Below are 142817 nucleotides of genomic sequence, written 5' to 3' on the forward strand. Positions count from 1 at the left end.
GGAGTTTGCTGTTGCGCCTTGATTGACAGCAGCTCTGTAGTCTCCATCATCAGAACCAGGTTTTTGCCAGGGATGGAGGAGGTCGCACTGCTGGGGCTGGAAGCCCACCAACGCCCACCTGTGCTTCGTGACCTGGAAGACCTTTCAGTGCAGGGGGCAGTACTGGTGTATGAGTTTTGGCCCACCCCCATCCAGGAAGACTGCATCATGGGGATGGACTTCCTTGCCAGTCAGGGGGGCCATTTTCAATTTTGGATGCAACAGCTTGGCCCTAAGAGGATTCATGGTTCCCTTGGCCATCACAGTGCAACCTAGCTCAGAGAAATTGCAGTCACCCTGGACCCTGGGAGTTTACCCTCAACTCTCCTCTACCAGTCTGCCGGACCTCTGCCTGAGATGACGTCGGCAACCAAGGAGGGCGGGAGCTCCCAGGGGTTCCGACCACTTCCCTGCAAAAGAAAGGTTTCAGTGTGCCAGCTGCAAGGAACCACGAACACTGGATCAGCTGCGTGAGTCCCGTGCCAGTCTGGAGTAGGAGCACCATGAGATGGAGGAGTAAGAGAGGAAACAGTCCAACAGCCAGCAGCAGATCCCGTCAAAGCTAAGTCCAAGTGCTGATACCTAGGGGGGCCTGCATCGCCAACACCTGCTAACAGCTCTGAGTGCACCAGCCATCCTACTCCCCCAGTCTCGCCAGCAATTCCCAGCTTCCACAATTGCCAAAGAGGGTGCACTGGTGGCTGCCACCAGACCTCTGGTACATCCAGAGATGAGTTGGTGACTGGTTGTGGTAGTAGTCGGGACATATGACCCTTGGGGGGGCTGTATAGGGTTGTCGAGCCTATTAACATTTCCGTGCATGCTTGTGAGTCTTATACATAGCCCCTGTGTATGTCTTGTTGTAAATAGCTGTTCTGTGGACCCGATTGTGGTGTGTGCCCTTACCTGTGTTTGTACCCGATCTTTGTCTGATCATCACGTGTCTCTTTGTATTGTCCACTTACTCACCATGTGTGTGACCTACCATGTGCCAGGGGACCTCCCTGTGTTTCCATTATGTACGTTGTGGTCGCCATTTGTGTCAGTCCTTTTAAGAGCTAATAATGAGACTGGTACTTGAAGATGCTGCCGTTCTTCTTGCTCGCCACTCTGGAACGTGGGTATGCTGGGCATCACAATATTACAATTTTGTGACTCAGCTGATGTTTATTATACAAAGTGACCCATTTGTAGAGCATTTGTGGCTAACGGGTTTGCCCATGTCTGTGTGGATCTCACGGCCCCAGTGCAGTGATGGGGACACTGCGGCCAACAGAGATGTCCATCCTTTGGTTTGTGTGGATTCCAGTGGCCCAGTGTGTATCTACAGTACATGTAATGTACATCTCTGTACAAGTAATTGGTGAATTCTCTCCTGCCCCTTCACCACCTTAGCTACTGTGTGGTGAGCGTACTGGTGCAGAATGGCTGCCGTCACATCATCCAGGTGGGGGCTACACAGTGGTGGAAGCTGAACTGGCTCCCCATTGGTTCTGTAAAGTGCTATATAAATGCATTGATTCATTCTTAAATTAAAAAAGCCTTCAGGATGTAAGTCATGTCCTTAACTATCCCTCTCTGCTGTGATCAACAAATCAGGAAAATTACCCTGTTTGAATAACAGATTAACCCATATTAATTGCTTGACTGCTTACTAAAAATTGAAAACAAATTAATAAGCATTGGCCCTAAATTAGGTAGATTTTCAATTTTATATAGTCAAGGAAGGATGCATCTGCTTAAAAAATGTAAAGATTTTCCAAAATGACTCAGGAATCCATTGTTTGGACATTGAAAACTCAAGGTGACAAACACTACAGAGTGTGAAGACTTTTACATTACCTTTCTATAGAAATCTGAGTTTTGTGGGAACAAAAAGTAAATCAGAGGTCTGGCCTGCCCCCTAGTGGAACTGCCTTCAACGTAAAACAAACCCAATGAAACAGAAGGCTGCATCCCTCCGTGCTGAGTGCTACGGTAACATGTTAAGCTGTGCTGAATAAATTTGCTAGTGATGAAATCTTTAACTCGCTCTTATAGTCTAATAAAAACTTTAATTCTTTATTATTTTTTTTTACAGGGAAAGGCATCGATTCAGCTAGTTTTGAGGGAGTACGAAGTGTGTTTAGCAGGGTGCGAGGGGGGGGGGGGGGTTAGGCTGATTTGATCCCATCCAGTGTTGAAACCAAACCTACGCCTAAAGCTGTCACGACTACGTGATTAAACTCGATTGCTCCATTATTAAAAAGCATCAATTAAAATTGACCTTCTTGATTACTCAGCAACATGGTACAAGAAAGATGCCGCATACATGATGAGGGTCCAAACTAAACAGAGTGAAAGTCTGTTCTCAGCACCCAGTACTCGCAGAACTTAAATAGCACAACAGCACGACTACAATGTAACACCTGAATTTTAAGCACAGTATTGTTTGTTTTAAATACTCAAAAGCTACATGCCACTTTTTTGTAATGTTAATATTCACTTCCTTTTATTGCTTGAAGGCTACGTGCCACTGTTGTTTTTTGTATTATTTAAATGTTTTGATAAAAGGGTGTATGTTGAAGTACATGGCATTTATTACAAGGATTGCCCATGTAACATCCATTCTTACTAATGGCCGTAGCCTAAAAAATTACAATAAAAAACTAAATCTGTGTTTTAATGATGGATGTAATGCCGTTGTCCTTTAAAATGTGCAAGCTGGTGGTAGGAACCGGCCAGACTGTAGGTAGCATTGCCAGCCAACAAAAACACTTTACTGTACAACACTACCTGCCTTACTATATATATATATATATATATATATATATATATATATATAATTATGGTATTTTTGGATTACTTACTGTATTATTGTGGATTTCCATAATACAAGACAAGGTAAAGTGTTCTCTGTTATAAAAAATGAAGAATGTTTTAATATATAAAAACAATCTTTGAATACAAAACTTGATATGCTGCTACACACAATACATTTTTGTTTACTATGGCCGGTAAGGGTTTCGTGTTTAGTATGGTTGGTAAAGGTTTCGTGTTTACTATGGCCGGCAAGGATTTCACATTTAGTATGCCTGGTATGCGTTTCATGTTAACTGTGCCCTGTAAGGGTTTTGTGTTTATTATGGTTGGTAAGGGTTTCACATTTACTATGCCTGTTAACAGTTTCATGTTTAGTATGGCTGATAAGGGTGTCGTGTTTACCATGCCCGGTAAGGGTTTCGTGTTTAGTATGGCCAGTAAGGGTTTCAGGTTTACATGTCCAGTAAGGGTTTCATGTTTACCATGCCCGGTAAGGGTTTCGTGTTTAGTATGGCCGGAAAGGGTTTTGTGTTAACTGTACCCGGTAAGGGTTTCATGTTTATTATGGCCAGTAACGGTTTCACGTTTACATGTCCAGTAAGGGTTTCATGTTTATCATGCCCGGTAACGGTTTCGTGTTTAGTATGGCCAGTAAGGGTTTCGTATTAACTGTGCCCTATAAGGGTTTCATGTTTATTATGGCCAGTAACGGTTTCACGTTTACATGTCCAGTAAGGGTTTCATGTTTACCATGCCCGTTAAGGGTTTCGTGTTAACTGTGCCCTATAAGGGTTTCATGTTTATTATGGCCAGTAACGGTTTCACGTTTACATGTCCAGTAAGGGTTTCATGTTTACCATGCCCGGTAAGGGTTTTGTGTTTAAGTATGGCCGGAAAGGGTTTTGTGTTAACTGTACCCGGTAACGGTTTCTCATTTACCATGTCCCTTAATGATTTCATGTTTACCATGCCCGGTAAGGGTTTCATGTGTAGTATGGTCGGTATCGGTTTCACGTTTACCATGTCCGGTAAGGGTTTCATGTTTACCATGCCCAGTAAGGGTTCCATGTGTAGTATGGTCGGTATCGGTTTCACGTTTACCATGTCCGGTAAGGGTTTCATGTTTACCATGCCCAGTAAGGGTTTCATGTTTACTATGCCCATTAAGGGTTTCATGTTTAGTATTTCCGGTAAGGGTTTCATGTGTACCATGACCGGTAAGGGTTTCACGTTTACTATGCCTGGTAAGGGTTTCATGTTTAGTATAGCCAGTAAGAGATTTGTGTTAACTGTGCCCTGTAAGAGTTTTGTGTTTAGTATAGCCGGTAAGGGTTTCATATTAACTGTGCCCTGTAAGGGTTTCATATTTAACATGACCGATAAGGGTTTCATGTTTACCATGTCAGTAAAGGTTTCGTATTAACTCTGCCCTGTAATGGTTTCGTGTGTATTATGGCTGGTAAGGGTTTCATGTTTACTATGCCTGTTAAGGGTTTCGTGTTTAGTATGGCTTGTAAGGGTTTCACGTTTACTATGCCTGGTAAGGGTTTCATATTTAGCACGACCGATAAGGGTTTCATGTTTACCATGTCAGTAAGGGTTTCATGTTTAGTATGGCCGGTAAGGGTTTCGTGTTTAGTATGGCCGGTAAGGGTTTCATGTTTAGCATGACTGATAAGGGTTTCATGTTTACCATGTCGGTAAGGGTTTCATGTGTAGTATGGCCGGTAAGGGTTTCATGTTTACTATGCCCGTTATGGGTTTCGTGTTTAGCATGACCGATAAGGGTTTCATGTTTACCATGTCGGTAAGGGTTTCATGTGTAGTATGGCCGGTAAGGGTTTCATGTGTAGTATGGCCGGTAAGGGTTTCATGTTTAGTATGGCCGTTAAGGGTTTCATGTTTACTATGCCTGTTAAGGGTTTCGTGTTTAGTATGGCTGGTCAGGGTTTCATGTTTACTACGCCTGTTAAGGGTTTCGTGTTTAGTATGGCTGGTAAGGGTTTCATGTTTAGTATGGCCGGTAAGGGTTTCACATTTACTAAAACACGTAAAAAAATAAAAAAAGGAATATTACTTGCATAGTGTGAGGAAATCGAACAATAACTCTCTGCATATCGTCAGCTAAGAAAATAACATATCTACAAAATCAGTTTTTCAGGATATACAAAAAGTGGTTTTCCTATCCACCTCATTGTTGTAATTTATGACTTAAGGAATAAAACAGAAGACAAAGAAGTCAGATTTGCATTAATAACTTATCAGTTCAACAAATAATTTAATACTAATGTCACGTACACTGCTTTCAGTGAATATGACAAAATGGAACGTATGAGGAGTTTCTTCATTGCTGATTTTAACACTTGATGCAATTATAAAGGTAGGGATAGATGAAACTCATTTTGTTTTAGATATTGGCAACGTAGAAATAGGTCCTAGTGATTAACAAACTAGCAAACAGCTGAAAGGTTAATCGAAGGACCAAACTAAACGTGACAGACAGGCTGAGGCCCAACTCACCAAACCTTACAAATTACTAAAATTTACTACTTTATTTTCTTTAACTCAAACGTAATTTGGAATACAAAAATATGGAAATAAAATCTTCATAAATGAACATTTTCGAGATTTCAGGGAACAAAACTAGTGTGGTGGACCAAAAAACTGAAAATTGGGCAAATTGCAGATAAGCCGACGATATGCAGTTTTAAATATCGTTCAACAACGTACGGCACACAGAATTCAAAATATACAAATGACATACTCAACCAGAAATACATATCGCAGAACATTTTATACGGAAATTACTGTGAAAAAATGGCCTGCCTAACATTTACCCAAAGTACTAACATACACAGCATACACAGAACACAGCGCTGCAACTTTTAAACGATAACTACAGAATAAGATAGCGCCTAAACTACAGCCTGAACTTGGTTTTTATGACTAACTGCAATATTAATAAGCTGTTAAAATGCAGTTTGAACTAGCGTCCGTATGATACATTGCGGAGAAGCAGTATCCCGCAGGGTTCAGCTTGTGGTTCGCATCAACTCCCCCAAACACACACACACACACACACACACACACACCGACAGCGGTGAGGGCTGTCAGTCCAAACCGGCTACTTTTAACACATCGTACAGCTATGTTCTTCTTTCTTGCCTGAAATACTCCTGAACTGATATATTCTGGGGGCACGTAAAAACAATTGTAAACATATAAGGGCACAATCCTCCCTAAACTAGTCGACGTACCACCAAACGAAAAACCCCCGGGAAACTCGTCCAGACAACGTCACATCTGCGCACGTGCAGCAAATCGCTAAAACATGTGACGTAACTTGAGAGTCCGGCTTAAAGTCATATAGCTCATACTACCCACTACTATTTTAATACCGTTAGCAGTACTTTGTGAACTAAGACTGTCTAAATTGGTACTAAATATACCAGAAAGATTTTAAAATATGGTAATTGTTATTCGTAATGGTTTGTGTATGAGTGCATAACAAATAAGGAAACTTTGATTGTCGATATGCTCAGTCCTACGTCCGTGAGCTGATCACCAGTCTGGAATTTATTTACTGAAAGTAGTGCATGGTCGTACATTATTTTTGCAATATACATACATGCATCACTGCTTTTCTCCAGTATACCAAGCCTCATGTTTATTTGAGCAAAGCGTGTGCTATGCTAATTTTCTGTTTTGGTGCGAGAGGAACAAGACCCCCGTTGCATGTGATAAACACGGAATTCGTTTTTTTAAACATAATGTGTGTTATTGCATTGATTGGGAAAATGGCTGTCAGAAATAAAGGACTGTTTAAATAATTCCGGGCTGTACAAATGCTTCTGGAAGAATTTGATGTTTAATGTATTTGGGTACATTATCCATGGGCGTAAACTATGGGGGGTTGTAATAATCAATACACCCCTCGTAATCATGTTGTCATTATGAATGGGTGGGTACCTCAGCTCCCCAAATGTTCAATCCACAGTTACGCCCTTGCTTTAATTATTCACCAGTCAATGAACTGATTTAGGGTAGAAATTAGACTATATATATCTGTGCTGTATCATCATAAATCAAGGGTCTGTTTTATCTAAAGACCCATATAAATATTAAGGCAGTTAGTCTGGGATTCCCATCTGCGAAAGTTGGGAAAGTCGATGCTTTATTAAAGGGACAATCGTCCAGTGATGTGTGATACGCGCATACTGACAAATAACGCGCTTCACGTTTCTTCTCAGACAGCATCTATAGGCATCATCTATATGATGTTAACTTCTTTTATGTGAGTCATCCAAGTTACCAAAATGTCACAGTGGGTGGGAAGGAATATAACTTCTCCGAAGCGACAAATGAAAGCGTTTTTTTCAGGTCGTCTAACTGCGGTATCCGGCTGTTTGATTCATGAACCACTACCTCCTGGAAGGCGCTACATGTCTGCGTTTTAAGAGCACCGTACTCACAATTCAAAACTTCTTATTGAAGGTAAGAAAAAGGCAGAAGGACAAGGAACATATTATGATCTTTTGAAATGGATACATTTTTTTAAATGGATGGCATTGTAACTAAAACAGTTTAAAAATTTCTCAAGAATAACTTGTAGATCAGAGGCAAGTTCCGCGTTTAGTATATCGGATCTTCTCCGGGTTAAATCACGCATGCTGACTCTTCTTATTTTAAGTAGATCCGTGGCCCTGTAATAGATGTTTGAACCTAGGCTTGTATGCGACGAATTAATGCCGTTTAGCGCCACATATGCGTACTAATATATTTAACGCCGTCTTGTAACGCCTGCTGATGGACAAACTGCTTCCCAGAATGACATGATACCAGTTTATAAAAAAAAAACACTAACCTATTTATCCATTTATCTTTTTTGACGCCGTTGTTGCGGATATTCGTATTCTCAAATTATTGTTGATACTTTATTGTCCCCAATATTGAGGAGTACGCGAGAGCTGGGATAAAATCATTTACTTAAGTCTCATATAACATCGTCAATGCTTCAGACTTTCTCCGAAAAGTTAGTCCTAGTTACTCATTACTTATTATAAATAGGATTGTATTATACGTTGATGACTGTATTTGTAGTAAGAACGACTCATTTTCAGGTCTTGGCGAGATGAATATCTATTATAGGAAAATGTAATAACAAAACCTAACCTATAACATTCAAAGAACGACTAGTTCTGTAGTATTTCTTCATGGCTTATACTGCATGAGCTCTTCCTGGTCCTGACAGAGGAAATGTTGAACTGCACCTTAGGCGCATGAAAATATGAATGAATGCAAACGTAGACATTTTGCTCATAACTCAAATAACTGGAGAGAAAGTAATTTTGCATGTAGAAATCCAATAAATGATTATCTTGGCCACATGAATAAATCCTAGTTTTGAAAATCGAAGGCTGTTTGAATGATTTGGATTTTCCTAGCAATAGGTCCCCCTCCCCCACAGTGGTTTTAATCGTGATGATCTACTGATGAGACAACAGCTATAAGAAAGGTGTCTGATCCACAGTGGTGGTGTTGTTTTTCAGCGTTATGACAACCACTCAAAAGCTCAGGAGCACATATGCTTCATCAGGGTATGAGAGCGATGGTATGCAGGGTACCTCCTGTGTGGCAGAGCCATGGAGCTGCCCTGCTCCCATGGAAAAGGAGATATCATCTGGCTCCAATCCCGGCAGGAGCCCTGCTACCCTCCTCACATACTGCAGTATCAATGGCAGCCTTCTGGGGGAGGCAGACCAGCAGGGCTATGACGTGGAGTTTGACCCCCCCCTCGAGAGCAAGTACGAGTGTCCCATCTGCCTGATGGCCCTGCGAGCGGCGGTGCAGACGCCCTGCGGCCACCGCTTCTGCCGCAGCTGCATTGAAAAATCCATCCGGTACGTTGCTTTGCTGGGGGGGGGGGGGGGGGGGGCTCCTGCACAGCTGTACATCCCCCCACTTATCCAACCTGTCTGCTTCCGTCTCTGCCTTCAGGGATTCGGGCCAGAAGTGCCCAGTGGACAATGAACTTCTGCAGGAGGACCAGCTCTTCCCAGACAACTTTGCAAAGCGTGAGATCCTTTCCCTCACTGTGCTGTGCCCCAATGCCGGCTGTGACCACAAGATGGAGCTCCGGCAGCTCGACGTGAGATGTGGGAATGGGAATGGGCCGCTCTTTTGTTGTGAACTGCCTGCCTCTGTTCCCTTCAGCATTCCACGCTGACATCTAGTTGCCTCTTACGCCCAGGATCACAACAAGCGCTGTCAGTTTGCTGTGACCCTGTGTCCGCTCTGCCGGGAGTCAGTGCGGAAGAGTGAGCTGGAGGTCCATACGGCCCATCAGTGTCCAAGACGCCCGGTCTCATGCCCAAACTGCATACAGACGTTCATTTACGAGGAGACAAAGGTGCCTCCTTCATATGATATCCTACTGTCTATTAAGTAATACACATGGTTTCTACAAAGCCGTCTTGGCCTCCTTGTTACCTAGCTGATGCCTGCTTGTCTGTCCCTAGGTCCATGAGCAGTCATGCCCCCTGGCCAGTGTGGCATGTGAGTACTGCAGCATGGAGCTTATTCGCGACCAGGTGAGAAGTTAACCTGCATCTCCCAAGCCTTCAGTGCTGTTTAGTCGTACTCCTATGCTCTTCCACTGAGTTAAACCCTTTGTGATCTTCCTCATGTTAGCAAATGAACACAAACTGTAGGATATAGATGCTGAAGGACCCAGTGTGGCACGTTTCACATCTCCCTTTCCTTTAGCTGTCATCGCACTGTGACACAGACTGTGTGAAGGCTCCAGCCGCCTGCCCCTTCAGGGACTTTGGCTGTCGGGAGAAGGTGTGTCCTGCGCGTCTCTCTCTAAATGTGACTTTATTTGCATTTTTTAGAGACATTTAGGTATATACAGTCTGGATTGTAGCCCCTTGTGTTGTATTGTCCTGTGTTGTACACGTTTTAGACTATTATGAATCCGTCTCTGAGTCACTTGACAGTACATTGCACTGCTATCTTAGGGTGCCGCATCTCTTGCTACTGCTTTTATATGGGTGGATGACAGTGAAGCCCACTTGACACTCTGTGCTGAATTTCGTCCTTCCGAATCACAGATGCAACGCAGCAACCTGGCGCAGCACATGCAGGAGTTCACTCAGCTGCACATGCGCTACATGGCAGATTACCTGCGCAGCCAGAGCCTCAATGGGGCTCCGGGGGTGCCCTCTGAAGGCGGAGGCGGAGCCAGAGGTGGGCTGGCCTGCAAATGCCTCCAGGAAAGAGTGAACTTGCATGAGACAGTGCAACAGCTGGACGGCAGGCTGGTGCTGCAAGACCAGCAGCTGAGGGAGCTGAGCATCAGCAACGATACGCAGGCTGCCAGACTGGTGGAGCTGCGCAGGCACCTGCGCTCCCTGGAGGAGCTGCTGCGGGAGCTGGAGGCCCAGCAGTGCATGGGCATCTATGTGTGGCGGGTGGAGGGATTCTCTGCACACCTGCGCAGCCAGGAGTCCAGTCAACCCGTGGTCATCCACAGCCCCGGCTTCTACACTGGCCGGCCAGGATATAAGCTGTGTCTGCGGCTGCAGCTGCAGGCGCCTAGCGCACCCTGCTGCGCGGACTACATTTCCTTGTTTGTGCACACCATGCAGGGTGAATTCGACAGCCTGCTCCACTGGCCACTGCAGGCCACCATCCGACTGGCCATCCTGGACCAGGCGGAGGATCACCACCACATGGAGGTGATGGAGACCATCCCAGAGCTTTACGCTTTCCAGCGGCCTGTCCTGCCTCGCAATCCCAAGGGCTTCGGCTACATCACCTTCATGGCGCTGCAGGCGCTGCAGGAGCGGCAGTATGTGAAGGATGACTGTCTGCTGGTGCGTTGCGAGGTCAGCCTGCACTGTGACTGGCAGCTGCAGCAGGGGGTGCTTCAGGGGCGCTGCCCTGAGTCACTGCTGTGAGACAGAGGGGCAGATACGGGGAGCAGGGGCGTCCTGCCAGTGTGTGAAGGGTAGCTTCAGCTTGGGGGTGATCAATGTGTCTTTGTGTGGCCCTGCTTTGAGGAGCCCAGGGCAGCCCTTAGCTGTAGTACTCTCACTAAGAACGTCAAAATGTCCATATGTATTACATTCACAATGCGGCATTTAAGAAATAGTAAGAACATCGTTTTATCTTGGATATCATTTAAAAACCTGCCCCCCGAAAAATCACCATAATGTAATAAAGAGCCGGGAGAAATGACTTTTTCTTTAAATTATTGTTCTTTTGATATGACTTTTTCAGTAATTCGAGTTCTAGTCTTATACATGTTAAAGGTCTGTGTCCAGACTGCTCAGCACCTGGTACCCTGAAACACTCTGATCACAAGTTGAGCACTTTTACTATTACAATGACATAACAAAACTATGTATTCATCTTCAGGAGGAATGATCTGGAAACAGAACATCTGCACTTATGAAACTGAAATATGCTGCAGGACTAATTTGTAGCATTTCGCTTCCATCTTTTGAATTGATTAACATCTACACACAAAAGCAGTATTAGCACGGTGCATAAATGGATGCAGTATTAACAGTGAGGCAGTGAACGTGAGATGTTGGTCCAAAGGCTACAGCTATAGGACTGCAACTGAGGCTAAGTATGTCTGACATTTCAATGAAGATACCAAAACAAATGAAGATACCAAAACAAATGAAGATACCAAAACAAATGAAGATACCAAAACCAGCACCAGAGACGCAAGACTTTGGTCACAGTGGAGGAAGTAAATCAGAAGGCACTGGACTAAAGGGAAACTCTTGCATTTCATATAAGGAGGAAAAAACCATCGGCCTTGAGACCAACTGCTATGGAAGCGATGCAGCACATTGGTGTGGGAGTCGATTCCTGCTTCTGAACACTCACAACTCGGCAGAGAAAGTGTGGGGGCCAAATGGATGTGACTTTGCGTCGAACATAAATGGCGTGTAGGCAGGAGAGAAGCGCGATTCAGAGAGGCCTCGGTGTCATTTTGAAAGAAGGCAGGAAAACTCACTACTGGGTTACGTCAGTTTCCTGTGTACCGGGCCTGTGCCTCACCATGAAAACTTCAGACTTACAATTTCACAAAAAAAGTGTAAACATGGTTCCCCACAGCTGCTACATCACAGCCTTTACAATAATAGGCTGGTCCCACGGCTCCCTTGCGGGGTGTCATTCTGCAGCTCTTCCACTACGGCTTTTTGATTGCACCTGCATTCATTAAAATATCCATATATGCACTTCCCACACCTGATTACCCAGTTCAGGGATTTTGGTGAGTCTGAAGCCTGGAAGCATAGGCAGGGAGTCCCTGGATGAAATGTCAGTCCATCACAGGGCATAAGGCAGGGATTCCCTGGATGGGATACCAGTCCATCACAGGGCACACACACATTCATACAGTACAATCACATATTATGGGTAATGTAAAGATACCAGTTCAAATAACCACATAATTTTAGGCTGTGGGAGGAGACCGAAGCATAGGACACAATCACAATGCGCAATCAAACAAATCAAACAAATAGGCCAAGGGCAGGAATCGAACCCCTCTGGAGGTGTGAGGATACAGTGTTACCCATTTGCACGACTGTGCTGTCTAATATTTTGATGAAAGCAGATGACAGTGATAGAAATAAAGTGCATAGATATGACTTCACCAGCTACTATTAAGTTCAATTGCTCCCTCCACCCAATGATCCTGAGCTGTAATCAAGCTGCCAGCAATGAAACAAAAAGCAAATTAATTGGATTATAAGTGAGATCTCAGGTTGCAAATAAAATGGCTCACCAGCTGATAAACAGCAGCTTTTATTGCCCATTGAAATATAACTACAGAAATTAATTTTTGCAAAAAAGAAAATACACGTTTGTGCATTTCTCAGTACATCAAAAACAGAACTGATTATAAAAGTATTTGTACTGAAAGCATACACAAGGTTTTCCTGTGTTACAGTGTGATTCCACAAGTAGAATTTTAGATATACAATGTTACAATTTTTGGAGACCATGGATTAGCAGTCTAGTAATTTGGCCCAAACTGTACTTCAGATTAAGTACTTAAATGACAAGAAGCATTGCAATCTTCATCTTTCAATCTTGGCTTACTTAACCCAAATGTAAAACAGCAGAAAAAATAATTACCATAAGCAGCAGAGAGTTGTCAGCTTATCATCTTGCATCTTCGAATTGTCACAGTGATCTTCCAGCCTCTGCCTCTGACACGGCCCCTGTCTGGCCAATCTCGGATTGCTTCTGGAATGAGATGCCTTGCAGGTCGACCTCCACGGAGTGAACACTGAAATCCCCCAGGCCCTGGAGCACCAAGACGGGACGGTGAAGTTCAACCACAGACAGGAATCCACCATCCTGCATGTCAATAGCCAGCCCCCACCTATTGGTTACCTGCGTGCTGTAAAGCACCTCCCTCACTCTCTCCTTCTGCATGGGCTCAGAGGTGAGCAGGAAGAGGAAGCCACCTCCTCCTGCCCCCGCCAGACTCTGGCCGAGGGCTAAAGGCTGCAGGGAATCCATCATCAGCCGCACCGCTGCAGGTTCGCACCCCGCAGCCATCACCTTCTTCTGCTGCCAGTAGCGGTTTACACAATTGCCCAGCCTGGGGAGGGATCCTGAAAGGGAGACAGCGGGGGGTCCTTTGGGTAATCTGGCATTTGTCAGGGATAATCTGGGGCCATATTGCTCGCCCTTGCTCACCGTCGATGCACGCCTGGGCACATTCCTCTGCGTTGCTCACCAGCTGCCTGATGTTCTCTACGATGGAGGGAAGCCGGCTATACCAGCTCCGCACCACGTCCTGCCAACACAGAGCCCACAGCGTTTCAGCTGCCTGATGTTCTCTACGTTGGAGGGAAGCCGGCTATACCAGCTCCGCACCACGTCCTGCAAACACAGAGCCCACAGCGTTTCAGCTGCCTGATGTTCTCTACGTTGGAGGGAAGCCGGCTATACCAGCTCCGCACCACGTCCTGCAAACACAGAGCCCACAGCGTTTCAGCTGCCTGATGTTCTCTACGTTGGAGGGAAGCCGGCTATACCAGCTCCGCACCACGTCCTGCCAACACAGAGCCCACAGCGTTTCAGCTGCCTGATGTTCTCTACGATGGAGGGAAGCCGGCTATACCAGCTCCGCACCACGTCCTGCAAACACAGAGCCCACAGCGTTTCAGCTGCCTGATGTTCTCTACGTTGGAGGGAAGCCGGCTATACCAGCTCCGCACCACGTCCTGCCAACACAGAGCCCACAGAGTTTCAGCTGCCTGATGTTCTCTACGATGGAGGGAACCCGGCTATACCAGCTCCGCACCACGTCCTGCAAACACAGAGCCCACAGCGTTTCAGCTGCCTGATGTTCTCTACGATGGAGGGAAGCCGGCTATACCAGCTCCGCACCACGTCCTGCCAACACAGAGCCCACAGCGTTTCAGCTGCCTGATGTTCTCTACGATGGAGGGAACCCGGCTATACCAGCTCCGCACCACGTCCTGATAACACAGAGCCCACAGCGTTTCAGCTGACTGATGTTCTCTACGTTGGAGGGAAGCCGGCTATACCAGCTCCGCACCACGTCCTGCCAACACAGAGCCCACAGCGTTTCAGCTGCCTGATGTTCTCTACGATGGAGGGAACCCGGCTATACCAGCTCCGCACCACGTCCTGCCAACACAGAGCCCACAGCGTTTCAGCTGACTGATGTTCTCTACGATGGAGGGAACCCGGCTATACCAGCTCCGCAGCACGTCCTGCAAACACAGAGCCCACAGCGTTTCAGCTGACTGATGTTCTCTACGATGGAGGGAAGCCGGCTATACCAGCTCCGCACCACGTCCTGCCAACACAGAGCCCACAGCGTTTCAGCTGCCTGATGTTCTCTACGATGGAGGGAACCCGGCTATACCAGCTCCGCACCACGTCCTGCCAACACAGAGCCCACAGCGTTTCAGCTGACTGATGTTCTCTACGATGGAGGGAACCCGGCTATACCAGCTCCGCACCACGTCCTGCCAACACAGAGCCCACAGCGTTTCAGCTGACTGATGTTCTCTACGATGGAGGGAACCCGGCTATACCAGCTCCGCACCACGTCCTGCCAACACAGAGCTCACAGCGTTTCAGCTGCCTGATGTTCTGTACGATGGAGGGAACCCGGCTATACCAGCTCCGCACCACGTCCTGCCAACACAGAGCCCACAGCGTTTCAGCTGACTGATGTTCTCTACGATGGAGGGAACCCGGCTATACCAGCTCCGCACCACGTCCTGCCAACACAGAGCTCACAGCGTTTCAGCTGCCTGATGTTCTCTACGATGGAGGGAACCCGGCTATACCAGCTCCGCACCACGTCCTGCCAACACAGAGCCCACAGCGTTTCAGCTGACTGATGTTCTCTACGATGGAGGGAACCCGGCTATACCAGCTCCGCACCACGTCCTGCCAACACAGAGCTCACAGCGTTTCAGCTGACTGATGTTCTCTACGATGGAGGGAAGCCGGCTATACCAGCTCCGCACCACGTCCTGCCAACACAGAGCCCACAGCGTTTCAGCTGCCTGATGTTCTCTACGATGGAGGGAAGCCGGCTATACCAGCTCCGCACCACGTCCTGCCAACACAGAGCCCACAGCGTTTCAGCTGCCTGATGTTCTCTACGATGGAGGGAAGCCGGCTATACCAGCTCCGCACCACGTCCTGCCAACACAGAGCCCACAGCGTTTCAGCTGCCTGATGTTCTCTACGATGGAGGGAAGCCGGCTATACCAGCTCCGCACCACGTCCTGCCAACACAGAGCCCACAGCGTTTCAGCTGCCTGATGTTCTCTACGATGGAGGGAACCCGGCTATACCAGCTCCGCCCCACGTCCTGCAAACACAGAGCCCACAGCGTTTCAGCTGACTGATGTTCTCTACGTTGGAGGGAAGCCGGCTATACCAGCTCCGCACCACGTCCTGCAAACACAGAGCCCACAGCGTTTCAGCTGACTGATGTTCTCTACGTTGGAGGGAAGCCGGCTATACCAGCTCCGCACCACGTCCTGCAAACACAGAGCCCACAGCGTTTCAGCTGACTGATGTTCTCTACGTTGGAGGGAAGCCGGCTATACCAGCTCCGCACCACGTCCTGCAAACACAGAGCCCACAGCGTTTCAGCTGACTGATGTTCTCTACGTTGGAGGGAAGCCGGCTATACCAGCTCCGCACCACGTCCTGCAAACACAGAGCCCACAGCGTTTCAGCTGCCTGATGTTCTCTACGATGGAGGGAACCCGGCTATACCAGCTCCGCACCACGTCCTGCAAACACAGAGCCCACAGCGTTTCAGCTACCTGATGTTCTCTACGATGGAGGGAACCCGGCTATACCAGCTCCGCACCACGTCCTGCAAACACAGAGCCCACAGCGTTTCAGCTGCCTGATGTTCTCTACGATGGAGGGAACCCGGCTATACCAGCTCCGCACCACGTCCTGCAAACACAGAGCCCACAGCGTTTCAGCTGACTGATGTTCTCTACGATGGAGGGAAGCTGGCTATACCAGCTCCGCACCACGTCCTGCAAACACAGAGCCCACAGCGTTTCAGCTGACTGATGTTCTCTACGATGGAGGGAACCCGGCTATACCAGCTCCGCACCACGTCCTGCCAACACAGAGCCCACAACGTTTCAGCTGCCTGATGTTCTCTATGTTGGAGGGAACCCGGCTATACCAGCTCCGCACCACGTCCTGCCAACACAGAGCCCACAGCGTTTCAGCTGCCTGATGTTCTCTACGTTGGAGGGAACCCGGCTATACCAGCTCCGCACCACGTCCTGCCAACACAGAGCCCACAGCGTTTCAGCTGCCTGATGTTCTCTACGATGGAGGGAAGCCGGCTATACCAGCTCCGCACCACGTCCTGCCAACACAGAGCCCACAGCGTTTCAGCTGACTGATGTTCTCTACGATGGAGGGAACCCGGCTATACCAGCTCCGCACCACGTCCTGCCAACACAGAGCCCACAGCGTTTCAGCTGACTGATGTTCTCTACGATGGAGGGAACCCGGCTATACCAGCTCCGCACCACGTCCTGCCAACACAGAGCCCACAGCGTTTCAGCTGCCTGATGTTCTCTACGATGGAGGGAAGCCGGCTATACCAGCTCCGCACCACGTCCTGCCAACACAGAGCCCACAGCGTTTCAGCTGCCTGATGTTCTCTACGATGGAGGGAACCCGGCTAAACCAGCTCCGCCCCACGTCCTGCCAACACAGAGCCCACAGCGTTTCAGCTGCCTGATGTTCTCTATGTTGGAGGGAAGCCGGCTATACCAGCTCCGCCCCACGTCCTGCAAACACAGAGCCCACAGCGTTTCAGCTGACTGATGTTCTCTACGTTGGAGGGAAGCCGGCTATACCAGCTCCGCACCACGTCCTGCCAACACAGAGCCCACAGCGTTTCAGCTGACTGATGTTCTCTACGTTGGAGGGAAGCCGGCTATACCAGCTCCGCACCACGTCCTGCAAACACAGAGCCCACAGCGTTTCAGCTGACTGATGTTCTCTACGTTGGAGGGAAGCCGGCTATACCAGCTCCGCACCACGTCCTGCAAACACAGAGCCCACAGCGTTTCAGCTGACTGATGTTCTCTACGATGGAGGGAACCCGGCTATACCAGCTCCGCACCACGTCCTGCCAACACAGAGCCCACAGCGTTTCAGCTGACTGATGTTCTCTACGATGGAGGGAACCCGGCTATACCAGCTCCGCACCACGTCCTGCCAACACAGAGCCCACAGCGTTTCAGCTGCCTGATGTTCTCTACGATGGAGGGAAGCCAGCTATACCAGCTCCGCACCACGTCCTGCCAACACAGAGCCCACAGCGTTTCAGCTGCCTGATGTTCTCTACGATGGAGGGAACCCGGCTATACCAGCTCCGCCCCACGTCCTGCCAACACAGAGCCCACAGCGTTTCAGCTGCCTGATGTTCTCTACGATGGAGGGAAGCCGGCTATACCAGCTCCGCACCACGTCCTGCCAACACAGAGCCCACAGCGTTTCAGCTGCCTGATGTTCTCTACGATGGAGGGAAGCCGGCTATACCAGCTCCGCACCACGTCCTGCCAACACAGAGCCCACAGCGTTTCAGCTGCCTGATGTTCTCTACGATGGAGGGAACCCGGCTATACCAGCTCCGCCCCACGTCCTGCCAACACAGAGCCCACAGCGTTTCAGCTGACTGATGTTCTCTACGTTGGAGGGAAGCCGGCTATACCAGCTCCGCACCACGTCCTGCCAACACAGAGCCCACAGCGTTTCAGCTGACTGATGTTCTCTACGTTGGAGGGAACCCGGCTATACCAGCTCCGCACCACGTCCTGCCAACACAGAGCCCACAGCGTTTCAGCTGCCTGATGTTCTCTACGTTGGAGGGAACCCGGCTATACCAGCTCCGCACCACGTCCTGCCAACACAGAGCCCACAGCGTTTCAGCTGCCTGATGTTCTCTACGATGGAGGGAAGCCGGCTATACCAGCTCCGCACCACGTCCTGCCAACACAGAGCCCACAGCGTTTCAGCTGACTGATGTTCTCTACGATGGAGGGAACCCGGCTATACCAGCTCCGCACCACGTCCTGCCAACACAGAGCCCACAGCGTTTCAGCTGACTGATGTTCTCTACGATGGAGGGAACCCGGCTATACCAGCTCCGCACCACGTCCTGCCAACACAGAGCCCACAGCGTTTCAGCTGCCTGATGTTCTCTACGATAGAGGGAAGCCGGCTATACCAGCTCCGCACCACGTCCTGCCAACACAGAGCCCACAGCGTTTCAGCTGCCTGATGTTCTCTACGATGGAGGGAACCCGGCTATACCAGCTCCGCCCCACGTCCTGCAAACACAGAGCCCACAGCGTTTCAGCTGACTGATGTTCTCTACGTTGGAGGGAACCCGGCTATACCAGCTCCGCACCACGTCCTGCAAACACAGAGCCCACAGCGTTTCAGCTGACTGATGTTCTCTACGTTGGAGGGAAGCCGGCTATACCAGCTCCGCACCACGTCCTGCAAACACAGAGCCCACAGCGTTTCAGCTGCCTGATGTTCTCTACGATGGAGGGAAGCCGGCTATACCAGCTCCGCACCACGTCCTGCCAACACAGAGCCCACAGCGTTTCAGCTGCCTGATGTTCTCTACGATGGAGGGAACCCGGCTAAACCAGCTCCGCCCCACGTCCTGCCAACACAGAGCCCACAGCGTTTCAGCTGCCTGATGTTCTCTACGATGGAGGGAAGCCGGCTATACCAGCTCCGCACCACGTCCTGCCAACACAGAGCCCACAGCGTTTCAGCTGCCTGATGTTCTCTACGATGGAGGGAAGCCGGCTATACCAGCTCCGCACCACGTCCTGCCAACACAGAGCCCACAGCGTTTCAGCTGACTGATGTTCTCTACGATGGAGGGAACCCGGCTATACCAGCTCCGCACCACGTCCTGCCAACACAGAGCCCACAGCGTTTCAGCTGACTGATGTTCTCTACGATGGAGGGAACCCGGCTATACCAGCTCCGCACCACGTCCTGCCAACACAGAGCCCACAGCGTTTCAGCTGCCTGATGTTCTCTATGTTGGAGGGAAGCCGGCTATACCAGCTCCGCCCCACGTCCTGCAAACACAGAGCCCACAGCGTTTCAGCTGACTGATGTTCTCTACGTTGGAGGGAAGCCGGCTATACCAGCTCCGCACCACGTCCTGCCAACACAGAGCCCACAGCGTTTCAGCTGACTGATGTTCTCTACGTTGGAGGGAAGCCGGCTATACCAGCTCCGCACCACGTCCTGCAAACACAGAGCCCACAGCGTTTCAGCTGACTGATGTTCTCTACGTTGGAGGGAAGCCGGCTATACCAGCTCCGCACCACGTCCTGCAAACACAGAGCCCACAGCGTTTCAGCTGACTGATGTTCTCTACGATGGAGGGAACCCGGCTATACCAGCTCCGCACCACGTCCTGCCAACACAGAGCCCACAGCGTTTCAGCTGACTGATGTTCTCTACGATGGAGGGAACCCGGCTATACCAGCTCCGCACCACGTCCTGCCAACACAGAGCCCACAGCGTTTCAGCTGCCTGATGTTCTCTACGATGGAGGGAAGCCAGCTATACCAGCTCCGCACCACGTCCTGCCAACACAGAGCCCACAGCGTTTCAGCTGCCTGATGTTCTCTACGATGGAGGGAACCCGGCTATACCAGCTCCGCCCCACGTCCTGCCAACACAGAGCCCACAGCGTTTCAGCTGCCTGATGTTCTCTACGATGGAGGGAAGCCGGCTATACCAGCTCCGCACCACGTCCTGCCAACACAGAGCCCACAGCGTTTCAGCTGCCTGATGTTCTCTACGATGGAGGGAAGCCGGCTATACCAGCTCCGCACCACGTCCTGCCAACACAGAGCCCACAGCGTTTCAGCTGCCTGATGTTCTCTACGATGGAGGGAACCCGGCTATACCAGCTCCGCCCCACGTCCTGCCAACACAGAGCCCACAGCGTTTCAGCTGACTGATGTTCTCTACGTTGGAGGGAAGCCGGCTATACCAGCTCCGCACCACGTCCTGCCAACACAGAGCCCACAGCGTTTCAGCTGACTGATGTTCTCTACGTTGGAGGGAACCCGGCTATACCAGCTCCGCACCACGTCCTGCCAACACAGAGCCCACAGCGTTTCAGCTGCCTGATGTTCTCTACGTTGGAGGGAACCCGGCTATACCAGCTCCGCACCACGTCCTGCCAACACAGAGCCCACAGCGTTTCAGCTGCCTGATGTTCTCTACGATGGAGGGAAGCCGGCTATACCAGCTCCGCACCACGTCCTGCCAACACAGAGCCCACAGCGTTTCAGCTGACTGATGTTCTCTACGATGGAGGGAACCCGGCTATACCAGCTCCGCACCACGTCCTGCCAACACAGAGCCCACAGCGTTTCAGCTGACTGATGTTCTCTACGATGGAGGGAACCCGGCTATACCAGCTCCGCACCACGTCCTGCCAACACAGAGCCCACAGCGTTTCAGCTGCCTGATGTTCTCTACGATAGAGGGAAGCCGGCTATACCAGCTCCGCACCACGTCCTGCCAACACAGAGCCCACAGCGTTTCAGCTGCCTGATGTTCTCTACGATGGAGGGAACCCGGCTATACCAGCTCCGCCCCACGTCCTGCAAACACAGAGCCCACAGCGTTTCAGCTGACTGATGTTCTCTACGTTGGAGGGAACCCGGCTATACCAGCTCCGCACCACGTCCTGCAAACACAGAGCCCACAGCGTTTCAGCTGACTGATGTTCTCTACGTTGGAGGGAAGCCGGCTATACCAGCTCCGCACCACGTCCTGCAAACACAGAGCCCACAGCGTTTCAGCTGCCTGATGTTCTCTACGATGGAGGGAAGCCGGCTATACCAGCTCCGCACCACGTCCTGCCAACACAGAGCCCACAGCGTTTCAGCTGCCTGATGTTCTCTACGATGGAGGGAACCCGGCTAAACCAGCTCCGCCCCACGTCCTGCCAACACAGAGCCCACAGCGTTTCAGCTGCCTGATGTTCTCTACGATGGAGGGAAGCCGGCTATACCAGCTCCGCACCACGTCCTGCCAACACAGAGCCCACAGCGTTTCAGCTGCCTGATGTTCTCTACGATGGAGGGAAGCCGGCTATACCAGCTCCGCACCACGTCCTGCCAACACAGAGCCCACAGCGTTTCAGCTGACTGATGTTCTCTACGATGGAGGGAACCCGGCTATACCAGCTCCGCACCACGTCCTGCCAACACAGAGCCCACAGCGTTTCAGCTGACTGATGTTCTCTACGATGGAGGGAACCCGGCTATACCAGCTCCGCACCACGTCCTGCCAACACAGAGCCCACAGCGTTTCAGCTGCCTGATGTTCTCTACGATGGAGGGAAGCCGGCTATACCAGCTCCGCACCACGTCCTGCCAACACAGAGCCCACAGCGTTTCAGCTGCCTGATGTTCTCTACGATGGAGGGAACCCGGCTATACCAGCTCCGCCCCACGTCCTGCAAACACAGAGCCCACAGCGTTTCAGCTGACTGATGTTCTCTACGTTGGAGGGAACCCGGCTATACCAGCTCCGCACCACGTCCTGCCAACACAGAGCCCACAGCGTTTCAGCTGCCTGATGTTCTCTACGATGGAGGGAACCCGGCTGTACCAGCTCTGCACCACGTCCTGCAAACACAGAGCCCACAGCGTTTCAGCTGACTGATGTTCTCTACGTTGGAGGGAAGCCGGCTATACCAGCTCCGCACCACGTCCTGCAAACACAGAGCCCACAGCGTTTCAGCTGACTGATGTTCTCTACGTTGGAGGGAAGCCGGCTATACCAGCTCCGCACCACGTCCTGCAAACACAGAGCCCACAGCGTTTCAGCTGCCTGATGTTCTCTACGATGGAGGGAACCCGGCTATACCAGCTCCGCACCACGTCCTGCAAACACAGAGCCCACAGCGTTTCAGCTGCCTGATGTTCTCTACGATGGAGGGAACCCGGCTATACCAGCTCCGCACCACGTCCTGCAAACACAGAGCCCACAGCGTTTCAGCTGCCTGATGTTCTCTACGATGGAGGGAACCCGGCTATACCAGCTCCGCACCACGTCCTGCCAACACAGAGCCCACAGCGTTTCAGCTGACTGATGTTCTCTACGTTGGAGGGAAGCCGGCTATACCAGCTCCGCACCAGGTCCTGCCAACACAGAGCCCACAGCGTTTCAGCTGCCTGATGTTCTCTACGATGGAGGGAACCCGGCTATACCAGCTCCGCACCACGTCCTGCAAACACAGAGCCCACAGCGTTTCAGCTGACTGATGTTCTCTACGATGGAGGGAAGCCGGCTATACCAGCTCCGCACCACGTCCTGCAAACACAGAGCCCACAGCGTTTCAGCTGACTGATGTTCTCTACGATGGAGGGAACCCGGCTATACCAGCTCCGCACCACGTCCTGCCAACACAGAGCCCACAACGTTTCAGCTGCCTGATGTTCTCTATGTTGGAGGGAACCCGGCTATACCAGCTCCGCACCACGTCCTGCCAACACAGAGCCCACAGCGTTTCAGCTGCCTGATGTTCTCTACGTTGGAGGGAACCCGGCTATACCAGCTCCGCACCACGTCCTGCCAACACAGAGCCCACAGCGTTTCAGCTGCCTGATGTTCTCTACGATGGAGGGAAGCCGGCTATACCAGCTCCGCACCACGTCCTGCCAACACAGAGCCCACAGCGTTTCAGCTGACTGATGTTCTCTACGATGGAGGGAACCCGGCTATACCAGCTCCGCACCACGTCCTGCCAACACAGAGCCCACAGCGTTTCAGCTGACTGATGTTCTCTACGATGGAGGGAACCCGGCTATACCAGCTCCGCACCACGTCCTGCCAACACAGAGCCCACAGCGTTACAGCTGCCTGATGTTCTCTACGATGGAGGGAAGCCGGCTATACCAGCTCCGCACCACGTCCTGCCAACACAGAGCCCACAGCGTTTCAGCTGCCTGATGTTCTCTACGATGGAGGGAACCCGGCTAAACCAGCTCCGCCCCACGTCCTGCCAACACAGAGCCCACAGCGTTTCAGCTGCCTGATGTTCTCTACGATGGAGGGAAGCCGGCTATACCAGCTCCGCACCACGTCCTGCCAACACAGAGCCCACAGCGTTTCAGCTGCCTGATGTTCTCTACGATGGAGGGAAGCCGGCTATACCAGCTCCGCACCACGTCCTGCCAACACAGAGCCCACAGCGTTTCAGCTGCCTGATGTTCTCTACGATGGAGGGAACCCGGCTATACCAGCTCCGCCCCACGTCCTGCCAACACAGAGCCCACAGCGTTTCAGCTGCCTGATGTTCTCTATGTTGGAGGGAAGCCGGCTATACCAGCTCCGCCCCACGTCCTGCAAACACAGAGCCCACAGCGTTTCAGCTGACTGATGTTCTCTACGTTGGAGGGAAGCCGGCTATACCAGCTCCGCACCACGTCCTGCCAACACAGAGCCCACAGCGTTTCAGCTGACTGATGTTCTCTACGTTGGAGGGAAGCCGGCTATACCAGCTCCGCACCACGTCCTGCAAACACAGAGCCCACAGCGTTTCAGCTGACTGATGTTCTCTACGTTGGAGGGAAGCCGGCTATACCAGCTCCGCACCACGTCCTGCAAACACAGAGCCCACAGCGTTTCAGCTGACTGATGTTCTCTACGATGGAGGGAACCCGGCTATACCAGCTCCGCACCACGTCCTGCCAACACAGAGCCCACAGCGTTTCAGCTGACTGATGTTCTCTACGATGGAGGGAACCCGGCTATACCATCTCCGCACCACGTCCTGCCAACACAGAGCCCACAGCGTTTCAGCTGCCTGATGTTCTCTACGATGGAGGGAAGCCAGCTATACCAGCTCCGCACCACGTCCTGCCAACACAGAGCCCACAGCGTTTCAGCTGCCTGATGTTCTCTACGATGGAGGGAACCCGGCTATACCAGCTCCGCCCCACGTCCTGCCAACACAGAGCCCACAGCGTTTCAGCTGCCTGATGTTCTCTACGATGGAGGGAAGCCGGCTATACCAGCTCCGCACCACGTCCTGCCAACACAGAGCCCACAGCGTTTCAGCTGCCTGATGTTCTCTACGATGGAGGGAAGCCGGCTATACCAGCTCCGCACCACGTCCTGCCAACACAGAGCCCACAGCGTTTCAGCTGCCTGATGTTCTCTACGATGGAGGGAACCCGGCTATACCAGCTCCGCCCCACGTCCTGCCAACACAGAGCCCACAGCGTTTCAGCTGCCTGATGTTCTCTATGTTGGAGGGAAGCCGGCTATACCAGCTCCGCCCCACGTCCTGCAAACACAGAGCCCACAGCGTTTCAGCTGACTGATGTTCTCTACGTTGGAGGGAAGCCGGCTATACCAGCTCCGCACCACGTCCTGCCAACACAGAGCCCACAGCGTTTCAGCTGACTGATGTTCTCTACGTTGGAGGGAACCCGGCTATACCAGCTCCGCACCACGTCCTGCCAACACAGAGCCCACAGCGTTTCAGCTGCCTGATGTTCTCTACGTTGGAGGGAACCCGGCTATACCAGCTCCGCACCACGTCCTGCCAACACAGAGCCCACAGCGTTTCAGCTGCCTGATGTTCTCTACGATGGAGGGAAGCCGGCTATACCAGCTCCGCACCACGTCCTGCCAACACAGAGCCCACAGCGTTTCAGCTGACTGATGTTCTCTACGATGGAGGGAACCCGGCTATACCAGCTCCGCACCACGTCCTGCCAACACAGAGCCCACAGCGTTTCAGCTGACTGATGTTCTCTACGATGGAGGGAACCCGGCTATACCAGCTCCGCACCACGTCCTGCCAACACAGAGCCCACAGCGTTTCAGCTGACTGATGTTCTCTACGATGGAGGGAACCCGGCTATACCATCTCCGCACCACGTCCTGCCAACACAGAGCCCACAGCGTTTCAGCTGCCTGATGTTCTCTACGATGGAGGGAAGCCAGCTATACCAGCTCCGCACCACGTCCTGCCAACACAGAGCCCACAGCGTTTCAGCTGCCTGATGTTCTCTACGATGGAGGGAACCCGGCTATACCAGCTCCGCCCCACGTCCTGCCAACACAGAGCCCACAGCGTTTCAGCTGCCTGATGTTCTCTACGATGGAGGGAAGCCGGCTATACCAGCTCCGCACCACGTCCTGCCAACACAGAGCCCACAGCGTTTCAGCTGCCTGATGTTCTCTACGATGGAGGGAAGCCGGCTATACCAGCTCCGCACCACGTCCTGCCAACACAGAGCCCACAGCGTTTCAGCTGCCTGATGTTCTCTACGATGGAGGGAACCCGGCTATACCAGCTCCGCCCCACGTCCTGCCAACACAGAGCCCACAGCGTTTCAGCTGCCTGATGTTCTCTATGTTGGAGGGAAGCCGGCTATACCAGCTCCGCCCCACGTCCTGCAAACACAGAGCCCACAGCGTTTCAGCTGACTGATGTTCTCTACGTTGGAGGGAAGCCGGCTATACCAGCTCCGCACCACGTCCTGCCAACACAGAGCCCACAGCGTTTCAGCTGACTGATGTTCTCTACGTTGGAGGGAACCCGGCTATACCAGCTCCGCACCACGTCCTGCCAACACAGAGCCCACAGCGTTTCAGCTGCCTGATGTTCTCTACGTTGGAGGGAACCCGGCTATACCAGCTCCGCACCACGTCCTGCCAACACAGAGCCCACAGCGTTTCAGCTGCCTGATGTTCTCTACGATGGAGGGAAGCCGGCTATACCAGCTCCGCACCACGTCCTGCCAACACAGAGCCCACAGCGTTTCAGCTGACTGATGTTCTCTACGATGGAGGGAACCCGGCTATACCAGCTCCGCACCACGTCCTGCCAACACAGAGCCCACAGCGTTTCAGCTGACTGATGTTCTCTACGATGGAGGGAACCCGGCTATACCAGCTCCGCACCACGTCCTGCCAACACAGAGCCCACAGCGTTTCAGCTGCCTGATGTTCTCTACGATGGAGGGAAGCCGGCTATACCAGCTCCGCACCACGTCCTGCCAACACAGAGCCCACAGCGTTTCAGCTGCCTGATGTTCTCTACGATGGAGGGAACCCGGCTAAACCAGCTCCGCCCCACGTCCTGCCAACACAGAGCCCACAGCGTTTCAGCTGCCTGATGTTCTCTACGATGGAGGGAAGCCGGCTATACCAGCTCCGCACCACGTCCTGCCAACACAGAGCCCACAGCGTTTCAGCTGCCTGATGTTCTCTACGATGGAGGGAAGCCGGCTATACCAGCTCCGCACCACGTCCTGCCAACACAGAGCCCACAGCGTTTCAGCTGCCTGATGTTCTCTACGATGGAGGGAACCCGGCTATACCAGCTCCGCCCCACGTCCTGCCAACACAGAGCCCACAGCGTTTCAGCTGCCTGATGTTCTCTATGTTGGAGGGAAGCCGGCTATACCAGCTCCGCCCCACGTCCTGCAAACACAGAGCCCACAGCGTTTCAGCTGACTGATGTTCTCTACGTTGGAGGGAAGCCGGCTATACCAGCTCCGCACCACGTCCTGCCAACACAGAGCCCACAGCGTTTCAGCTGACTGATGTTCTCTACGTTGGAGGGAAGCCGGCTATACCAGCTCCGCACCACGTCCTGCAAACACAGAGCCCACAGCGTTTCAGCTGACTGATGTTCTCTACGTTGGAGGGAAGCCGGCTATACCAGCTCCGCACCACGTCCTGCAAACACAGAGCCCACAGCGTTTCAGCTGACTGATGTTCTCTACGATGGAGGGAACCCGGCTATACCAGCTCCGCACCACGTCCTGCCAACACAGAGCCCACAGCGTTTCAGCTGACTGATGTTCTCTACGATGGAGGGAACCCGGCTATACCAGCTCCGCACCACGTCCTGCCAACACAGAGCCCACAGCGTTTCAGCTGCCTGATGTTCTCTACGATGGAGGGAAGCCGGCTATACCAGCTCCGCACCACGTCCTGCCAACACAGAGCCCACAGCGTTTCAGCTGCCTGATGTTCTCTACGATGGAGGGAACCCGGCTATACCAGCTCCGCCCCACGTCCTGCCAACACAGAGCCCACAGCGTTTCAGCTGCCTGATGTTCTCTACGATGGAGGGAAGCCGGCTATACCAGCTCCGCACCACGTCCTGCCAACACAGAGCCCACAGCGTTTCAGCTGACTGATGTTCTCTATGTTGGAGGGAAGCCGGCTATACCAGCTCCGCCCCACGTCCTGCAAACACAGAGCCCACAGCGTTTCAGCTGACTGATGTTCTCTACGTTGGAGGGAAGCCGGCTATACCAGCTCCGCACCACGTCCTGCCAACACAGAGCCCACAGCGTTTCAGCTGACTGATGTTCTCTACGTTGGAGGGAAGCCGGCTATACCAGCTCCGCACCACGTCCTGCAAACACAGAGCCCACAGCGTTTCAGCTGACTGATGTTCTCTACGATGGAGGGAAGCCGGCTATACCAGCTCCGCACCACGTCCTGCCAACACAGAGCCCACAGCGTTTCAGCTGCCTGATGTTCTCTACGATGGAGGGAAGCCGGCTATACCAGCTCCGCACCACGTCCTGCCAACACAGAGCCCACAGCGTTTCAGCTGCCTGATGTTCTCTACGATGGAGGGAACCCGGCTATACCAGCTCCGCCCCACGTCCTGCCAACACAGAGCCCACAGCGTTTCAGCTGCCTGATGTTCTCTATGTTGGAGGGAAGCCGGCTATACCAGCTCCGCCCCACGTCCTGCAAACACAGAGCCCACAGCGTTTCAGCTGACTGATGTTCTCTACGTTGGAGGGAAGCCGGCTATACCAGCTCCGCACCACGTCCTGCAAACACAGAGCCCACAGCGTTTCAGCTGACTGATGTTCTCTACGTTGGAGGGAAGCCGGCTATACCAGCTCCGCACCACGTCCTGCAAACACAGAGCCCACAGCGTTTCAGCTGCCTGATGTTCTCTACGATGGAGGGAACCCGGCTATACCAGCTCCGCACCACGTCCTGCCAACACAGAGCCCACAGCGTTTCAGCTGCCTGATGTTCTCTACGTTGGAGGGAACCCGGCTATACCAGCTCCGCCCCACGTCCTGCCAACACAGAGCCCACAGCGTTTCAGCTGCCTGATGTTCTCTACGATGGAGGGAAGCCGGCTATACCAGCTCCGCACCACGTCCTGCAAACACAGAGCCCACAGCGTTTCAGCTGACTGATGTTCTCTACGATGGAGGGAACCCGGCTATACCAGCTCCGCACCACGTCCTGCCAACACAGAGCCCACAGCGTTTCAGCTGCCTGATGTTCTCTACGTTGGAGGGAACCCGGCTATACCAGCTCCGCACCACGTCCTGCCAACACAGAGCCCACAGTGTTTCAGCTGCCTGATGTTCTCTAGGTTGGAGGGAAGCCGGCTATACCAGCTCTGCACCACGTCCTGCAAACACAGAGCCCACAGCGTTTCAGCTGACTGATGTTCTCTACGATGGAGGGAAGCCGGCTATACCAGCTCCGCACCACGTCCTGCCAACACAGAGCCCACAGCGTTTCAGCTGCCTGATGTTCTCTACGATGGAGGGAAGCCGGCTATACCAGCTCCGCACCACGTCCTGCAAACACAGAGCCCACAGCGTTTCAGCTGCCTAAATACCTAATCAGTCCCAAGAGTGCAATTCACTATTGCCTCGTTTCCACCAACATGGTGTCGGCACTGGTGCCAGTGTTGGGCTGGTTCTCGCTTGGTGCCTTTTCAGGACCTACCCATGTTTCCACCCGTTTCAAAAGGAGTGGGACAGAAACGTTACGTAGGTGGAAGTGAAAGTAAAGTAAAAGTTATTCTGCTAATAAGCTGGCAAGTTGTTTCACTAGCAGCACCAGCGATATTAGACCAAACTATATTGGTTATTCCATGATTGAATTTTCTCGGCATGGGGACGGTTTGGACTGACAACCCGTCCCACTTTAGCTGACCTTACAGTCCCAAATTCTGAGACCAGCTTTTCTGTGGTACCGTGCTAGAGCTACAGTGGAAACATGTGGATCTAGTTCTCGATTGGGAAAAAGTCCACTAGTAGCACATCACATTAGTAGAAACAAGGCATGTGAGAGTACAGCTGGAGAGAACCTGCAGCAGATTGCGGGCCAGGCGTGTCTTGCCCGTGTAGACCAGCAGGAGGTGCTGTTGCAAGGACTGCAGAAAGTCCTCTGAGAGATTCAGTTTCTCCACCTGCACCTTCAGTGGCAGGCAGGCACTGGAGCGTGCCAACTTGACGCCGCCCACTAGACCCCCCACCTGGTCCTGCCACCCGCCACCTGCCCATGGAGAGAGGCTGTAGTTAAATGTCACATAGCTTCATAAGTGAACTAGCCCTTTTATATGACATAAGCAGTACAATCTTAGCTATAACACCCTTCATTTTCATTAAAGCTCCAGGTCTTGCCTGTGGTCAGAGTCTGTTCCAGGTGCAGTACGGCATGAATGAGGGAGTTCGTGTCTACCATGCGTCCCATACACCTGTACACAGCAGCCAGCGCTGCTCCGGCCAAGATGCTGCTGGTACCTGAGGGATGAGTAAGGATGCTGGGATGGAAAAGGATGCAGTAGATGGCAGCTTTCATCCTGAAAGTCTCGGCTATCTTGCTCTCGCTCCTTCTTTCCTATTTCGCTCTCAGCCCTTACACTTCACCCACTGGCTGTATCCCCCTCTGTCCTTCTCTATCTTACCCATCCCAGAGCCATGGGGGAGGAGTGACCAGCTGTGCAGCTCCAGGCCCCCTCCACAGCCCTGCAGCAGCTGATCAACCAGGGTCTGCTGGGTAGACAGTGTGACCAGACCACTGCACACACACACTGCCTTCAGGAGTGCGCCTGCGGGACAGACAGCAAGGGGCATGAGCAAACGGCCTGCAGACTCACGCAATGGAACGGGCTCACTGAAGAAGCTGCAGGGCATGCTCACCGGGCGCCTGCGGCTGGCAGTGGTCCTCCAGGTCTCGCAGTGTCTCGCACATGGTCTCTGTGGTAACCCTGCAGTCCTGCCCCCCACTGGTGCTGACCAGAAGCAGCCGAGGCTCCCTAATGCGACGTGCCCTGGCACCTATTGGCCGTTCTCCATCAACTTTCACAGCCACATTTACCACCGTGCCCCCGCACTCGAACGCGATCGGGGGGGTGTCAGTCCAGCCCCCTAACGAAAAGAGGAATAGCAACAACAAAAAAATCTAAAATACATTTTGAACAAAACAAATAAAGCAAGAAATAACACCTGCTGGAGGTCCCAGAAGGGGAATATAAAAGTAAAATAATTTCTAATTCCATCATACGACACTCACCTGAGAGATCCAGTCGTGCAGGGCACTCAAACTCCTGCCACTCCCCAATGGGAGGCACCTCACCCTGGCTAACAGCAACGAAGCGCTGTGCTGACATCACCGCCTGTCGAAGCAGCACCTGTCCCGCCCCTTCATAGTGCCTTGCTGCCCTCACAAGCAAGTCTGGTCTGTTGAGAGAAGTTATGCACAGAATGTTAACTCTGGTCACAATATCGATGTTGATAATCTTTATTACGTTTCTTCCAAAGATTCTTCTCTTACCTGTTGAGCCAGTTTTTTCTCTCAACCGCCAGAGCTTTAACACCGCCCAGAAGGTCCCCTTTCTCCAGAAGAGCAAAGGCTGGGGCCCAGCAAGGATTTGCTGCTGGCCCACTTCGTAGACCCCCTTTACCTTCCCCCGCCATACAACCCAGCACATCTGCCACGCAGGCAAGACAGCGGGCAGCTACGCCAAGGTCTTCACTACTTCCAGCTGCCACTGGACAAAACAAGCACAGGAAGGTAGTTTCAATTACAGAAAAGCAAATATAAACAAAAATTATATTTTAATCGTATGTCTGTCAAATATGGTCAGAGTGGTGGCTCTGAGGCTAGGAAGGTTGCTGTTTTTTTGCCAGGAGTGATCCTACTCTGAGCAAGGCCCTTAACCTGCAATTGCTTCATCTTGAGTATGATGTTAATCTACATCCAGCCCTGCAAGCAGGTCCTCCATCTTGCAGGGAAAATTTGGGGGGCAGGTGGCAGGATTGGCACTCCAGCCACTGGAAAAATCTTGCACTGTTCCATTCAGACTAGTGTGGTGTTGAGGTGTCCCCCACCACACAGCTACACTCAGGCTTGTGATTCGTCATGTGGTGGGTGTGGCAACACGCTGTAATCAGCGGATGCTCCTTACCTCTACCTCAAATAGTGGTAAAAGTCAACATTTCTCACCGAAGTCCAGCGTTTGCAGCAAATTCTCCTGCTGGCCCCCTAAAACTGTGGCCCTGATGCTGGGGAGAAGGCTCTGCTCTGTCCTGCCCTTCAGAGTGTCCACTGTTCTTCTCTGTGCTGCCTGAAAGAAAAGTTCCCGTCTCCAGTGCAGCTCCTCCTGCTGGTCGGTGCAGGACAGCACCTCTCTGAGAGACAGCTTCCACGCCTCCCTCCACTCCTTCACTCTCCCAGCCCCTTCCAGCAGCCCTTCCACCCCTTCCAGTCCCACAGCACCCCTGCTGGGCAGGAGGACGGGGAAAAGGCGGGCATCCAGCAAACATGGAGGTCCTGCTCCCTTATCTGCAGTCCCCCAAATCTCTCCTGGCCTAAATCAAAATGGACTGATTACATTTTCTCACCAGTTTTTATAACCATTTAAAAAAAGCATAATCTGTTGTAAGTTTTATTGTTCTATTTTGTTTCTCTTTGTCGAAGATTTGAGCTGATGGCAGGAAAGGGAAGGCAAGCTTAAGCAGAGGCCTACTGTATCCCGGTGCGACTGCAATAGCTGCTCCATTTCTCGTTCAGGAATGTGGCAGCAGGGTCAGCGCACGAAGCCTGAGTAGATGGAACAGGACAGAGAGGGATCAGATACAGTGTGTATAACAGGACAGAGAGGGATCAGATACAGTGTGTATAACAGGACAGAGAGGGATCAGATACAGTGTGTATAACAGGACAGAGAGGGATCAGATACAGTGTGTATAACAGGACAGAGAGGGATCAGATACAGTGTGTATAACAGGACAGAGAGGGATCAGATTCAGTGTGTATAACAGGACAGGGCTCATAAATAAGGTGTATAACACATCACTGTCAAAGAGCATTTGGTTTAGGGCTGGGCGATATGGCGAAATCTTTTTTTTTTCATATCAAATGATACTGATAATTATCGTAATCTAATATGAGTCATTATTTCTTTACCTCAATGTTCCATTTTTGCTGAAAATTGCTTTCGATTCGGAATATGAAAAAGGTGACACATTGAATGAACTGCAAACTGAAATCTAATATTAATAATTAAATCATAACAAAAATAAACGTTTTTTTGCCACAGGACATAACACTAGAAAACGCTGACAGTATGTTTTGTTTTCTCTGACTGGCTCGCTCTTCATTCCAGACAACGGATTTCACTAGAGCTGTGCTATAGGCCCTAAAAATGATATCACAATATTTTCACAATATTGGTATTTACCACAATATTGTGAAAGTCATATGCAGAATTCAGTAAAACATGACATATCGTTGTGCGTTTATCTGGTTATGATGACCAAATTGTGTTACTAATAGTTATGGAGCAGGTGACAGGAATACTGAGAAGCTACCCCAATAAAAGTCTCATTCCTTGGTGGTGTTCATATGATAATAGCGCATTATAACTGTTAATTATGCAAGAGAGTAAGTGGTAGGGCTATATCATGATAGTCACGATATTCAAAATGGTGACAACATCCATCCATCCATCCACTGTCGAAACTGCTTATCCTACTGGGTTGCAGGGGGTGCAGAGCCTATCCTGGAAGCAATGAGCACGAGGCAGGGAACAACCTAGGATGAGAGGGCCAGCCCATCGTAGGGCACACTCACACACCATCCACTCACACATGCACACCTACAGGCAATTTAGCAACTCCAATTACCCTCAGCATGTCTCTGCACTGAGGGGGGGATACCGGAGAACCCGAAGGAAACCCCACGACAACATGGGGAGATGCTGCTACCTCCAAGTCATCATGCCTTCCCAGTACAATGAGATATTGTCAGGGTATGTGCACAGCAGATTTCATAACCACCAGACAATGCTGCTACCTCCAAGTCATCATGCCTTCCCAGTACAGTGAGATATTGTCAGGATATGTGCACAGCAGATTTCATAACCACCAGACAATGCTGCTACCTCCAAGTCATCATGCCTTCCCAGTACAATGAGATATTGTCAGGGTACGTGCACAGCAGATTTCATAACCACCAGAGAATGCTGCTACCTCCAAGTCATCATGCCTTCCCAGTACAGTGAGATATTGTCAGGGTACGTGCACAGCAGATTTCATAACCACCAGACAATGCTGCTACCTCCAAGTCATCATGCCTTCCCAGTACAGTGAGATATTGTCAGGGTACGTGCACAGCAGATTTCATAACCACCAGACAATGCTGCTACCTCCAAGTCATCATGCCTTCCCAGTACAGTGAGATATTGTCAGGGTACGTGCACAGCAGATTTCATAACCACCAGATAATGCTGCTACCTCCAAGTCATCATGTCTTCCCAGTACAGTGAAGACAATGAGTTTCAGGTCTCCCAGCTGTACTCGGTGTCTCTGGATAATGATGTTACTCGGCAGCGACGGGCACAAGGCTGAGGCACTGAAGTCTAAGCCTGACAGAAAACAGCCTGATGGTATCACCATGGGCCCCTGAAAGACAGGAGGAGAGTCTTGAGGTCAAGATTGATTTACGGAGCAGGTCATGAAGAAAAAGACTTTCGAGTGGACTGGGCGGAGCACTTCCACTGACCTGCAGGCAACAGTGCTGGATAACAGTTCCAGACAGAACACTGACGTCTCCCTCTAGCACACTGTTTATCACTTTGCTGTCCTCACTCACCAGCTGCAATTTCTGTGAGGAAGAGAACGATAGCTGGTTCAGTGATTAGCATTAATACACCCAATGCAGTTATTAGTATTAATTCAGTGCTTAGTATTAATACCCAATTCAGTGGTTAATAACAATACATAATTCAGTGATTAGTATTAATATTCAGAACTGAGTAAAGACTATTCTGACCTGCACGTGTGATAAGGTTTCTCTTTTACTCTCTCTCTCTGTAATTCGTCTGATATGTTCATCTCCTGAGACGGTCAAGTAATCGTAGCAGCCATCTGGAACATAGACTGCAGATACGTGCCACTAAAAATTAGCAACTGCGAAGCAACCAAGACAGTGCAAGTATGACTGCTAACAAAACACAGCAGGAGAGGGAGACCGTGGTACCTATAGTGAGAGGTATCCCCCGCAGCATCTTCCACAACACTGCCCTGGCACTCCTCACCGGTGCCCCCTGTGGGCCACTCGGGGAAATGCAGCCTTGCCTCTCTCCATCCATGAATTGCTTCTCATTCACATCCAGACACAAGCAAAGAAGGACATCCAAAAAGAGGGAGATCTACCACAGGAAAATTAATGGCAAAGTTATAAATAAATAAATACTCAAAAACTAGACCAGTAAAATTATGAGAAACAACTAATTTAAAATCATAGATGGAAAATAAAGGAAAGGGAGGGTAGTGCAGAAGCTAGAGAGAGATGGAGCAGCAAAGACCTGTAGGGAAGGGGCCCCAGAGTCCATGCCCATGTAGGTGCAGCCATCTAGGGGGGGGCACACGTGTGTCTGGAGCAGACGCTCTGAAGCCTGCCTGCAGAAGAACACCGGCCCAGAGACCTGTGGGGAGAGGACACCACACAAAGGTGATGTTCTGCCTGCTCTGACATAAAGGCCCGGGACGACCCGAGGGCCAATACTGTTCACACTGTTATGAAGCTTCACTTTTAGATTTACATTTTTATGTCAGAAGGGGTAGAGATGGAGGATGCCGCTTTTAGCAATTATTATTATTTATAATGTTTACCAATGTTAACTCCACTAACCCACAAGGAGAAAGAGAGAGGTTATGGACAAACCAAAGGGACTTTGCCATCTGTCTGCATGGCTTGGCGAATCCTGTCCTTGGGGCCCCTGTAAATGATGTCACGCACTCTGTCCTGAAGGAGCAGACAGGCTGCAGTGTTAATCCTTGACTTTCATACCGCTTAAAATATCACCACCCATTTAGTACATCAATATGCCCGATTTGTAGCACAAACATTAATAGCGCTTTATCACTCATGATGTGGGACGACGCAAGAGCCTGTGTACCTGCCCATCAGTGAGGTAAACCCCATGATTGGTGGCATAGGATACGCTGCCAGGCAGAGACACCACTCGAACCCCTGAGAACCCCTCCCAGGAAATGGCTGAGGAAGGGAAAAGACAGAGAGAGCATGTCAGAGGGTCTCTGCGCCCTGATACATCAGTGTCAGGGGGGACAGCCTGCACACCTCACCGGGGGCTGTGGGCAGGGTCAGCATAGCGTCCGTGCTGCACACCCACACGCCCGGAGGAGAGCCTGGACAGATCTGTCATGAGAAAAACACAGCAAGAATGTCCAAGGGCAAAGATTTCCAAATCAGTGATCCACCACGGGGGCCAGCATTCCAAACATGGCTGCATGGGTACATATGAACTTACATATATGCATACATACATAATACATACACACACATATAAATGTACATGCATAGTCCCCCAGTCCTACAGCAACCCCCCCCCCCAAAAAAAACAGTAATAAATTAATAAATTAAAATCAATAAATATCGAGTGCATGAGTACCTGCTGTACCTCCTATCTTTTGTAAATAATGACAAAACATTACACAGACTGCACAGCATGACAGCTCTCCCTGGACAGCGTGGTGTGCTAGAGCGCCCCCTTCTGACCTGCTTCGTCAGACAGTCCAGCAGCAGGTCCAAGCAGCAGACAGGCTGCTCTGCTTTTGCCTGGCTCTGTGCAGGCAGCCAGCTGAACGCCCTGCCGCAGCTGTCCCATGGGAAGTCCCGGCCCTGTAAGCGGCAACACAAGATACTATGTCTCCCACCAATTAAATAATCCTGTTAATTACTCCTTCCGTGTTTCAGCTCCCCCACTTTTCTCTTCCCTGCCTCCTGTCAACCGGTTTTTTCCAGTTCCTCACTAATTTCTTACCGTGTGCAGTATGAGGATGTGGGCATCATCCAGCACATCTGCAGTCACCACCTAGAAAAGCGTTCCTCAGTTAAGGCCGCAGCACAAATCGAATTGCGGTGATACCGAGGGCACAACGATGCAGCAGTCTGTCAGTGTCACGCACAAGCCCCGTAAAACAACAGCAGAGTCGCTTACAGTGTGTCCTGCCCTGGCACTCAGGTGCTCAGTAGCCACAAGCAAAGCATTGAGGGTGGCTCCTCCACTTCCCAGGCACTGCTCAGGGTCCGACACTATAAGCAACAGCGCCTCTTGTGGCAGGTGACCGCACTGCTGGCGTAACTCCAGCTCTGGAAGATTAACACGTTTATTAAGAATGATGTTCTTTAAATTGTCAATCGACTAAAAATAAAATTGCAATCTATGGCTTTATAACATGCTCAGCCATAGAAAAAGAGCTGATAATTAATTATACAGCTTTTATTAGCGAGAGAGATCTCATTGCCTCTCAGTCACAGAAATTCTTTCTATCAGGTAACATTAAATACATAAATTTAATGCAATAAATGTTAACGCTTTAAACACTTTCTAACATGCTATCTACTTACCTTTTTGAATGGCATACACACTGTCCTTGTGCTGGCATGTTAGCACAACAACTGTCCAGTTGAGCGGCTGAAGGTGTGACATGTTTGAATATCCACCGCCTCATAACTGCTCAGTGTCTGATGAGTATGTCTCGATGCTCTTTTAGAAGATCCAGTTATAATTTAAAAAGGGAAATGAACATGTGAACATAGAACTAAAAAGTAAATGAACATGTGAAACACCATATAAGTGTAGAGGCCTGATCATTTCTTATCACTTGAAATAAACTTCAGTTTTCAGTTGTTTTGTCTATAATTTACGCGCAAGAATGTTAGTTTTGTAGGACTATGTGACGTTTTTCTGCTTGATTTTGATGAGATTCCAGATGGGGGTTACTTATGTAGGAAATACAGGATTAGATCTAATCTAATTAAGTTTCCATATATGTCATGTCCTGTTATTGCTGCTATTTTTGTCTCGTAATGAAATAGGCAGACCTTAGTAATTTGCCGTGTTTTTATTTTTATCTGACGGTTTGTTTTCGAAGTGTGGGGCAGCGATTGGTCAGTGCGTCAAACATCACGTCAACTACCACAACCAGTTAATTCGTCAGGTATCGAGCTAACTCATAAAAATAAACATGAAGTAAAATACATTTGTAGCCGAAGATTTATCCGACATATTACGCTTCATCATAATCGGAATTAGACGTAGATGTAATTCTTACATGTTTCGAAAATATTTGCTTTTGTTTTCTTACCGTTCATAGCTTTCGAGTAAAGAGAGGGCTCTTCCGGACTGCAATCACGAGAGGGAAGTTCTGGGAATTATGGGTGTTGTAGTGTTACGATAAAGCACCGTTTTATTGGCAAGACTATTTCTTTCACTCTGTGCGAATCTGAGCCACATTTTAACGATTTTATTATAAATTCTTTTTTAAAAATGTGCCGTTTAATATTCTGTATATAAGGAAAATACAGAAATGCCCAAACCTTTTTCTAGTTACTTCATAAGACCAATACAATGACAAGATTGTAATAAAAGAACAGACAATCTAGAATACATGTCATGTATTAGTTACAAACCTAATGGTCCTTATAATGGTCAATTAGGGTGTAAAAATGGTGAGTGAATAATTATATTAGATCTGATATAGATGTTTAAAATCATCATATTCATTGAACCCATAGTAAAATAAAACTGAAATAGTATAAAATAGAAATTTTCTTTATTCATGAAAATGTGTTTATCCATAAGAGCGTAGATGAGATCATTATGTTTGTGTGTCTGCAAGGCAGATCCCCCTGTTATCTTCGGTTTCTGGATGATGCCTGCTGTCAGGGAGAGACATCTTAAGCTTCACTTTGCCCATTGGAAGTCTCAGAATAACATTACTATAGAACCAATAAAAATATAAGACCGATAATAAGATAGGATTAGAACCAACGGCCCATGGATCTATTTTGGGGCAAGGAACTAATGCAGTGGTAGAAATCGCAGGATAGGGAGAATCGGTGGCCTTCTGGGAGGAAGAACCATGTGCTGCTCTTACAGAGTGAACTTCTCATCTGTCGGTCCACGATGCTTGATCTGCAGACTGAAATGGACCTTGTGAAGCTATTGTGACCCTGTCCATTATGGTAAAATTCTACTTAGAGAATAGACTGTATCAGTCAGTGACACCATTATGAGGGCAATATCTCTGTTATGTAATTTCTTTCTTCCCCAAGATCCAGTATTAGCTGGATCTTAAAGGTTGTTGACCTCAGTGACTCACCATCAGAGCACCCAGCAAAGATTTTTGTTTTCCACCATTCTGAGAGCAGCTCCATTTTGGAGGATTTGTCACCTTATTTTTCATGTACCACAGAATATCTTTTGTTGCGCCAGTTTTCTGTCCCATTGTAAACACGTCATCATGCTCTGCAAACAGCATGTTTGAACCTCTAACCTTTAAACCTTTTGTATAGAATAAATTGTTGCCTTTCCTGTTCCTTTTCTCTTGGTGACCAATGAAGTTCCAAAGTTTTTACTGTGGTCTCTGCTCCCTGTAGAGTAACTGATCCATCTCCTTTCCACATCTGCTGATTCAGATGAGAGCATGCTGACCCTGAAGACTATTCCTGGAAGCACAGGGTGGGGGCGACTTCAACATGGTGCCAGTGTATCGCAAATTACACATTCACACAAACAAGCCCAGAATACAGGCACTTCACAGAAGCCAGTCCACCTAACTGCATATTTTTAGACTGCAGCAGGAAACTCACAAGAATACAGGGAACAAACCAGTGACAGAGAGCTGGGGGTTGAAATCGAACCCAGAGCCCTAGAGATGTGAGGTCACGGTGAGCCGATGAGTCAGTCTACCACCACCTGTAGATTCAGGTACTTTACTGAAGCTCTTCATTGCATTATGTATTTCAATTTTCATTTAATATCTCGTAATTCCGAAGCAATTTACACACAAAATGATTTTAAACTTCATTTATTTAATGCATATCTAATATTAAAACAGACAAAATGGCATGCTGAATAAATAAGCGAATCTATATTAATGACAATTAAAACAATAAAAATAAAAACAATTCATATATTGTTGCAGTTGAAAGATGTACCTATACAGGAAATGTAGTGCCTATATCTGATAGAAAGAAAGAAAGAAAGAAAGAAAGAAAGAAAGAAAGAAAGAAAGAAAGAAAGAAACTGGACAGAGTGCACTGCTGTCAAGAGGCCATCATCCTCCGGTCTCTTCTTGTAGGGGCCACTACCAACAGGGGGCGACAACGCAATACATACAAATTCAAGCCCCATCTTGCAAGCACATTTCAGTCGTGCGCTTCACAGGCATGAAAGGCACGATGGGAGGCGCTGTGGAATGCTTCGTTCTTACAGTTAATGTGAATTCAAGAGGGCTACGAGTGAGATGCTGTTACTCATCAATGTACTGCATTTCCTTTTTAGCATCAGACCTGGACTGGCTACTGTCTGTGTTCCCATCTGGGCCGCGGTGTCTGGGGTTGTTTCCCCAGGTCCCTGTACAACACGAACACAGAGCAACATCTGTAACACCTGCAGACATCCATGTTTACATTTCAAAATGCTTAGTTATTTAAAATACCCTGCGAAGACAAGCGTCTTCACCTTTAAACTAGCCATTCCATATGAATAATGGGATTTGACTGTATGATACCTAAAGGAAGAGTGACAAAAATAACCAAAGCATGAGTCGCACGGTCAGAGCTGGGGGGCTTACCGGGGGCTATGGGAGCCTCCCTGTCACACTTCAGTGTGCTTTTAGCAAAGCAGTCTGCCATCCAGGAGAGCACATCAGAGCAGTATTTCACCTGGAAGGGAGAGGGCTGTTTCTGCTTCTGCTCAGAATTACGACTGATATGGGTCAAAGTGCTGGCAGCGAGTAATCATCTCACCGCCTGAGAAAGGAAGGTTACATCTACAGTAAGCTCACACATCGTTATGTTTTCTGTGTGTAATTTTTGTACCTCAGCTTCCACAGATGACAGGCGCTTTTCCTGTTCCTTGTACCCTCCAACAATCTTCAATAGGGTTTGCATCCTGTATTTAATATAAGTGTTTCTAATAAATAAGTTATGTAGGAAAGGGACTCAAAAAATACATTAAAATGTCAAAATAGCACTAGAAAACAATGTAAATATAAATGTTGTAGTAACAATGCTTTAAGCCTCTAATATATCATTTTAATTTTTGGTAAAATAATAGGGCAAAACCCGAAGTTATTGGATTTTAAGTTGCCTTATATACACCCACTGGCCACTTTATTAGGTACACCTGTAATCAGCCAATCATATATCAGCAGCACAATGTATAAAATCATACAGATACAGATCAGAAGCTTCAGTTAATGTCACATCAAAGATCAGAATGGGGCAGAAAGGTGAGTTAAGTGACTGCGGTATGAGTGTTGGTACCAGACATGAGCATTTCAGAAACTGCTGATCTACTGGGATTTTAATGGATAATTATCTCTATGGTTTACAGAGCATGGGCTGAAAAATAAAAAACATCCCGTGAGCAGCAGTTTTCTGGGTGAAAATGCCTTACTGATGGCTGATGGCAGTGGTGCGAAGAATGGCCAGGCTGGTTCAGGCTGATAGAAAGGCAACAGTAACTCAAATCACCACTCGGTACAAACAAGGTATGCAGAACAAAATTTCTCACAACACTTTGAACCTTGAAGCAGATTTACTACAGCAGCAGAAGATCTCACCAGGTGCCACTCCTGTCAGTTAAAAGCAAGAAACTAAGGCTACCATGGGCCTGTCAGGCTCACCAGAATGAGATACAGGGAGATTGGAAAAATGTTGGCTGGTCAGCTGAGACTCGATTTCTGTTGCGACTTTTGGATGGTAGGGAATTTGGCGACAAGCCTGGTTTGGATGAGAAAGAAAAGCCAGAAAGGAGGAGACTGCAGATTTGTGCCATTAGATGTACCTCAGTCCCTGGAGAGGGAATGAATGACAACCATGAAAGGACACTTTCACACCCAAGTTCAGGAACCTAGTTCCTGGTTCAGAGCACCTGGCACTTTTGCAGCTCCTGACCACTTCTGTGTGTCGCTGTCCCACCGGACAACCGGAATGGGGAATTTTAGTTAAATAAGCATGGGAGACACAAAGCTCCAAAACATTGGATAAACTCCACTTGTAATTTCAAATGAAAGTTGTTCTGTAAGTAACCGGGGGAATTGATCGCACTGGCACGTTTCACCATCGGCACCAGCAATGTCTGTTCGTTTTCATGTTGGCGGCAGTGTAAGGGGAGGGATGTGTGTGTGTGTGTGTGTGTGTGTGTGTGTGTGTGTGTGTGACCAAAGTGGAACTCTGGCAGGGACGTCGGTGTATTTAGCAACTGAAATACTGGGCCAGGTGCTGTATTCAAATACCCAAAACATGCAGTTTGATGTCATATATATGTTTTTAATCTGTTGATAGGTAATAAATGTCACGCCCAGCTCGTCCGATCCTCGTGTGTGCCACGCCCCCTCATCATCCACGTGTGCTTCCCCGACTGTGCCCAGCTGTTCCCTGTTATTTCGACTTGTCTCTTGTATATCAGTCCACGTCTTGCCCTGTCTGATGTAGGTCATTGTTCGTAGCCGTCTGCCCTGTCTGATGTTGGTCATTGTTCGTAGCTGTCTGCCCTGTCTCCCCTAATAACCCTGTTATCCCGCAATTCCACCTACCCGCCTCGTCCTTCCCTGCTGCCTGCCTGCCTGCCTGTCCTCCGTGGATCCTGACAATATAAATATTTGTTGCTTGGCAACAAAAGGAAAATTACCTGACCTGTGCTGCAGGTATATGGAGTCTCAATTGTCAGTCGCCTTGTTGGAAAGGTTTTTTGCCCTTCCAGTCTCCAAGCCAGTCATGTTACAGAAAACTATGAATTTAAATGCCACAACCTACCTGGGTATTGTTGATGCCCAAGTCCATCCCTTAATGAGCACAGTGTACTCAGTTTCTAATGGCTACTTCCAGCAGGATCACGCACCATGTCACAAAGCTCACTTCTCAGACTGCTTTCTTAAACATAACAATGAGTTTGATGAACTCAAAAGGCCTCCTCAGTCACCTGATCTCAGTCCAGTAGAGCTCATATGGGATGTGGTGGAACAGGAGATTCGCATCATGAAGGTGCAGCTGACAAATCGGCAGCAACTGTGTGATGCATCACGTCAGCATGGACCAAAGTCTCTGAGGAATGTTTCAAACACCTTGCTAAATCTATACCACAAAGACTTTTGGCAGTTCTGAAGACAAAAGGGGGTCCAACCCAGTACTGGAAAGGTGTACCTAATAAAGTGACCAGTAAGTGTACCTAAGTTTAAATCCTGCGGTTGAAGCACTGGTATTGTTCTGTGCCACAATATAGGCCTTGACCCTAGAGTAGAATGTTCCTTCCTGGAAGAACTGACTTTGAAGAGGTGTTCCTGAGTCTCTCTTCACTGCTATCCCGCTGTTGACTTTCCAGATTTGCAAGGTAGTTCTCTTTTTGTACACTCTCCCAGATCATCAGCTTCTGGTCCAGTCCAGGTGATAGCTCTCTTTCTGATTGGACAAAGCCAGAGACACATTCTAGCACATGATTTTTAGACAGTGTGAGTCTGTTCTGTATGCTTTTCATGCATGCTTTCAAATGGAGACAGTAATGTTAGACTGGGCTTTACCAACCAAGAGGTTCCTGTTTTGATTCGGTCTTCTTCACAAGGCTAAGCAGTAACTGGGAGCAGTGGCTGATGATGATAAAGGGCGGGGCCAGAGCTGGTCTGCTGTGGTACTCCACAATCAAGTTGTAACGTTGAAACTTCCAGAAAATGTCAGTATTTCCTTGAACTACCTGAAAGGTGTAACTGCAAGAGGGGTGAGATGAGTGAGCTACTGGTAAGATCAAAAAACTGAGACAGTTTTAACCTTTTTATGGGACAATTAACGCCTGGACTCTCAGATGAGATACATAGCATTAGCTCTACATGAATGGAAAGGGTTAGGGTTAGGGTTAGGGTTAGGGTTAGAGTTAGGCTTAGGCTTAGGGATAGGTATAGGCTTAGGGTTAGGGTTAGGGTGAGGTGATGATGGGATGGGGGTGAGTTCATGCTTGTCACCTCTTTTCCCTGAAAATGTGTTCCAAACTCTGGTACTGACCTAAACATGGCAATAAGCAAGTTCATCAGGAGCACATTGGTGACCAGCAGGAAGATGACCAGCAGAAGAATGACCAGCCAGTTGGCGTAGATGTTAGGACACGGTGGAAGCTTGCCCAGAATGATCTCCTCCTGGTCAGTCGTGCAGTTTGTCTCAGGCATTCGTGCCGCTGATGAAGATAAGCGCAGCATGATAAGAAAATCAAATAAAAGCTGTATATAGAGCTAAACCATAAGCAGCATTCAATTCAATTATTTTTATATAGCGCCTTTCACAAGACAGCTGCCCCAAGGCACCTTACATGGGTGTGTTATTATGGGCTTAATTGCTAACAGTGTAAACTGTGAACAAAGCCAGTTCTGAAGGCTGCAGCCACCACATTACAGTACTGAAATATTGTAATGTGCTGTTTATATTCACTGGACCTCCTGCTCTTACCATCAATCTCCTCTAGAGGGATCTGTCCGAAGATATGCAGGTAGGGCCGATACAGCGCCCTACGGAAGACCCAGTCCAGTCGGGGGTCATTGGGGTGCAGCAGTGCTTGGGTGGCTACGCCATAAGCAATTAGCCAGACGCTCAGGAAGAACAGGAAGAAGAAGACATCCTTCATCTTTGGGGATGAGCGACGTGATGAGACACATAAACCATAGATGAGTCGATATCACTTTGTGTCCCTTATGTGTTTTAGAATAAATGTCCCCCCCTTAACATTTATGTATCTTAAAATGTTAATTTGTTTCCATCACCATTCTCTCCACAATAATGATCTTGGGCCCCAGCTGCTTGTGGATCGCAAAGATATGTATGAGTCGGAGAGTGAAGACCATGAAGTCCAAGGCCAGCACTGTCCGCCCCGCCTCATACACACTCTCCACCATTCTGTAAAGGCAGATAAATGGGCACGGACTTTGGCAGAATTATTACTCTCTATAAAGATGCTATATTGAGTGTTACTATATCAATGCATCAGCATAAACAGTCTTCATTTTACGAGAGCATTGGAAAATGTCTTGGTGGAGATACAGAGATGTGGACAGTACCTGCAGGATACACCCACCACAAAGAGGGAGATGGCCACCATATCACATTTGTTCCAATTGTCCTCCACATAGAGTTTGAATTTTTTAAGGATGTTGGTGTCCTCATCAGTGAAGAAGCTCTGAAACGGCACATAACAGCATTCTAGGGTGCAGGACGCTTTTCATTCTGTTGACCTACATAACAAAAAGCCCTAGACCTACCTGCCGCAACTCCTCCAGCACCAGCGTAAAGACCCAGAAGTACAGGACAATTTCTGCCATGGAAGGGCCATATGGGGGTGGGGGGTGGAAGTTAAGGAGGAGGACGTAGGTGAAGAGGATGAGGAAGGCGAAGTACATGAGGACGTTGCCCAAGAAGACGGTTACGGGGGCACTCCAGAAGCGCCGCCAACGGCGGAGTAGGAACTGGGTCCAGACCGCACTGGTGCTCAGGGGTGCTAATGGATCGGCCGCACCGGACTCCCTGTAATGAGCAGCTTAAGGTCAGAGTGTGGATCAGCTTACACATATGACCAGGGTGCTTGATAGCCTGGCGAGGGCACACACATGTGATCATCTTCTGTCAGTAGGAGGGCCTTCTCAGTCTCCAGACTGTCCAGCTCTGCAAACTGCTCTCCCTTGTGGCTGCTGTCCAGCTCCTCCTCACTTAGATGAGCACAAACAAACACACAGAGGTAGTTATTTTTAAGGTTTGACATGTTGTCACCTACATGCCCTCTCAGCTACAGTTTGTACCTGAATTTAATGAGGTTCGTCCAGATAAGAGGCTGGAAGAAGAAAGACAGGACCAGCTTGGAAATGGCAGTGTCAGTGGCCATGGCACCCCACCAGATCTTCGTCAACAGAGCCTGTGAAATGTAGAAAGTATAAAGGTAGCGCTTGAGCTACCATGGCAGTTGATAGTCTCAGATATCCATGTCTGTGCTTGATAGAATGATGGTTTTAATGCCGTATGCTTCTCTAAGACAGGCACTCCCAGTTTGGAGTGGCAAGTTACGCATCTCTTGGGTCTCTCTAAGGTAGATGACGCACATACCAATAATAGGGGGGTGAAAACCAGCACATGTCTGTTTCTTTTCACTGTACAGCCTGGAGCTTTTACTCAACAACATCTTTAATTCCTTAGTTCAAACTGAGAGCGCAGTTATGTTGTGGTAGTTCAGGTGGGATAAATGTGGAATGATGAAAGACAATTAGATATGTAATATTAAAAGGATTTGCTTTTGTGTTCTAGGCCATTCTAACCTGGACGCCGTCATGGGCAAAGAAGCACTTAGCATCTGCCTCGGTGGCCAGATTTAGAACCGTAGATTTGCTCCAGGAGCATGTCTTCCTCACCAGGAGTGCGTACGCCCGGTCCTCACTGTTGGAGTAGCACTCGCTGAATAGGTCTGCAAAACAAAAACACACCATGATTTCTTTTCTTTTTTTTAGCTAGTATCCATCAATAAAATATGTGAAGAATAAAGTGTGAATCTCAGACCCTGCATATGAGGATAACCACAAGAGAGCAGCAGGAAAGCAGGGAAGCCAGACTAACTTCAGGAAATGGACCACCTAAAACCCAGTCCATTTTCAAAGGGTTCTGTGTATGTGATGTGGCTAAGAAAAGGGTTTAATGATCTTCCCCATATAGGCTAGGCTCACAAATGATTACAGAAGATTCATAATGTTAATCAAAAGCTGATTACTGTCTCTAATACACAATTAATGCAATATTACTGTTTGCTGAAGTGTGACACTTCAAGTAAACAGAATGATTGCATACTCATTTTAAGTTAGGTAGCTGTCATTCCTTCATGCTGCGCTCTCACTTACCAACTGCACGCTGCTCGTACTTAGCTTCCTTCATCCTAGGCTCTCCCTTGCCGATTGTACGCTGCTTATACTCGACTTCCTTCATGCCACGCTCTCCCTTACCGACTGCACGCTGCTCATACTCAGCTTCCATCATCCCACGCTCTCCCTTACCGACTGCAAGCTACTCGTACTCGGCTTCCTTCATGCCGCGCTCTCCCTTACCGACTGCAAGCTGCTCGTACTCGGCTTCCTTCATGCCGCGCTCTCCCTTACAGACTGCAAGTTGTTCGTACTCGGCTTTCTTCATGCCGCGCTCTCCCTTACCGACTGCACGCTGCTCGTACTCAGCTTCCTTCATGCTGCACTCTCCCTTACCGACTGCAAGCTGCTCGTACTCGGCTTCCTTCATGCCGCGCTCTCCTTTACCGACTGCAAGCGGCTCGTACTCGGCTTCCTTCATGCCCGCTCTCTCTTTCCGACTGCATGATGTTCAAACTCAGCTTCCTTCATGCTGCGCTCTCCCTTACCAACTGCAAGCTGCTCGTACTCGGCTTCCTTCATGTTGCGCTCTCCCTTACCGACTGCACGCTGCTCGTACTCGGTTTCCTTCATACCACGCTCTCCCTTACCGACTACAAGCTGCTTGAACTTGGCTTCCATCATGCCCAGTCTCTCTTTCCGACTGCATGATGCTCGTACTCGGCTTGCTTCATGCCATGCTCTCCCTTACCGACTGCAAGCTGCTCGTACTCGGCTTCCTTCTTGCCCGCTCTCCCTTTCCGACTGCAAGCTGCTCGTACTCGGCTTCCTTCATGCCACGCTCTCCCTTACCGACTGCAAGCTGCTCGTACTCGGCTTCCTTCATGCCACGCTCTCCCTTACCGACTGCAAGCTGCTCGTACTCGGCTTCCTTCATGCTACGCTCTCCCTTACCGACTGCACGCTGCTCTTACTCGGCTTCCTTCATGCCCGCTTTCCCTTTCCAACTGCACGATGCTCGTACTCGGCTTCCTTCATGCCACGCTCTCACTTACCGACTGCACATACTCGGCTTCCTTCATGCCACGCTCTCCCTTACCGACTGCACAATGCTCGTACTCGGCTTCCTTCATGCCCGCTCTCTCTTTCCGACTGCATGATGCTCCTACTCGGCTTCCTTCATGCCCGCTTTCCCTTTCCGACTGCATGATGCTCGTACTCGGCTTCCTTCATGCTCGCTCTCTCTTTCCGACTGCATGATGCGCCCATTCGGCTTCCTTCATGCCCATTTTCCCTTTCCGACTGCACGATGCTCGTACTCGGCTTCCTTCATACTCACTCTCCCTTTCCAACTGCACGATGCTCGTACTCGGCTTCCTTCATGCCACGCTCTCACTTATCGACTGCCTGCTGCTCGTCCTTGGCTTCCTTCAGGCCACGCTCTCACTTACCGACTGCATGATGCTCGTACTCGGCTTCCTTCATGACCGCTCTCCCTTTCCGACTGCATGATGCTCGTACTCGGCTTCCTTCATGCCCGCTCTAATTACCGACTGCATAATACTCGTACTTGGCTTCCTTCATGCTAAGCTCTCATTACCGACTGCACATACTCAGCTTCCTTCATGCTGCGCTCTCTCTTACCGACTGCATGCTGCTCATACTCGGCTTCCTTGATGCCCGCTCTCTCTTTCCAACTGCATGCTTCTCGTACTCGGCTTCCTTCATGCCACGCTCTCACTTACCGACTGCACATACTCAGCTTCCATCATACCCGCTCTCCCTTACCGACTGCACGATGCTCGTACTCGGCTTCCTTGATGCCCGCTCTCCCTTACCGACTGCATAATACTCGTACTCGGCTTCATTCATGCCCGCTCTCCCTTACCGACTGCAAGCTGATCGTACTCGGCTTCCTTCATGCCACGCTCTCACTTACCGAGTGCATGCTGCTCGTAATTGGCTTCCTTCATGCCGCGGTCTCCCTTACCGCCTACATGCTGATCGTACTCGGCTTCCTTCATGCCGCGCTCTCCCTTACCGACTGCACGATGCTCGTACTCGGCTTCCTTCATGCCCGCTCTCCCTTTCCGACTGCACGTTTCTCGTGCTTGGCTTCCTTCATGCCTGCTCTCCCTTATCGACCGCACGCTGCTCCTACTCGGCTTCCTTCATGCCCGCTCTCTCTTTCCGACTGCATGATGCTCCCACTCGGCTTCCTTCATGCCCACTTTCCCTTTCCGACTGCATGATGCTCGTACTCGGCTTCCTTCATGCTCGCTCTCCCTTTCCGACTGCACAATGTTCGTACTTGGCTTCCTTCATGTTCGCTCTCCCTTTCCGATTGCACAACGCTCGTACTCGGCTTCCTTCATGCCACGCTCTCACTTTTCGACTGCATGCGGCTCGTCCTTGGCTTCCTGCAGGCCACGCTCTCACTTACCGACTGCGCATACTCGGCTTCTTTCATGCCACGCTTTCACTTACCGACTGCATGCTGCTCGTCCTTGGCTTCCATCAGGCCACGCTCTCACTTACCGAGTGCATGCTGCTCGTACTTGGCTTCCTTCATGCTGCACTCTCCCTTTCCGACTGCACGCTGCTCGTACTCGGCTTCCTTCATGCCCGCTCTCCCTTTCCGACTGCACGTTGCTCGTACTCGGCTTCCTTCATGCCCACTTTCCCTTTCCGACTGCATGATGCTCGTATTCGGCTTCCTTCATGCCCGCTTTCCCTTTCCAACTGCACGATGCTCCTACTCGGCTTCCTTCATGCTCGCTCTCCCTTTCCGACTACACAATGCTCGTACTTGGCTTCCTTCATGCTCGCTCTCCCTTTCCGATTGCACAACGCTCGTACTCGGCTTCCTTCATGCCACGCTCTCACTTATCGACTGCATGCTGCTCGTCCTTGGCTTCCTTCATGCCACGCTCTCCCTTACCGACTGCGCATACTCAGCTTCCATCATACCCGCTCTCCCTTACCAACTGCACGATACTCGTACTCGGCTTCTTTGATGCCCGCTCTCTCTTTCCAACTGCATGCTGCTCGTTCTCGGCTTCCTTCATGCCACGCTCTCCCTTACCAACTGCAAGCTGCTCGTACTCGGCTTCCTTCATGCCGCGCTCTCCCTTACCGACTGCAAGCTGCTCGTACTCGGCTTCCTTCGTGCCGCGCTCTCCCTTACCGACTGCACGCTGCTCATCCTCGGCTTTCTTTATGCCGCGCTCTCCCTTACCGACTGCACGATGCTCGTACTCGGCTTCCTTCATGCCACGCTCTCACTTACCGACTGCACATACTCAGCTTCCATCATACCCGCTCTCCCTTACCGACTGCACGATGCTCGTACTCGGCTTCTTTGATGCCCACTTTCCCTTTCCGACTGCATGATGCTCGTACTCGGCTTCCTTCATGCCCGCTCTCTCTTTCCGACTGCATGATGCTCCTACTCGGCTTCCTTCATGCCCGCTTTCCCTTTCCAACTGCACGATGCTCCTACTCGGCTTCCTTCATCCTCGCTCTCCCTTTCCGACTGCACAATGCTCGTACTTGGCTTCCTTCATGCTCGCTCTCCCTTTCCGATTGCACAACGCTCGTACTCGGCTTCCTTCATGCCACGCTCTCACTTATCGACTGCATGCTGCTCGTCCTTGGCTTCCTTCATGCCACGCTCTCCCTTACCGACTGCGCATACTCGGCTTCCTTCATGCCCGCTTTCCCTTTCCAACTGCACGATGCTCCTACTCGGCTTCCTTCATGCTCGCTCTCCCTTTCCGACTGCACAATGTTCGTACTTGGCTTCCTTCATGCTCGCTCTCCCTTTCCGATTGCACAACGCTCGTACTCGGCTTCCTTCATGCCACGCTCTCACGTATCGACTGCATGCGGCTCGTCCTTGACTTCCTTCAGGCCACGCTCTCACTTACCGACTGCGCATACTCGGCTTCTTTCATGCCACGCTTTCACTTACCGACTGCATGCTGCTCGTCCTTGGCTTCCATCAGGCCACGCTCTCACTTACCGAGTGCATGCTGCTCGTACTTGGCTTCCTTCATGCTGCGCTCTCCCTTACCTACTGCACGATGCTCGTACTCGGCTTCCGTCATGCCTGCTCTCCCTTTCCGACTGCACGCTGCTCGTACTCGGCTTCCTTCATGCCCGCTCTCCCTTTCCGACTGCACGTTGCTCGTACTCGGCTTCCTTAATGCCCGCTCTCCCTTACCGACTGCATGATGCTCGTTCTCGGCTTCCTTCATGCCCGCTCTCCCTTACCGACTGCACGCTGCTCATACTCGGCTTCCTTTATGCCGCGCTCTCCCTTACCGAATGCACGATGCTCGTACTCGGCTTCCTTCATGCCACGCTCTCACTTACCGACTGCACATACTCAGCTTCCATCATACCCGCTCTCCCTTACCGACTGCAAGCTGCTCGTACTCGGCTTCCTTCATGCCGCGCTCTCCCTTACCAACTGCAAGCTGCTCGTACTCGGCTTCCTTCATGCCGCGCTCTCCCTTACCGACTGCAAGCTACTCGTACTCGGCTTCCTTCATGCCGCGCTCTCCCTTACCGACTGCACGCTGCACATCCTCGGCTTTCTTTATGCCGCGCTCTCCCTTACCGACTGCACGATGCTCGTACTCGGCTTCCTTCATGCCACGCTCTCACTTACCGACTGCACATACTCAGCTTCCATCATACCCGCTCTCCCTTACCGACTGCACGATGCTCGTACTCGGCTTCTTTGATGCCCACTTTCCCTTTCCGACTGCATGATGCTCGTACTCGGCTTCCTTCATGCCCGCTCTCTCTTTCCGACTGCATGATGCTCCTACTCGGCTTCCTTCATGCCCGCTTTCCCTTTCCAACTGCACGATGCTCCTACTCGGCTTCCTTCATCCTCGCTCTCCCTTTCTGACTGCACAATGCTCGTACTTGGCTTCCTTCATGCTCGCTCTCCCTTTCCGATTGCACAACGCTCGTACTCGGCTTCCTTCATGCCACGCTCTCACTTATCGACTGCATGCTGCTCGTCCTTGGCTTCCTTCATGCCACGCTCTCCCTTACCGACTGCGCATACTCGGCTTCCTTCATGCCCGCTTTCCCTTTCCAACTGCACGATGCTCCTACTCGGCTTCCTTCATGCTCGCTCTCCCTTTCCGATTGCACAACGCTCGTACTCGGCTTCCTTCATGCCACGCTCTCACTTATCGACTGCATGCGGCTCGTCCTTGGCTTCCTTCAGGCCACGCTCTCATTTACCGACTGCGCATACTCGGCTTCTTTCATGCCACGCTTTCACTTACTGACTGCATGCTGCTCGTCCTTGGCTTCCATCAGGCCACGCTCTCACTTACCGAGTGCATGCTGCTCGTACTTGGCTTCCTTCATGCTGCGCTCTCCCTTACCTACTGCACGATGCTCGTACTCGGCATCCGTCATGCCTGCTCTCCCTTTCCGACTGCACGCTGCTCGTACTCGGCTTCCTTCATGCCCGCTCTCCCTTTCCGACTGCACGTTGCTCGTACTCGGCTTCCTTAATGCCCGCTCTCCCTTACCGACTGCATGATGCTCGTTCTCGGCTTCCTTCATGCCCGCTCTCCCTTACCGACTGCACGCTGCTCATACTCGGCTTCCTTTATGCCGCGCTGTCCCTTACCGACTGCACGATGCTCGTACTCGGCTTCCTTCATGCCACGCTCTCACTTATCGACTGCACATACTCAGCTTCCATCATACCCGCTCTCCCTTACCGACTGCACGATGCTCGTACTCGGCTTCTTTGATGCCCGCTCTCTCTTTCCAACTGCATGCTGCTTGTACTCGGCTTCCTTCATGCCACGCTCTCATTACCGACTGCACATACTCAGCTTCCAATATAACCGCTCTCCCTTACCGACTGCACGATGCTCGTACTCGGCTTCCTTGATGCCCGCTCTCCCTTACCGACTGCATAATACTCGTACTCGGCTTCCTTCATGCCACGCTCTCACTTACCGAGTGCATGCTGCTCGTAATTGGCTTCCTTCATGCCGCGCTCTCCGTTACCGCCTACATGCTGCTCGTACTCGGCTTCCTTCATGCCGCGCTCTCCCTTACCGACTACACGTTGCTCGTGCTTGGCTTCCTTCATGCCCGCTCTCCCTTATCGACCGCACGCTGCTCGTACTTGGCTTCCTACATGCCCGCTCTCTCTTTCCAACTGCATGATGCTCCCACTCGGCTTCCTTCATGCCCACTTTCCCTTTCCGACTGCATGATGCTCGTACTCGGCTTCCTTCATGCTCGCTCACTCTTTCCGACTGCATGATGATCCTACTCGGCTTCCTTCATGCCCGCTTTCCCTTTCCAACTGCACGATGCTCCTACTCGGCTTCCTTCATGCTCGTTCTCCCTTTCCGACTGCACAATGCTCGTACTTGGCTTCCTTCATGCTCGCTCTCCCTTTCTGATTGCACAACGCTCGTACTCGGCTTCCTTCATGCAACGCTCTCACTTATCGACTGCATGCTGCTCGTCCTTGGCTTCCTTCAGGCCACGCTCTCACTTACCGACTGCGCATACTCGGCTTCCTTCAGGCCACGCTCTCACTTACCGACTGCGCATACTCGGCTTCCTTCATGCCACGCTTTCACTTACCGACTGCATGCTGCTCGTCCTTGGCTTCCATCAGGCCACGCTCTCACTTACCGACTGTACATATTCTGCTTCCATCATGCCACGCTGTCACTTACCGAGTGCATGCTGCTCGTACTTGGCTTCCTTGATGCCGCGCTCTCCCTTTCCGACTGCACGATGCTCGTTCTCGGCTTCCTTCATGCCCGCTCTCCCTTACCGACTGCACGATGCTCGTACTCGGCTTCCTTCATGCCCGCTCTCCCTTTCCGACTGCACGTTGCTCGTACTCGGCTTCCTTCATGCCCGCTCTCCCTTTCCGACTGCACGTTGCTCGTACTCGGCTTCCTTCATGCCCGCTCTCCCTTACCGACTGCACGATGCTCGTTCTCGGCTTCCTTCATGCCCGCTCTCCCTTACCGACTGCACGATGCTCGTACTCGGCTTCCTTCATGCCCGCACTCCCTTACCGACTGCATAATGCTCGTACTCGGCTTCCTTCATGCCACGCTCTCACTTACCGACTGCACATACTCAGCTTCCATCATACCCGCTCTCCCTTTCCGACTGCATGATACTCGTACTCGGCTTCTTTGATGCCCGCTCTCTCTTTCCAACTGCATGCTGCTTGTACTCGGCTTCCTTCATGCCCGCACTCCCTTACCGACTGCATAATGCTCGTACTCGGCTTCCTTCATGCCACACTCTCACTTACCGACTGCACATACTCAGCTTCCATCATACCCGCTCTCCCTTTCCGACTGCACGATGCTCGTACTCGGCTTCTTTGATGCCCGCTCTCTCTTTCCAACTGCATGCTGCTTGTACTCGGCTTCCTTCATGCCCGCTCTCCCTTTCCGACTGCATGTTGCTCGTACTCGGCTTCCTTCATGCCCGCTCTCCCTTACCGACTGCACGATGCTCGTACTCGGCTTCCTTGATGCCCGCTCTCCCTTACCGACTGCATAATACTCGTACTCGGCTTCCTTCATGCCCGCTCTCCCTTACCGACTGCAAGCTGATCGTACTCGGCTTCCTTCATGCCGCGCTCTCCCTTACCGCCTACATGCTGCTCGTACTCGGCTTCCTTCATGCCGCGCTCTCCCTTACCGCCTACATGCTGCTCGTACTCGGCTTCCTTCATGCCGCGCTCTCCCTTATCGACCGCACGCTGCTCCTACTCGGCTTCCTTCATGCCCGCTCTCCCTTACCGACTGCACGATGCTCGTACTCGGCTTCCTTCATGCCCGCTCTCTCTTTCCGACTGCATGATGCTCCCACTCGGCTTCCTTCATGCCCAGTTTCCCTTTCCGACTACACGATGCTTGTACTCGGCTTCCTTCATGCTCGCTCTTCCTTTCCGACTGCACAATGCTCGTACTCGGCTTCCTTCATGCCCGCTCTCCCTTACAGACTGCACAATGCTCATACTCGGCTTCCTTCATGCCACGCTCTGACTTACCGACTGCTCGTACTCGGCTTCCTTCATGCCACGCTCTCACTTACCGAGTGCATGCTGCTCGTAATTGGCTTCCTTCATGCCGCGCTCTCCGTTACCGCCTACATGCTGCTCGTACTCGGCTTCCTTCATGCCGCGCTCTCCCTTACCGACTACACGTTGCTCGTGCTTGGCTTCCTTCATGCCCGCTCTCCCTTATCGACCGCACGCTGCTCGTACTTGGCTTCCTACATGCCCGCTCTCTCTTTCCAACTGCATGATGCTCCCACTCGGCTTCCTTCATGCCCACTTTCCCTTTCCGACTGCATGATGCTCGTACTCGGCTTCCTTCATGCTCGCTCACTCTTTCCGACTGCATGATGATCCTACTCGGCTTCCTTCATGCCCGCTTTCCCTTTCCAACTGCACGATGCTCCTACTCGGCTTCCTTCATGCTCGTTCTCCCTTTCCGACTGCACAATGCTCGTACTTGGCTTCCTTCATGCTCGCTCTCCCTTTCTGATTGCACAACACTCGTACTCGGCTTCCTTCATGCAACGCTCTCACTTATCGACTGCATGCTGCTCGTCCTTGGCTTCCTTCAGGCCACGCTCTCACTTACCGACTGCGCATACTCGGCTTCCTTCAGGCCACGCTCTCACTTACCGACTGCGCATACTCGGCTTCCTTCATGCCACGCTTTCACTTACCGACTGCATGCTGCTCGTCCTTGGCTTCCATCAGGCCACGCTCTCACTTACCGACTGTACATATTCTGCTTCCATTATGCCACGCTGTCACTTACCGAGTGCATGCTGCTCGTACTTGGCTTCCTTGATGCCGCGCTCTCCCTTTCCGACTGCACGATGCTCGTTCTCGGCTTCCTTCATGCCCGCTCTCCCTTACCGACTGCACGATGCTCGTACTCGGCTTCCTTCATGCCCGCTCTCCCTTTCCGACTGCACGTTGCTCGTACTCGGCTTCCTTCATGCCCGCTCTCCCTTTCCGACTGCACGTTGCTCGTACTCGGCTTCCTTCATGCCCGCTCTCCCTTACCGACTGCACGATGCTCGTTCTCGGCTTCCTTCATGCCCGCTCTCCCTTACCGACTGCACGATGCTCGTACTCGGCTTCCTTCATGCCCGCACTCCCTTACCGACTGCATAATGCTCGTACTCGGCTTCCTTCATGCCACGCTCTCACTTACCGACTGCACATACTCAGCTTCCATCATACCCGCTCTCCCTTTCCGACTGCATGATGCTCGTACTCGGCTTCTTTGATGCCCGCTCTCTCTTTCCAACTGCATGCTGCTTGTACTCGGCTTCCTTCATGCCCGCACTCCCTTACCGACTGCATAATGCTCGTACTCGGCTTCCTTCATGCCACACTCTCACTTACCGACTGCACATACTCAGCTTCCATCATACCCGCTCTCCCTTTCCGACTGCACGATGCTCGTACTCGGCTTCTTTGATGCCCGCTCTCTCTTTCCAACTGCATGCTGCTTGTACTCGGCTTCCTTCATGCCCGCTCTCCCTTTCCGACTGCACGTTGCTCGTACTCGGCTTCCTTCATGCCCGCTCTCCCTTACCGACTGCACGATGCTCGTACTCGGCTTCCTTGATGCCCGCTCTCCCTTACCGACTGCATAATACTCGTACTCGGCTTCCTTCATGCCCGCTCTCCCTTACCGACTGCAAGCTGATCGTACTCGGCTTCCTTCATGCCGCGCTCTCCCTTACCGCCTACATGCTGCTCGTACTCGGCTTCCTTCATGCCGCGCTCTCCCTTACCGCCTACATGCTGCTCGTACTCGGCTTCCTTCATGCCGCGCTCTCCCTTATCGACCGCACGCTGCTCCTACTCGGCTTCCTTCATGCCCGCTCTCCCTTACCGACTGCACGATGCTCGTACTCGGCTTCCTTCATGCCCGCTCTCTCTTTCCGAGTGCATGATGCTCCCACTCGGCTTCCTTCATGCCCAGTTTCCCTTTCCGACTGCACGATGCTTGTAGTCGGCTTCCTTCATGCTCGCTCTTCCTTTCCGACTGCACAATGCTCGTACTCGGCTTCCTTCATGCCCGCTCTCCCTTACAGACTGCACAATGCTCATACTCGGCTTCCTTCATGCCACGCTCTGACTTACCGACTGCTCATACTTGGCTTCCTTCATGCCGCACGGTCTCTTTCCGACTGCATGATGCTCCTACTCGGCTTCCTTCATGCCCGCTTTCCCTTTCCGACTGCATGCTGCTCGTACTCGGCTTCTTTCATGCCATGCTCTCACTTCCCGACTGCACATACTCGGCTTCCTTCATGCTGCACTCTCTCTTACCGACTGCCTGCTGCTCATACTTGGCTTCCTTCATCCCGCACTCTCTCTTTCCGACTGCATGCTACTTGTACTTGGCTTCCTTCATGTTGCGCTCTCCCTTACCGAGTGCATACTGCTCGTACTTCGCTTCCTTCATGCTGCGTGCTGACTCAGCTTCTGACTCCAGGTGGGTCATTTCCTTCAGGATTTTACAGCCAGCCAATGCTGCTGCAACTGCCTCTGGGCCCTTGGAAAGAAAACTTCCAGGTAGTGGCAAAATATTTAACATCCGCTTGAAGCTCAGCATTGATATCATCTTTAAAAAGACCAAAATGTCTTCCACACCCTTCCTATTCTCCTATTAGCATGTTTTTAAATATGAGTCATATTACCAATTGTTGCTTGTCCTGATTTTGCTGAGTTCAATTTCTCCCTGGATCAGAAAAGGAGGGGCTTGCAATTCACTTCTTTAATCAGTCACAGTCTTCATTGCATGACGTCACCATATCAAAATCAAAAACACTGTTTTCTGTTAAGTTGTAAAGTGCACAGATTTTGAAGTACCTGTTTTATTGAGTTTGCCTTTTATTAAGGGACAGACAAAACATAGGAGCAAAGACTGTACAGAGTGATGTGAGGGTGTGCATTTATTTCATGATGATGATAGTAATAATAATAATAAGAAGAAGAATAAAAACAATAAGGACTGAACCAAGAAAATTCCAATCACAGGCACAGGGGTGGAGCCTGCTGAGCTGCACATGGCCTCCAGCTCAGTGGCTGGAAGTGTCACGTTTGAAAATTATAAAAAAGGGATCAGCGTGGTGATGTCATATGATGAAGACTATTAAAGAAGTGAAACTCAAGCCCCTACCTTGATCAACCAAGGACACAGCAAACTTGGCAAAATCAGGATGTCCACCTGTCCACATCATGTACTACAATACGGTAGGTTTTACGCATACTACAGTTTTGGCAGCTTACAATATGGTAATGAATGTGCATTGGCAGGCACCAGCTCTGGCTCACCATGGCCCAGAAGTAGTAGGCCATCTGCTGCCGGTTCTGCAGCACAGCCCACAGGAACAGATCCCTCCAAGGATGCTCACAGTGCTTCTCCAGGTCAGGGAGGTTCTTAGGTCCATGAGAAAGCAAGCTCTTGCTCCCCTTTTCCTGGGACAAATCATTCATGAGTGTGCTTATTTGATATTAAACTTAGAGACATTATTTGCAGCATTTGACCTGACCCTGGCTATTTACCACATAAGCTCTTGCAGTTTATTTCAAATACTGATCCATTTATCAATCTATGATCAATTAATCCTTTTAAAAGATGACTACATCTGAATGTTTTCAGCAGATGATCTTTCAGTGGATGGCTAATTGCTAACATCTACCTCTAGCACATAGTGTTTTTTGACAGAAAGTTATTGCTGTAACCCAGATAGCTATGATTCATGAATCCATTCCTTAACTAAGCCTACTCACAGTGGGTAACTTTTGGTAGAAGCCCTTGCAGGAGTCATGGAGGAAATCCTTCAGCACCTTGGAGACCTCGTGCAATGTGAATCGCGGTTGCCGCTCCCCTGGCTCACTGTGCGCTGGTCCAGGGGTGCGTGCTGTAGCCAGCAGGAGCTGCTTCTCTTGGTGCTTTTTCAGCAGAAAGTACAGCAGACTCTTCTCTGATATTGAGCAGTACAGCTCCTGCAGCCGGCCATAGGTGAGAAACTCCCCAAGGTTCACCCCATTGTCAACGAAGAGTTTCACAAAATCTGGCTTGTCGTTAACTAGAGCATCCATCATAACTTCCTCCAGGTCACATGCCTGTTGGAATCAGAAGCAGAATCAGACCTTATTGTCCAAGTATGCAACACATACAGAGAATCTCTTACCTGTTGGAGTCGTATCTCCTATTGCAGTGTTTAAACAGACATATAAAGGCTACAGAAAAGAAAACCATTCTTACCCTCCACTCCACATCACCATTGAAGATCTCGCTCTTTGCAATGTCCACCCTATTCCAGGCAACTGCTAACTTCAGCTCATCTAAGTAGTCCTGTGCCTCCTGGCTTTGAGCTTTGCAAGCTGACATACGGTTGGGGAGTTTTGGGTAGAAATGTTGGAGTGTTGACCAATTGTGATTGGTAGATAGTTAAAATGACTATTCATAAATATTGTTGGTCAGTTTTGACCATGTAGATAAGAGTTAAAAGTTAAACTAATTTAAAGTACTAATAAAGTACTTTTAAAGTAATAATATATTATATAAATAAACAATTTGCAAGTATATTTGTGTGATTTTGTATATAAATAGAATGTATATTGTTGTAAAACTATGTTAGGAACAATGCTACTCACCCTTAACTAATGCCTTAAGGATGACGGTGTCAAGATCAGAGCATTCCTGTTCTGGATCATGTACTGTCAACAAGTGTCCATGTTCGACAATCTTCTGAATCTAAATAAAAAGTAACAACAAAATGTCTGTGGAGCAGCTTTGTTTATGCAATAGAGTGATGAGCTGAATCTCTTACCAGCCTGATCCAATCAGACATGTCTGAGGTTTCCAAGCCTGTGTTGAAGGTGTCTAGCAGTAACTCCTCCACGGTCTCTGTGTCCCAGAATCCTTTGTTTATTAGTGTCACTAGGATGTCTGCCACGCCCCCCGAGCCTGCCAAGATCAGCCAGGGCGTTGAGTTCAAGATTCCCTTGTACATCCGCTGCAGATGGACAGCACAATATAGTTTCAGAACACTCACTGGTTACACCAAAACCACTTTTTGTTTTTGTGAATGAAAATTCTGACCTGGAGGATCTTTGGTTCACCATGCACCAGTAAGCACAACACTGGAATCTCAAAGCTTCCAGTCCCTAGCCAGAGACATATATGGATGCACAGTGTGCCACACATTTATAATAACAGGACAGTTATCCTTGAAGCACACACTCATATTGACACATGCTCACCCCCATATCCAGTGCGTTGTTGGGAGATGTAAGTTAGCAGTTTGACCATCATCTCACTTGTACTGCCTGGTGTCTGCAAGTCTTCCTCCACCAGGACAAAATGGGAATGGTGGCAGTCTAGGCAATACACCGTTCCATGAGGCAGGTCTTCTGTTGGGTACGCCGCTGGTTGGTCAGGCTATGGTTAAATAGTTCAGCATAAGTTCAAGGTTATAACCTATGCTATGAAAACTCTATATTTGATAGTCTAGGTCTGTCCACTCACACAGACACATTAGTCCTATCAGGACAGTATCACACAAGTCCATCCAAGGCTGATTCAAAATGGTAGACACCAAATGTTGATCTCACCTTGTTGGAGAGCAACAGATCTCTGTTATGGATCATGGTCCAGGGGGCAATGCCAATGGCTACCACCTGGACCTTTGAGGAGGTACTGGCGAGGGAGTGGTCTCGCACTGCCTGTCCTAAATGCTTGGTGATGCCAAATCTCAGGCCATTGGTGAGGATCCAAGCACCTTAGGGAGCCAAATATTCAGAAGATACCTTCAAATCATTCCTCCACACTCATCAAGAATGAGAAAGATGAGAGACATTTTTACTGGTTTAACTGTTGGTATTTCCTCTTGTTATAAAGAAAAATTTAAAACAATAAAACAGGTGAAAGACAAGAAATATTACAAAAAGGCAGATCAAAGGAAAGGAGTTTAAGCAAGTGTTAGGGAAAGCAAGCTGAAGGCAGCAGAGCGAATAGTCTGAGTGAGTTTGCTCCCCAACCTGTGGTCTGGGTGGCTTTCACCAGCCCCTTCCTGACGGTGTCCCTCAACCAAGGCTTCATCTGTGCCAGTTCATCCCCCCCTACCAGGGACACCACGAGGTGGGGAGGGGCCAGCCCCCACTGCTCCGTGAGTAGCTGATAGATGAGAGCAGGGTCCGTGGAGCAGCGTACCCGCACAAACTGTCCCAACGATAAGAGTGTTAGGAGTCCAGGAACAATAATGTTCGTCTCATCATAGCTGAATTCACATCATTAGCAGAAACATCACAGCCTTCTGTTTGTGAGTGCATTATTTAATATATCTGAAAAATCTCATGACAACAATCATAGACTCATGACTGCTATAGGGAGAGTATAGTCACATAGAGCCAGTCTGGTGATCACATGCCCAAGTGAGAAGAAAAGCTGATTTCAGTTTTGAAAAATTACTGAAAACTGTTGGAGCCACAGAATTTTAAAGTTTTTGAAATTAGCAAACAGGATAAAACATTCTGTAACATACTCAGCAGGGGTGCACGGCTTCTGCGGCTTACAATGTCCGGAGACGTCACAAAACTGACTGCACTCTGTTAAACTGAAAAAGCCGTCTAAACAGTGGAAGTTTGCACTTTATCTTTAATATCAAGCGTCTTCATACAGTGCAGACATGGAGAAGTTATGCAAAGATAAGACAAGAGCTGGTTGCTGACCCCTGCCCTAATTTACTTTATGTCTTTGTTTAGGTTCATGTAGTCCCTGAGACAACTCGGGCCTTGTTAAGGATAAAGGTCATTGAAATATCTGGCCTTTTGGAGCCTTACAGCATAGCTTTGAGGTCTTTTTTATCAGTATTTCATCCTACGCTTTGTTTTGTGTTTTTGTGCTGCCCTGCGGCTTATAAGCTGTTGCAGTTCGTAATGTGGTACCTTCCCCCGTGTTTTATTGGAGCCTGTGAAGTCTATGTCTCCCACGTGTCCTGCAGCCAAGCGCCTGCTATCCTGCAGCTCGCCTTTCCTCTGGCTAAGCTCCATCTTCTCCATTCCTTCATGCAGCAGAGAGAAGCAGCGGCACCCCGGCACTGCTCTGTGGAGGCACGTCAGCGAATACGCATGCACACACGCGCACACACACACACACACACACACACACACAGGTCTGAGGCAGGGAATGCAAATGTGAGACAATGGGATAAATCAGTGGTTTGAGAGGGGCGGAACCGGGACCCCTCCAGGAGGTTGACAAATACTTTGGAGGGGTTACGAGATGATTTTCCAAATATGCTAAAGCAAGTTTGACAAATTGTGTCATTTGCTATCCATTAGCAAGTTTTATGATCGTTCCCCACTCAGTGAATTTTGCTTGTTTCAAAAGCTGGCCAATGCTGTTTGGTAGATGTGCAGATGAAAAGTTTGACAACCATTGGTATAAATAATACTGTTGAGATGGCTGCCTTGTGGTGTAAGCGTGAGTGTGAGTATGAGTGTGAACATGAGTCTCAGCATGAGTGTGAGTACAAGATGAGCATGAGTGTGAGTACGATTGTGAGCATGAGTGTGAGTATGAGCATGAGTGTGAGTACGATTGTAAGCATGAGTCTCAGCATGAGTATGAGTACGATTGTAAGCATGAGTCTCAGAATGAGTGTGAGTACGATTGTAAGCATGAGTCTCAGCATGAGTGTGAGTACGAGTATGAGCATGAGTGTGAGTACAATTGCGATCATGAGTCTCAGCATGAGTGTGAGTACGAGTATGAGCATGAGTGTGAGTACAACTGTAAGCATGAGTCTCAGCATGAGTGTGAGTACGAGTATGAACATGAGTGTGAGTACGACTGTAAGCATGAGTCTCAGCATGAGTGTGAGCATTAGGAGAACTGCTGCTACTAATTCACAGAAGGGATGTTTTTAGTCCACCCATCCAAGTCTAGCAAGAGGCAATGCAAGTTACCCAGTAATCATTTTCAATCCTTTTAGTATCCATTTCCATTCCCACTTCCACTGGGGTGTTCCTACTGGTGGCTTGTTTAAAATGGTGAATCAGCAACCAGCCACCAATGGTCAAGTGTGATAACCTTCAGTGGATGGCAATGGTAGCTGTGCGCTGGCTGTTGTTTGCATAAGCATTCCTGCCCTGTACCAGGAAGACCGTCTGAAACAGCGTGTTTATCTATTACTGGAAGGTCGCTTAAGGAGCCTTCACACAGTCTCCTACTTCACTTCATGTGTCAGCAACTCAGACATGATTGTCGATGTAGGCCTGAAGTCCCGCTCACTCACTTTGGCCCCTGAGTCATCGTCTTCCCACATTTTCTGCACAAGTCTTGTTGCTGGACCAAACCCTGATGGCACAACACACGTACACACACAACAAAGCCAAATCGTCAGGATCGTTACATTAACATTTACTACAAGGGCCCATTAAATGAACAAGCTAAAAACAGTGATGCCCTGGTCATACATTCACCCTCAGGAGCCTCGCCGCTTATGTAAAGCAGTGGAGAAGCACTTGGCCTGTTTAAGCAGGCTATCTCCTTTCAGTCCCTTTTTCCATACATGCAAAGGAGCTCACTCTTCACAAAGCCTTTCCAGGTGAGCTGGGCAATTTGTTTGCATCCCATTTTGCGTGAGAGGGCAGATGACAGATTGAATGTGAAAGCAATTAACCAAACAAGGAATGGATTGCACAATAAACCAAAAAACACCTGGACGATTATCAAAATCAGGACATAAGAAAATAGCATGAAAACAAATGTGATTTTCTACCCATATTATTACGACTTGTGCACAAAAATAATGATAATAATCAAAATAATGATAGCCTATGATAGCAACATAACAAGCAGTACCTATACACCAGCATTTGCATATATACCTACATATATATTGTATACGTTATGATAATACAGAATAAATATTCTAAAAAAAAACATTAAAATGAGTTCTAGGCATAATGCAGAGAGAAGAGGCTGATGATTTAAAGGTCTAAAGATATTACTTTTTTAAAAAATATTACTGCATTTTATTGGTATTTGGTATGTTCCAGCTAGAGACGTGTTTCAATAATGTATCAATAATGTATCAATGTATCAATAATAAAATTGTTCTTCAGGAGATGGCAATATTATGCTAAAGACCCGGATACAAAAAAATACTGAAAGCTTAAGGCTTCATCGACCAAAATGACTATAACAAAGGGGTTTATAGCCTTTTGGTATGTGAGCCAACAACCTTCAGGTTTTGTCTGTGTACTTAAAAGCCACAATACCGGCTGCAGATACTAGTGGACAATTATAAATGATAAATCTGTATGACATCATAGAGAATCGGGTAACGTCTAGATTGTGGTAGATAACCATGACCCTGGGGTGCCGGTACCTGGTAGGTTTTCTATCCTACCTGATGAGTCACTCTCGGCCTGAGATCAGGTGTGGTTCATCAGAGACCAGGCAGGATAGAAAACCTATTGGGTACCAGCACTCCAGGAACAGGGTGGCCTATCCCTGTTCCAGATTGTAGGATTCTAGAACTGTGGAGCAGAACAGAATGTATGTGTGAGGCCTGAAAAGCAGCAAAAGTCTGGGGCAGGTTCACCGGTGTCCATGATTTGAAGATGTGACCCCACCCAATGTTAAGGGCTCCAAGTGACACTCAGCTTATCATACACATGTTACAAAACATTTATGCTTGAACACCAGATCACGTAAAATTTCTATTGTTTCCTATTTCAAGAGCTTCATCAGTCAATTTCATAAATAACATTTAGTGCGACCATAAGTCAAACAGCTTCATCGGCCAGTTTCATAAATAACATTTAGTGCGACCATAAGTCAAACAGCTTCATCGGCCAGTTTCATAAATAACATTTAGTGTGACCATAAGTCAAACAGCTTCATCGGCCAGTTTCATTAATAACATTTAGTGCGACCATAACTCAAACAGCTTCATCGGCCAGTTTCATAAATAACATTTAGTGTGACCATAAGTCAAACAGCTTCATCGGCCAGTTTCATTAATAACATTTAGTGCGACCATAACCCAAACAGCTTCATCGGCCAGTTTCATAAATAACATTTAGTGTGACCATAACTCAAACAGCTTCATCGGCCAGTTTCATAAATAATATGGCCACTTTTAGTGTGACCTTAACTCAATCAACATATTAATATGTTGCCTGCAATTTCCCTTCGCGTACATATGTAGACACCTCAGAATGGAAAGTAAGACTTACAACTTTCACCTAAAACGCAATACAGAGTGTCGTCGTGGACTTTAAACAGATCCAAATGCAGGAACATTAATACAAGGTAAATATAGCAGAACAATATCATAGCAGAGGTAGATAGAAGTTTTCAGGATTAATTAACCATAAAACTGCTCATTTAATATCTACACATTTGTGTACTAATTTTGAGGATGTTTAACTGTGTAATACTGTGATAGCATAATATTGTGATACATAATTTGTATATTCCATATATTTTCACAGTATTTCCAGGAAAAGTCTTACATGCTAGAACAACCCCACTATTAGCCTGAAGCTCAAACATGCTTTACTGGCCTTGATGTGAAAATAATAAGGACAAAAGCACCTTCATGAAACTATCAGAAGACACTCCCAGCGGTGGCCACTGTAATGTGAACTTTCTTGTTACTGCACTACCTCCAATTGAAGGCGAAAGTCTATAAACACTGAATGAAAACCCGAAAGGATGAGGTCTGTAAATGTGGCGGAGGTGGGGTGAGGACAGCACCTACCAGCTGGGTGCCTTTTGCCTCCTCTGGCATGTCTGTGTACCTCACTGCCGACTCCCACGCCGCGACTCCCACTCCGCGGCTCCCACTCCGCTCTGCCCGAGCTGCTCCGCCTGAGCTGTTGACCTGCAGCCCTGCACAGCGCGCTCTTATCTCATGCAGGAAATGCAGCACAGGTGACCTCAGGCAGAAGAGGCACAGGCTGACTCCGCACGGCTGTGATGTCATTCTAAGGGCAGCTGATGGCCCAGCAGCAGTGCAAACATGGCTCGCTTTGCCCAGGTGAGACGTCAACATGATATTTGCTTTGAAGTCTGTAAACTGTATTTGATTGTAACTTATACACACTGTATAAGCATAGGTGTGACTTTCTTAGTTTTAGTTTTTTAAATTATACAGAAATTTTACACAAATAGAATCAAACCTTTCTTTTCAAATATGTGAGAATAAAAGATATGCTACGATAATTTAGTATTAATTGGATTTGAATTTGCTAGGCTGGACATGATACAGCAATTGAATGTTTAATTCTCTCGGTGTTAAATGGTGTATTCACTGAAACCGGTTACATGCAGTCATGCTGTTTGCTTGTTCTTCAGAGGGATGTGATCCATCCACAATGAGACTTGGGACATGGAAAACTTGGCATGTAGGTCTTGCACCACAGACAAAGGGAATTAAGGACAGTGACAGGGCCACCAAACCCAATGTCACCATGTCACACTTACTGAGTAAGTCTCATTCTTATAAGAGCACCGTCCTTTCAGTGCGATTTGCATGACTCTCTGCAAGCAAGTACTTGCTTGGTGCTGCACTGTATTGCCACTAAGGCCATGAAGGGACGTGTAGCCTATTGTTCGTGTATTTGAATGGGCGTCTCTAGTGGGCTGACAGGAATAACCGCCTGTATGCATGGGGCTGCTCTTTTGTGTCTATGGCATGCATGCACTTATTGTGATATGCTCCCTTTACAGTGAACTGCCAGGGGCAACAGATGTTGCTCAGGCATATTGGAGGAACAAGCCATTGCTAATAAGTCTGAATTTGATACTGGTTCTGGACCCACACATAATACAGTGATGTTATCTCTGATAGATGATCCACAAGTTTAAAGAGAGAGGGTCAGTGCTGTACCAAAACAGTACAATCTCAGTGCAAGACCCACCCCCAGTGGAAGACAAAGCTCTGGTCGGTTTTAACAGGGCTGGCTTGTTCACATCATTGTGAGCAAGATATGAATGTGAAGCAGCTCCCAGCCAGCTTTTTAGTACTGTTGCCGAAGTCTGAATACCACAGTGCATAGCAGAAGGCAAAAGCACATTAGTTGATGTTGTGTTGGAATTTATTGAAGATCAGCAGTGGAGTGCTGGTGAGGCATGGACTGAAGTGTGGAGTTTAAATCTAAGGCAACTATGAGCGCAATGGCAAGGTCTTGTACTAAAACTCTGTACGGCATAATCACTTCAATTCTGCACATCTCTGTATAAATCAGAGTGATGTCACTTTCAACTTTCTCACTGGACAAAAGTGTCTGCTATATAAATGTAAAGAAAGTGGATACATACCTGGCCAGCCATGTTAGCAGCATGCAGAGTACATGACTTCACAAACATTGCCTGATGTCAGAAAGGGCTCTATATAACCCAAAGGAGTGTCCTTTTTTAACTAAAACGATGACTTGACCCAAAGGAGTGTCCTTTTTTAACTAAAACGATGACTTGACCCAAAGGAGTGTCCTTTTTTAACTAAAACGATGACTTGACCCAAAGGAGTGTCCTTTTTTAACTAAAACGATGACTTGACCCAAAGGAGTGTCCTTTTTTAACTAAAACGATGACTTGACCCATAGGAGTGTCCTTTTTTAACTAAAACGATGACTTGACCCAAAGGAGTGTCCTTTTTTAACTAAAACGATGACTTGACCCATAGGAGTGTCCTTTTTTAACTAAAACGATGACTTGACCCAAAGGAGTGTCCTTTTTTAACTAAAACGATGACTTGACCCAAAGGAGTGTCCTTTTTTAACTAAAACGATGACTTGACCCATAGGAGTGTCCTTTTTTAACTAAAACGATGACTTGACCCAAAGGAGTGTCCTTTTTTAACTAAAACGATGACTTGACCCAAAGGAGTGTCCTTTTTTAACTAAAACGATGACTTGACCCAAAGGAGTGTCCTTTTTTAACTAAAACGATGACTTGACCAAAAGGAGTGTCCTTTCTTAACTAAAACGATGACTTGACCCAAAGGAGTGTCCTTTTTTAATTAAAACGATGACTTGACCCAAAGGAGTGTCCTTTTTTAACTAAAACGATGACTTGACCCAAAGGAGTGTCCTTTTTTAACTAAAACGATGACTTGACCCAAAGGAGTGTCCTTTTTTAACTAAAACGATGACTTGACCCAAAGGAGTGTCCTTTTTTAATTAAAACGATGACTTGACCCAAAGGAGTGTCCTTTTTTAACTAAAACGATGACTTGACCCAAAGGAGTGTCCTTTTTTAACTAAAACGATGACTTGACCCAAAGGAGTGTCCTTTTTTAATTAAAACGATGACTTGATAGTTTCATTTTGTCCAGCAGAAACTGCAGATGTGTCATGTTCAGCTCACATGCCCTCCCCAGCCTCATCTCTCACCTCGCATTTAAGCCCCTAATGATCAATAAGACATAATCCTACACCCTTCTCCTTATGCTGACTGGCACTCATGACCAACACCAACTACAAGCAGAATTTGCAGTTTCCCCTGAATTTTGGGCATCATCCCACAGGTCCTAACTTCCCATGTGAACTTCCAGTGCGATTTTGCACTGCCTGCTTTGTATTTGCATTGAGAATTACAGATTCAGATCAAGATGCATTTGAGATTATTTAGACATACAGATCAATTATACCAGGGTTTCTCAATCTGGTCTATAGGGACCCCTAGACTGTCCATGTGTTTTCTCCCTACCAGACAGTCCACGTTTTTGCTGCCAGCTCGGGGGGGAGCAGTGGGCAGTGGAGGCTAACTGGTTAGAGAAGCACACTTGTAATTGAAAGGTTGCAGGTTTGAATCCCTGACCAGAAAGGTGTCGCCCCCAAGCACTGCTCCCCTGCGCAGAATTAGCTGCCCCCTGCTATGTCACATTGTCACATATGGGTTAAATGCAGAGGACACATTTCGTTGTTGTGCACTGTGTGCTGTGGTGTGTCAACAATGATCAGTAAATTCTAATTATGTTGGGGTGGGGGGGGGGGCCCGAGGACCAGGTTGAGAATCACTGACTAAGCACTCAGTGGTACTGGATGTTTCAGGCATAGGAGGTGAACACGTGTTACTTGTTACCATGATGAGCCCAGGATTTGAGCTGGGAAATACGAAAACAAAAATCAAAGGTGATTTTTAGGTTAGGTTTTGCTTTATTTACAAATAAACAGGATCATGCGAGAGCTGTGTGATGTGTGCACAATAAGGGACTAAACCCTAACCCCAACCCCCTAACCCTAACCCCCTAACCCTAACACCTAACCCTAATCCCCTAACCCTAACACCTAACCCTAACCCACTAACCCTAACCCCCTAACCCTAACACCTAACCCTAATCCCCTAACCCTAACACCTAACCCTAACCCACTAACCCTAACCCCCTAACCCTAACACCTAACCCTAACCCCCTAACCCTAACCCCCTGACCCTAACCCCTAACCCCCTAACCCTAACCCCTAACCCCCTAACCTTAACCCCCTAACCCTAACACCTAACCCTAACCCACTAACCCTAACACCTAACCCTAACACCTAAACCTAACCCACTAACCCTAACACCTAACCCTAAACCCTAACATTATCCTGGGTTACGATCACTGCAGAGAAAATTGAAAGACAATCCACTGAGCAGACTGTGTAACGTTTTGGTTAAGTGACATTAAAACTGTGACAGAGGAATTAGTATAGAAGAAATTATTATGAATTCTCTTCTCATTCTGGAAGTGAAATATTGCTCAATGTAAATGTATTTTATCCTTTTAATATATGTTTTCATTGCTGTTTATGACTAAAAACTGGAGTAGTAAAGATTGTGCTGAGAATTCATTGTGGGGACGGGGGACAGGGGGCAGGGGGCAGGGGACAGGGGACAGGGGGCAGGGGGCAGGGGACAGGGGACAGGGGGCAGGGGGCAGGGGGCTAGGTCAGACAGGAGGTTATTCCTGTGCTTGGAAAGTCGCTGGTTCAAATTCCAGTGATGGCTGAGTGGATGTCACTGTTGGACCCTTAAAACCAAAAGTCATAAGTGAATTTCAGGAATTGTATTAGAAGCCAAGGAGAGAAGCCAAAAGCTCCCAAGCAGTTAGAAAAAACCCTCTGGGGTCCAAGGTTAACTGGCGGCATCACTGCCCCCCACCTCCACCCCCACCCTCCTAGAAAAACAAACAGTGGGCTTGCTTGCTAAAATCAAGCTGTAGATGTGATTAAAGTCAAAGTCCACCACTGAATCAGTTTCCTAAGCTGACTTACGTCGGGTGCAGATTGAAGGCTGGGCCCACGATGCCACTCTTCCATGGGACTGAACCAGGATTCCAGCTCCAGATATTTTCTGTAACAATAACTATTGCGAAAAATGTACATCATTGATTCAAATGAATAGTATCTAATGTAAAATATCATATATCCCACCTTGACGGTGCCATTAATCTAGCTACGTATCTGTTTTATGGGCGGCGTATATGCCCTCCGATGTATTTAACAGAAGGAACCCTGGCCTCGCCCTCTGTACTGTCTGGAATGGGGTCCAGCCCAAGCACAATGTTTAGCGTAAGTGGTTTGACGGATGGACGTAACAAGAGCTAAACCAGGTACATGTACAGCGCTACGTCGCATTTCCCACCAGCAGGGGGCAACATTTCATTGAAAACAACTGTCAAGTAAGGAAATTGTAAGAAATGACAAAAGCTGACTACAATTACACTCGTTACCCGTACAGCTTTGACTACATGTCGCAGTAATCTTGCTCATTTGCTGTGTTTTGATCAAATTACTAAAAGCAAAATACCTCACTTTGCCTTAATTGTGCTAGAACTTAATTACCAAACGTAACATAAACATGACCAAATCTATGGCAGAATATGCATATTGTAATTGATCAGAATAATGTGATTAACAACAAAGTATTACTCGGAAGTTCCACCAAATTTGTACCCTGACTTTCTGATTTGTCCTATATGATCATGCTAATTAAGCTCAGACGCTAGGTAAGCAGACATTTGCATTGTACTGCAGTCACAGTCACGGAATCATAAACTGATGTTAACGGAAATATGCCTAATTAGAATCATCAACTTTTGGTTGTATTAAATATATGATATAAAGATACAGCAGGGTTACGTCTATTATTCAGAACAATCGACAGTTAAGAGCCTATGTTAACAGTTAAGAGTCTATGTTAACACGGGGTATTTTTATAAACATTTGAAGCCATTCGATTTAATTAAGTCTGTTTAATTTATATGAAAAGTTTTATATTTTTTATAGAAAAAAATCAAGAAATGAACGTGGGAATTTAGGAAAGAGAAACAGGGCAAAATCTACGCATCGCTCTGTGGAGGGCCTTCTGCATCAAACACAGAAATTACCAGCTTTGTTAGGATTAACCAGACTGCTATAAATATTTAGCTACTGTGCACAGAATACGGGCTATAAAAACGCAGACCCAAAAACATTTAATCGTTAGAAAACCACATTTTGAAACTTAAATATTTTGTAAAATCACAGCTTGAACTCTCTAGGGCTTCGGGGAAATAGTCTACGTGTTACAGTGGGATATTACCTGTTATTTACGGAGGATACATGCTATCTCACGACCTGGCAACCATACACTGAGCAGGTCGAAAACAGTTACTGCTCCCAAGGCACTGAGAGCAGAAGGCGTAACCTGCTTTCGGTGGCCGGGCAGAGACAGACCAATGGCTGGCTTCGCCGATGTGGCAATTCAGGCTTACACACCTTACGGACTTTAAATACTAGATCGTCGCTTAGATTGGACATACATTTAAATGCTGCGTTCCGAGAGGACAACAGTCAGCACAGACTGCAAAAAAGGGCATATCCACAGCTGGAGAGACTCCGTCAGAAAATCCAAGGCGACTGATTTTTAAGATTACTACAAACATTTGTTTTTCCCTCCTCTGGACTTAAAAAAAATCAAAATGTCAAATATCCAGCTTTCTAGCACTGATCGTCTCGTTGCGCGGAGGACCTTCCCTCTCCATGCCCGTACCAGTGTTTGTAGGAATCTATTCGGGCCGGTGGACCACGACGAGTTAAACAGTGAAATGAAATCCAAACTCCGGGAGCTCTCAGACCGGGACAAGCGCAGGTGGAACTTTAATTTTGAGACCGATACACCTTTGTCTGGAGAATACAAGTGGGAGGAAATCCCGATGAATGCAATGCCTGTCTTCTACTGGGAATCGCAAACTGGGAAAACGGGAAATACTGTGCCAGTCAAGGGGAAAGAGTTTTTGGACGTGATTCAGAATAACTGCGCTTCACTTGATGTGCCTCACTCCCCTGTGGTGGACCGCTTGTGCAGCTCCGAAGTCATCCTACCCAAACCTAGTGAAGTAAACCAAGAGAACTGTCCGGATAAGATCGGCTCAGAAAAAAATAAATATAAAGCCGTCTCTTTCAAAAGAACGCTATCTGCCATTATGGAAACTCGTGCCACGGCACGTATGACAGGTATAACTTTTAAAAAATTATGTAATTCTTTAATTGCCTAAATTAAATGGCTGCGTGGTGCGTTCTCGAAAAATTCTACTTGCAGTCACGGTGACGTAATGTTGTATTAATAGTTGCAGTAGTAGTGGTGGTGGTGGTAGTAGCAGTAGTAGTGGTTGTAAATGATCTACTCTTATCCCCCTCCCCCACAGATTATTACGATATAAAGAGAAGAATGACTGATGTGAAGCCAAACGGACACTCCTCGCCGCATTCAGCTCAAGCAATTCCCGTTGAACTGACGCCTCGCAAAAGGATTCGTTAATTGTGCGTACAGTGCCAGTTTTGTTCTCCTGTATCTAGTTACCTTCATTGGACAGTGTTTAACTGTGCAATTGTATTTACATTGTAATGTTTACACTGGCAAAAATGTACATATAAATCAGTATATTTTGGGTTTGTGTCTAATAACTTATCTAAATGTATATAGGTTTTATATACAAGTTATTTTAAAACTAAGTTTTAACTTATATTATTTATGTTGCAACATATTTGCAAATACATGTTATAGCCAAAGTTTTATACTTTTTTGTAATTGGTAACAATGTAGCTGTCATTTGAGTTTTGCTTCTGAGCCGTTTGATATGTCGATGCCCATTTACTACATATGTAAAGCGATATTTTCTTTAACACTGACTCTGGACTTTTCTTTAACACGTTGTTGTTCTAGCGTTGCCTTGCTAATTCAGTACTGGACTGATGAAACCTGCCTATGAGCTATAAGTCTGCCCTGCCAAACCCATCCAGCGATACATCAACGCTGTACACAGACTACTTAATTCTGTCCCAAAATATTTTCTGTAGGTCCGAACTACATGCTAATACATATTTCATATTCGCCATTGTCAATTTACTCAACGGCTCATTTTCCTTAGATGTGGAAAGTTACGCTGCGTTGAACATATAGGCCGGCATCAAAATCCTTCGGCTTGCTATGGAAATCACAAATAAGTGCTTTGCAAAGAAATTTCCCCAACACTAATAAAACTACCTCTTATAATAATACAATACTAACAATAGCCTAGGCCTATTTTAATGAAACATTGTAATATTCCAAATCCGCATTCTTCAACGGATACACTGCTTATAGTCTAGCGCCTTCAAACATACAGTTTAGCTTCAGATTGCATGAATTGGTGACATGGATTCTTGAAATAGAAATCTGAACATTATTATTATATTTATATTCTTGCATATCAATATTTTGGATTAATAAAACACGCACGCACAAATACGCGACATTCACAATGATTAGGCGTTATACAGAAAATATATTTTAATAACACTGGTGTTAGCGGAAACAAAACGACGCGTTGGGTTTTGCAAAGAATTATACGTAGGTCGCTAAAACGATTCAATCAAATGATTGTTTTATTTACGCGGAGTCCAGCACTGCATCAATTTGTATATCAACTTTGGAAAAATAACGTATATGACTGTGTAAATTTGGATTACATCACGAACTACACAGCTGGAACACTAAAATGGTAAGCTTGTAAGTGTGACATTAAATGTTACATTACGCAGCCCTATTCTCGTGCAGTCGCTACAAATAACGTTGGTTTCAACAGTAGCGTCATTTAACCTGGGAAGTTCCGAATTAATTGAAAATGATTGGAAAACGAATCATTCTAGCTGAATTTTTGTTTGGTCTGAAGTGTAGTGCTGTACAGAGCACCTGGGTCGCTTTACTTACAAGAAGATCTACACACGAATAAGTTTGTAATAGAAGCAGTAGCCATCTACTCGTGAGACCACTAGAAATCTTTTTAAAAACTAATTCTAAAGATGTATATTTTTGCCTTTTTTTCTGCCTGTTTCTATTTTCGGGTAAGCAGAGACTGTAATAGGCTATAAAGGCCGTACTGAATGAAATTATCCACGTAGCTTGTGGTTTTCACTGCAGTCGCGTTGGGGATTTAAGAGGATACAAAATTAGATGCAAATATGATTCATTTAAAGTGAAACTTCAATATTACGCAAGAACTGTATAAAAACCGCTACAATGTAACAAAGCAGAAAGTTAAATTGCTTTGCAATTGTGGCCTATGCTTCTTGCTACAGTAACTGAAGTGCGGGTCGCTGCGCGACTCGGATCCGAAGCGAGAAACGTGCCCCACATTGCATTTCAATGGGGTAAACACTCCCCCTACCTCGTTTCCAAAGACAACCATTAGATATGAAAGGGTGGAAAATCCGGTCAAAGACAACAAAGATAATTAGCATTTTCTACACCATCTGGTATAGGAGCCCGCAATAGAAAGACTGTTTGAGCCGAGGCGAGTGTGCCATTGCATTGATCTGTAAATGAAGCAACAAGATCATTAAGGATCCTCTGCTCCAGAACTAGGACTGAATAGAAATTGATATAGCTGTATAGTTTGCTGGTAAGGAACTCAGGACTAGATGAGACTAATAGATAAAGTTTGTTAGTTCAAATGGATGTTTCACTGTGCTTTCCCATTTAACAGCTACAGCTCTTCATTTAAGTTGTCTTAAAAATAATGATAAAATAAACATCAAAGTCTCTGAGGTCCCATTTTAAAAGTACCAATGTGTACACGTGTACTTCGAGTACAATTGATCAACAACCACATGACAGAGTGGCTTATGGCCTACGGCTCACAGCAGAGAACAGTTTTCAAAGGATGTAATGTTTCTTTTACATCCAGGCTACTACCTGCCAATTACCTGCTCTATACAAAGGTGCATAAGAGCTACAAAAGCCACTTGCTCCCACATAAAACCAAGGTGACAAGTATTGTGATTGATCTGATAAAGTGAAGCAGCCTGGAAATTTTAAGACAGATACAAATAAACTGCCCCTTAATTCTAAATGTGTTAGTACATGTCAGGTAGTACCTGCCTTGTTTTACTGCTTTGTTCCATGGCTACAAAGGTGGTGTGATTAAAATTAAAACTGCACTGCTTCTCTTAACATCCTTTCTTAACTTCAGTGCTTTAGATAACGTTTGAAAGCCTCTCCTTAACTATTTAATAGCATCAGCAATTTATGAGATCTCAATTTTACGCTGTAACTTAATTTTAGTAGTATAATTGAAAGCAATTATCATTTCAGTTCCAACTAGGATCTTCATATTATGACTCTAACCCTAAATGAAATTTAGGCCTAAATAAAGATCGTGAGGACAGTGAATTTGTCCAGGTTTTAATAATTTCAGGAATAATTTTTAACAGAAATTACATTGTTTAGAAATTAATTTATAAGATTTATTTTAAACCATGAAAGCAGCTGGACTTTCACTCATCTATATATAGCTACTTATCCAGTAAAAGGTTGTGGGCTGGAAGCCACAATAGAGTCTGGCTTGGTTGTTTCTGTAAGGTGTAATGATGTACTTGTGTATAATGCATAATTCCAAACTGACCGGCTGAATGTTTCTAAATGTGTCTGAATCCCATAGATTGTTATAGCTGTGTTTAAAAGCCATTTCATCAAATGGTGGAGCACGTGCACAGTAGCGCCTCTGTTCTTCTGCTGTGACTCATTCTGGGCTGTGCCTGAGTGCAGCCGGTCTGCACAGTGTCGGATCCCCTGTCCCGACCGGGTGTCTGTAATGTCCAGCCAGGGCCGCACAGTCTTCTCTCTGCACCTTGGCTGACCTGACTGTAAAAAGAATGACTCATTTCCTCCTGCTTTGCCACAGCTGTGTCTCAAGTGGCAGGTCTCCACTATGTGTATTTCAGTGTTCCCCAAATCTGAGGGAGACTGTTACATATCCCTTGCAGGGACAGTTGATCAAACAGAGCTAAACTGTGAAAGTTCCATTTGGGTGGATGAATCTGCAATGTCTGCATAATATAGGATGTATAATATAAATATATATTAAAATTTATAGCAATTGGCAAAAACCAACCCTAGATGAGGCACCAGCCTCAAGATGTCACCTTTTGTTCGTGGTTGGACAAGGGGCCTTGTTATGTTAAGTTGTGACTTGGTGAATTGTTGGGAAAGGGCTCATCATGTAGGGAAAGGATAGCCCCCCCCCCCCTTTGTCCAGGAAAAGGGCTGTGAAACATGCCGAAGCTGCTCAGCCTTCCCAAATGTAGCACGTCTGACTGACGCTACAGTATGTCACTTAAACGTCATTATCTCTGGTTGTGTGGTTGTCAGTGTTGCTTTGTGCACAATAACTGTGCCAGTTCTTTTCTTTTCCCACTGATTTAATGATAGTGCCTCAGAAAGACTGTTTGTTCCACTTTTGTAAATAGGCATGGCAGAGCTTAATGGGCTAGATCAGGCTGCCCAGTCCTGCTCCTGGAGAGCTGCCACCCTGCAGAGCTTAGGTCCGGCCCTCATTTAACACACCTGACACAGATAATCAGGCACTTCACTTATATCTCAGTATGAAAACCAGCTTAACTGTAACATAGCCGACTCTAATACTGAGGTGATACTGAAGTGCCTGATTATTTGGATCAGGTGTGTTAAATTAGGGCTGTACCAAAGTTCTGCAGGGTGGTAGATGTCCAGGAGCAGGACTGGGCAGCCCTGGGGGCAGCGTGTGGCTCTGTGGGCTAAGTCTGTTTAGCTGTAATCAGAGGGTCGCCGGTTCAAACCCAACCTCAGCACGTCTTCGGGTCCTTCAGCAAGGCCCTGAACCCCTGGGTACCACTACAGGTGGCTGCCCTTCACGGACAGCTTGCCCTACAAAGAGGGAGGAGTAAAGACAATTTCCCCTCAGGGATCAATGAAGTATCTATTATTTTTAGATACTCAGTAACAAGTTTAGCATCAAATACATAAGGGGCTGTGGAGGGCGACCCCCCCCCCCCCACCCAAAGTCACTGAGTTTAGTTAAGAAATAACCACACAAGACATGGCATTATGTAATGTTGCATAACATATGAAATCTATAGAAGGAATAATATTGTATGTTAGGTTCCATTAAATACATTTCAGTTACTCCCCCTTTTACCTTGCATTGAATGTAGAAGTCATTAGTGGTTCTAATTGACTATCAAAGAAGAAGAACAATGCAGAGAGACTTCCTGTTTTCTAAAAATACATGTTCTGCCTGGAAACAACAAGGCTTTCCAATGAAGGTTTTACATGGCAGTGCGTCTTTGGCAGGTTTAGGGAGGCAGGCATGCTTAGTCTTTGTATCTGAGCCATCTGAGCTGTGTGTGTCAGTCCCCGTCCTCATATAACCCACTGGCACACACACATACTGTCAAGCGTATAATCACACACTCAGAAAGCCTGTTTATAGCTCATAACAGAATTATCCAGCTTTACAAGGCATCCCAAAATTACACCAGAGAAAAAAACAAAAGCATCGTCATGTGTTCATTGTATTATAAAACTGTATCGAGACAGAATAAGTACAAATGTGGGAGAACAAAAATGTCTGAATAATGAAAAAGGGTAAATAAAATATAAAAGAAATGTAACGGTGGAGTCAATTTATTGAATATATGAACTCAGCAAAAATGCAAGCTCCATAAACATTTTATTATATCAAAAAACTGACTTCCATGTGATGATTACAGACACCCTGAGAACTAAGTAAATAGAGACCTTCATTAAATGGTAAAAATAATGCAATCACTTTTGAATCATGTTCAACCCCATAAAAGACCATTTTCAGTTTCATACAATTATGATTCAGGTCACTCAATTAAAAGATCTTGAAAGAACACACATACATATTATATACACAGTACGTCCTATATGCACTACGTTACAATATAAAATCATGTAAGATTGTAGCATATTGAACTGGAAGGACACAGAATCAAAAATTATGTGGTGTGGTTGTGGCTCTGAGATTGGGGATCTGTGCCAGCAATTGGAAGGTTGCTGGTTCAAATCCCAGGAATGCCCTTAGTGATCCTACTCCTTTGGGCCCATGAGCAAGGCTTTTAACCTGCAATTGCTCATTCCTGGGTATGATGTTAATCTACATCCAGCCCTATAAGGAGGTCCTCCAACTTACAGGGAAGAACTTGGGGGTTGGTGGCAGGATTGACTCTCCAGCTACTGGAAAAAAAACTCACACTGGTCCATCTGAACTAGTGTGGTGCTGAAGTATCACCTGCCACATGGCTCAGGTTCTCATCCCTGAGGTGGTTTGTCATGCGGGGGGTGGGGCAACGCGCTGTAATCGGTGCGCGCTCCTTACGCGCTGTAATCGGTGTGCGCTCCTTACGCGCTGTAATCGGTGCGCGCTGTAATCAGTGCGCGCTCCTTACGCGCTGTAATCGGTGCGTGCTTCATACGCGCTGTAATCGGTGCGTGCTTCTTACGCGCTCTAATCGGTGCACGCTCCTTACGCGCTGTAATCATTGCATGCTCCTTACCTAATATGCTTGAATCTTTACCTGTACTGTTCCTCAGATTCAAATATCAAAAAGTTCTGCTGTTTACCTCCTGAAGGCAGGTTAATGTCATAGAGCAAAGCGCTTCTGCCAGGAGCTACAGAATGCATAGCTGGACTCCAGTGAAAGGCAGCAAAATGACAACATGACGTTTCTGCGTGACTCTGCACTACACAGAGGCTGTTAGAAAGTACATTGTTTTAGATCAGGAGAAACTGGCAGCAAATTGCTATTTTTGTGGACATGAATTATTATTTCAGTGATATAGTAATAAGACAGCATGAACGTGGGGTAAACTTGGTAGGTAGTTCTTGTGATCTGAAATTTTTCTCAGCATGCATTACATACATTGTGTGATTTGTAGAAAGTGGATGATGCTGTTGTTGAAAATAAAGAAAAGCCGAAGCTCACAGGACTGACCTGTGCTGTAGCCACATACCGTGAAGCTGCTTATTCCACTGAAACTACTTTAGCTAAATTCCATTCCTGGGGTCACAATGCTAGAGCCGCTCCTGCTACGTAAAGCTGCAGCCTGCTGGCTACAGTTCTGGGTCCTCAGGCACCGTGCTGACTGCTCCTGCTCAGCGTCAGCGGAGATGGACGCACCCTGTAATCCCGCATCCCATCATGGGCCCTCGTCCAGGGACAAGCTGGCGCTCTGCTTTTGGAACCTGGACAGGCGGCGGCTGGGCAACTCTGTGGGGGGCCAGAGCACAGTGGGGCCCCCAGCCTGGCCACTGGGGGGCCCTTCAGGTCCTGCTGCAATAGACCCAGGAAGCAGGCGGCTGAGAGCTTCTGCAATGCTGTTGAGTGTCAGGTCCATGCGTGTGATCTGTGCAGGAACAGGACTGATGTATCAGCACCCCTGTCATTCTTTAAAAGCGTGATATTATGTCACAATGTTTTACGTAGAAGTTCGGAGTGTTTATGGAGGTGTTGTGGATGCTTCGGTACTTCAGGGTGGGACTTCCTGTTTTAGTTGGTTATGTAAATAGCCTGCCTTTGGAACACGACACAAACGCTACCTTGAAAACAACGGTAAACGCTTAAAAAAGAATAATAATGGATGCGTGGATAAATGAAGAGATCCCAAGCTTTAATCGCAATCTACTCGGAAGAATGGATACAACAAGATCAGGATGGCATGAAAAGCAATAAAAGGTATTTTGTATAATAGAGTAGGGCTGCATGATTTTGGAAAATTTTTAAATATCGCAATGCAATTTTGTTGCAATAAATTACTGGGGTATTTATAAAGCAAAAAGTTAGTTCAATATCATTACATTTCTCAAAAACCTGTCAGAGTGATTTAAACAGCTTGGATGAAAATGATTTTGATTGTCTCAGAGAATTCATGCAGCCCTCATGCAAAAACAACTGAGGTAAATTCTAAACTGATTTTTTAAACATATACTAAATAATCTTGAAAAGGAATAATCATTAAAATTGCAAAGCTTGCTAAGTTTTTTTCCTATGACACAGTAAAAATGTTTTAGTGAAACTTCAACTTGCAGTGCTATAATGGAGGATAGGGGCAGTCTGTTATAGAGCAGACTAACATGGGTATACAGTATGAAGGTATGAGAGACCCACCTGACTGTCATGGTCCATGCGATGTGGCAGATTCACGTGCATGACATGCAATGTTGGTATTAATATGGCACATCACCCAGCCTTATAATAGACTATAGCTATTTTTATAATTCAGTACAAAATACCCATCGTGATGTCATTCAACACCGGTATCAGTCTTTATGCCAGTGAAAAACCAACACAAAGAATTACCATACTTTTCTGAAGTACCAAAGAGTGATACCAGTGCGCTGGAACAGTGTGCAATATGAGCATTTTAGAGATCTCGGACTTGAGGATACGTCACAGTACCCAGAGGAAACCCACACAGCACGGGCAGGGCACACAAAGTCTACACACAGAGCAAATTCGTACCCCCAACCCAGGAGACACAAGGCAATAGCTATGCAAGGAAGCATGAGGCCACATACATGCTGCTATTCATTGCCACATCAAACTCCATCTTCCGTGTGCTAGTTAGCGTAAACCTGCTCAGTATGTGATCTGCACCCTGCCCACTCAGCCCGTCCAGGAAGCTAATGAATGACTCACAGTCATGGCCTCAAGTGAACCATAATTTCCACTCTATCAATAAAAAAGGCAAAACATCTCTCATTCTTCCTGTGAATGTATCCCTTGTTTATCCAAAGAGCTGGGTATAGTCAGATGAACGGCTGAACTCGATGTCTGCCGATATAGAGGTGCTGTGTTTTTTGCAGGTTTTGGGTGCGGGAGCTGAGTGTAAGAACAAGCTCTATTGCTGAGGTATCCTTCAGCAGTGCACTTCTGGCTTGGGGAGACTTTCCTTCCAATAAAGCATGTTATAGAAATAATTGTGCACCATCCGAGAGGAGAAGATTGGTTTCTGGCATCAGAATTTTTTCTCATCATTCCTGAACTCTCTGCTGTCACTCACGCAAACCACAGCCAACTACAGCACAAGCTACATGTTCATCTTGCCTTCTCATAATGATTTTCATTGCCGTTTATTCTTGAAGATGCATAAACAAGACCTGCACTTGACAGGAGAATACACAAATCAATGATTTTGAGGAATCAGTGAGGTGTTGTTAAACACTGAAAGTAAAAAAAAACAAAACGGTTTTATCAGAAATATTACGGCCGTATTTGTGTCTTACTGTCCTTTTGATTTACCTTAATCCGTGGATCTAAGCTTTGATCAAAGCTGTTTGTTTTCATGTCACTCATTCCTTCTGAACACTTTGAATACTAAACTATTTCTTTTTATGTTTACCTTCCAGATTATTTTTTTCTGAATATTTTCCAAAAGGCTCTCCATTGAATATTCTTAAATTTTTTTATTAAAACAAGAAATAACATCATAATTCTCAAAGTCTTCGATTAATTCAGTCCTACTGATTTCAATAGACATCTTCCCAGGTACAATATAGGCCAAAAACAATCAGAGTACCGCTCTGAGACACCCGCAGGCTCACATCCAAGAAGGACTCATCTAACCTTTCATGCTGCTAGATTTTTCCCTCTGATTCTTTTCTTTTCCACAAAAGTGCCAGACAAAGGTGCCTTAATCTGAAGGGAGACAAAACGCCTGACTGGCACATGATCACTGGAAAAACCACATAAACATGGAACATGTAACAACCTACTTACGAGACAGGTTACCATAAATGTGGCAATATTACGAGAACCACAAACACCAGGTTACCATAAATATGGAAATATTACGAGACATAAATACAGGCACATGCAAATCCATTTTTTGGAATGGACCACCAAAGAAGGACTAACCCCACTGAAATGAACAACTCCCTTCATCTTATTTAAGGTCCAGCCAAAGCATATGCACTTTTATTATTGCAGCTAGAGGTCCTGAAGATATTTTTTTAGGGTGCCGTAATTTTAGGACTGGGGTGCCAGTCCTGACCTCGGATACAGTAACATCACCCCAAGTCTAGGAACTTCCTCTGTTTCACTGTAAGAAATCTGAAGGTGATTTGATTCGAGATGATTTTCCCTGCAGCCTTGACATTAAAGAGAAAAGTCATGGGGCTTCGGGGGCTAAAATGCTACTTTAAATATAACAACTTATCACCTTCAAACCCTTTAAAGCAGTCGCCGCCCTTCGGTCCTGTTTTGACAGACTGCACAACGGAGCTGGCAGACTATTCTGACCTGAGACAGGTCACTATCACATCTCAAAGCTGAGTTATTCTGAAATACTCCGTTACTTGGATTAACTCACAAATGAAACATGACACATTAGCTGACATAGGGAGAACCTGCTAACTGTCAGATCTCAGTCCTTAAGGAGCTGGCACAGTGGCTCAGTCAGTAGTGCTGCTGTCTCATACCTCCAGGGCTGCAAGGTTGACTTTTGCCTCAGTTTTGTTGTTTGTCATAACCCAAGTACAGTCGGCTTCCCAGATCATTACCAGCAAAGAGCAAACGAGTTACTGTCCTCACAGAATCTGTGAATGTGGGTTGTCTGTATTCCCCTTCTGTCACATGGGTCTCCTACAGTGCAAAGATGGGCAGTTTATTGGCCTGCGACACAGGGGAGGCCCTGCAGCGACATAGGAGAGGCCCTGCAGCGGCACAGGGGAGGCCCTGCAGCGACACAGGGGAGGCCCTGCAGCGACATAGGCGAGGCTCTGCAGCGACATAGGAGAGGCTCTGCAGCGACATAGGAGAGGCCCTGCAGCGACACAGGAGAGGCCCTGCAGCGACACAGGAGAGGCCCTGCAGCGACACAGGAGAGGCCCTGCAGCGGCACAGGGGAGGCCCTGCAGCGACACAGGGGAGGCCCTGCAGCGACACAGGGGAGGCCCTGCAGCGACATAGGAGAGGCTCTGCAGCGAAATAGGAGAGGCCCTGCAGCGACATAGGAGAGGCCCTGCAGCGACATAGGAGAGGCCCTGCAGCGACACAGGGGAGGCTCTGCAGCGACATAGGAGAGGCCCTGCAGCGGCATAGGAGAGGCTCTGCAGCGACATAGGAGAGGCCCTGCAGCGACACAGGGGAGACTCTGCAGCGACATAGGAGAGGCCCTGCAGCGGCACAGGGGAGGCCCTGCAGCGACACAGGGGAGGCCCTGCAGCGACACAGGCGAGGCTCTGCAGCGACATAGGAGAGGCTCTGCAGCGACATAGGAGAGGCCCTGCAGCGACACAGGAGAGGCCCTGCAGCGACACAGGAGAGGCCCTGCAGCGACACAGGAGAGGCCCTGCAGCGGCACAGGGGAGGCCCTGCAGCGACACAGGGGAGGCCCTGCAGCGACACAGGGGAGGCCCTGCAGCGACATAGGAGAGGCTCTGCAGCGAAATAGGAGAGGCCCTGCAGCGACATAGGAGAGGCCCTGCAGCGACATAGGAGAGGCCCTGCAGCGACACAGGGGAGGCTCTGCAGCGACATAGGAGAGGCCCTGCAGCGGCATAGGAGAGGCTCTGCAGCGACATAGGAGAGGCCCTGCAGCGACACAGGGGAGACTCTGCAGCGACATAGGAGAGGCCCTGCAGCGACACAGGGGAGGCCCTGCAGCGACACAGGAGAGGCTCTGCAGCGACATAGGAGAGGCCCTGCAGCGACACAGGGGAGGCTCTGCAGCGACATAGGAGAGGCCCTGCAGCGACACGGGAGAGGCCCTGCAGCGACACGGGAGAGGCCCTGCAGCGACACAGGGGAGGCCCTGCAGCGACACAGGGGAGGCCCTGCAGCGACACAGGAGAGGCCCTGCAGCGACACAGGAGAGGCCCTGCAGCGACATAGGAGAGGCCCTGCAGCGGCACAGGGGAGGCCCTGCAGCGACATAGGAGAGGCCCTGCAGCGACATAGGAGAGGCCCTGCAGCGACACAGGAGAGGCCCTGCAGCGACACAGGGGAGGCTCTGCAGCGACATAGGAGAGGCCCTGCAGCGGCACAGGGGAGGCCCTGCAGCGACATAGGAGAGGCCCTGCAGCGACACAGGGGAGGCTCTGCAGCGACACAGGAGAGGCCCTGCAGCGACATAGGAGAGGCCCTGCAGCGGCACAAAGGGGGGGTCACCACTTTAGCTGCCCACTTTGCCTTGGTTATGTAATGGAATTGTGTTCCTGTTTAGGGAGTGAATCAGTCTCAGAGGGATCCCCTCCCCCACCCCCCGAGTGACTGGTGGTGAGAAACCCCTGGTGAGGTTTCTGCCACCCAATTGGCTCTTTGTGTCATGACCTGCAATCCTCCTGTGTGCCACGCCCACCTCGTTACCTCATCTGAATTCCTGCTTGTCTCAGCTGTTCTGCATTTCCGTCTCAAAGTCATGTGTATTTAGTCTGCGTTCAAGTCAGTTTACCCAAGTCCGGTGATACTGAAGTGTACTGAAGTGGTCTAAGTGTTTATGTGCTTTGTCAGCATTAAACCCCGTTTGGGGACTTCTGTCTGTGCATGGATCTCACACTTTGTCAGCTTCCACTCTTCCCAACATGGTTCATTAAGCAGATATTTCCTGGCCCACAGTATTATACTTCGTGAGGAAAAAAAGCACCCGGATACAGCCACTCCCTCTTGTTGATTCTCCATCATTTTAAACTCACGCAAAGATACATTAATAGATGCATTTTGGAGGGAGCACAGCCACACAGGAACACAGTTAAAAGGTAAAAATACACACACTACCCAAGGCACCCAGAAAGGTACATTATAAACTATGAACGTGCACACAGAAGCTCAGAAACATGCACACATTTAAGCCATAGAAACCTAAGATTCATGTGTAAATTTAGTAGGAGTCAATAGTGCCTTTCCCCCCCTGAAGTGTGGTTGGGTTTGGGCACACTGCAGGCTCAATGCTAGGCCCTGTTTTCAGCACCACCTGGCCCAATGTTTTCTTGTGCCCCCGATTAATAGCAGTTACCCCCCTGCAACAAACGTCCCTATGGACTCTGAAGTGCACCATATATAGCCCATGCTGGGCAACCACATGCAGCATTAGAGGTTTGGAGAGAGAAAGGGCTCTTATGCAGGGTCTGGCTTTACCGGCCTCCACACAAGCTCACGCCGGCCTGCACGGGTAATTCAGTCGGCTCCATAATGGACTGTTTCTCTCACTGGGCAGAAATAAATTACCCATTAAGAAGTAGCGTTGTACTGCTAGATAAATTTCCTTTATGTATCACATGACTAAGACATATTTTATTCAGATGCAACACACGACAGAACAGGCAATTTAACCTTAATGTGATACACAGTCATACTAGAAATATAAAAGCTGAGTGTTTATTTGCAGTAAATTATTTAAACGCGCATCGCTGATGCCTCTGTCCCTGTAACTCTTTGGGCTTATTCTCCACAGACATGCGTGATTTTTCTCTTAATTAAGCACACAAATAACTCCTGAAAAATCGCAAATATCTCTGTTATAAGCCAGTAACGTGGTCTCCCCATGTTGTTATTGCCCAACAGAAAACTGCTTTCTGTGGTCATAGAATCATCTCCAGTATAGTGAAAATTCTCATTTGTCCTTCTCAACTAACATGGACGCCCAGTTACTGACCATACGTGGCATTCTCAAAATGACACACGAAGCCAGAGTTCTGTGACATGAGCTACGGACCTTTGCTTTGTTCCGAAATGCTCCTGATTTCTCAGAATCAAATGTTTGTCCTTCATTGAATTCCTTCTCATGACGGTTGTACACACTGATTTCTGTTTTGCAAAACATTTGAAAAGACACTACAGCTTTACAGCAAACACAGAAAACAAAGATGTACAGTAAGTTATTGTGGTGATATGGTCAATTATCACATATGAACCCACCCTTCCAGGGAACGCTAACTCCACAGCTTGGGCATTGATTAGCTCAAGATGATAAGAGCACATTTTCTCTTACTATCTCTTTGTTTAAGGCTGCTCATGGGGGCAGCCTGTGACAGTGTTATCCAGCATAAATCCACAGTATAATCTCTCCTCTCTTTCTCTCTCTGCACTCCCATTTCGCCAAAGCTGGGCTCTGGACACAGTCCAAACCCTGCATGAAAAACAGAGCAGGCTCTCGCTTTTATTGCACTGGAACGCACCTCGGGAACTGCTTCAGCAGAGGAATGGGGCCAGACTGACCGCCTTCAAGTCCACAGTCGCTGCCGGCGGATGGGCAAATATACAGACAAACAGACAGTGGCACAACCCAGGATCCTCTGCACACTGAGATAAGCCGTCTGTACAATCACCCTTAAAATGTACTCGGACTTTGGAGCGGCAGCTCGGACTGTGTACCTCGTCCACATTAGCGTGGCTGCTGCTGGTCTATTCACAAGGACAAACAGAGCATGAACTTCCATGCTTTATATGATGCCAGCAGAGATATCCTCATTGGTGCAGACAAAGACACAGACTGGCCATCGAAATGCAGCCTACAAGCAACTACATGAAGCCCACATGAGCAGCTGCAATGAGATGTTCTGGTCCACATTCAAAGCACCGAATGCTGCCACTCTCTGATGCTTATGTGCAGGCTGGAGAAAATCACTGGAAAAGCCCCCTGTGTTATAATTGTACTGGGCAGACCAGTAAAATGATCATAATTAGCAAGTGGCAGCTGCTGTTGAGAAGCCAGGGATAATCACGGGACAGGAACCCTTTGGGATCTCGGGGGAAATCTGTTCCCTTATCAGTGTGTGCAGACAGGCTCATTACAGTGAGATAATTTTATCTGAAAGGCTTCCAGTAATACAATCTATTCTATATTAACTCCAGCGAAAGACCTAAAGAGACCTAAAGAAGATTGCCTGAGAGCAGTTCACCCATTCAGTTGCCAAGATTTTACAGAAGATAGAGCATTCCGTTTTTACTGCCCCACCCTCAGAAGCCGGCCAGCCCAGCCATGGACAGCTAAGGTTCATTTTTGCTGTTACACAGTATATAATTATTTAATGGCAGAGGTCAGCTCTGTGGAGCCAGCATTTGTTGTGAATAAGCCTCTTGTTAACAGAGTGTTTCTCAGAGTGTATGGGGGCCCCTGATACTCATGCAGCTCTCATTAAAATAATCTGCAATTTTCAGGCTGTAAAACCAAATGGCTGTAATTTCTAGAATGAGGCCACATTATTATTTAGGGCCGAGTGTCAAGGGGCTTTGCCACTGCTTTTCTGGGGCTGGAATGTGCAGAGAAAGATTAGATTTTCAGCCCTCAGCTCTGCACACATTCAGCTCTAAGATAAACCTGGATATATGATAAATGGCAGCCCCCCCACTTCAGCAGGAGAAAAAGAAGCAGAGAAGCTGAAAGGGAGGCGTGGAGCCTGACAGTGAGGGGGGTGTCTGACAGGAGGGGTGGAGCTTGACAGTGAGGGATGGAGCCTGACAGTGAGGAGTGGAGCCTGACAGTGAGGGGTGGAGCCTGAGCAGGAGTGTTGGAGTCTGACAGTGAGGGGGGGTGTCTGAGCAGGAGGGGTGGAGCCTGACAGTGAGGGGGGTGTCTGAGCAGGAGGGGTGGAGCCTGACAGTGAGGGGGGGTGTCTGAACAGGAGGGGTGGAGCCTGACAGTGAGGGGGGGTGTCTGAACAGGAGGTGTGGAGCCTGACAGTGAGGGGGGGTGTCTGAGCAGGAGGGGTGGAGCCTGACAGTGAGGGGGGGTGTCTGAGCAAGAGGGGTGGAGCCTGACAGTGAGGGGGGGTGTCTGAGCAGGAGGGGTGGAGCCTGACAGTGAGGGGGGGTGTCTGAACAGGAGGGGTGGAGCCTGACAGTGAGGGATGGAGCCTGACAGTGAGGAGTGGAGCCTGACAGTGAGGGGTGGAGCCTGACAGTGAGGAGTGGAGCCTGACAGTGAGGGGTGGAGCCTGAGCAGGAGTGTTGGAGTCTGACAGTGAGGGGGGGTGTCTGAGCAGGAGGGGTGGAGCCTGACAGTGAGGGGTGGAGCCTGAGCAGGAGTGTTGGAGTCTGACAGTGAGGGGGGGTGTCTGAGCAGGAGGGGTGGAGCCTGACAGTGAGGGGGGTGTCTGAGCAGGAGGGGTGGAGCCTGACAGTGAGGGGGGGTGTCTGAACAGGAGGGGTGGAGCCTGACAGTGAGGGGGGGTGTCTGAACAGGAGGTGTGGAGCCTGACAGTGAGGGGGGGTGTCTGAGCAGGAGGGGTGGAGCCTGACAGTGAGGGGGGGTGTCTGAACAGGAGGTGTGGAGCCTGACAGTGAGGGGGGGTGTCTGAGCAGGAGGGGTGGAGCCTGACAGTGAGGGGGGGTGTCTGAGCAAGAGGGGTGGAGCCTGACAGTGAGGGGGGGTGTCTGAGCAGGAGGGGTGGAGTCTGACAGTGAGGGGGGGTGTCTGAGCAGGAGGGGTGGAGCCTGACAGTGAGGGGGGTGTCTGAGCAGGAGGGGTGGAGCCTGACAGTGAGGGGGGGTGTCTGAACAGGAGGGGTGGAGCCTGACAGTGAGGGGGGGGTGTCTGAGCAGGAGGGGTGGAGCCTGACAGTGAGGGGGGGTGTCTGAGCAGGAGGGGTGGAGCCTGACAGTGAGGGGGGGTGTCTGAGCAAGAGGGGTGGAGCCTGACAGTGAGGGGGGGGTGTCTGAGCAGGAGGGGTGGAGCCTGACAGTCAGGGGGGTGTCTGAGCAGGAGGGGTGGAGCCTGACAGTGAGGGGGGGGTGTCTGAACAGGAGGGGTGGAGCCTGACAGTGAGGAGTGGAGCCTGACAGTGAGGGGTGGAGCCTGAGCAGGAGTGTTGGAGTCTGACAGTGAGGGGGGGTGTCTGAGCAGGAGGGGTGGAGCCTGACAGTGAGGGGGGTGTCTGAGCAGGAGGGGTGGAGCCTGACAGTGAGGGGGGGTGTCTGAGCAGGAGGGGTGGAGCCTGACAGTGAGGGGGGGTGTCTGAGCAGGAGGGGTGGAGCCTGACAGTGAGGGGGGGTGTCTGAACAGGAGGGGTGGAGCCTGACAGTGAGGGGGGGTGTCTGAACAGGAGGGGTGGAGCCTGACAGTGAGGGGGGGTGTCTGAGCAAGAGGGGTGGAGCCTGACAGTGAGGGGGGGTGTCTGAGCAGGAGGGGTGGAGCCTGACAGTGAGGGGGGTGTCTGAGCAGGAGGGGTGGAGCCTGACAGTGAGGGGGGGTGTCTGAGCAGGAGGGGTGGAGCCTGACAGTGAGGGGGGTGTCTGAGCAGGAGGGGTGGAGCCTGACAGTGAGGGGGGTGTCTGAGCAGGAAGGGTGGAGCCTGACAGTGAGGGGGGGGTGTCTGAGCAGGAGGGGTGGAGCCTGACAGTGAGGGGGGGGTGTCTGAGCAGGAGGGCTGGAGCCTGACAGTGAGGGGGGGTGTCTGAGCAGGAGGGGTGGAGCCTGACAGTGGAGGGGGGGGGTGATATTTTCCTGTTCATCATAAGGTACACTGTCCTAACACATGCAATACGAATGGGCTGGGATGATCCGGAACTTCTCCCAGCACCGCTATCAAATAAATGGACGAATTTAATTGGCAGTTTCATACATAATAGTGCCAAGTTTATTTTTCATCTGATGCAGCTAGGCGGGCCTTCAGCTAATGCCATCGAGATATTCAAGTCAGAATGTCACCCCACAGTCCCAACCCCACACCCAACACAAATCCTTCTTCCATTCTCATGCCTTCTCTTCAATGTGTTCATGCCTGCAGATAAACTCATGTTTGTGATACTAGCTTGCTGCAGAACGAGAGTTGCCAGAGCGAGTGAGGGGTCCAACCACTGGTGATGACTGCCAGGAATCCCCTACAAAGGAGTTACTCCGAGGCGAGTCATTTCTACCGTTGCGTCCCTACACTGGACCTTTGGGTTTCCCCAACTGCCAAATCCCACCTGAATACAGCATCACCTTGATGTCTTACAAAACAATATACAGTGAAATGTTGCAATGTATGCTTCACAGCATGTTATGGAACGCTTTCAAAAGCATCCCAACTTACGCCACAATACTGTTGCATGATTGTCCCCCTCTCCACTCCCCCGCTGGTCTGCACCTCTGTCTTAGACTAAAGTGATCCCTTTGCTGCCCCCAACCAAGCCTGGGTGTCTCACCGTCTCACTGTAAGTGTTTGGGGAATGAGGCTGTTCTGTCGTCTGCTGAGCATTACAGGGCATCCTAACTCTCTGGCTTGACTGGGTTGGGGCCCCTGAATACTGAGCATGAACTGTTTGAGATACGGCAGACCAACCCGAGCAGAAAAGCTTTTTTGTCCTGACAGTATCTTAAATTTGATACTGAAGCAAAGCAGTAAACAGACAGCAGGGCCTATGCTAAAGGCCATGCCATCCCGAGCTGGGGGACACCCTCATGATTCCTAACCTCTAGAACAAATAATCCTTATCTTCAAGAGCACAGACAAATTCCACCATAGAATCCATGAAAATACCAGTCTAAGGAATCATCTGGAAAGGCTGCTCTGTAAAAACTATAAATATGAAAATGTTCTTAACATTATATGACATAATAGGTTGCATTTTTTAAAACCATTAGGTGATGCAGAGTACCTCACATATTTCAAAGGAAATTCCATTAATCGGGTATAATATTTAATTCTGGATAAAGGAAGTTATCAGCTTGCTTCACTAGCTGTTAAAAAACAGGAGCTTTGATAACTAAAACATGCAATACTGGGTTAGCTTGTGAACCTGCCAAGCAGCGAATGCTATGATTCTCTCACACTGAGTCCGCTAAAGCCATTGCCTGTGAAAGGACCAAGTGCTGCATCATACTCTAGATTAGTGTGTATGAGTCAATCACTTGAGCCAACCAACCAAAGATGAACAATGAGGTGCTCTCTCATGGAGCAAAGCCTCGATGCAGGAATGCTCCATCGCCGACAGGCAGAACTTACCTTTTCCTCCATCCTGTTCAGCCTGGAGCCAATGGTGTTACTCACTCTGTCTCTTGTCCTCTCTGTACCGGCAAAGAAAGGCCGTCTGAATAAGCCGAGATGTGACAGTATGGAAAGTTATGTGATCAGGTGCCATGACAGCATCCCAGCATGCGGCAGAAAGGGAAAGAAGCCGAAAGGGAGGGAGAATGAGATAGACAGACACACAGACCGACAGACCAACGGATAGACAGGCAGACGGACAGTAAGACAGATAAGCCAGGCAATAAAAAAATACAAAGAACACAAGCCTGAGACCACATCCTGAAACACGTTTCTGAAAGGTCTGACGGGGGAGGGGGGCCTTAAGGCAGCTTTGATGTTTTGCGGGGCTGCCTACCATGAGGCCAAGTACAGCACTCCCCAGGAAATGGATTTAGTGTGATTTTAGGAAGATCCGCAATATTCTGAGGTGCTGGCAGAAAGTGTCTAATGGTATAGTTCAGCAGCAGGGCAGACAAGGGCGAGTGTGTGAGAGAGAAGAAAAATAAACAGTCAGAGGAAGTAGAAAACCAACTCCTGAGGTCAGCAGAGAAAGGCAGAGAGTGTAGGCTTTAGTGTCCAGCCTGTACATCCGCTGATGGTGGGTTTTCATTAGTATATCAGTGCTCAGGGCAGAGACCGAGTCAGCATCTGGCCAATCAGTCAGTGTTTGGCCTGAGTGGAAATTGGTTATTGATTGAGTCTGGAGTTCAGTGGCTTCTCCTGACTGTAGTCACTCAGCATTGCTCATACACACATCCCAACCACGTACAAGACTCTACCTGAGCTGCTCTGAAATAAGCTCAGCTTCCCCAAGGAATGGTCAAGCCTGTGAAAGCAAACATAAAGACACCCAGTTAGGGTCCAGCACATGGAGATACTGGGCCCCTGTTCACGGGCTAATTATAGTTTGTAAAAAGGCAAAGTGACACAGGAGCAGACCTTGTACCTTCGGCAGACCGCTGAGCTCACCTTCTCTGGAGCTCCTTGATGCGCACCATGAGGTTTAGATGTCCCTGTGAGTACTGCTCTATCACGTCCCGCACGTCGTAAGGCTTACGCGCTTGCTGTAAAACAGCCAGATGGCATTACCCCTCTGCTCATGCTCTGCCCGCGCCTACGTTCATGCCCATGAGGACTACGGCAATCATTAGCCTCCTATGATGTACCACAACATAAACAATAGCATATCTTAATGTGTAATTAAAACTGATTTAAATTAGTCCTTACAGGAACCAGCGCAGAAGATGCCAACACTGCTCCAAAAGCGAGTAGGAATTGCTCACTGCCCCCATTTTACCACAAGGTTTGCTAGTAAACCTGAAGGAGGAGGCACTGGCTTGCTTTGTTTGACTTAATCTCAAGTAGCTGTGCAACGTGAAGGACAAGTGTGAGGTCGTGCTTTTGCTACAGGTTTCCAAAGCAGGGCGAGTCTCTTAATTAAACGCGCTGTACTGAAGGAAAAACAGCACTGCCGAGTCAAAAGCAAATACTGTAGTCATGTCTGCTGTTAGGCAGCAGCACCTGACCACATGTCCCGCCGCGTGCTTAGTCATTCCTCTGCGTCTCACATAGGTGTGAAGGAGAGACGATAAAGGGAAAACAGCAGAGGGCTGTAACTAACAGTTTGCTCTTTATTTAGTATTGACAATCCTGTACTTCCCATCAAACACAAGGCACCTTTGAGTTCATTACGCAGAGACTAAAGAAAACCTATTTTGATTTTTGCTTTTCTCTCTTCTTGCAGTGATATCTTTCACCTTCACTCACCTGAAATCTCTTCTTGGCCAAAAAGAATTTCATCTTCTGGATTATACAGATGGCAGTTCGATGAGAGTCCCTCAACCTGTCAATTCATAAGAGACAGAGATTAGCTGCTTCTGAACCACCCCCACCGCAGTGCCTCTGCACCACCCCCACCGCAGTGCCTCTGAACCACCCCCACCGCAGTGCCTCTGAACCACCCCTACCGCAGTGCTTCTGAACCACCCCCACTGCTGTGCCTCTGAACCACCCCCACCGCAGTGCCTCTGAACCACCCCTACCGCAGTGCTTCTGAACCACCCCCACTGCTGTGCCTCTGAACCACCCCTACCGCAGTGCATCTGAACCACCCCCACTGCAGTGCCTCTGCACCACCCCCACCGCAGTGCCTCTGAACCACCCCCACCGCAGTGCCTCTGAACCACCCCCACCGCAGTGCCTCTGAATCACCCCCACTGCAGTGCCTCTGAACCACCCCCACCGCAGTGCCTCTGAACCACCCCCACCGCAGTGCCTCTGAATCACCCCTACCGCAGTGCTTCTGAACCACCCCCACTGCTGTGCCTCTGAACCACCCCTACCGCAGTGCCTCTGAACCACCCCTACCGCAGTGCTTCTGAACCACCCCCACTGCTGTGCCTCTGAACCACCCCCACCGCAGTGCCTCTGAACCACCCCTACCGCAGTGCTTCTGAACCACCCCCACTGCTGTGCCTCTGAACCACCCCCACCGCAGTGCCTCTGAACCACCCCTACCGCAGTGCTTCTGAACCACCCCCACTGCTGTGCCTCTGAACCACCCCTACCGCAGTGCATCTGAACCACCCCCACTGCAGTGCCTCTGAACCACCCCTACCGCAGTGCCTCTGAATCACCCCCACTGCAGTGCCTCTGAACCACCCCTACCGCAGTGCCTCTGAACCACCCCCACCGCAGTGCCTCTGAACCACCCCCACCGCAGTGCCTCTGAATCACCCCCACCGCACTGCCTTTGAACCACCCCCACCGCAGTGCCTCTGAATCACCCCCACCACAGTGCCTCTGAACCACCCCCACCGCAGTGCCTCTGAATCACCCCCACCGCAGTGCCTCTGAACCACCCCCCACTGCAGTGCCTCTGCACCACCCCCACCGCAGTGCCTCTGAACCACCCCCACCGCAGTGCCTCTGAACCACCCCCACTGCAGGCCTGTGTATCGCCTCTGCACTTAATAAACAGGGATCATTTTGTGATACAGACACAGACCTTTTGAAAACTTGCAGAACCTCAGTCCCCTCATGCAAACTAGCACAGAAGATGCTTGTGAAAAATCCCCAAACCTCAGGAGGACATCCAAAGAACCGGTGAGAATCAGCCTAATCTAAGTGTATGTAGCATTTTATAGTCCACTATCATCAAGATATACTTCAAATACTAGCTCCAACTGAAGTAGAGCAGCAAATCTCTGAATTCTCATTGGGGGGGGGGGGGCACATCTGTGCATGGGCTGCTGGAGGGGGAGGGGTTTAGATCTGCAACAAACAGTGTGTTTGCACAGGTGTGTGACAGAAAGGGGGAAAACACGCTCGAATTTCTGCCTCTCAAGTGATTATGAAAACCAGTGACCTGCAGCTCATCCCATCTGCATGACACATCAGGTGCTCGCTCAATCGCTGCTCTGCAGCTGGTGGCCAAAGCAGAACCTCTGCAGAAGCACACAGACACTTTTGTGTTTCTAGCATTTAAGTAAGCAAAAGGAATTATCAGCACAGAGATTCCTTAATGGACTGCGGTTAACTGGAGCAGGACCACACTTCCCTTGAAGGGTGTGTTATGGTTAACGTTGTTTAATGCAGCTCATTTCCATCAGTATAACAAGAGGAGAGCTCAGTGGAGCGCATCGCTGACACGCAGCACAGCCGCGCAGCACAGCCGCGCAGCACAGCCGCGCAGCACGACCACACGCTGCGCCCCCAGCTCTGTCAGCGCTGGGCCGTCCTTCCTCCCCCCATCAGGACATGGACCACTTTGCTCACCATATGCCGTTTTATTGTCGCTCCATAACAGGGGTCATTGTGCACATGATAATGCAGATGCCCTGTCTGGCGGAGCCTCTGACGGCTTCATTAATTTCAGCAGGAAGCTCTCTGGCTCTTTGTGGTTGCTGTGCCAGTCCAGCTGCATGGCTGGATAGCTCCACATCAAAGGAGCATCGCTCCTCTGTGGCCAGGCTGCTGCAACACTTCGTGTGAGAGGGGAGAAGTACGGAGCCTCCAGTGCCTCTAGCTCTCTGGCCTGTTTTCCGAACAAGAAGCCACTAATTCTGCAGCTGGTTCAGGCAAATTGCCTGACTCATAACCAAATCGGCACACTGACTCCTGCACGCTGGCTGACGCACAGCACACTGACTCCTGCACGCTGGCTGACGCACAGCACACTGACTCCTGCACGCTGGCTGCCGCACAGCACACTGACTCATGGGATGCCAAAAAAAAAAGGCCGACATGTAATAGACAAGTATTGGTGACATAAAAATGGAGTTTTCTGCTTCTACAGAATCAAAAGGATAGGGGAAACCTTCAAGTTGTTGTATTCTTCACTGGCTGAAAAACAAGCTAATAGACTTCAGGGGCAGGTGGATTCCAGTGTACACACTCTCTGGGGTGTAAGGAAAGAAGTTTCTGGAGTGGGGAAGGCCAGGCGTCCTGTGAGCTCGGTATCTGAGCTGCCCACCCAGGGCTGGTGAGGACCCTGATTAATAGGATGCCTAGATGCCAGCAATTAGCTTGTGACACAGGCTTTCATGACATGGCCTGTGTTGACTAACATTAATATATTTAGAAAAGATATTCTTGCCAAAATTAACCTAATATTGATCATTCAGGTTCCACCAGGCGGGTGAGGGCTTTTGGTTAGAGCAGGTAGTGAGGGGGCTGAGAACATGGTGTCCCACAAGGATGTCCTAGCTGAAGTCCCCACAAGGACGATTACTGCAGCAACATCAGCCGTATAACCGGTTAAAAAGGCAAGTGATGCAGCTAAAGCAAACCATGGCATCAAGCTGGCAGTCCCCAGCTGCTCCTGTGGGGGGGGGTGTTAAACACTGTAAGCCCCCGCAGCAGTGTGCTTCCTGCTCACACTTACGTCCCTAGGCTACTTTTTTCACACCCTCCCTAAATGAATATTACGCGGCTTTTGGCCTGCAGCCTGACCCAGCTACCGGGGGGGGGGGGGGGGGGGGGGGGGGCGCAGCCCCGTGCGAACGCTTCACTCCCCATGCAGGTGTGTGTGACGGCGTAATGTCATGCATCACCACGGCCCGACAAGCTGAGGCTGCATCCAATTAACCCCCTTCTCAGTGCTGCCCCAGCCCCCGACCCTCCTCACCCCCACCATTAAATCGCCTTTGTATGCATGTCACTCAGCATTCTGATAAATTGCATTTTATTGCATCTGGGTCAGGGGGTTAGGCCTATATTACCATATGTGGTGTGCCTAGAAAAAAAAATCCTCCTCACAATGTCCAGGCAATTTTGTGGAAATTATCACAGCGATCCCGCAGCGCCGGACAGCTGTATCACTTCCAGGTCCGTTTACATCCCAGTGGGTACTGGTTTTCTTAAGGAGTCTCCAAACCTGACAGATATTGTACCCCGCTGCTGATTAAAAAGTGGGGGGAGCAGTGTAAAGCGATCAACTGTATGACGAGCAACACAAGTCCGTACATAATGCTCTACATTCTCCACATTAACAACAATGACGGATAACACATTATTCTGTTCCCAAATGGCTAGATCTTCTGAAAGACACCAGCGACATATGAGATGACGCTATGCTGATGGGCTGACAGATGCCAGGGACAGCAAATGGCTTGTTAGCACAAAGACAGTGGGAGGAGGGTCGTCATTTTCTGTAGCACTTTCTGTGATTACATCCTGGCTCTCTTGAACATTTGGAATTCCGATGGAGTGTGTTTGAGTCAAGTGGCGGTGGGGGGGGGGGGGTATATGGGAATAGACCCATCTGTCTGCGGCTGTAGCAATGCTTCCTTTCCCAGCCTGGGCTTGGCGCTGCTGAGAGGTCCCATGACCCCTGTGGGTCACCATCTGCTCGTCAGCCTGGCACGCTGCCTGCCTGCTAGTCTGTCTGAACGTCTGTCTGTCTGCTTGCCTTTCTGTCTGGCTGTCTGTCTGCTGGCAGCCTGGTACGCTGCCTGCCAGTCTGTCTGTCTGCATCTGCCTGCCAGCCTGCCTAACTGTGTGTCTGCCATTCTGGCACACTGTCTGCCTTCCTGCCTGCCTGCAGACCACAGCCCCTACTGCAGCCTGGCCCAGCTGCAGGACAGCTCCACTGCCTGCCTGTGGCATTTCTTGCCTACAGAACACAGCCTCTTCCGCAGCCCGTCCCAGCTACAGGACAGCTCCGCTGCCTGCCTGTCTGTCTGCAGGGCACAGCCCCTACTGCAGCCTGCCTACCTGTCTGTGGCATTTCCTGCCTGCAGAGCACAGCCCCTACCGCAGCCCGGCCCAGCAGCTAGACAGCTCCGCTGCCTGCTTGTCTGTCTGCTTGCAGAACACAGCCCCTATCGCAGTCTGGCCCAGCTGCTGGACAGCTCTGCTGCCTGCCTGCCTGCAGAGCACAGCCCCTACTGCAGCCCGGCCCAGCTGCTGGACAGCTCTGCTGCCTGCCTGCCTGCAGAGCACAGCCCCTACCGCAGCCCGGCCCAGCTGTTGGACAGCTCTGCTGGCAGTTTCAGCTTGTGACAGCGAGAAGCTTCTCATTAGCAGGTAGTAAGTTGGGGAACGTGCTACTCAGTAACTCTAGCTTTCACACCCGCATGCAACCTCCGACTTTCACCTGTCAGCTTCTTAATTATTCATTCATTAACATTCACCACAGACCAAGGTGCTACTGACTTGATTTAAACTTTCATGTTCGACTTCCATGTTCAGTGTACAAGTTGTTCAAAAATGAGTTGCATTTATTCCCCAGATACGGTGGCGGGCTCCCAGCGGGTGCTTTGGTAGAGGTGTGATGGAAAGTAATCACCCCACACTAACTGCATTCAGAGTGCCACTCGAGCTCTTCCTCTTTGGATCTAGAGTCAAATATCTTAATCACTGATTGAGTGAGATCTTATAAAACAGCCGATATCAGCCAGATATTATGCCAAAGCTGCCTTCCTGTGGTCCCCTACTTTCTATTAAAGAACAAAATATTCTGCCGTTTTACCATCCAGCAGACCCATCTGTTATAAAAATTCTTGCCACACAGTTATCCATCCATCCATCCATCCATCCATCCACTTGCTCACGGGGTAACACTGGGCACAATGCATGGGAAAACACTGAATAGTTTGGCTGTACTGGTGCTGTACTGATGTAAATATAAGTGTGAATTCCCTTACAAAACAGACTACATGCAGCTTGGGGGGGGGTAACAGCCCAGACTCTCTCAGGCAGCTCCTATTCCCCCCCCCCCCACCCCCGCTGTGTGGAGGGCCTGTACAGGCCAACACTGCGCACGCAGACCGTGCCAAACGGTAGCCCCTGCCTGTCCAGCTGGGTGGTCCCTGCCGAGGGTACTGTCAGGTGCCAGCTCAATGCAGATCGGGCCACTCGCAGAGCCACATCTGGTTCCGTTCCCCAATTGACAGCGTCTGGGCTGTGATGTGTCACACAGAAGGTGCACCTGGGCTTCCACTGCCTGCCGCCAGGCTAATTGGGAAAAGCGCAAGAGATGGCTAAAGGCCGGAGCTTCTGGATTCAGCGGAGACAAACAAAAGCTGTTCCTCTGCACAGGCTCAGGAGAGGGTCGGGGGCTTGAAAAAAGGGTGGAGAGACAATGCAGAGCAGCACTGCTACTCCATGATAGTCGCTAGGCGACCTGGGAGCCCCCGCTGCTGCTCTGGGCCAAAGAATACGTGTCATTGGGGTAACGGATGGGGGGGCGGGGGCTACTACAAGCCCACAAAAACTCATGGTAGCTTCTGTGAATAAGCTCCATTGTCCCCCGTAATATTTCTAGGGACATTATTCCTCAGCGCTGCCAGCGGGGGCCGCGGCATAGATGAGGACAGTGAGAAAGAGGAGGAAAACACTCAGATGTGGAGAGGAAATGGAGGGTCCAATGGCCCACCCAGGACAGCCAGCCTGCACAGCCAGCACCTGTGAAAGTTCACAGCAGCTCCCTGAAGCGCCCAGAAACACCCAGCAACTCCCAACAGTGCCTAGCAGTGCCCAGCAGCTCCCAACGCGCCCAGCAACTTCCAGGAGTGCCCAACAGCTCCCATCAGCCCCCAACAGAATCTCCACAACAGGCAGCAGTGCCCAACAGCACCCTGCAACACCCAGCAGCTCTCAGCAGCGCTAGTTTCACCCAGCACCATCCTTCAGCTCTTCTGCCTGAATACACGGTGAGGAATGCTGGCAGCTCCATCTTGGGGCCACGATGAGTCTCTCAGGCCCACTGCTGGCCCTCAGCCAGTCTCCCACATGGCTGCATAGAGGCACCTGCACCTGGCTTCACCCAGGGCTGCTAGCCTCCCTGTCTGTTGGCTCAGTTCAGCGGCCACAGGTGCTCCTTTTGTCTGGAGCTTCCCATGAAAAGGCTTCTGTGATGTGTCCTGGCGCCAGGTTACACTGGGGGGAGACGTGAGTGGGGATCTGGACAGCTGGCTTACATGCATGTGTGCGTGTGCATGCGTGTGTGGGAGCCCAGCCAGACATCTGGACACCAAGAAAACAAACGTCGTAGTCATGACAAGATCAAAGATCGTGACGGGACAGGAAATAGCGACGCTGATCCCGCAATCAACACTGCACCCGGGACATCAAAGAGGCGCTCGCTCACTTTCTCTCTGCCCAGCCCAAAATAGCTGTTTGGGAAACAATGGACCTAACACCAGCCCACTGTACCCAGAGTTCTGGCTGACAGCGTGTTTAGGAAAACAATGAATGTGTTTGCTGTATCTCCAGCTCTGATTACAGGCCTGCTGATAGCGCTGCTGATATGGGAGCCAGTTAGCAGTACGGGAAATTCAAAGCGTCACAACAATGGCAAAACTTTATTGCTGGAAAGAGAGACACAGAAGAGTTTTATACTTTCTGGGTTCTGTCAAGGTCTTGTCTTAAAAATACAGATTGTTCTGTGAAGGTATAGAATCCCAGCACTGGACCTTAAATAAAGAAATAAAACCTCTGTGAAATGGACAGCTGATGTTCTCAATGAAGCAGATCTTACCCTGACCCTTTTCACATGGAAATCTAAGGGCGTACTCACACTTGGCCCGACTGCCTTGTACCGTGCCCAACAGTTGCCCCCTCGCCCCCCTCCCCCACTGGTCTGCACTCCACATCGTACTTAACGATCCTGGCCCGAGTACGATTTCATCATCACTCTGCCACTTTTTATTGTGTTGAAAAAAAAGAACAGAAAGAAGCACGTTACTGGATGACAGAATGGAATTCATGATAAATATTCTTATTATTTTGGCTTATTATTGGTTTTGCTCACGATGACACATATATGCATAAGAAGAAAATAGTCCCAAATATCTTAGAGTTTGTGCAGACTAGTGTTGCACTGGATGCCAGTACTGAAAATGTGGTACCACATTTTTGAAAGCTGTTCAGTATTACATCTTAGGGGTGGGCAGCACACCGATGGCACAGTCATTACCAGTGTGATTGTGCGACACAATATGGATTTGCACTCAACTGGTAACACCAACAGACACACACACACACACACACACACACACACACACACATTAATCAAATTAAAAAGTCAAACGTTCGCTAAATCAGCATATATATGCGCCGCTGTCTTCATGCAAGCTGCATGGTAAAAAGCACAATTACCCAGTTAACACTAAAACCGCCCGTGTCCCATACCAATGAATGTTAAACTCCTTTAACCTCCAAGTGAGACGTCCTTCGGCGTATGCAGCCCTTTTATTAGCGCTAATGTGCCGTTAGTGTTAATAACAGCAGCGAATCCAACGCTCAACCAAAAAGCCGTAATGTTCCTAACAGAGCGGCTGCTCTGTTCCGAAATCGTAAAGCTGAAAAGTTTATAAAATGTTAGATAAATAGACATAGTTTATTGGTCACTTCATGTTCGTAAAAGTTTACGTTATTTAACGACTGTATAAAGTTATTTTTCGTACAAATCAAAACTGTTACATACATGTAAATATGTGCGCAGACTTGTCTCGACTTGAAAATCTCACTCCAGACTGCTGACCATAGACGACAAAAACAATGCGGACCCAGCACCACTGATGCACGCACCCATTCTAACAATAAACTTTGTTTATAGACACACACACTTCAAGCCAGAGTGCACAAAGTGCTTTAAAAGAAAAGTAAATAAATAGTATAAATATATATAGATTTAAAAATAGGGTATCGAGCAATCAGACCTAATCTTTAAATGAGGGCTGTTTCAGATAACCATCAGTACCAGTAAAAGGTCTGGACACACCTACTCATAGAAACACCTACTTTGTGGGTTATGACTCACCTCAAAGGTGCAAATTTACTGCACATGTGTCCAGTATTAAAGGCTTAAACTCAGAGGTCAAGACGCCACTAGCTGTTACTTTCTTTTAATATACAACCTATTTTCTATTCTGGCCATGTCGCCATTTTATCTTAAGATGCCACGGACACTGACAGGCATTTATCTACCAAGAGAACCAGACAGGAACCACGAGTTTCCATTGGGCTGAGAGGTGCCTGGCACTCCCCCTCACTGGCACTCCCCCTCACTGGCACTCCCCCTCACTGGCACTCCCCCTCACTGGCCCGTCACTCACAGCCTGTCCTTTTCATCCTCACCATCACAGTCAGAGCCCTAGCCTTTGAAATATCTTCATTAACCCCCCCCCCCCCCCCCCCCCCACCATCCATGTGCGTGTCTCCACACAACAGCATATCAAAGGCACAGCTAAACTGCTCACAATCGCTACCTGCCATGTTGGATGACCGTCACACTGCACAGCACACAGCGGATTCAGGCCGGCAGGTTCAGGCAGGCGGGTTCGGGCAGGCGGGTTCGGGCCGGCGGGTTTGGGCAGGCGGGTTCAGGCAGGCGGGTTAAGGCAGGCGGGTTCGGGCAGGCGGGTTCAGGTTGGCAGGTTCGGGCCGGCAGGTTCAGGTTGGCAGGTTCGGGCCGGCAGGTTCAGGTTGGCAGGTTCGGGCCAGCCAGTTCAGGCCAGTGGGTTCAGGCAGGCAGTTGGGGCTGGCGGGTTCAGGCACACAGGTTCAGGCAGGCGGGTTCGGGCAGGCAGGTTCAGGGTGGCAGGTTCGGGCCAGCCAGTTCAGGTCGGTAGGTTCAGGCAGGCAGTTGGAGCTGGCGGGTTCAGGCAGGCGGGTTTGGGTCAGCAAGTTCAGGCTGAGGTGTTTGGGCCTGTAGTGGCTGTTACATAGGGATGACGACAGAGCTCAGTGCCTGAGCCCCGGACCCAGTGAAGCAGACTTGAGGGAATTCCACCATCGGGCCCCAGTGGGCCGCAGAGCCTCAGCAGCCGCCTTTCTCGTCACGGCTGGTTCACGCTTCATGAGCCTTATTAACCCTGACACACTGTAACTAAACAGAATTACTGTCACAAAGAAAGGGAAGCTCATCAGGTCAAATAAAAGTGCTGGCACTCACACTCCTGGCTGCAGGCCTCTGCGTTAACACAGGCCGTCAGAGAAGCCTCCTATGTGCCCGCCCCCATGCTACATGCACACTGCTAATTTGCACGCTCCATTGGCTGCCAAAAGAGACAACATTTTCCCCACAAAATAGTCAGACTGTCAAAAACACCTGTTCTTCTTGGAGATTAGTGATGTCTTATGTAGCTCAAATAAGCACTCCAATGAGTATTGAAAGGGAACAAAGGGGAAAATGAAGACAAGTGAAATATGACAAAAGGAGCGAATATATCCATGTACAGGACTTAGTCGGTTAAAAAGCTAGACAAGCTTCTGATTTGCTTGCCATCAAACACATCCTGAAGGCACATCTGTTGCATGAAAAAGACCTTCAAAACCAAAGCCTGTGTTATTAACTCCAGCAGTGGTATCAGCATGTGGTTCAGGGAGGCCTCGTCTCATCTAGTAACCCAGAACACGGAACACAGCGCAGATGAGATGCTTTGGTCAACACAAAAAGCAAGCCAATTTCAAATTTCAAAATTACACCGATATATTGGCTTTGTTCTTGCTTCTGACCTTCCATCAAAGCATGACCCCTTATAAAAAGCATAGTCAGCCTTGGCACCTGCACAGTGATTGCTTTTCAGACAGGAGCCCCTCTCTCTGTCCACCTCCCAGCAGCCCAGTGCTAAAGCCGCTTTTCAATCAGGCCATTGTCAGCGTGTATGGGACTGGGCACAATGGTCCTTTGTCTCTGCTGCAGGATGACGACTCTCCCTGGCCAGCACTGTCCCTCTGGTGGAAGCCTCCCTGTGTTTTCTCTGTATAAATTAGCCCTTCTAGCCAATGGCTTCACGTCTATGCCACAGGACACCTCGCGGTCGACAGGGAGGTTACAAGCGCTGCTTGCATGTTTATAATGCTTCGTATCTCAGCTGTCATAGCAGGTAACAACAAATAACCGCTGACTGGGCTGACATTTAGCGCAGAAGCGTGGAGATGATGCTTTCGCACCTGAACTACAAAGGACCTGCACATTTGCCTTTCGGCTTGTAGGCCAAAGCTGGACACCACTTTACGGAAATACTTAGTTGTTCACCAAGTGAAAACAAGCTGCACGTTCAAGTCTGTGCTGTAAGTTACACTCTGTAATTTTAACAGCAAATATTTAGGTGATGAAAATTAAGCTACAATAACAAATAAAAATGTATTTGATGTCAGCGATAGTGCTATCACTCCCCTTTAAGTGGCAAATGTATGCATAGCTACACAACCTTTCACGTTCATGGACTTAGCTGGGTCATTGTTTACAGCAGTGTAACCCTGGTGCAGACCTGCCTAAGCTAAAAAGAGAAAACAACATGTAGTGTGTGTGCGTGAGTGTGTGTGAGTATGCGTGCGTGTGTGACTGTGTTTGTGTGTGTGTGTGTGTGAGTGTGTGTGTGTGCGTGAGTGTGTTTGTGTGTGTGCGTGCGTGTGCATGTATGTGTATGCGAGCGGGTATACCTATCCTTATGGGGACACAATGTCCCCATAACTTGATAAATATCCGTTTTTTTTTTCCCTTATGGGGACCGGTTTCCTGGTCCCCATAAGGGAAAACTCTATTTTATAAAAATCGGTGACTGCTATGAAAAAGTTAAAAATGCAAAAACTCTTGTATTTTGCTTGGTTACTTATGGTTAAGGTTAGGGCAGGGTGGGGGTTAAAGTTGTCATAGTTAGTGTTAGCATTTTTCCCATAGAAGTGAATGAGCGGGCCCCATAAGGATAGGTATACCCTACGTGTGTGTGGTGTGTGTGTGTGTGTATGAGAGTGTGTGTGTTTATATGAGTGTGTGTGTGTGTGTGTTTGGTGGGGGAGGCTGAAAGAAGTGGACTTAAGAGTCGCAGTTGCAGCATTGTCTTGCAATCTCTCCCCCCACCCCCAGGCTGTAAAGCCATTTCAGCTGCAGACATGAGGAGCACATTCTGCCTCTTTCTACCTCTTGAATCAACAGGCCAGGGTCAGGGGTCAGGGGTCAGGGCAGATATAAAAAGCAGGGAGAGAGAGACAGTCGCGGTGGCAGAGGGGACATTGGGGGGGGGGGGGGGGGGGCTGTCACCAGAGAGAGCTTCTATCTTGCTTTCTTTCGTTTTTTTGACGGGGCGAGGAGTTTAAGGACGCACAATTAAAATGTTAGTATTGACTCCCGCCAGGCTGACACCTGACTGGCTGATGCACAGGCATACGCTCAGACGCACACAGCTGCCAGCTGGAGGCCCTGCTCTTCAAACACATGATCATAATGCATGACTAGACACGACTGTAATGCAACCCTGGCAGTGAACAGTACTTTAAAAGTAAGAATAACTATCTGATTTTTTAAGTTGCAGAAAACTGTATGTTTAGTACACTGAAATTACACCAAGACAAGAACAGAATAACATTCCGATGAGGCACAGTCACTAATAAATAAACTCACTCACAGACCAGATCACTTACTCTGAATTGTTTTGACCCCTGAATTATTACTCTTATGTTGACAAGTAGTCTTTCACCACCATCCGGATTGTGTGTTATTCCTGTATAGTGCTTATTAAACTTCACATGGTGAGTGGAGTAACACACTCGAGGAGGGGGCGGGGGGGAGGGGGGCACTGTGAGCTGCAGGGGATCATTAACTACCCAGGTGTATATTTGAGACACAAATCAGTTTTGCCAACAGTGGAACAATGGTGGGAGCATCTGACCCCTCTGAAGGCAAACAGCCAGACCTGGACTGCAAGGAGCAAGAATCATGCAAGAGGAATCCTAACATCTGGCTATGAATTAAACATGAAATCAGACACATTATATAATTAGCCGCTTATCCTTCTGGGTTGCGGGGGGTCCGGAGCCTATCACGTAAGCTACGGGCATGAGCCAGGACTGGGTCCAGGTTATATTTAACATTTCTTATAAAAATACTGTGTAAAATCATCTAATTAAAACACACACACACACACACACACACACACACACACACACATATATATATATATGGTAAAAAACACATGGCAAACAACTAATTCTATAATGAGTTTCAACTTTCCTTCTATCTACCATAATATAAAATGTACTAAATGTGGAATCTGTGTATCCCAGGCTCTGTCACCCCTCACTGGCAGTACACTCCATCCAGTGTGTCTTTGCCCTGTACTCTGTCACCCCTCACTGACAGTACGCTCCACTCAGTGTGTCTTTGCCCAATGCTCTGTCACTCCTCACCGGCCGTACACTCCACTTGGAATGTGTTTGCCCTGTGCTCTGTCACACCTCACTGACAGTACACTCCACTCAGTGTGTGTTTGCCCAATGCTCTGCCACCTGTCACTGGGAGTACACTCTACTCAGTCTGTGTTTGCCCAATGCTCTGTCACCCGTCACTGGCAGTACAGTCCACTCAGTGTGTGTTTGCCCAATGCTCTGTCACCCGTCACCGGCAGTACACTCTACTCAGTGTGTTTGCCCAATGCTCTGTCACCGGTCACTGGCAGTACACTCCACTCAGTGTGTGTTTGCCCAGGCCCTGTCACACCTCACTGGCAGTACACTCCACTCAGTGTGTGTTTGCCCAGGCCCTGTCACACCTCACTGGCAGTACACTCCACTCAGTGTGTGTTTGCCCAGGCCCTGTCACACCTCACTGGCAGTACACTCCACTCAGTGTGTGTTTGCCCAATGCTCTGTCACCCGTCACCGGCAGTACACTCTACTCAGTGCGTGTTTGGCCAATGCTCTGTCACACCTCACTGACAGTACACTCTACTCAGTGTGTGTTTGGCCAATGCTCTGTCACCCGTCACTGGCAGTACACTCTTCTCAGTGTGTGTTTGCCCAATGCTCTGTCACCCGCCACTGGCAGTACACTCTACTCAGTGTGTGTTTGGCCAATGCTCTGTCACACCTCACTGACAGTACACTCTACTCAGTGTGTGTTTGGCCAATGCTCTGTCACACCTCACTGACAGTACACTCCACTCAGTGCGTGTTTGGCCAATGCTCTGTCACCCGCCACTGGCAGTACACTCTACTCAGTGTGTGTTTGGCCAATGCTCTGTCACACCTCACTGACAGTACACTCTACTCAGTGTGTGTTTGGCCAATGCTCTGTCACACCTCACTGACAGTACACTCTACTCAGTGCGTGTTTGGCCAATGCTCTGTCACATCTCACTGACAGTACACTCCACTCAGTGCGTGTTTGGCCAATGCTCTGTCACACCTCACTGACAGTACACTCTACTCAGTGTGTGTTTGGCCAATGCTCTGTCACTCCTCTCTGGCCGTACACTCCAATCAGTGTGTGTTTGCCCAATGCTCTGTCACCGGTCACTGACAGTACACTCCACTCAGTGTGTGTTTGGCCAATGCTCTGTCACTCCTCACTGGCCGTACACTCCACTCAGTCTGTGAGTTTCTTTGCCCTGCTCTCTCTATGCTATCATGGCATCACAACCCCCACACTATCCTCTGCCACCAGCGCACGGCTGTCTGCTCAGCATAGCCAGCATGGAAATTGAGGACAATGCCTGCAGAGCAGTTTTTCCTCTGAAGTTTCCCTGTGCTTTTACACATTTCTCAGAAAAAAAGGCTAAAATTTTATCTAAAGTGATCTCTCTCGTAACGCAGTTACACACAAACGGTATTAAGCTCTGAATAAACATTTCAATATGAGACCTGAACATCTCCACTGAAGGCAAGCAGAAAGTCCTGCTTCTTAGACAAGTGCAGTTCTCATACCTCACATTAACCAGGAGGCCCGCCCCAGATCTGCCTGGTTAAACAGTCACTGGATGCTTCCCTTAGGCTGTCACATGACCCATACACCCTGTTCCCGGCTCCCAGGCTCAGCGGCAGTGGTCCGCAGGGGGCTGAGTTAAGTACAGCGTTGGCTGCAAGCGGGAGTTGCCTGAAGGATTAATGACCAGGGCAAACATGCAGCTGAAACACTGACCTGGCTGTTCTCCAAATGGCCCTTTTCCACCTCTGATTTGTACCACAGCAATGACTTTTTCTTGTTGCTTTTATAAATAATCTACATAACCAAACAATGGTGTGTTGGACCAAGGAAATCTGCTCTCAGAGACTGCAGTTAATTAATCTCAACTGCACATTTCCAGTGCAAAGCCTCATAAAATTACAGTTCACTAGAATAACTCCTAGTAAATTAACCAGGAATTATAGCACAACTATTAATCTGCAATACTGAAAACAATGGCAAAAGAGTGAAAAAAAATACTGCAGATAACTGATGTGCTAGTCACAAATAAGAACACAGCAACACTCCCCCCTAGTGGTACAATTTATTCACTGCTCAGATGGGTACATAGGTGTATACCGAATTCACATCCTGTCCAGCTGGAGAGTCCTGCAGACTGCTGCTGTGTGTCTTCCTTACCTCACTAACAGGCCTGATGTCTGCCGCCAGAACAGACTGGCCATTTTTTGCTTAGCTAATCTATAGCATCGGTTCCACATGTTCAGCTCCCAATGGGGCACACTGCTCACGGTGAAGACACTGCTGCATGCAATCTGCAAGTTAACCGGTTTCATTCCCCCCAGACGCATCCCAAAAATCCCAGGATTCCACGGGTCATTGGCATAGAGCAGCTCCAGACCTGCTTAGAACTGCTGACCTCACAGACCTCGAGGAATTGGCTGCCCACATTTTCAGAGGATCATTTTAACTCAAATGCTGCTGTAAGTTCCAGCTCCAGAGGTGGAAAGTTCAGGTCCAGAAAGTACAAATCCAAACCGTGATCTAGTTTCAACCAAGCAGTTGAACATAAAGAGTTACAGTTACAGAGGACTCCACTGGTTGACTGACACAACACCTTAGTCTGGGTTTGTACTTTCTGGACAAAAGCTTTTCACCTATGTCCACATCTGAGCCGCTTCATCCTGCAGCAGAACAGAATGAGCATCACCCTGTTAATTTTCCCATCCATTTTCTGTATCCCCTTGTACTATTCAAGGTTGTGGGAGGTTCAGAGTCTATCCAGAAGCTATGGGTGCAAGGCTGGAACAAGCAAAGGATGGGGCGCCCAGTCATCACAGGGCAAACTCACACAACAGTCACTAACACATGCACCCCTATGGGCAATTTGGTAATTAGCCTGAACATGTTTCTGGACTGTGGGGGGGGGGGAACCCCATGACAACACAGGGAGAACATGCAAACTCTACACACATGGAACCATGGGGGAGATTCAAACCCTGAGCCCAGAGGTGTGAGGCAACAGTGCCAACCACTGCACCACCATGCTGTCTCCCCCCCAAATAATTTTAAATGTGGGGAAAAACAACTTATTAAGACAGATCTGACTGTGTTCTTGGGTCAGTGATGGTTCTCGCTCCGTCATGAGGAGCAGGGCGGTCACTGACAGTACACTGCACTCAGTGGAGCATTTGGTATCCACACAGATCCGGTCGGGCGGCGGACTCACTGCGAAGTGTGCATGATGGGGGTAACCCGACTGTCTCGCTCGGAGTCCAGATCCAGCTCATCGTCAACACTGCTGTCATGCCACAGAGGCGGAGGAGCAGTCTTCCTCACTGTGGGAACACGGTATAGGCACACCGTTATATACCAGCTGCATAACAACAATTATATCTGCACCCAAGCGGGCAAATGCAATTTCTTGCCTGTTTCTTGTGGGACACAGAAAGAGGAGACTGACGTCCAGGACTGCTGGCGGCCTGAAGAGACACAGAATTATGGTGAGCGCTTGGTTTACTGCAAGGACAGAACACTCACACATAGAGAACAAGGGTATTAGCCTTACAGCCAAAGGCTGAGAAAACCCCCCAGAGACAGGGAGACAGCAGAGCTGGGTGAGAGGACAGGATGGGTGCAGAAAAGGATACCGGCGTGAGCTCACCACGTAATCTCAGGCCTTGGGATTCAGCTGGGCGTTGGCAGTCACAACGTCACAGGACAGGTGAAAAAAGGCAAGTGAAAAACAGGAGCTCACACAAAGTCTAAAGTGTTCGAACTTGTGTGCACATGTGGCATTTAATTATTCATGGCTGCATGCTTTGGGCAAGTACAACTTCAACAAGAAAGAACATTTCATTGGCTTTTCACATATTGCTTAAGTGCTGATTGTGCTGATGGCGTCCGTAGCTGTTCAGTTCTGGTCCCATTGTTTGGTCTTTTGTGTATTTGTATTTTAAGAAAGTAACTATTTTTATAAACTTTTCTGTGTGGTGACCACCACACCAATCCTGGGCTAAGACTGCAGAGTAAGGCCCCCCCTTGGTGTGTGTGCACATACAACCACAAAAAAACTGAAGAGACCACTCTATATTTTTAAACAAATGTGCATTTTAAAATCTTGGTTTAATCGTGGTTTTGCTGGCAGGAGGCTACATTGAGCAGCAGGTTGCTTCCAGGTTCATAATTTCTAAGCCATCAGTATACAAAATCAAAGTGATGTAGGAGACACTGGGAATGACCAGAAACCAGCCAGGTAAAGGGCAGAGATGACTGTTAAATTATCGAACAGTTTCTCATGAGACACAGGATGACATCAAGTGACCTTCCAAAGGAACGGGAAACATTTAGTGCAGGTGTGAGATGCACTGCTAGGACAGTTTGTATCAAGATCCTAGAAGCAGGACTAAAGTCCCATAAAGCCCTTCATTAATGAGAAACAGAGAAGAACCAGGCTGCGGTTTGCAAAAATACATATATTATTCACAGATGCACACCCCTAAATTCAGTAATGAATGAAACAAAAGAATTATGCTGCGGTCTCTTAATTTTTTCGGAAACTGTATGCCGGGCCCTATGGTGCTTGCAAATAACACTTAACCAAAATAGTTTTGACTACTCAGAAACATTTATAGATTACAGACAGATTAAAAACCTGTAGCCAGAATGGCTAGTTTTATTGCAGAATAGGGCCGAACGGCCGACTATCAGCCAGGTGGGGCTTCCTACCAGAATGGGTGTCAGAGGAACACTGCCCGCAGTCTTCAGACACCGGCTCAAACGTGATATTGGGAACATTGAGGGAGTTAGACCCATTGTCCTTCTCAGTCTTGGGTTTCCTCCCCATCTTTAACTGTTCCAGGCAATATACAAAAGAGAGTCAGGCACACACAGTCTATTGATGCGGACGCACAAAGGAAGACGGCAGTGTGACATGTATGCAAATATGCTGTCATTAGCTGACACGGCGATGACAAAAACAACTGTACGGTGTCTGGGGTAAAGTTATTTAACAATACATCCGCAGAGCTGCAGGCTGCAGGGGTGTCACGCATGCATACCATCATCTTGGACTTGGCGCTGGACTGTATGTATGTGTTGCTTGGTAACCTCTTGCCCACAAAAATCTTGTAGGTTGCCGAGTTAGAGTTCTGCAAGGCAAAACATCTCCACGAAGTCTGATGGAGGACAGGTCAGGTAAATCAGCGTGTTGGGGTGATAATAATGAGGATGATGCATAAAAGGCAGTATATGCCACTGAGCAGTGGGCATTACCTGTATGAGACAGGCAGCTGCCGGGATCTGTCTGTTGAAGTGCTTCTGTCTCTGTTTCTGCTGGACCTTCAGAGCAAAGCCAGAACCCAAGATTCCCTGTGGAGAAGGACCACAAAGGTTCACGGAGCTCTCCGGGAAAAATTACATGGAGGGTGCAAGGGCCCACCTGAGTCTATCCAAGTTCTGTAACTACTTATGCTGTATAATGTCATGGTCAGCCCGGAACTTAATCTGGGAAGCCCAGGTCCAGCAGAGAGGGGACTCCTTGGGAAATTTAGAGACGCCAATTCACCTAAACCCACATTTTTGAACTGCGAGAGGAAACATGCACAAACATGGGGAGAACATGCAAAATCCAGAAGAGGACAGGAGAAGGAAGCGAGCCAACGTCCCTAGAGGGTGAGAACACAGCATTGCTCACTGGGCCAACCAGCAGCATAAGAGTAACACCCTTGGTCAAATGCTTGTATGATGCTACTTATTGCGGCTGGGAGCAGAATGCAACAAAGCACACAGCACAATCTGAGCATCTCCTAACACAGTGACTTACAGAAGGCAGGGCGAAGAAGGAGATGGCAAAAACTGAGAAACAGGATGCAATGGTCTTGCCAATCCAGGTCTGTGGCACCTTATCTCCATAGCCTATGGTGGTGACAGTCACCTAGGGGCAGGGAAAAGGCTGTGTGTTTACTGCAGTGGCTCACTTCCTGTCCTTTCTTTGAACAAACTCCCAAACACATCTGCAAGCATACGTGAGCCTAGCTTGTCTGTGTCAACAAGAATCAGCTTTCCTGTACACACTTTATTTTGTGTGTAGGGGGGTCTTTTCAAAGAGGTCGGGGGCAGGCAGGTGGGGGGGGGGCAACATCTAACTGTGAACTTTCACTGATTTCCCAAGAGCAGATATCACCCAGTGGTCTCACACCAGGGCAGTTTAGGAGAGTCCCAGGATCAGTGTGAGAGATTCAGCAGATTGGAGAGAGTGGTCCTGTTCATCTGGGCTTCGAGTCTGTGATGTCGTATTTGTCAGGGGGGAGGAGAAGCGCAGCCTCTTACTGAAACATCACATGGGCGCAGCCAGGAAATGAAGATGGAATCTATGCTGTTTCATTGCATAGTAAATGCTGAAGGAAAGCATCACGTCGTGCTCAGTGCACACTGACTCCCTGCGATCAGAATAAACTAAAGAGCTGAAATGGAACGTTCATGTTACATTTTAAAACTTCTTTGGAAGTCAGACATTTTACTGAGGTACCCTACACATGTCTTCAGTAGTATTTTGATCAGACAAACAAACAGCATTTGGTATCAGTCGTAGCTGAGAGAGCCACTACAACATCTGCTGGGGGATACTTACCACACCCCACCACAGTGCGTCGGCGTAGCTGCCAAACTCTGAGTTCCCGCTGCTGTCCACCTCGTCCTTCTCCGCCAAATACACAAAGTAGGAGGAGAAGATGAGGCCCAGGAAGCCAATGTAGAGAGTGGTGATCAGCTCCTGGAGACAGAAATGGAGAAACACTGGCTCATGTACTGAAACGGGAGCAGAAACTGTAAGTGGAAGAGCTCTGGGATGAAGATGTCCTCCTTGTGAGGAGTCATGGGAATTTCAGTGCCACAGCTGGGAACCACAACTCAGTCATCACAGGCAGACATTTATCAGCGGTAGATATGGCTGGGATGAGTAGATGCAGGAACTCATCTGACACCTCTGAGAGAGCATGCCTCTCAAAATGTTTATTTCAGGTTCGCACCAAGATAAGATGATGGTAGAGCACCGATAAAGAATGAGCCTGGAGTCTTCCTCTCACTTCTGAGTCATGACTAACAGCAGTCAAGAAAAGCATGCAGATTTAGAACGAGAATGTTCCCCATGATCAACACGCCAGCAGGATAAATGCACACTTAAAATTAAATAATATAATTAAAACTGATTATACACTCTTCTTACATAGATTTCAATTGCTACACTTGAAATGGACCGTGCAACATGCAGGACTCTTCACCTGTAAGGTCCTGCTTGCATTGATTCCTTTGTATTCATGCAAAGGGAGACTCCTGCACTTCAGCCTGTGCGTCTGGCTCATACTGACCTGGCGATGGATAAAAAGGACAGAGCCCAGCAGCCGCCAGGTGCCGCCCTGCCGGTCCACGTGCAGCATGCGCAGGATCTGCAGGAAGCGAATCCCTCTGGAACAGACACCTGGTCATAATGCTGGCACTGAGATACCGTACGTCTTCCTGAAGGCGTGCGGCTGGCCACGCTTACCTGATAGCCGACGTAGCAAACACCTGCCCGTTGGACCCCATTGCCAGCACCATGATGGAAGCTATGACTACAATCAAATCTGAGAGAGACGGGGTGTCAGTTCCCTGCTGAGATTCACATAACCTGCTTGTATTACCGGCACTCCAAGCACAGTGGGCATTTGGCGTTTTGGTTATGTTACATTACCAAAGTGCTAGAATCATCTCTAATAAAGAAGGAGGGGTCTTTAGCTGCGAGCTGCCTGCTCACCAATGATGGAGATGGGCTTCCTGGCAAAGCGAAGTCGCCCCCAGACGCCGACATATTTGCTGCGGCAGCCGGCTGACCAGAGCCTCACTACGTACTCCACCCCAAAGAACACCACCAACGCCATCTCCTGCGAGAAGGGCGGCATGCGACAGCTACTTCAGGGGGACCTCGGGAAATTCAAAGAATTTGATGCTTATTTAAAATGACATATTTAAATTTGTGTTAATTTCAGTACAGCACCATGATTTCCTAAAGTGTTTCTCTCATGTAAGAGCTGGGGAGACTGTCAGAAGCTGATTATACTGCCTGGAAAAGCATAACACAATGTAAAACACAAACTCTTACGCCAGTGTTCCAACATCACAGCACAACACAGATCCTTACACCAATAAGAGCCCCCATCCCCCCCTTCATTAGGCTTACACACAGCCAGCAGGGGGGCAGAGTGCTGACACAGGAGGGTGTGAAACCACTGGCCAACCAGTTCATGGTCAGGGTCAACAAAAGCCATTCATGTTTCCTCACACAGAGGAGGCAGACAATGCGGGGGTTGTTTCCGTCGCCTGCAGCCAAGACGCCGAGACAGGTATGAGTTATGAGGCTGGCTGGGGCGGCCTCTGCTCCCACTGGCTTTGGGAAAAGGAATGCGGGCGGCGTCTGGGCACAGGGAGCGAGCCACAGCCCTGAGAACGGGGGGGGGGGCTGCTTCGGCAGCCTGGGAAGGGCGATGCCGCTCACGGTGAGGGGTGGGCAGGCCGCAGAGGTTAGCTTGTCCAAATACTTTCACATAATAGAGAAAACCAACAAGCGCGGGTGCAGCGTGCTGTGCAGACACAGGGCAGGGGGGCGGAGGACAAAACAGCAGACGGAGGCTGAATGGGCCCAGGGCTGGGGGGGTGGGGGGAGGCTAGAGGACTGGAACACAAGCCTAAAAGGAGACAAGCTGGCCTGGCTGGTGCCCCCCACACCCACTTACAGACAGCCCTTCTGGGCAAGGGCGGGTGTAATTAGCTAAACAAGGGCAGAAAAAAGTGCAAATTCACCTGTCTGTCTCTGCGTAGTGAGAACCTCCACGTGGGAACATTCATCTGGGTGCATCTCCTGGCATTTACTACGTCTAACTGGCTGGTTGTCAAAAGTTTCTGTTTATACTACCAATATTCGAGCACAGCCAGAAGGAACATTGGTGAAGACGTGTAAATTAGCGTGAACAAAATGGCAGCTTTTAATGATCAGCTGCAGCACACAATATCACCAGCACGCTGCTGAGGCCAACACAGTGGCAGAAAAAGGTAGCAAATGCTAGGTGTAATGATCCTGCAACTTACTCGGTAATTTGGTAACCTTACAGCCTTAGCATATGCTAGTCACTGCATAGCCATCCAATTGTGCTCTATTTTTCTCTGACATGAGACACAAACATTCCAATGAATACACCTATTTAGGAGTTTATTTGGGAATTGTGCTGAGCTGAAATGGTGTCAGATTTTAGCTGATTAAGGTTTATCTCAGTATAAACGTAGCTGCTTTGCTTATTTAGAGGTAGTTGACAGTGATGCATGCATTTGCCCTGCTGCTGTGATTCAGCACTGATGGGGCACATTCTCACAGGAAGTACATCTGTCCTGAATGACGGCGCTCTGGCCTCCTGAACTCAGGGGAGGAACATGAGCTCAGGCCAATACAGCTCTGACCCATGTGTCGCTGACAGGACCCTGTCGTGTTCCATCATGGCTGACACCCCGACACCTCTTCCTTGCAAAGATGCCAGGGGGACCCCACCCCCACTCCAAACAGCTCTCCCCACCCCCCAGTTTTCCTCTGGGCCCCACAGTTGTGACCTTACAGATTCTGGGAAGGGTCAATAGCAAAATGATTCAGCAGGAAGCACAGCAGGGGTGTGGAAAAGATACGGGGAGAAGTTATATTCCACAGATTGCATGCTGCCTGCCTTCATACTGATTTGTTATTGTACTTTTCACTCTATGTTTCATTCGATATTGTAATGGAAGTCTATATTATGTTTAGTATTTTGTTTTTGCAAATGTTCTTAGAGCTTGGTTTTAATAACTTATTAATATCTAAAATATTTCTGAAGAACTGCGTTGGCTGGCCCCCCATCCTGGGTTGTTCCCTGCCTTGTGCCCATTGCTTCCGGGATAGGCTCCGGACCTCCCCGCTACCCAGTAGGATAAGCGGTTTGGAAAATGGATGGATGGATATTTCTGAAGTCACAAAACAGCAAAATAAGTCTTATTCTTAACCCTTAGCCCCTTGCACTTGGCAGCCCATAAATATTATTATAAATTATATTATATTAATATTATATATTTATTATATTAATAAATTATTACTAGGAGATGTAACCCCACCTCCCCAATAAAGCCATAATAAGGCTGTGAAGGCCACAGGAGCAGGGTGCAGTCCAGGAAGGACATCTGTCCTGGTCAGGCAAGAAGCCACAGGCAGCTGCAAGCACAGGCACCCAGGAAGATGGGATCCCTTTTGTGAAATGACACGGCTCCATCGTGGGCTGTCAAAAAGTGACACCATCACTGTGGAGAGAAGACTTCCAGGAAAGGTGACGGACAATAGCCTTCTGATAATCACAGTTTGATGGCTGCTTCATGGGTGGCCAGTCTTCCTGTTCGTTTTGTGTGAGTTCTAGCAGCACATCCCAATTATTTTAGCTTTTCCTTACCTGTAACTTGCATAATATCAGATAATGTTTACCTATCATTCTTCTTTTACGCAGATGAAAAACATCCCTTCAAGACATCTGCATGTCTAGCTTTGGCATTGATTTTGAGACCCAGTATCTCATTAATCCATCACATTCGGTTAAGTTTGGCATCATAAACTAAAACAAGGTTTTGTCATCTGAGTAAAGCTTCCCAGAGGGCAGGGCAGATGCAGAGCCAAGCTTGCTTCTTCTGCTTTGGGCACCTGGGGGGTCTATAAGCCCCTTACGTGAAGCAGTCTCAGTAGATTTATGTCTATATGCCCTTCACATGAGAGAAAGACACTTGTCTTAAGTATTTAGGGTAAAGAACCAAGGAAAAGGTCTGAGTTTAAAGAGTTTCAAGGAACCATCTAAAACTCCATGCAAGACAGTTACGTTAGAAGGTCAATTTCCTAAGAGTTTTTTTAAAAATATGCAAAAAAGCTGACAGGTGAAATTAGTAGCTTAAAACATTTTAGGAAACAGTTTAACTGTATGACCCTAGCTGTCTTTATTGTTATTATTCGGCGATCAGAGGCTCCTATAACGTCACAGCAGGAAGTGGGTGGCTGGAGACCCCGATCATCGGCACACAAACTTGGCCAGACCTGGCATCTTGTCTGCAATGTCTCCAGTTTCCTCTGTGCTTCTTTGGGTCCAGGTCTCCTACCGTCTCACCCCTTGCCTGGCTGTAAGTTGGTGGCTGCCTCAGGAGAGATGGCTAGCACTAGCCGGTTCTCGCTAGCTAGCTAGTTAGCAGTTGCTGGTCCTTGCCAGCTAGTTAGTTAGCGGTAGCTGGTCCTTATTAGCTAGTAACCATTAGCTGGTCCTTGCCAGATAGCCAGTAAGCGCTAGTCGGTCTTCACCAGCTAGCTAGTTTGTGCTAGCTGATACTCACCTAGGGTGACCAGATAATCCATGTCAGGGAGGACACTTTGAGCTACTTCGGGTTTTACAAACCGAAAGGCTCCTGTGCTCAGCTAAACTGTTCAGTTCTTCTTGTGCTTTGACTGGTTTGTTTCCTTGACTGAAAGATTCATCCAGCTGTTTCACATTAACATTAGTGACACATGCATGATTATAGGAGACTGACCAATCAGCACACAGCAAGAACTGAAGTGAAAGAAGTGAGTCATTTACAATTTCTGTCCTAGCTTAGAGTCTACTCCCTGACATGGATTATCTGGTCACCCTATCCTCACCAGCTAGTTAGTTAGCATTAGCCAATCCTCACTAGCTACCTAGTTAGCGGTAGCCGGTCCTCACCAGCTAGTTAGCAGGGTTGCCAACTTTCATACATCTGGCGTGACACTCACTTTTTCTGATATTCAAGCTCACACAAGAAATCTTACCACACATCTATATTATTCGATTATAATATAAAATTAGCTACATCAAAAGTGTTGGGGTAGTGTTCAATCAAAACTCTTACATACATGTAAATGAGTATGAATACTCGAGTGCAAAACTGAATATCTCACACCAGCCAGCTGAACAAAGTTGGCAACCACGAGCTAACTAGCTATAGCTGGTCCTCGCTAGCTAGTTAGCACTAGCTGGTCCTCGCTAGCTAGTTAGCACTAGCTGGTCCTCGCCACACAGCCTCAGTCACTCCAGCTCCAGGGACACAGGGACCAGTAGCGGTATTTCTTTCACTGGCCTTGCTGATGGATGCATACATAACATCTGTGTCAGCAAGCCCAGATGATGGAGGAATGATCTGTTATTTCCAGTATATGGCAACATTTCAGCCACTTCAGTGAAAATTTAATGGATATTTACCACTTGATTATGAATTAGTTAGAAATTCTAAATGAAAGGTAGCTCAAATATATTGGGATGCCTCTTGCAAGGTGCCGTATTTTCATTTTATATCACTTAGGGAAGAGAAATAAATTATATTGCACAAAACTACATATTTATGCTGTTGATGGGTTGTGAAATCATTTTGCAATGTAAGGGCAAGAAACAGTCATGATTCATCCAACATGTGGTGTCAGGTCCATGTCCTGCTAATGCCACGGAGATCCGTTACTGATGTATGTTTTGGCAAAATTTATATTCTACAAATATGCAGCTATAGCCTGCACATAGAAATATATCAGAAGCTGTCATTGTAGCTAAAATTGTTTTGAGGAGCCATTACTCCTATTGCACTTTTCTATCAAGCCCAGTTTGCACGACATAGCAAAATGTGATCACCCCAATATGTTCGCCCAGAAAGGTCACGTAAGCTATAAAATATATAAATGTCAGTCTAACTTTATAGCAGAATATTTAAAAAATTTGTCATATTGTCAAAACCTTCTGAGAGCTAAATGTTGGGGATTGAGGCTGGTGTGGCGCTGAGGCATCGCCTGATGCATGGTGGCACTTGGGTCCCAGGTTGAGGCGGCCCATCTGGGTGGTCGTGTGGAACATCTTGTCTCTCCGGTAAGATGACCATCTTCCCCTGCTGTCGGGGCAGCTTCGTAAACTCTGCGTTTTGGTGGCAGCACTCTCTGAGGTATGCATACCGGGGAGTGACCAGATCTCTGTAGGTAGGAATACCTACTTTTGGTCTGGTCAGTCTGATGGCTGCCATACTCAGAGAGCAGCTGTTGCTGTAGCGGATTGGCTCCTCCCGATGGTGTCTGATGTCAGTCCTTTCAACGAGCGTATTATGAGAGTCAGGCTAAGGCTCTCCTTGGGTGTCTCACCTGTTGTCTCAGTGTATGCTCTGACTGTGAGTGATGTCTTGTTGAGGGAGACACTTTAACTTGTAACTTCTCACAATGGTTGAAGGGTGCCTACAAGGTGACACTCCTCTGGTCATGGATGACTTCAAAGTGATGACAGGCACTGACAGGGCTGGCTATGCGGATTGTGTTGGTCACCATGGATCTAGAGACTGGGGTGAGAGAGGCTCCATGTTCCTCGACTTTGCAAAAAGGTCAGGGGCTGTGGGTCGCTGGATCCTGGTTCCAATGCCCTGAGCTGCATTGCTGGACTTGGTACTCCAACATTGGTGTTGCAGTGAAGGAGATCAATCACGTCCTCGTGGGCAGATGCTGGAGGCTTCTGCAGAACTGGGGGGTCGATGAAAGTGCCCAATGTGTGAATTCTGACCACAGACTTGTTGCTACCCTGAAGATTCTACTTAGATCTACTAGAAGAATGAGGTTGGACTTGGCCAGACTCTAAGATCAAGCTGCTTTTGATGAGTTTGTCTGTCTGTCGACGAGACTGTTAACCTTGTCGAGAGATTTACTTACCTCAGCAATGACATTCATGTCTCAGGTGACTCTTCCTATGAAGTCAGCAGACAGATTGGGAGAGCGTGGGGGGTCATGAGGTCACTGGAAAGGGGTGTGTGGTGTTCCTGATATCTTTGCAAGAGGACGAAGGTCCATGTCTTAAGAGTCCTGGTGCTCCCTGTCTTGCTGTATGGCTGTGAGACATGGATGCTGTCCAGTAAGCTGAGACGAAAACTGGACTCTTTCTGTACTGTATCCTTTCAAGGGAATCCTTGGGTACCGCTGGTTGACTGATGTTGAATGAGCGATTGCTAGAGGAGTCCCGAATTAGGCACATTACCTGCATTATGAGGGAGCATCACTTATGGCACTACGGCCATGTGACGCGTTTCCCTGAGGGTGATCCGGCTCGCAGGATCCTCATTGCTAAGGACCCAAGCAGCTGGACCAGGCTTAGGGGACGCCCACGTAACACCTGGCTGCGGCAGATGGATGGCCATTTCCGGCGGGTCGAACTGATCTGTGTGTCTGCCTGGGGGATCACCGGCCGGGATCCTGAGGAGTTTCGCGGTGTGGAGGATGTAGCAACGTCTACATGAGCGCATGCTCCCTGACCTGATCTGACCTGACTTAAAGGAATTTTTATAGGATTCTTGCAAATTGGGTCAGATATTGGTCAGTGTTTATAACTGGTACAGGGATATTCACAGTTGAATCTGGAAGTTTCCAGTCTTTCTTTTCGTGCCAAGTACACAGGGACACTAACCCATGTCTTCACACCTCAGGAATACCCATAGCGCAGTTTCACAGTTCACTATCCGACTGCTAACTGCTAACCGAATGGTTTATTGCGAGGAACCGCAAAGAAGTAATAAATAAATATCCCTATGAAATGCTTAACGCACATCCAAAACACCTCAACATTATCACGGAGTAAAAGATAGCATTACAGAAAATTATTATCTTGGTTATATTAAATAACCCACATGTATTACTTGTCAAACTTCCGAAAAGTAAATAATAAAACATCTGATTTTACACCGTATACAAAACATCCATCACCCTGGCACTAACTTTTCTTGTCATCATGCCTGTTTTTACTTCTGCGGTCATAGAGTTTATATCGGCATTGAATCTGTTACATCTTATATAATAAAAAGGTAATAATTACTACAGTAAACATGAAAACAAACATTTCCTGCGTCCTATGTCAGAAGATGAATGGATAGAAAAACTCTGTGCTAAAGGTATATAGGCCTATATGCCTATACTTCATTTTTGTCATCAAGCTCACTTGTGTGCATTTTTCAAAAATATTATAAAAACCCGTTTGTTAAAACTCAGATTTATAATTATCTAGGCTTAATCCAGCTTTCCATTACATTCCAAATATATATTTCTAACATATTTACTTAACAATAACGAATATTTTGGTGGTATGTTTTTACTTATGAAAAGATAAAGTAACTGCCCATTAAAATACAGTGTTAAACTGTAATTGACACCTGAACCTTGGTAAGGAAGCATATTTGTTAATGATGCTGGTGCTCGCACTGAAGAACAGTCGTGTTTTACTTGTATAAATGTCCCTGCCACTTTTTTCTTCTTGGGTTATTTAAAAAGTGAGTAACCTTTAGCAGACTTACATTATTATTATTTGGTAACTACCCTGGCAAGCCTGGTACAAAAAAAAACAAGGAACACTGATGCACACGAACAGGACTAGGGAAAGAAGAAAGTGTCTTCACCCAGAACATCACCTCCTGGTTTGGTAACAGCTGTGTCCAGGACATTAAAGGTCTACAGAGAGTGATCCGGACGGCGGAAGGCTGCACCAGATCGGATCCACAGTCTCTGCAGGACATTTACACCGGGAGATGCAGTACCAGAGCAGCTAGGATCGTCAAAGACTCGTCTCACCCCAGTAACTGCCTGTTCAATCTGCTAAATTCAGGAAAATGCTACAGGAGTATTATGGAAAAAGCAGAGAGGCTCAGGAAGAGCTTCTATCCTCAGGCCATAAGACTCCCAAATCAGGACATACCATCACAGCTTTTGTTCATAAGAAGGGCCACTTACAGCAGCCGGCACACTGGATATTACGACACAAATATGCATAATCTATTCTATTATACTGCACCTTCTACAGATGCTGCATATATTTGTAATGTTGCACATTGTACAGATATTGCCTAAAAGTGTAATGTTATTCGGATATATTTTCTCTACATATTTTCATTACCTTTAATCTTACCCTTTGTATATATACCTTTAATATAAACCTTATTGCACAGCCTCAGGACTGAATCAGGGTACATTTCATTACACATCGTTCTTGTATAACTGTGTATGTAACAAATAAAGCATCTTGAGCAACTGATATTACAATTCACTGTATCGCTGCTGCCACCTACTGTTCTGCATTTGTAATATGCAAAATTGCAGTTCATGTTATACTGTTGAAGACATTGTATAACAATGAACTCATTTGACATTAGTTGTTGGTTAATTAAAATTGCATTGACAGCATATGCGGAATATGTTTTGTGTCAGATATGCACACACACGTTCACTAGCTGTTAACTTGAATAGATTTAAAATCAGTAAAAATATAAATCTTGCTATTTAGCCCCATCTTGTGGTACAGCCAGAAACAGCAAGATGTATAAATTGCCTTTCGGTGAATTCCAGTGAGAACAGGGATGACAAACTCACCACCCAGAAGAGTGTGCTGTGGGCCAGCGTCTGGTACTGGTCAATGGTGGACAGCACGCTGAGAATCAGGCAGGTCAGCACGATGAGGAACCTTGACACACACAGGGAAACAAATAAACGTGCTGAACTCCCTCCTACTTCCACCAGGTCTGGGGACCAGGATAATGTGCCGTTGGCTCTTCTGAAAGGCTGCATTGTTTCATACAGAATCACATGTCAGCCTAGGAAATCTCTTTGGGATGAATCTTCTATGGATATTTCTTCAAACCTGCCATATACACTATAAATCAACAGTGTGACTGAAATGTGTTTTTCCCAGCGATAAATACCAGGGCCCATACTTCATCTTTTTGTCCAGATATAGACTTGATAAGGGGACTGTACATAAACACGATGACAACAAAATACAGTATAACCCGCAGTGGCACTTAAGGTTATCGATACCACTTAGAATGATGCATGATGCATGATGATGGAGGCCGCTGTGATTCAGAAGATTGTTTCTGTCATCTTTCTGCACAGCCACTCTTTGCAAAATGATCAGTGTTACTCAGCGTTGTTCAAATGTCATTTCTTACCCCTCCTTCGTCTGTGTCTAGAAGCACCGATGCCAGTCAGCCTGCCCAAGTTCCGTGCCAGTGATAAGTGGGCCTTCTCATCACTTACTTTTGATGGTTTATTATATAAATACTTGATTAATCAATTTATGTAAATGTGGGAGGTAGGTGCTCAGTCTCTGCAGGGGCCGGTAATTACTTGGTCCACCTGTTCCCCCCTCCCACCGAGCTTATGTGTAATCTCTGGGTTTTGTTTTTGACAGCAACCCTCAACCAGAGTCCTCGTTATACTGGTCTGAATGGCTGTGGAGCTCCAAGACGCAGTGATTGACTTTGGCTTTTCTTCAATGACGGGGAAGACAAGCTACTTTTGTCTATTAAACAGCTTCTTTCTTGTCCTGATGCCCCCCCCATTCACCTTCTCTCTCATTAAAGAGGTTAATCTCCTAACAATCCTGAACTCACCAGGTCCTAGAAAAAGTTGTGGGACACTCAACAACTATACAGGGTGGCTATGAAAACACAATTATGTAATTACTGCAGTTTATGTCGGCCAGCAGTAAGTGCTGGCTTCAGGCTAATTGGTATGCTGGTAAGAAAAGTCAGCATGTTTCACTTGAAATGCAGAGCTTTTTCAGAAGTGTCAGAAATGGGGGGGGGGGCATTACACCCACCTACACCCCCCCTCCCAAAGTTAATTAAGTAAATTAATTAAGAGCGTATTCCTTATATTTCATTAGGAATCCATGCATTACTGAGGCCAGTTATTTTTTTGGTCATGTTTAGTTGTGAGTTTACTTGTGTCATAATCAATGTTAGTCTTATTTTAAACGTATGAAACCACTATTGTTCATTATTATTATTATGATTATTATTATTACATATTGTGTCATTACTACTACTGCTATGTGCCATGTCTTCTCATTGAACCACCTAACCCTGTAGCCTAAGTTTACACATTACGGCACTCGTCACCTTACAAGGCACAGTCCTATGCCTGCCACTCGATTGATTGCATACTGCGCATTCTCTTTATTTATATTTTTATATATTTATGTCCTTCCATACTCTGCTCACGAATTGTTTGATCCTGTCTATAGCTGCTGGTGTAACACTCAAATTTACCTTTATGGGACTAATAAACTTCATCTTATATCAAACTCCTTCCGACACCATGTGTATTTATACTGCATCTGAACCGCATGTGCTGTTCAATTTTTGGTTGGACAGCAGAGCAGAAGCATGTAGCCACAATACTATTCTTTACTGTCACCTCGGAACATGAAGGGTGATGGTCCACGAGCAGTTAAGGTCTGCAGCATTACTACAAACTAACTAAACTCACAGAGATGAAACATAAGGGACTAAACAGGTACAAAACAGAGGCAGGTGGATACAGGAAGCAAGTAAAACTGAAACTGAGAGACAAAGGAACACAAAACCCAACAAACTAAGGAAACACAGTAGCAGCAACGAGCACTACAAGGAACATAGGCAAACACAACCTAACACCAACAACAACCAACAGAGAGAATGTGCACATTTTATACACATGAAACGAGGGCTAGAGAAGTAACAGGTGCAGGCCATTGACAATTAACACCAAGAGGCGTCACTACAGAACTAAATACTATCAGGGACAACTAAGAAGAAAGGCATAAAAGAAGATCCATACCAAAACACAAGAACAGGCTATCCCTGTTTTTGAATTAATCCGTATATATGATTCAAGAATGTATAATTGGTACTTTATAATTGATAATTATATCACAGCTGTATCAGTCAGTTGAATCACAGCACAACCATGTAAAGCACCTTGTTGTGAAAGGCGCTATATAAAAATTGAATGGAATTAAATTGAGCTGTATTAATTGAAGAAAACATAATTAATTATTGAATATAAACTGTCTGTACATAATATGCACTGTGTATAATAACTTAGCAGCAGATAAAATAAAGTACAAACATGCCAGTAAAAGAGAGTAAAGTGCCTGGTGGAGTGAGGAGTTGCTGCAGACTTAGTGAGGGACTGCTGAGGAGTTCAGGAATCTTACAGCTTGCGGGACGAAGCTATTAAAAGATATTTACACTGTGGAGCCACCATATCTGCATTGCCTTATTGTCCTTTGCACATAGCATTTTACTTAATTTAATTTTTGGATAGTGTGTCTGTCTTGCTTGTCTGTCTTGCACGTCTGTGTTGCTTGTCGTTGTCAGTGTAATCACCGTGCAATCAAAATTTCAGTCCTCTGTGTGTTCTGTACACATGGCAGAATTGATAATAAAGACTTTCTGACTTGACTCGACTTTGACACAAAATATGCAACATAATGGTAGGGATATGTGGTTCTCAGTCACACACTCAGCCCATGAACCATTCGGTCAGCCAGTAAGCTGGGGGGAAGCACAGACAAAAATACAGAAAAGTATTAAACACAGGAAAGGAGGGGCTGGCCACCACCACCTGCAGGCCAAGACAATGGACATGATCCTGACAGTCACCATTTTAACAGAATTTACCTTTACGAGCATTATGAAAAAAAACAAACATTGATCACTTCTTGATAAAAAATAAGCATAGAAAACAGTAGAATAAAAACAAAGCGTGCAGTAAAAGCCGGCAGCTGGCAGGACAGACACCACACCTGTCGCATTCTGCTTGGCTGTCATCAGAAGGGCCATGTTTAAAAAGTAAGGAAAACCGCATCCCAGACTGCCCCTGGCAAACAACTGGCTGCTGAGCTGCTGTAGTGGCACATGAGGCACGACATCAGTGGCATCGCGCAGCAGAGGTGGAAATTTCAGGTCCAGAAAGTACAAATCCAGACCAGGATTTTGTTTCAACTAACCAGTGGAGTACTCTGTAACTGTGACTTTTTCTATTCAACTGGTTCGTTGAAACTAGATCACGGTCTGGATTTGTACTTTCTGGACCTGAAATTTCCACCTCTGCCACGCCGGCCTGACTGCTCCACAGCCGCACATGTCATGCACCAGGACACATGCAGCTGCCCCGTATTCTTCTCAGAAGCTGAGTGGTGCTTATGGAGTTCCTGGTGGTCATCAGTGCCCTGTGTCTACAGCCGAGGGGGCGGGGCTTGGGCTGCCGCTCATTCATGACACACTTTTCTTACACTGCTTCCCAGTGGCGGGCAGTGCCTGCCAACTAACAGCACATCCTGCATTATGCATGGGGGAGCACAAAGAGACATGCATTGTGCTGAAGAAGCCCACCAAAAGTTAGCGTGATGCTAAATGGTACGCTCACCACTGGATGCATAACTCACCTGCCACCTTTATCATGCATGTGTCACAACATAAATTAAAAATGAGAAGCCTTTCACTGGCATCACAAAATAATGAACTGCAGCTCCGTGAGGATTGTTTGCTAGACTGTCAAAAAAGAAACGGTTATGCAAAATAAAATATAGAGCAAAACCCATCGTGTGTTAATCAGTATTGCTTGTACTTGACAACTCTTTCCTTCATAACAAAAGTAACCATAATTAACAAAAGTGTTCACTGAGGTCTACAAATTTACTGATGAATCCTGTGTAATGAGTAACTAGTGAAAAAAATAGTTTTTGAAACTTTTGGTGGGTGGGATTAGTAAGTGCTGTTGATCACTAGCAGATCACACCAATGTAACTCAGTAAAGTGCAAAACTGGGGTGCAGATTAACGGTCCATAATGTAGACAAAGGGATTCAAAGTGTTATTTCAGCAACCGAAGCTGATAAATACCATATATTCAAGATCAAGATTCTTTAATTGTCACATACATAATCATACAAAGTACAACACATAGTGAAATGCATCCTGACATATTATGGCCAACCAGCAGTACTGGAAACTTCTAGAACAGTATCAGCATGCTAAATGACACTGGTGGGATCCAGCTGCACATGCTGTGACTGGAGCTCTGATAAGGGCTGTATAAATACCCTTAGCTCTGCCCTTTACAGGGCCCAGTTCGCATGGGAGCCAAATAGCATCCCTCCTAAGGGGAGAACCTTTCTCTCTTTTACTTTTTACAGGGACCCTACAATTTCAGTTTCTTTGCTTTCGCTAAGGAGCAGACATCAAATCTGGCTTTTCTGGAATCCTGGACCTCATTGATTCCTTAGTGATCCAAGAATTAGGAATAAGCACCTTAATCCAGAGGAGCCACTGCAATTTGAAACAACCAACCTCCTGGTTTAAAGCATAGCTCATGACTCCAGAAAGGCAAGACACTTTTTGCCTGTACTTGGAATTGGATTATAATCACTTAAAAACCTAAAAACTCACACTGTGTAAGAGGTATCTTTTAAAAAAAAAGAAATAAATAGCGCCACCACCACCGCTACTCCGTATCCCTATTGTTGCCCAACAGTGACCATAGCTGCAGTTTGTGGCACCTCCCGTTCACGACACCCACGGGTCACATAGCGAGGCGAAGCTGTGAACTGTGATCGGCAGCCAACCGCCAAGTATAGCCGCCCCTTATCAGCTCGGCTCCCGAAGAGGACAGAGAAGTCTGGTGAACAACGAACCTTTCCCTCCAAATCGTTGTACTGGCACTACTGTGCCAAAGGACGCCGTCCCACCTGTAAAACCCTCACTTCCCCGATCCGTCAAAGCCATATATCGACACACAAAATGCTTAGAGCTTATAACATCCTTGCGTGAGTGTTACAACAGAATTGCAACAAGGAAATGAATTTTAGCCTCTATATTTGTAAAGATATATGAAAATCAGGATACACTATATTGACCCATAAAGGAATTAAAGCAGCATATAAAAATCTCTTACATCACACGTCCTTAATGTTCCTTTTATATACCTATTTATATATGTGTATGTATTTACATATATCCTGTATCATATATGGACCTACTTTTAAAGTATATAAAACATTACTTTACAATGAACTATGAAGTCCACTTGTGGTGGCCGTATAAATGCCATACGAGGTACTCACACTGCGAAGTGATAGACGAAGCACTTCCATCCAGAGGGTCTCTCCAGAAAGTTGTACACCCGTCCCTGGAGGAGGGTCCGAGTGCCGCCGTGCACGGACATCGGCGAGTGGAAGACGGCCTCTGGCGGCTGGAGTACCGGGCAGCTGACACGGGTCCTTACCGGGGCATCAGCCACACGCCCGGTGTCCGGGACCTCCGCAGAGGCGGACGCGCTGTTGTTGTAGGTCACCGGTGCTTCTGGGTTAAAATATCCGGCATCTAACATCTGCAGCGCCTGCCGCGTCCCGCCCGGAGAGTCCCTGGCGTCCCAAAAGCCTGCCTCCTCTGACGCCGGAGAGGACATCCCGTAAGCAAGAAAGTGACTTTTCCAATAACCAAGAATTATACTAAATTATACTATATAACGCAAAACACGCTTTAGGTGTTTTTCAGCAGTTTCAAGTCGTTACCAAAAATCTGTATCTGATGCCAAGTTACCCTCACAACACCTTTCCATATGAATACCCTGAACTTTTAAAAAAAATCGCCCCGCAAGATATATTAATCGAATGTTACACCCTCAGCATTAAGTTAAAAACTGTGTATTAAAAACGTGAGGCAGAAGCAACCCGAACGGCAGGGTTAGGGATGCCATATCTGCCAGTGTGACTGCAACCCCAGAGCCACCGCTGGAAAACGCATCCTGAGTGACGTGCGCCCTGCGCGTGCTCCCAGTAGGCAGGGCCGCTGGCATCAGTACTTTACGCGGGTTCGCCGTTATCTGGCTATCATTACAATGTTATTGCAGTATGAATCAATGAAAGTATTCTTTTTAAATTACTTTGACATCTGCAAGTTTATGAAAGTAACAACGCATACTGATTCCGTTCCTGTCCAGAGCCGGCGGGCGGAGTGGCAGGTGTTTTGCCGAGTCAGCACCCCTCAGACGGTGGCGCCCTAGGCGGCCGCCTGTGTCGTTTAATGGGTTGACCGGCACTGGGCTGAATCAACACAGTATGGTGGAAAACGAGAAGAAGTATGTTTCTTACCTGGTTAATTAATGTATCAGCCTCTTGCATCCAGGTAAACTAATTATCATAGATGGATTTTAGGACAGTTTGAAATAACTCTCCCGTACATTTACTGGCATAATTACCCGGTTAAGAACTGCCACTACATGTAACTATAACCAATTATACCAAATTAATACAGGTGTCCTGAAAATGAGCTGTTCAAGATTCTGCAGTATACTCGTGGCTTGTACTAATAAGTTCACATTTACCGTTTATGGTAGTATAAAAGTGCTCATGTGTTTTTACAGTTTATAAAAATGTATATGTTTCTTGCATACAGCTCTCTCATTCAGCAACGGTAAGTAGCCACTCAGAGCTTGACTAAAATGACCTTGAGTGTCCGTCTTTGTAATTAAGAAGCCCCCAGTCACAGACATCCATCTTAATTGAAGCCACACAGCTCTGTAATGGTGACAGGTTCTTTTATCAGGGTGATATTGCTCTGCTACCTGAGAGCTGTCAGCAGGAGGCACATGACACAGTGCTACTGAGGTTGACTGCACATTTCCACAAGCCTGCATCCTGCACTGCAGAACTGTAATACTGGCAGTTTTACACGTTACATGCATGAACTGAACATGTGCGTATTTCTGCGTATAATGTCTGCATGATCCTGCATTTAACAACACATCCTACAAAAATGTTTTTGTACCTAAAAATACCGATTGGTCTATATAATATCTATTAGTTGTTGGAGTCTGGCTGTAGTGTAAAATACAATACGAACATACCAGTAAATAATAGGACATTCCAGAGGTGTATTGTACAAATGTGCTTAAATGTTTGTTTGTGCTTTTAAATGGTACGGCAGAAGTTTGCATACCTGCAGTAATGTCTGACAAACAGTGGTGCTTGGCTTGGCATCCCAAGGTGGTGATGAGATTGTGGGCAGTTATAATCAATCACGGTTCAGCAGCGGGTGGTGCAGCGGGTGGTGCAGCGGTTAGCACTGCTTAGCACTGCTGCCACACAGCAAGAAGGGCCTGGGTTTGGTCCCCGGCTTGGCCGTAGGACCTTTCTGTGGGGAGTCCGCATGCTCTCCCCGTGTTTGCCAGAGTTTTCTCCCACAGTCCATAAGTGTACATGGTAAGTTAATTGGTGAATCTAAGTTGGCCCTGTGAGTGTGCGTGCCCTGCGGTGTGTTGGCGACAGCCCAGGGCTTGTTCCTGCCTGCGCCTGTTTTTCTCAGGATGAGCTCTGGTCCCCCCACAATCCGGGTTGGGATTAAGCAGTTACTGTGATGGATGGATGGTTCGGCAGCAGACATCTTAACTTTCAGGTAACCCAAAGCACTTGAAGGAAGCCGTTCAGGTGTAAGTAGGTAATTCGATGTTCTTATTGGAATTTATTAAAATAACTGAAGAAAAAAGAATCGGAAATGACTTCCGGAGAAGACAGGCGAGAACCGATTTTGAGCATGCTGCCGTTAGACGACGGTTGGCTCTGCTTCTCCCTTCTGCAGGGCTTCATGTGACTCTGGAAGCCATCCTCTCCAAAGGGACCGAAGGACCCCTTCGTCCCGGTCCAGTGGACCAGCACAAGCACCAGCAGGGCAAGCAGCAGAAGGAGGACCAGCGAATTCCAGCCTCATGCCAGGACATGGGACCATTTGGCCCTTCTTCCGCACTCCTGGGCTGCCTTAGGTCCCACGCTGAAGCAGAGAGGAAGTCGCCTATCAGGGATTCGCTGAGCTACACATGACTTAAAGAACCGACTTCAGCATGTGGATTAGCCGTCTTCAGTGTTCAGCTAGGCCATAAATAAAACCACACGTCCAACTAAATATTACTTTGAATGTTATCCTGGCGCAGTGTTTTTGGATAAAGGCAACTTTATGACTCACTAATCATCAGTGAAATGGTCTCAGTCACCAAGATTATAGTCTTTACAAACAGTTGTTTTGTTTTTAATCAGTAGACTGGCCCAAGTTTTTATGTGGCTAAAACAGTGACACCCTGCAATCCTGACCAGGATTAGCAGTTAGAAAACTAATGACTGGATGGATGGATAAAATGGTACCATTACAAAAACAGAGCATGCAGTTTTGTAGAAATCTCTGCTCCAGTGAATGTCATAATCTACTCATATAAAACTTTAGTTATATTTGAGATGGTTATTAATGGTTAAGTTACTTACTTTGTACATGTTGCCATTACAGCACTTTCCATGGACTTGCAAAGCAGAAATCTGATATGTTTGCAAATTAAATACTGGAGTGATCAAAATCTAATGCATGGCCACTGACTTAAATTACAGCTCATGCCGTACAAGAAATGCCAGTCCCCAGTGGGCCAGCTTTGATGATGGACAGGACTCCTTGACCCACCTTGACTGAGTAGATCAGTGCCAGAAATCCCAGAGAGCAGAAGTTCATGTAAAGAAGGCTACCCAGAAAGCAGACCAGGAAGCCACTGGGAGTGTCGCTGGCACGCCTCATGCTGAGGATGGCGGAGCTGGCCGCTATACGGCCATCGCTGCCGGTCGTCGGCTTGCGGTCAGATTATCCATGCTACTGGCAGATACTACCTGCATCCTTCCTCTCTGCAATAGTCTCAGTTCTCCTCAAAGCATCACTGTTACCATTCCAGTCTGCTGCTACCAATGACTGGAATTCATCACAGAAATCTTTAAAGCCAAATACATTTATATCAGTCATGGCCTTCTAGGCTTCCTTATGGACACTTGTAAATCTTCTAATTCTGCTTAATTGTTCCATTATGGTTTTATTTTATTTATTTGTTTGTTTGTTATTTCCATTTCCCTTTTGTTTTACAAGCGCTTTCTGGCACTTGCCAAGCTGTCATTGTAAAAAAGAAAATGTTCTTAATGCTTTGCCTGGTGAAATAAAGGTTAATGAATGAATTAATGAATGAATGAATGACATTTTGCTAAGTCATCTGTGGTCTCTATGATCACTTGACATTCTACGTCCTGGAAGTACTGTTTTATTTATTTTATAAATTTTCATCCATTATTAGGTGGATTTTCTTTATGTTAGTTGGTGATATTGTCAATTTAAGGTAATGTGAAACAGCAGTTCCATAGTCAGAATGTCATGGAAATAGACAGAATGTCACCTGGGGGGGTGTTCCATGACGCAGAATTTCTCCGCAAACTGGGTTTAACTTAGCTATAACTCATGATTGTCCAATAAGAGTTTAGGTAAGGAGCATTTCTACTGGACAATCATGACCTCTAGCTAAGTTAAACCCAGCCAACGGAGAAATTCTGCTTCGTGGAACACCCCCCTGGAAATGTTCTGCAGTTAGTGAAGCAGTGAAGCACAAGAGTCCCCTAGTGGTGAAAAAGGGGATCTGCATGATCTACATGGTCTATATGATCCTGACTGAATTTTACGCAATTCATAACGTTTTACGGCAGGCAACAGCTCTCCTACATATACCCATTAATCTAGCAGCAGATAGAGTGTGCTAAAGAGAGAGACAGTCAGTGTATTCTCAATACTTTTTTTTCCTACAGAGGTTCTACCGGAGGTAGTTTATCTTAGGTAGTGCTTTCAGCAGATAAATTTTGTCTGAAAAATTTTTGACCTTAGCTCGAGTCAGAATTGTTTCCCAGGTTCCCTTGAGCAGAATTATTTTTGGCGATCAGCTCAGGTAGCTAAGAGTTGGATGTTTAGCTTGAGAGTCAAAGAACTTTGAGCCACAGCTGAGGAGCCAGTGGAGCATGACCTGCAAGAGTCCTCTGTCCTGTCCTACAGGTGTCCTCTGTCCTGTCCTATTGGAGTCCTCTGTCCTGCCCTACAGGAGTCCTCTGTCCTGTCCTATAGGTGTCCTCTGTCCTGTCCTATTGGAATCCTCTGTCCTGCAGGAGTCCTCTGTCCTATAGGAGGCGTTTGTCCTGCAGGAGTCATCTGTCCTGTCCTATAGGAGCCCTTTGTCCTGCAGGAGTCCTCTGTCCTGTCCTATAGGAGCCCTTTGTCCTGCAGGAGTCCTCTGTCCGGTCCTATACGAGCCCTTTGTCCTGCTGGAGTCCTCTGTCCTGTCCAATAGGAGCCATTTGTCCTGCTGGAGTCCTCTGTCCTGTCCTATAGGAGCCCTTTGTCCTGCAGGAGTCCTCTGTCCTGTCCAATAGGAGCCCTTTGTCCTGCAGGAGTCCTCTGTCCTGTCCAATAGGAGCCCTTTGTCCTGCAGGAGTCCTCTGTCCTGTCCAATAGGAGCCCTTTGTCCTGCAGGAGTCCTCTGTCCTGTCCAATAGGAGCCCTTTGTCCTGCAGGAGTCCTCTGTCCTGTCCAATAGGAGCCCTTTGTCCTGCTGGAGTCCTCTGTCCTGTTAAGGACCTTCAGTTTCTCCAGTGTTTTTCCTGAGGGGAGCAGTGGCTCCAATAATGATGGCATACATGTTAGATACTGAGATGAAAAGTGCCATTAAAATACTTAAACTTGTTTATTCAACTAGTCATTTGGTAATTTTCCCACATACAATATCAAAGTCAACCTGCCAAAAAAATATACTCAAAACACTGAGGATTATGTAGGAGTGACGCTTCTTTGGAAATCACACAGCATCAGTCACTGTTCTCACAACACTGCCAGATGTAAATATATTGAAGCCACTGAAACATCAATAAGCTCTCTCATGGATTTCATGCAGGTCCACACTTCCACTTTATCACAAACATATTTTGCAAAAAAAAGAGGCTAAATAGTTCCTAGTGTTAAATTATCTAACACCATTTCTACCAGGCCTTGTCTATTACAGACACGTTATTGAAATTACCTTTTAAAAGAGTGACATCAAAAGCTGTGTCAGGAAGCAAGAAAAGCAGTGTGCAAAATGGGAGAGCAGCCGAACATCTGGGGTGGAAGGAGACTCTCAACCGCCGCAACATGAATCTTTGATGTGTTCAGCTGGTATTGCACAAGCAATGAGGACTATGAACTTAAAAGGTGATGCAAGTAATGAGCTCACAGGTGCTTTTTCTGCTGCTGCTGTGCATTTTGGACGACCCTGACCACATGACTCAGTGAGTCTGTGGTAGAAAAGGCTAGGTACTGACAGCAGAGCCAGTCCTCCAAGTTCACCCCGCCAGCCGTGTCCAGGGAGCGCTCTGCGAACTTGATCATCATTAGTGTCTGTTTTAGGTCTAGCCAGCTCTGCATGATGGCCTCCCTGCTGGCTGGGTCCGGATTGGAGGCCAGCGCCTGAAAGAGATCCTCCCGAGGGCCCCACAGAAGGCACTGGAGGTACGCCCGGGCCTCTGCCATCTCCATGCGCTCCGAGGGATTGGCGCGGAGGAGCATGAGGGCTAGCGGCTGTAGGCCTTTCGAGTAGAGAGAGCGGGCGGGGAGCGGGGGCAGGTCAGCAGGGCTGTACTCCATCTCCTTGAGCTCTGGGAGCTTCTCAAAGGGATTGGGAAGGTGGAGCATCTCATAGATCAGGATCCCTGCCTGAAACTCATCGCATTTCCTGTACTGGGTGCCTGCGAGGATCTCTGGGGCGAAGCGGGACCTGTCTCCCATTATGTCAGGCTCCGCCAGCTGGTTCATCACCTTGGCCTGAGTGAAGTTGCTAATGAGGAGCCGGGCGGGGCAGGTGGAGGTGGAGGCCGGGTCTTTGTCTCCGCCGCCCTGCCTCGCTCCACCCCAGCCCCGGGGCTGACACATAACCAGCAGCAGGTTCTCCAGCTTCAGGTTACAGTGGGTGATATGATGCATCTTAGCATGCTCCAGGCCCTGGCACATCTGCAGCAACAGCAAGCACACCTGACGCTCGTACAGCTCCGGGTTCTGCCCGTGTCGGACCACCTCCTCCCTCACGAAGTCCGCTGCCGTTTGGAAGGGGACCTCGGGGGTGATGACCACCATTCTGCTTTGAAGACTTCCCGCCATCCTGCTGTCCTGAGGGTGTCCCTGGGTGTGTCTGTTCCAACCTGACACAAAAGGATGGGTTAGGATATCCATCTCCTTCCTCACCCCCGCCTGACCCGGAACTGCACCCACCTCCATCCATGCCCTCTTCCTCATGCCCGGGTAGCAGGCGAGGGGGCAGATTGGCCAGGAAGTGACCGCAGTCCTGCTGGATGTTGAAGTGTGGTGCCATGCCCTGCCTGATGGCCACGCTGTGGAGGTGCTGCCGCTGGCCATCTTTCCCTCTGCTCCTGCACACCTAGAAACGCAGAGAGCAGAGCTGTTAAGACCTGAGCTGCTAATGCCAGGCATAGGGTAGCATAGTAGGGATCTTAGAGGTGAAGCACTTGGACCTGAAGATCAGAAGTCACATTTTAGGATTGCAATTCTTTATCAAAATATCTTTTTTTTATAGCCAGAAAAGCCAGAAAAGAAAAGCCAGTTCATCACTGGAAAAAATGCAAAGATTTGGTCAAAAAGTGGTTAGAATGTAAAAAGCAGCTACATGCTTGTTGAAGGTTTGTGCTGTTTAGAAACACATTTGACGTGAAGGAAAACATTTCAGGGGGAGAGTATGCAGAATGATGACCGGTTTATTGGTCGGACATCATTTAGACAGACCTTGATCGCATAGGTGACTTCCGGCTCCTTGGCGTAGGCAGCGGTGTAGTAAAATGCGTCTGCGGACTCGCAGCAGGGCTTGCTGCCAGTGAGCCTGAAGTCAGACCAGCTGTCCATGGCAAAGTGCAGGCGCTCACCAGGCCTGCCCATGAATTGTTCCTCACATCTGCCGGCCAGTTTACGCAACATGTCCCTGTGCAGCCGGCGGATCCGGGAGCTCATCTCCTCCCAGTTCTCCATGCCCTTAAAAAGTGGCTGCATCTGGGGCCTGGGTACAGGCTCCCTCTCTGCTCGCCGACCCGAGGTCAGCAGGGACTCCGTGCTGCGGGCACCCCTCTTGTTCCCCTCAAAGGAGGGGGTGGCATAGGAAATCAGGCAGGATAGGCTGTTAGCTGGCCGCCCTTTCACTAGATTTGGCAGCTCCAAGGTATTCTGGTATTCCTGCTCCAGCGGCTGTGATTCAAAGGAGTCATGGCTGTTTGCGTTCCAGGTAGAGTACAGGGGGTTTACGACACTCAGGTTGGCTTCACCTTGCTGGCTTGTAGTACTGGGCAGTTTCAGTGAACCTTGATCCTTCTCTGCAAGACCTATCATGGTGACAGCTGGGGTCTTCTTGGGCAGGAGTGGTGGTGCAAACCTGGAGCTGCTGTCTGAACTCGTTGGGTCAACAGGACCTAAGATCCTCTCTGTAAGATTGTTGTTTCGGGGCTTCTTCATCGGGGTCATGTTGACCCTGAAAAGTCCTGCAAAACAGCAGCAGCAGAGGGATAACTCACTGTCCAGGAAAGCATCTCCCCAAAGCATGCAGCTTTTTAAGGGGAAATAGAATATGAATATTGTATTTTACCAGCCCCTCCTGTAAATGTCCATCCATTTTCCGTAGCCACTGTCCATATCCAAGTGTCCAAGTGAACACACTCTGTACTGAGCCACACACCACCCCCTAACATAGATACCTCATTTACCACTGCTTATGCATCGCTGGGCGTCTGTGAGTCTGCAATACTAGAATGGTCAAGATCCGCTAGTAAACAAATACAATGTGTATTGAAGAAAGTAATTTTCTACAAAATCGACTGAAATCCAGGTCTTTTTAATTGAAATGGTAATTACCAATCCTTTCCTAGCTCCCTAATCACTCTAATACACATGAATAACAAGGGCTAACAAGGAGCAGGTGTGGGCTATTACAAACAAGTGACTTGGGGCAACGAGGAGCAGGTGTGGGCCATTACAAACAAGCAACTTGGGGCAACGAGGAGCAGGTGTGGGCCATTACAAACAAGTGACTTGGGGCAATGAGGAGCAGATAAATCATTTAGACTTGATGCTGCCTATTCACAGATGGAAGCCTGCATGTCCCAGAGGAAGTTCTGCTTATTCAGAAGGTTAATTTTTTTGGTATAGAGCTGATTAGATCCACCCCCAGTAACTGAATTTAATTTCAATAAGTATCCAGTATCATGTTCAACTTGTACGTAGTATTTCATTATTTTACATACTTTACATTATACATACTATACATTACTATACATATCATCCATCCATCCATCCAGTTTCCAAACCGCTTATCCTATGGGGTCGCGGGGGGTCCGGAGCCTATCCCGGAAGCAATGGGCACGAGGCAGGGAACAACCCAGGATGGGGGGCCAGCCCATCGCAGGGCACACTCACACACCATTCACTCACACATGCACACCTACGGGCAATTCAGCAACTCCAATTAGCCTCAGCATGTTTGTGGACTGTGGGGGGAAACCGGAGTACCCGGAGGAAACCCCACGACGACACGGGGAGAACATGCAAACTCCACACACATGTGACCCAGGCGGAGACTCGAACCCGGGTCCCAGAGGTGTGAGGCGACAGTGCTAACCACTGCACCACCATGCCGCCCACTATACATATCATATATAATATGAAATCAAATATATTATATTATATTATTATTATAATGTCTTGGCCGATCTTTGGTCAGCTGACATGAAATTTGCTGTGAGTGCATAAAAACATACCCTTGACAAAATGACATGAAATTGTTTCCATGGCAACTATGCCCTGGTAGTTTGCTTGGCCATATTATTGTTTGCAAGTATGTCATTGTATGTATTATAACATATACTATAATATAATACTAAATGTTTATCATAAACCAAATTTCATCAAAATGAGTTCAAAATTAAGTGAGTTACACTCTATTTTTGTAGAGACGTCTGCATCTCTCAATACACATTGCATTTGTTTACTAGCAGCTCTTGACTGCACCAATGTAGCAGACCTGCAGATACACCATCAAATCTCAAAGGCAGTATCCTTGTTACCATATATTTGCTCTATCCTGGGTTTGTGTAGGTGGGGCTGCCAGCGTTGGATGCAGGGGCTGGATGGCTACCTCATTGGACACTACGGGGTTTTTGATGACTGATAGCTGGTTGCCAGATCGACTGGCAGACAATCTCAAAGGCGGTATCCTTGTTTCCATATCTTTGCTCTTACCTAGGTTGGTGTAGGTGGGGCTGCCAGCGTTGGATGCAGGGGGCAGGGATTGGATGTCTACCTCATTGGACACTATGAGGTTTTTGATGACTGATTGCTGGTTGCCAGATCGACTGGCTGACTCCTCCCACGAGGGCTGTTGTATGCTTTCGAAAGGAGCACACGCTGTCTTCTTCAGTCCCCCCTCCTTCTTCACCTGGCTGTATGTGTGAATGAGGTCATTGTAGAAAAAGAAAGCCTGGTTCCAACATGTTATTGCTAATTAACATTGATTTGCCAACTTTGGTCAGCTGGCAAGAGTTAGATTTTCAGTTCAAGACAAGTCTGCACACACATGCACTCACATTTATATGCATGTAACAATTTTTTACTCTGTAAGTAGTCTGTAGGGTTTGCAAACTGGCCCAATGCCATCTATATTTGTCACTGAAACTTCATAAGCCCACATTCTATCAGACTATAGATCACCTCCCCAGATGCATTTTTAGAGGTCACTCCTATAACATTGCTCATCAAAATTGATAGATCTTCTTAAATAGATATGATGAGTGCAGTACTTTTATTGATTAGTTGATGTCTTTCTCTGCAAGTAATAAGTAATGAGGCTTTTTTAAGGACCAATAAATGACCCATCAGAGTTTGCTTAATGACACAGAATCCCTAAGATAATTGTTCAATGTTTCTGGAGGAATTAAGCACCACATTGTGTTTTAAAAAATAGATGAAGGCTAACAGATTGTAATTTGTTCACTTTTGCGTAAAACCTTCAGCAGCATTAAAAACATTAAAAAGCTGCATTGAGCTGCTGGGAAATTCCCTGACTGAATCATGAAAAATCATTGCTTTAAAATGATGATTGGAAGCATATTGCCTGTTACTCAAAGTTTGAGTTTTGCCTTTTGACAGTGTTCTACAGCCCTTTTAACAGCTTTACATTTGCGCTTAACCTACCACTTTTGAATCACAGGCTTGCCAGATTTTTTTTATGTAAAACTTATATTTTTGATTATGCATCTTGATTTATGTGAGGAAGATCAAAATACACCTTTTAACCTCAACCACAGTTTTCTAATGCAAACATACTTTGCAGAAGGTTTTTTCACTGCAAAACTGGAGAGAAGCGTAAACTGAGCTGGACGTATGAACAGAATGTCATATTCATTCTCTTAATTTTTCTCATAAAAACTTTTTTTATAACAAAAGGCTTATTTTATAATGTGCAAATTAAGAAAGAAATATAGGACCAATAGCAAAATAAGAAAAAGCCCTAAAATCACCACGAACTGCACCATCCAGTCATAGCATTTACTTGCCCAATAAATAACATTTCATTGTCAAGATTTAACTTGCTCAAAGCTGTGTTAGCATGCCTGACACAGACAGTGCACTGTGCGGCGCAGAGAGACGCCTCCCCACTATGCAAACACGACAGACTCGGGGCAGGAAGGGCAGGTCTGGCCAAAGTCTGCGAGCTTACCTGTTGTAATGGCTTACACAACTCCCCATTAAAGCTTCCGTGTGGAAACGCTAAGAATTTCCAGTAGAATCGAGGTGTAGAAGTTCGTCCCTCTCTCCCGTTTAATCTCTCCAGGCTTGTCGGGGGCTTTCAGATCCCTCACCTTTCTGACGCATTGTATGCGTGAGTCCGTATGCACAGCCCCAACCAACCTAAGCATTCTCCCACTGGGAGGAGCCTTTAACCCTTGCCTCACTCTTACAGCCCTCATTTCACATGCTCATTGGCTGCCTCCTCTATTGGCTGTCCGAAGCGAGGGGGCAGGAACGTGACTGAGTGTGTGCATGGTGAGTGCTGGTGGAGACGCTGTGACTGCATCTTCCCCATCCTCTGCAGGACTTTGTGATCCTGAGCCGGCAGCAGAAGAAGACAGACCCCAGGGTGTCACTCTCTTCTGAAGGCTTTTCTTTTTTTCACCTTTGTCCTGTCCGGCAGCTTTAGCAGAATCATGGTCTGAATGCCCTGCTGTGCCAAACATGTTTGCTTTACCATCAGGGGCTCTATAAACTCTGTATGGGCTTTTCTTAATCACATTTAAACTTTGTTCTCCTATGAGCAAACTTCAGCATACATTTTTTCATCCAGACAGCTGACTTCACAAGGCAATATATATCTTTTAAATATCACTTGCACCTGAAATAAAAATGTAGGAATGCAGATCAACTTTTAGAGGAATCACTGCATACTGGCGAGTTATAGCTTTATTTGATGAATGGGGGAGGGGGGGGTGGATCTTTGAAAATGGGATCATGAGAAAAAGGAGTTGATTAAACCTCTTAAAAGTGACAAAGACTAAGAATGGCAGTCCGAAATATTAAAGGGAGAATACAGCTCATACCTTAGCGCTGCATTCGTGTCTCTGTGAGAAACGTGAAGTGTGAGAACCCAAGGACACAATGTGTGAGAACCCAAGGACACAATGTGTGAGAACCCAAGGACACAATGTGTGAGAACCCATGAACACAATGTGTGAGAACCCAAGGACACAATGTGTGAGAACCCAAGGACACAATGTGTGAGAACCCAAGGACACAATGTGTGAGAACCCATGAACACAATGTGTGAGAACCCAAGGACACAATGTGTGAGAACCCAAGGACACAATGTGTGAGAACCCAAGGACACAATGTGTGAGAACCCAAGGACACAATACACCCAGGTCATTTTAAAGGGCATCATTTTTGCAGCATATGTTTGGGGCCTGTGCGTCTGTCATTAAATTGGTTTCCTGTATAAAATCGTGCAAATGCAGTTAAGTCTTTCCGGTTTGCATCACTGGGGGCAGGTTTTATTAACTGCAGCACTTCCTGCTCTTTGTGCCCCCCCTCCCACCCCCCAACACACCCTGGCACTCACATTACTGAATATAACCTTTTCCCATATGCCAGCCTCATTCAACACAGAGACACCAATGTTAGAAAAGCACTGATGTATTCCCAGGAAAGACAATGTGCTGCAGGAACATTACTGAGGGCAAAAAAATAATAATCAGTAATCATTAACAAAAATGCTGCTTTGAATAATGCGTATTGCGTGTTGCATAGAGTATTACCTGAATTCAACATCCAGCAGGGTTTACTGATATAAAGCAGTTTCATAGTACTTGTCTGACATTTGAGCTTGAATGTAGCTAATAACATTTCATGGAAGCAATTGTTGAGTTGAAAAAAGCATAAAAATGTACAAATATCCCATGTAATAGATACGTAAATTTAAATTCTGCAAACAAAATCAGTCGGTAAATATCAAACAGTTGCGAAAGCCTCCTCACCTACTTGCTTGCTTTTTGGGCGGAGGGGTGCTGATTGCCCCCACAGCCCGTGACTGGCTAAGAGATGCTTTGGGGGCTGTGTGTCCTTGACAGCTTGCCCGGCGCTCAGCTTTGGACCCAAATCGCTTCCGCCGCTGAGACCAAAGCAGCACAGCTGTCGTTAGCGAGCTGCATCGCTGCATTGCTGCAGACACCAGGCCCTTCAGTGCTGAACGAGGGAGGTGCCACGGCCGCCACATATTGTCACCAAGTCCCAGCAGAGCCCCGTTTTTAAAAGTTAAAAGGGTGACCTTCAAGTGCTGTATAGCCATGATTCCTGCCGTGCACATTCCATTAAGGAAAGTACATTATTTTGTGCAAACACTTTGGCTCTGTCAACTGTAAACACTCCATTATCCATTCCTGTAATTTACATGACATTTTTGACACCGCAAAGCCATTGTAACCCAATGACTTACTGTTTATGCCACTTCAATAGGAAATTCACTTGCATAATCCTTTAAACGAGATCAACTCACAATGGATTCATCCATCCAACACCCAATTTAACAGACTTTTCTGTCACAGGAACAAACACCCAAGCGATTCCTAGATGATCCAGAATAGTGTTAATATCAGTGTAGGAGGCAACCTATCCAGTTTTAATCATATTTTATTATGTAAAAATATGTCTTTATGTTACCTTGCCAAGATTTGCAGGCCTGCAATTTTTTTTAACTTCCAATCATTTCTAGCACGTGCTGTATACAGTATTGGACAATCCTCCTCAAGGTGTCGGAACAAGTACGTAATGTCATAAACATACTGTATGTCTGCTGGTTCACGCTGTCGCACAAGTATCGCAGCTATGTTAAACCTTTTCTGTAATATGATTAAGACACCAGGGACGCAGTTATGCTGTTTTAAAGAATAAATTATGAAGTGCTAGTATATTAAAGCATAGTGATTTAAAATAGATGGAGGGGAGTGCCGGTGTGGTTGGTGGGGTAGATGTCCTGTTTGTTAGCCGGAAGGCAGAAAGGTAGGCAGACTGAAAACCCCCACAGTTCACGATAGACCTGGCTTCCCACCTCCAATCAATCTAATACCTGCATATTCCGCTTTCCAATAAGGCGATATGCACTTTAAAAAAAAGATATTAATCGTTGTGGGAAAAAAAGTAGAAAAGAGGGACAGGGTTGTACCCAGCTGGTCAGCCCACTTCCAGCTTGCCTGTAACCCCGGGACAGACAAATCCAAAACCCTGCTACAATAAATTAACCATAAATAGAGCAAATCATAGCTTTAAACAACTTTAAACAAACAATTTTGTCACTATAATCAAATAACATGTTTGTGCTTCATTAATGGTTAATAGAGTTGTGTAAGCAATTTTAAAAGAAACCCTTTGTTTTAAGTCTCATTTGAGAATTTAGCCTCAGGTTACAGTGAAATTCTGGAAATAAATTAAAGTCCATCAAAAATATTTTTACAACAGGGCTCATTTCAGATAATTTATTTAGAAGCCAAAGGGTCCCAGAGTAAATTTATTATACATGAACTTACAGGTATTGTTAAAATTCATTATAAACTTTCTAGTGCTTTATTACTTCATTAGTGTTTGATATATGTCTTAGTTTTCAGGGAACGTAGCCAGGTCCAAAGTTTAACAAAAGAACTATAATATGGTTTTCATCCAGTTATAAAAATATTCAATCTGTGTAAAGATAAGGAATTTTACACTCAACTATGATGACAGAAGTGTTTCACCTTAATTTATTTGGGGCATTTTTATCTGCATGTATTTTCCTTTATGCAAATTATAAAGCTAAATCAAGTGCTACTTCACTTCATTAACCACTTATTATGAAAATGTGGTTTTTGCAGGTCACTATAATCTTTTTTTATCTTATAGAGCAGAGGATACCATCTGGGGGAA

General features: G+C 47.9%; 6 protein-coding genes across 29 annotated transcripts; 2 read left to right on the forward strand and 4 right to left on the reverse strand.

The window, feature by feature from the left end:
- The first annotated feature begins 5917 nt into the window (after positions 1-5917).
- LOC125751762 (TNF receptor-associated factor 6-like) lies at positions 5918-12562 on the forward strand. The gene is made up of 8 exons (XM_049031023.1): positions 5918-6310; positions 7222-7335; positions 8391-8741; positions 8839-8989; positions 9092-9250; positions 9360-9431; positions 9607-9684; positions 9954-12562. The coding sequence occupies exons 3-8, from the start codon at positions 8395-8397 to the stop codon at positions 10800-10802; spliced, it is 1656 nt and encodes a 551-aa protein (XP_048886980.1). The 5' UTR covers positions 5918-6310; positions 7222-7335; positions 8391-8394; the 3' UTR covers positions 10803-12562.
- A 94-nt stretch (positions 12563-12656) lies between these two features.
- On the reverse strand, positions 12657-37959 carry LOC125751759 (L-fucose kinase). Of its 21 annotated transcripts, XM_049031002.1 has the most exons (25): positions 37896-37959; positions 37156-37294; positions 36746-36897; positions 36569-36619; positions 36304-36426; positions 35871-35943; positions 35684-35781; positions 35449-35529; positions 35090-35209; positions 34762-34933; positions 34555-34661; positions 34285-34386; positions 34017-34184; positions 32249-32322; positions 31726-32090; positions 31054-31270; positions 30793-30959; positions 30420-30647; positions 30185-30328; positions 29901-30020; positions 29585-29772; positions 16203-16255; positions 13576-13622; positions 13267-13490; positions 12657-13176 (listed from the first exon to the last, which is right to left on the reverse strand). In XM_049031002.1, exons 2-25 carry the CDS (start codon positions 37235-37237, stop codon positions 13054-13056), a joined length of 3279 nt encoding a protein of 1092 aa, XP_048886959.1. In that variant the 5' UTR covers positions 37238-37294; positions 37896-37959; the 3' UTR covers positions 12657-13053. The 21 variants fall into 21 exon arrangements, with proteins under 21 accessions (XP_048886959.1, XP_048886958.1, XP_048886979.1 ...); XM_049031001.1 differs by lacking the exon at positions 16203-16255 and having other exon boundaries at positions 13576-13675; XM_049031006.1 differs by lacking the exons at positions 12657-13176; positions 13267-13490; positions 13576-13622 and adding an exon at positions 13687-13794.
- Positions 37960-39604: 1645 nt separating this feature from the next.
- Positions 39605-67209, reverse strand: trpm5 (transient receptor potential cation channel, subfamily M, member 5). The gene is made up of 26 exons (XM_048969597.1): positions 65487-67209; positions 63009-63070; positions 61657-61813; positions 60751-60931; positions 60325-60491; positions 59974-60151; positions 59813-59877; positions 59541-59726; positions 59365-59464; positions 58973-59091; positions 58495-58830; positions 58036-58179; positions 57130-57253; positions 46101-46246; positions 45591-45703; positions 45402-45500; positions 45057-45318; positions 44856-44974; positions 44562-44694; positions 44251-44425; positions 43813-43981; positions 43342-43520; positions 43086-43218; positions 40636-40708; positions 40389-40479; positions 39605-40168 (listed from the first exon to the last, which is right to left on the reverse strand). Exons 1-26 carry the CDS (start codon positions 65778-65780, stop codon positions 40065-40067), a joined length of 3909 nt encoding a protein of 1302 aa, XP_048825554.1. The 5' UTR covers positions 65781-67209; the 3' UTR covers positions 39605-40064.
- Positions 67210-71443: 4234 nt separating this feature from the next.
- Positions 71444-72873, forward strand: LOC125704223 (cyclin-dependent kinase inhibitor 1B-like). The gene is made up of 2 exons (XM_048969605.1): positions 71444-72204; positions 72396-72873. Exons 1-2 carry the CDS (start codon positions 71670-71672, stop codon positions 72506-72508), a joined length of 648 nt encoding a protein of 215 aa, XP_048825562.1. The 5' UTR covers positions 71444-71669; the 3' UTR covers positions 72509-72873.
- Positions 72874-77700: 4827 nt separating this feature from the next.
- Positions 77701-128243, reverse strand: LOC125704067 (potassium voltage-gated channel subfamily KQT member 1-like). Of its 3 annotated transcripts, none has more exons than XM_048969362.1 (18): positions 127574-128243; positions 122054-122144; positions 113381-113507; positions 113132-113210; positions 112956-113052; positions 112220-112360; positions 111413-111523; positions 110863-110958; positions 110649-110738; positions 110317-110440; positions 109253-109279; positions 109017-109070; positions 108818-108926; positions 92727-92802; positions 91929-92023; positions 91739-91785; positions 90936-90997; positions 77701-79417 (listed from the first exon to the last, which is right to left on the reverse strand). In XM_048969362.1, exons 1-18 carry the CDS (start codon positions 127915-127917, stop codon positions 79211-79213), a joined length of 1977 nt encoding a protein of 658 aa, XP_048825319.1. In that variant the 5' UTR covers positions 127918-128243; the 3' UTR covers positions 77701-79210. The 3 variants fall into 3 exon arrangements, with proteins under 3 accessions (XP_048825319.1, XP_048825317.1, XP_048825318.1); XM_048969360.1 differs by having other exon boundaries at positions 110649-110765; XM_048969361.1 differs by lacking the exon at positions 109253-109279 and having other exon boundaries at positions 110649-110765.
- A 4765-nt stretch (positions 128244-133008) lies between these two features.
- On the reverse strand, positions 133009-139285 carry LOC125704180 (inactive tyrosine-protein kinase PEAK1-like). 2 transcript variants are annotated; one of them, XM_048969535.1, is made up of 5 exons: positions 139090-139285; positions 137613-137812; positions 135117-135859; positions 134589-134754; positions 133009-134518 (listed from the first exon to the last, which is right to left on the reverse strand). In XM_048969535.1, the coding sequence occupies exons 1-5, from the start codon at positions 139116-139118 to the stop codon at positions 133554-133556; spliced, it is 2103 nt and encodes a 700-aa protein (XP_048825492.1). In that variant the 5' UTR covers positions 139119-139285; the 3' UTR covers positions 133009-133553. The 2 variants fall into 2 exon arrangements, with proteins under 2 accessions (XP_048825492.1, XP_048825493.1); XM_048969536.1 differs by lacking the exons at positions 137613-137812; positions 139090-139285 and adding an exon at positions 135964-136508.
- Between the last annotated feature and the right edge of the window lie 3532 nt (positions 139286-142817).

Source organism: Brienomyrus brachyistius, chromosome 11 (assembly GCF_023856365.1).
Source record: "Brienomyrus brachyistius isolate T26 chromosome 11, BBRACH_0.4, whole genome shotgun sequence".
In the NCBI taxonomy this organism is placed as follows: Eukaryota; Metazoa; Chordata; class Actinopteri; order Osteoglossiformes; family Mormyridae; genus Brienomyrus; species Brienomyrus brachyistius.

Bases quoted from the DNA above. Each gene is read 5' to 3' on its own strand.
- LOC125751762 (XM_049031023.1), top strand. From the start codon at position 8,395: ATGACAACCACTCAAAAGCTCAGGAGCACATATGCTTCATCAGGGTAT. The intron at 8,742-8,838 runs GTACGTTGCTTT...CTCTGCCTTCAG, and splicing joins TGCATTGAAAAATCCATCCG to GGATTCGGGCCAGAAGTGCC. The intron at 9,432-9,606 runs GTGAGAAGTTAA...CCTTTCCTTTAG, and splicing joins TGGAGCTTATTCGCGACCAG to CTGTCATCGCACTGTGACAC.
- LOC125751759 (XM_049031001.1), bottom strand. From the start codon at position 37,237: ATGTCACACCTTCAGCCGCTCAACTGGACAGTTGTTGTGCTAACATGC. The intron at 35,210-35,448 runs GTTTGTCCATAA...CTCTCCCCACAG, and splicing joins CAGATGGCAAAGTCCCTTTG to GTCTCTGGGCCGGTGTTCTT. The intron at 30,648-30,792 runs GTGAGTGTCGTA...TCTTTTCGTTAG, and splicing joins TGCACGACTGGATCTCTCAG to GGGGCTGGACTGACACCCCC.
- trpm5 (XM_048969597.1), bottom strand. From the start codon at position 65,780: ATGTTGACGTCTCACCTGGGCAAAGCGAGCCATGTTTGCACTGCTGCT. The intron at 46,247-57,129 runs GTAAGGGAGAGC...TTTGTTTTGCAG, and splicing joins GTACGAGCAGTATGCACTCG to ACCTATTCAGCGAGTGCTAC. The intron at 43,982-44,250 runs GTAAGAGCAGGA...TATCTTCATCAG, and splicing joins CCCTCTAGAGGAGATTGATG to CGGCACGAATGCCTGAGACA.
- LOC125704223 (XM_048969605.1), top strand. From the start codon at position 71,670: ATGTCAAATATCCAGCTTTCTAGCACTGATCGTCTCGTTGCGCGGAGG. The intron at 72,205-72,395 runs GTATAACTTTTA...CCTCCCCCACAG, and splicing joins TGCCACGGCACGTATGACAG to ATTATTACGATATAAAGAGA.
- LOC125704067 (XM_048969360.1), bottom strand. From the start codon at position 127,917: ATGTCCTCTCCGGCGTCAGAGGAGGCAGGCTTTTGGGACGCCAGGGAC. The intron at 113,053-113,131 runs GTAAGCGTGGCC...TGTCTGTTCCAG, and splicing joins TTTGCTACGTCGGCTATCAG to AGGGATTCGCTTCCTGCAGA. The intron at 109,280-110,316 runs GTAGGAAGCCCC...GCCAACGCCCAG, and splicing joins TTCCTCTGACACCCATTCTG to CTGAATCCCAAGGCCTGAGA.
- LOC125704180 (XM_048969535.1), bottom strand. From the start codon at position 139,118: ATGGGGAGTTGTGTAAGCCATTACAACAG. The intron at 137,813-139,089 runs GTAAGCTCGCAG...TCACACATACAG, and splicing joins TGTGTAAGCCATTACAACAG to CCAGGTGAAGAAGGAGGGGG. The intron at 134,755-135,116 runs GTCTGTCTAAAT...CTGCGTTTCTAG, and splicing joins AAGTCACCTATGCGATCAAG to GTGTGCAGGAGCAGAGGGAA.